This window comes from Colius striatus, chromosome 15 (genome assembly GCF_028858725.1).
Source record: "Colius striatus isolate bColStr4 chromosome 15, bColStr4.1.hap1, whole genome shotgun sequence".
In the NCBI taxonomy this organism is placed as follows: domain Eukaryota; kingdom Metazoa; phylum Chordata; class Aves; order Coliiformes; family Coliidae; genus Colius; species Colius striatus.
The window spans coordinates 16,304,825-16,449,003 of NC_084773.1; the positions used below are offsets into that span (position 1 = coordinate 16,304,825).

Sequence of the window (144,179 nt, forward strand, 5' to 3'; positions counted from 1 at the left end):
TAGGATTAAACCACTGTTACTCTAAACCTTTGTTCATGCCTATGCAAGTGCACAGGTACATCTGTGTGGCCACTGGACTGACAAAAACCCAGAGACAAGAGATTTGAGGACCCAAATCCAGATTATTATTTCTGTACAGATATCCAAACCTAGAGCCACTTTGGGGGTCCCTGCCTGCTGATGAGTTCTGAAACCAAATCCCCTGGGGATTTTTGCTTACATGCACCACCACTGCTATTTAGAAGAAGAACTGGAGGAGTAAGCAGCTCTAGTGAGTAGGGTGGCAAAACTGGACATCGCTGTGCCTGTGGAAAAAGGTGCCATAGGCAAATCATTGCTGCAGGGGCTGGGCTGGACAACATTGCATTGCTGCTAAGCAGACTGTGAGGCCTGGGAGTGGGCAGGAAAAGTGAGCTTCCAAGAGAAAAACCTTTAGGAAATAGCCTTAAACTGAACTTTATCACCCTCCCTCAGCAGAGATCCTGAAGCATCTCTCCTGCTGCAAATCTGTGCCCTGGATCTGTAATTGCTGGTGAATTGATTCAGCTGCCTTTAGTGCTATGCAGTCAGTGAGAAGCTTTGGCTTTACAACCTGTAGACAGCAAAAGAAAGGGATTGTGATGAGTGAGTCTTTCTATTGCCATCACTTAAAAATAGATACCTAGGCTTGTTGGCTTGATTCTCTATGGCATATAATTGTCTCCTGAGGGAACACGAGGCCATGGGCCTTGCTTCTCAGGATGTCACCTGGGTGTCTCAGCATCCAGAAACTGACTGCTCAACAAGCCCACATCAAGAGAGACTGTCCTTAGTGGTGATAAGAGAAGCAAACATCTCCCTTGTCACCAGTCTCTTTGAAATGAATCACTCTTTCATGTACCAGAAACACTTCTTATACATCAGAAACACATCACCACTGCTAGCCTGGCTCTTGATAGGGTTTAGCTCTTTACAGCACCCAAGGCTTAACAAACCCATCAGCCAGCTGGCCCCAGAGCCAGAGTGCTTCCTTCTCCCAGGCCCATGTTGGTGCACAATGGGTAACTCCCCTGAGGCAATGCAGATGTGGCTCCAGGATGCAGCCCTGCCAGCTCCCACACTGACAGCAAATGCACAGGAGCCTTTTCCCAGGTCACTGCTAATTATTTTGTTTTCCTGGGAGTGAAGTTGATGACAACAGGCACAGCGATGGATCACAGTCAGGAGAGGTTCCATGAGATATCTGGTGATGGTCACCTAGTTATGGTAGAAGCACCATCCTCTTGTCTTGTCTCTCCTCCCTTCCCCAGTGAGGATACGTAAAGCTACTGAAGACCAAGGCTTGGAAGACTTAATCATCACTGAGCCACTACCTCTTCCTCCCCAGAGACCCCAGCTTCCCCCTCTGCTCTGTAGCTTTGCAAATCTCCTCATTCCAGGAGCGTTTCCCCGTGGCACTGCTGGAGCAGCGTAACTGCAGCTGCTGCTCTGTAGCTCACACTGCGAGACTCAGCCTTCTCTCAGCAAAAAGCCTTTCCAGCAATCTCTCTTGTCCATTCTCATGTCTCTTTCCATGATCTGCAAGCACACAAGCTGGTGCCTTTTTAGATAGACATGGGGCAGCTTGAATGAACACAACTTCTCCAGCTTGCTATTCCCCAGCTTTCCTCCATCGAGTGACAGTGACACCAGATGGCAGCAGTGGCTTTCGAATCCCAGCAGCACAGCCAGCTCCGAGGTTTCTGCACTGGGATATTTCGAGGACAGGTTCAGCACCCTGCCCAGATGAGCTGCCAAGATAGAACTGTGCCAAGTAGCTCCATGCTGTAGTTGTTTAATGTGGCAAAATAACGTATAGATTCCAATTTGAAACGTCAAGAAAGAAAATTTCTGTCTTCAGTTGTGCTTTAATTAAGCATTTTGTCGTGGTTTTGATGGTTTTGGTGCTGTACTGACAGGTGAAAGCAAAGACTAGGATCTTTGAAGGTTGTGGGGATTTTGGGGTGAGTGGTTAAAGTGGTTGCTAAGTGATCATCCGTTTTCTGAGGAGGTTCTCGTTGACCGCTCAGGACTCTTGGTATCCTGCATCTTTGACTCTTGGTCTCAAGAGGCTTTGGAAAATGCTGCATCATACACAGAGCCTCCTGCTCTGTGGGCCACAGGTTTTTGGAGAGGCATTCACTCATCCTTTACAGCTGGGGAATGTCATAAATCACTTCAGCCACTGCAGGCTGGGGGGAGGTGGGATGCAAGGTGAGACAGAGAGAACTACAAAGCAGGAAAGTGGAGGAGAGATCCTCACAAGTCAGGTGAAGATGGCTTGATTCTGTTGGCTGCATCTCAGAAGACTTTCAGGACATGGTAAGATCCACACCAATATCCAGCAGGGCAAAATGCTGCTTACTCAATATAGTTTTCCTTGAAATAAATCAGTTGAAGAAAGTAACATTCATTCTCTGGGCAGAGGTTTATTCTCACACTTCAAATTACCACGCTGTAGTGCTTTAATCTCCTGAATGAGTTTTGTTTATGATGATACCCAAATATTTATTGACTTGTTTTTTATTGATGTGGGGACTATCCATTTACCTGTTAGCCACTGAGTGACTCCAGGAATTATTAGTCTACTAACTGCAACAGAAGAAGGAAAAAAACCCCAAAACTCAGCTTGGATGATTGGTTGGTCTGTGTGTTTGGGTAGAGAGTGCCAGTAAAGTGTCAGAGCAGAGCTAAATCCTGTTGGTGAGGGCAGGACTTGTTTCTGAGGGATGCAAATGGAGAATGCCAAGTGAGTGCTGCCTGGGCATAGTCCTGCCTGTCTGCTTTATGGAATTTCTGATTGCTACCAATGCCCAGTTAAAACAGTACTTAAGGAATTCATATTGACACACTTTAAAACAGTATTCTAGGCAGCCTGGCAGTGGGAGTAATTTTGTGCACATGGGTTTTTTAGATTAAATAAGAGAAATACAGAAACAGGACAGGATTGCTGCTAATTCCACTGTCTTTTATTTTTCCCTCTTAGATACTAGCAACTGCATTTTAACCTCTCTGCTACTCACACTGACCTGTTTTGCAAACAGAAATCAACCATTTCAGCTTAACACGTGCAGGGTAGTGACCCTGCAAGCAGCAGCACAGGAGATCTGGGTTCAGCTTTCTCTCTACCTGTGCCCAAGATCTTGTGAAAATTCAAATTTAAGCAAAACTTCTGGAGCCAGGAAAATCTCAGAACTGACAGTAAATGTGGATCTTGAACTTATTTTCTTCATCTGCCTCCTGTGTAAAGTGCTGGACTGGCCTCTAGGTGTGTCCATTGCAGCTGGGATGAGCCTGGAGGGGCCACGAGATGGATAACTCTGGAACTGTTACACCACAAACTGGAAGATGAAGCCCCTTCAGAAAGGACTGGCAGTGTCTGCTACACACTAATATCCTGAACACCTGCTTAAGCTCCCTAGATAGCTTTGCCATAGAAATAAGATCTTGTAATGATAGGCAGGCAGAGTGGGTGGGCTGGACCCTGCTCTGGAGTTACCAGCACTCATGACTGGCTGAACAACATGAAAACAGCTGGCAGCAGGCAAACAACACTGTGGGACGTTCATAACTGACAGAGGAGCTTGCACTAGCTTTGGCTAGCAATAGCATTGAGGCTTTGCAACTTGGGATGCTAAGAAGGTGCTGCAGCACGTTGCCTTGTAACAACATGAAGCAAAAGCTCAGCAGAAAGGCTGTGAACCAGATAAGATTGATTAAACAATTTCCAACCAACGGGGCTGCACATAAAAATTTTATTAAAACCTCAAGTGCTAAATTTATTTCCTGGGTCTGTCACTGCTATTTTTTTTTTTATTCAGTAGTGATAATTACTACATTAGAAATTAAATGAACCTCATATACTACATCTTTCAGACCTCCTAGGAGAGTTGTGAAAGTGATTTAGGGAAGTGAATTTGCTATTGTGCCTAATCAAGTTACAGTAATTGTCACCTATAATTTTTAACTTGACTGCTATGTGTTTAATTGGAAGCTTTACCTTTGGTTTTTGTAACTGAGCTTCTCTGTGACTGTTTTTTCTACTTTCCATCCCCTCTCAAAACTTACTGACAGAAAGCAAATCAATGGCTACAGCTGCAAAGTTAACAGCATTGCTGTTTGCTACCACATTGGCTGTTTTGTCAGCCTGATGTGCTGCAGCATCAGGTGATTTTGAGACAAGCATCAGGTTGTCTCCTTTGAGATAATAATCAAGGCTGTGTAGATATCACTGGCAATAAAGGGACTTTCTGGGCCTAGGGGATCCATAATAAGACTGCAAATATTACAGTACTCTAGGAATCCCAAAGTTAAGGTAAGTCCTGGGACTGTGTTATGCATGTTGGTGTAAAAGCCAGTCCCCTGCAGAGCTGTTGGTATAGACTAAAACCTCTGTGGTTGTTTCTGAAGGTGCTGACTTCCAGCAGCACAGAGCCAGGCTCATGTGGCTCTGTGTTGCCCCTGGTTCTGTAGGTGCTTGGTCAGAGGTGCTTGCAGGAACTTGCTGCTCTGCTCTCTACTTTCTGCTTCAGAGATGCTGGGTCATGTGCATCACCTCAGAAAAGTGTATTAATGAGCCTCTTATCCTTCTTTCCCCTATCAGGCCACAGCTTGTTTTCTCAAAGAGCTCTGCAAGGCAGCAAACTGCCCAGCAAGCCAAAGTGTTTAGAGAACAGAGCAGAAGACCTGCAAGTAGGCAGCAAAGTAAGAAACAGGGGAGTCAAATGCATCCTGATACTTCCTGACAAGACCCCAAGCCACTTAAGTTGGAAGCTGGGTCAAGGGAAGGCTGGTGGAGGCTGCTCATGCCTTCTCCCAAGCACATGCAGTGAGTTTACTGCACAGATTACCTTCTCTGGCTTGAGATCTGGGCAACTGCTCTGGTCACTTAGCTCTAAAACAGTCCTTGCTCACTCCTCCTTCCCTGTTTTTGTTAAAGATATGTATCTTTCCATCTCCCACATGTATGTACAACTTCCTGCAAGAAGACAAGCTTTCTTCTGGACTTATAGGGAAGCCAGTGATGATAATGAGCATGGGAACTCTAAATGGTTCATCTGATTATTGATCTTCAGCCCTGCTGGATGCTTGCCCAGTATCAGATTGAATGGGGTGGCTTCTGACCATGCCTATTCAACACAAAGGAACTCTTGTCCCACTGGAGTCACGGAGTACATAAAACCTGTTTCATTTAGATTGGGATCAGGCCCTCCAGTTTTAAAGAGTCTGTTATGGATCCTTAAAGGTTCAGAAAGGCTATGTTGCGTGATGTAATTAATGGAGGTTATTTGAAACTATTTTATCACTGTAAGGCTCATGGAAATGATTGTGCTTGTGTGGCTTTGTGCTCACATTCTGGAGCAATGCGTGTAGAATAGCAGTAACCTCGTCCCTGAATAATTCATGTTGTTTGTCAGCCACTTTTTAAGCCTTTCTGCTTAACCACAGAAGATTAGCATTTTTGTTGCTTTTTTAATCAAAGGTTTGGGGGGGGAGTAGAGGGGAGACAGCGTTGGTTTTCTTTTTAGCTTACTTAAAACACATCCTCGGGCTTTCAGCACGCAACTTAGCTATTCAAATTGGGATATTTTGGCCTTAGAAGTGTTTTAGCTAGCTCTCAGGCCTGCTGCATTATACAACTTTCTAGTAAATCATGAATAAGTTGAAAGGCTATAGAGCTTTTTTTTTCCCCCCTAATTTCTCAAGGGTCCTTTTACTGCCTAATTTGTTTTCATCCCATGTTATTTACTGACTAACTCTAATCAAGTCTTCTGGTATTGTTCCAGTCCACAAGTGTGGGAAGGTTTGGCAGGTAATGTGTTGCAACCCAGGGAGTTTGAAAGATCCTGGCCTCGAAATGACTATTGTTGGTTGGAAATTGGACTGCATTCATTACATGCTGGAGTTCTCCTGGGCTTTGTCCTCAAGTAAGGATGCTCCAGTGATGTAAAACAGCAAAGCTCTGTTCTGAAATGCCACTGAGTTGCATAGCTGCGGTTCAGAAATGCTTAGACTCAAAATCAACAGGATAGAGGTAAAAGCCAAAGGTCTGTCTCAGAGCAAAGTGAGAAGGGAATGTTAACTTTGGCAAATCCAAGGCTGGGGGGGTATTTTCTTTGCTTCCATCTTGGGGTCATGCAAAGTAGCATTTGAGGGTTTTGGTGGTTTGGGTTTTTTTGTTTAAATTACAAGTGAAAAGTTGAATTAGTGATCCCATCAAGCATCCACCCTCAGGGAAAGAGGACAACAGAGGTAAGATAAGTGTTTGCAATACCACCAGCTGATGGGATGACAATAGGAGGCAGCATGCTGAAACCAGCCTGGCACCTTGGCTGGGAGCTCCTTCTGACCATGAGGTCAGTCAATCAGTTACACAGCTCCTGTGACTCTGTGGATCCACATCAGCCCTTTGTGTCCAAGTAAAGTCAAATCACTAGCATGCAACAGCAGCCAAGTCCCATTTGCAAAAGCATATCTCTGAGGGGGAGTATGTTTGGGTGGTTGTGCTGGCAGATTGGACGTAGATGTGCGCAAGGAGCACTTTGGACATATTTGGTGAAGGAGAGGTTGGAATGAGATAACTGCTGTAGGAAACAAATTCCCTGTCTCTGCAAGACATCCCTGCTCTCCACTGTTCTGTGTGTTCCCTTTATTGTCCATGCTCTTTCAGAATCTTCCTCTGACATACCAGGTGAGGTCTGGCAGAGAATGGGGTGACAGAAGCCAGTACATGGGCACAGCTGCTTAAGTGTGGAGCACTGTGGCGTGACATTGGGTTTCCTCTGGCACTCACGGTTGGCTTATCTCCTGTTTGCCACTGCTACTTCTTTTCTCTTTTCTGTGCCATAACATTTAAGAAACAAAAACAGGAACTTTTGGAAAACCGAGTGGATTTGGAAAGAGGCTGCTGTGTTAAATCCCCAAATTTGCAATGCAATCAAGCTAATTTTCCAAAATGCTGGCACTGAGTTTCTCTGCCTTCCCTTATTGATACTGTTCAAGCCTCTTCTTCTGGAACTGCAGCTCATTCTGCCGTGCGTGGTTGCCAAGAGGCAATCCGCAGCTCCCGCACTGACATGTGGTTGAAATGACAGCTCCAGCTTTCACATGCTGCTGCACTGTAGTCGCTGGGGAGTTCCTCTGTTCCTGTTCCACTATTAGGTTTCAAACCTCCCCGCTGAGTAGCTGTCCTCAAGTCATATCAGGTAAGCTTAGCTATGCATTGAATTCAGAGAGTGGAACTAATCCCACATTTCAGCTTTAGCTAAAGGAGAACAATGAAACAGGGAGCTAAGCCTGGCCTCTGTCTGAAAGGTAAGGCTTGTAATATATTAGAAGGAACAGATGCCCTACGTTTAAGCATGCATGTTGCATCTAATTCCAGGTCTCCCTCTGTTTAGCTGAATACCAGGCCTGTACATGTGAGGCTAAGTATGTACAATACATAATGTGCTACATACACATCTAAATGATATGTATTTAACATGTCTGTGTTTCGGTTTCTTACTCTGGAGAGCAAAGCTGTAATGGCAGGCTCGGTGGTCTGTGTTTGAATTCAGGAAGCTATACAAAACTATTACCATCAGCAGACAGGAGCCATCCTCAACAAACACATGATTTTGCTTCCCCAACTGTTGATATTTCTGTCATTGAAATATAAGTTCTGCCCCCAAGTTTCATCTCCACTGCTCTGTGGAGAAGCGACTGGCTCACGGTGCCACAAAGAGACATTTCTATTGACTATGACGGAATTGGGTTTAATTTTTTTTTCCTGACAGAAAGATGAATCTTTATTAGATCTCTATTTATAAAATCCTTATTTATAAAGACTGGAATCTTTCAGGTGAAATGAGTGGATGTTCTAGCTGCTGAAAATGGTCCTTAATTGTCTTACCAGGTCCCCAAAGCACACTTGCTATTTTCTTTGGCAAATAGAAGAAAATTTTAATTTCCCCTCACTTGAAATGTAGACAGAACAGTGAATGAGAGTGACTACCCTGAGATCTGGTGTGCACGGCACATGCTTGGAATGAGAACGGTGTCTGCAAGAAGAAAGCAGCATTAGAATGACTTTCCCTTTTAGTATTTATGTATAAAGATTAGTAAAAGAACTGAGCTCTGAGTGTTCTTCATGCCTATGACAAGCAAGGAGGATGAATCTGAAAAAGGAATGAATGTCTGAACTCGTTTTCCCTGCCCTTCAGTCCCTATGCTCCTTGTGCTGCTTGACAAGATTTGCCTTCCAGGTTTGTCTGGGGCATCTTGGCCATTTCCACTGGGCCATTTCCCAGCAGGTAGAGGAGCACTTCCCAAGCCATGTGTTGAGAGGAACTGCTGAGGCTGCTGAGGAGTTGCCACAGCTGGCCTGAAGATTGCACAACCAGCTCATGGGTGTGCAGGGCCCTATCTGACCCAGCCACACCTGCAGTCACATTTGCAAGCCTGCTTTCTGTCTGATCAGCAAGTTTAGATTTGGAGGCACGTTCAAGAAAATGCAGATGTAGGAGTGTTGGATCTCCCAAGGTGAGTGCTTTCCTGATCTCCAGTGTGGCTGTCTCAGATTTTCTATGGGAACTGCGTGCCCTACACTTACTTGACATGTGACCCAGGGCAAAGACATTTGCTTTCTGGTAAGTCCACACAAAGGGCTGAAAAACAAATATGGGCATCAGGTCCTTAGGTGTTTTCACTCAGCGCATGCTGAATGCCCTGTTATGGGATGAGGCAGGGAAAGGAGCTTCTGTACACTGGTGGGCATCTGCTATGCAAAGAAGTACTTCATATAATGTCCTGTATCCATGAAACAAGCCAAGAGGCAACAGAGGTCCAATTAAAGGAGGTCAAGCTTCTTCAGCTAAGAACCTCATCTAGCACTGAAGTGCTACTTAAAAACCAAATCTGTATGTGTAGTCCTTTGAGATGTGGCCTCAAAAGCAGAATTTGCCATTCCCTGTAAGCCAGATCATTGTCTTGGCTCGCTGGTTGTGCACCTTCTTGGCAGATCTTGCAGTTCCCTTTTTCACTAATGGATGGATTTGCAAATGTCTTTTACCACGTGCTGCTCCTGTAGTTGAAACTGGTCACAACCTCTTCAAGATGTAGCTAACCCCAGATTGTTCAACTCTCATTTGTTTCTTTTATTTTTTCCTCCTAAGGAGGGCTGAATGCAAAAATTCATGTGGTTGAAACAAAGGGTTCTGAGAAGTTCAAGTGAGGGTTAAATGCAAACAAAAGGCTGGGGGCACAAGGGGTGGCAATTTCTGCATTTTGGCACAGTAACGTCCCATCCTGATCCTAAGAATTCTGATTTTCAACCCCAATGTGGCCTTTGGTAGTTGTTCTTTAATGTGTGTAACAGACCAAAAGATTAAGTTCAAATATGAATGGATATTCCAGCAAGATAACACAGGTATCCATACTTGAACCTCTACTTTTATTCACATGTCAGTTTATTGTGTAGTTATCAAACAAGCCTAGGAAAATTCATTAGTCAAGACAGTCATATTCAGGGTAATTCTTAAAGGGTCAGATTTGAAATCTTGGAAACCCTTCCCCTTTCCCACTCAACAGCAAGAACACGAATGCCCTGCCAGCTACAAGTATCACATGAACCATTTTATCTTTGTTTTTGCTTGGAAAGCTCTTCTTTATTCTACTAGGTTAAAGAGCAGGCATGTTGTCCCAGCAGTTAAATCCCACAGCTTATTACCATGAAATATGTGAGCTTAGAGGATATGAAAGAGTTCCATCCAAGAGGATATGAAAGTGGTCTGCCCAGAGAGAGTTCAAGGCCTCTTGTTATAAGGAATACAGTTCCAGCCTTTAAAGCTGTACCATGTGTTGGGATTTTCAGAAAGGCAGCTCTCAAAACAGCTTTTTAAACTGGTAATTATTTCTCACATATCATCAAGATAGACTTTCAGATGACAAATGAAGACACAAAGAAGAATTCAGTTTGGAGGGGTTCCTCTGCCTCAGAGGTGGGATGGCAGGTTACTCTGCCTCAGAGGTGGAATGGCAGGATGTGTGAGGACAGCCCAGGCAGCTACAATTTGACTAGCCCATGGACCTAAAAGCAGCTTCATCAGGGAAGCTTTTGGAGCCCTAATTGGATGGTTGATCTGTATTACAGCTGGCACCATTGCAGCTTTACTCTTGCTAGTATCTCCTTGGGCCAGATTAAAGCTGAGTGCCTGCAGTATGACATAGTCTTACTTGGCAAAATTAGTGAGCAAAACCTGTATGACATTATGTGGGAGTGGATAGGGTCAAATAGGGAAAATCTTGTTGTTCATTTACTGCTTTAGATTCCAGAACGAGTCATCTTCCTTTCTGTATATTCTAACACAGTATTTGCAAATAAGTTCTAGGAATCCACTCATTGTCTGACTTCCAGATAGCTGATTTATTCTGTTGCACAGAGACTTTAGAGGAAATAACCTTTCATTCTTTTAGATACATAACTGTTCAGGACACTTTTACAGGCAGTAACAGGCCTGGCATTCTCCCTGTGCTTTAGCTCAGTGTCCCTCCATTCAATAATAAAGCTATCGACCATAATGAGAAAAGGATCTAAAGCCACAAACAAAATAAAACTAACCAGTAGGCAGTAATATGTAAACTGAAGTAACCCACAGGAGGCATGTGCTTTGGGATTGCCATTGGGTTATGTCTGCTGAAAAACAACTGGGACCAAACTCACTGGATCCCTCTTTCTGTCCTCTGTGTGGAGCAGATCCAGTGGAGGACAGATCTCTACCCAGATACCCAAAACTTCTCTGTCAGGCTTTTAGTAATCACAGACTGACAGGGGATGAATGGGTATTTTTTTCCTGAAGCAACTGCTCCAGAATACATCACTGTCACATCACCTGAACCAGGCTGGGCACCCAGATTTTCAGTAGCTGCTGGGACTTGCTGAAAACAAGTAGAGCCTGTCATTCTGAGATTAAGGAGGGATCAGCTATACAATTTGAGTCAGCCTTAAGAGAAAGGTGAAACACTTGGGGAGAAGGAAATGTGTGTGTATGTGTGTGTGCGCACACGTGTCTTCCAAAACAACAGATGGTTTCAATAAAGTTGCTCCTGCTGCTAGGAAGTGGCACTTCTTGACATTAGCAGAGCCATATCTCATCAGGGTTCTTGTTTCTACCAGCCTGTCTCAGCGAGGCCAAATCCACTGTACAGTATGGGGTAATCAGAAAAGGCACTCCAGTATCTGCCCCATTAATTGCCCCCTGCCAGCCTTCCCTCTTTTCTGATGTCATGCCAGCTGTGCTCAGTGTGGCGGGATCGATCGGCTTTGAAGGGCAACTTTCCCTAATGATCCCCAATTCCCCTCTACTTAAACTGCAGCATGTGCTGACTTTTGAAAGATTCTGCAAGAAAAGTGTGATTTCTTGGAACCACCGAACAAAAACCTCTCTGCTTCAATCAATGTATCGATGTATTAAATTATTGTGCCACTAAATTAATGTGCCCCTCGGTGACAGAATTGCAGAAAATGAGCAGTGGTTTATGCATTAAAGACAAACTGCTAAAAGATTGTTTTTCAAGGTTAGATTGTTCCACGGTGAAGAGCAAGATTTTTCCAATTAAAATATGTGAGGTTTTTCAGAGTGCAGTTGTATCAGCTGCCTTACTTCTTGCAGGTTCACAGGACAAATTAGCACATACAAATAACAGAAGAATTGGAAATATTAGTAATTAAGACATGTCTGGGAGACAGCAAGTAGTATCAATATGGTTTTGCTAGTATAGTGTTTAAATTGTATAGTTAAACTTCCCTTTGTTTGGACTGTGTGGTGGGGGTAGGCTTCACAATCCCCTCCAGTCCTCAGCGAAGAAAAACCCCAAACATACAGGGAAGGGCCAACTAAAAAAAGAAAGAGGCTGCAGTGACCTCTTCATACAATTTTAAACTAAACACAGTACACAAGATGAAAATGGAAACGTGTATTTAAAACTTTTAAAGCTGCTTGAACAAACCCCATTCATAGTTTTCTTTAAATTTGGGTCCAGTTGCATTTGTTATCTTCACTTTACCAGGAGGAGAAAACATGAGAAGTCTTACTAAATACTGTCCAGCATGAGCTGAATCCTCCAGAACTGCTGCATGTATCATCTCTTGTGCAGCAGGAGCACTGAGGATGGTTTGAGCAGTTCTCTACCAGGTCACCCAAATCAACCATTTGCTGAAGACACGATGCTGTCTTGGTCCCTATATTGAAGGCTGATGTACAATAGGTTTCTCAATAACTTGTTCTGTAGGTCTAAGGAAGAATGGCAACATTTTCAATGACTTCACTTTTCGTTCATGCCTTTCTTCTCCCCCCCCCAAGTATTTTCTAAGTTCTAAAATATCTGGAAAATGGTATATTTTGTTTATTTTCTCTTGAAGCTTTTTCCTCCCCCTCTTCTTCTCTCTTGGGCTCATGACAAAGACATTCTTTATTCTGAAGGCAAGAATCCCAGAACAAGCAGTGCCAGTTCAGAGTTCATAAAGGGGCAATGTTTCTAATCACTTATAAAAGACAGACGTGGACTCTGTGTTCCCTCTCAGTCGATATGATTTGATTTGTATTTCTGAACCTTTGGAATATCAAATGGGCAAAAAGCCACTTTCCTCACTGTGTATTTTCAGCTGTGTGTTTTCCAGCTGTATCTGCAGGAATGACAAGTTAGGTGTGAAATTACAGCATAAGCAAAAGCACCCCAGTCCCTCAATAACCAGGACACTTTGGCTCCTCACAGAATCTTAGAACAGCATCATCAGTTTCAATGTATGGCTGACCAGGAGAGTTTAAACAAAATACAAAACCAAACCAAACTGCCCTGCCAAAAATTACTATAATATTGATGAAGGAATGGACACCAGTACATCTCTAAGGGCTTCACAGCCCTTCCACATTTTCTCCTGGAAAGCCAAAATCTGTGAAATAACATTCTGTGATCAACAGCATGCAGTAAATCAGTGTCAGCACTTAGCTGACATTCTAGTTCTATGCTCAAATACAGGGCCTACATCACTTCTCTGGCAAAACAATGGCAAAAGAGAGAAGGATGCAGCAGAAGGGAGATGGAACTCATTAAGCATCCTTTAGTTCCTGAAAGAACTGGTTCTATTATTTGTCTGTAATGTAAATTCCATTTACAATACCTAGCTTTAATGTGCTAGATGACTGCCATGGATTTCAGAGCAACTTGCACAGGCAGCATGCTTCTCATTTAGCATCTGAGTGATCCAGCAAAGCATATGCAGAGCTGGGTAAAAGTCAGGTCCTTGGGCTTCCATGGAAGTGCTACACAGTGCTAAATCTTCTGAGTGCTAGGGAGCGCTAATGGAGGTTTCCAGAGAGGGGAGTCCACTTGAAAAAGACTTCAAACTAAGAGAAAGTGCTGGTATCAATACTTGTTAAAGAATATTTAAACCCTTTTGTAAGGCAATTTATTTGCTTCACCAAAAAGCTTGCAAAGGTAAGCTATTTCAAGAAAAGCTTGCGTTACAAAGTACAGGTTCAATGCGGTATCCAGCCTAAAAAACATTCTCCACTTCGCTTCTGCGTTTTGAACTCTAATCCAGGCCAGCCTAAGTGTTCACACCAAAGGAAATGAACTCTATCAGGCAATGTCATTTGCTAAAAGGTAAGAATGGAGGTATTCACCTTCCCTTCGTTTTATGTTTCTAGGGACAATTTCACAGGCCGTGCCATTGCTGAATGGGGAAATTGGAAAACTGCAGAATCGATTTGCAGACGTGAAGTTCTATTTTCTTTTACACCTCCTTCATCAGAGTCTCTATCATTCCTGTGTTGTGTAGTATTATTATCGACAGCAGCCTGGACACCACTGATAATTGCTAAACTAGGGAAAGGTATGCCTTGCAAGTGAAAGCAAACCCACATAAGCAGCTGTCAGATGGCACTGAGCAGTACTATTCTTGCCTTTAAATTCAGCTGCTTTAGAGCATTGGTAATGTACCCATGCTGTTATTTCTGAGAGTTAAAGGGAAATGTATTTTGAAAATATTTTTTGAGTTGGTTCACATTTTTTTTCTTAACAAAATTTCCCCACTAAAAGCTACAAAGTAGTATTCAATCTATTTTGATTAAAACCGGAAAGATATCCTGGACTTTGTAATGCTTTCAATATTTGTTAATTCTTCATTAATTGTGTTTTACAAAGGAAAAAAAAAAGCCAATATCTTCCACAGCAAAGTGTTGATGACTCAGTTACCAAGTATGAAACCAGTGGCTAGCTGCTGCAGAAAACTGGAAAAGCAAATGACTATTAGCCACTTGATCTCCAGGATGGAAAGAGAAATGAGCTTTGTGATATTAAAAGTCATTGGCAACAAAATGGTTGTTTGTCTGTTGGAGTCATTCAGCTGCTCTCTGCATAGGACTAGTGTGGCTGATCTGTCTGGCCACAGTGTGCTAGCAGGTATAAACACTGGAAAAATAAAAAAGATGTCCATTGTGACAAGCTTTCAGACCAGATGATTATATGTTTTTCATTAAAGGCCAGTTCAACCTTGCATAGCTTTGGGTCTTGCATCCAGACACTGTCCTACCCCTGACCACATCCCTGCAGTGTTAGGATAGTTGCAAGCATTTTCTTTTCCCCCTTCTGCCTACGTCCCAACAGTGACCACGGTGGCTGCTCTGCCCAGCCTGCTGGAATAAGAGAGAGCGTTTCTGGGTGACATCTCTGCTCCCTTTTGAGAGGGTTTGCCCCAGGAAGTGCAGGTCTGTGGATGAGGAAGAGTTAGCGCAGGGAAGCTGGTGAAGGGTCTGGAGGATAAGTTTCAGGAAGAGTGGGTGAGGGAAATGGGGTCATTAGGCCTAGACGAGGCAGAGAGAAGTCATGGTCACTGTCTACAACTACTTGAAAGGAGGTTGTAAAGAGGTGGGGGTCAGTCCACAGTAACCACACTGGGTTATGTCCTAGTAATGAGTGACAGCATAACGGAAAATGGCCTCAAGCTGCACCAGGGGAGATTTAGACTGGAGATTAGGAAGAACTTTTTCACTGAGAGGCTGCCCAGGGAGGTGCTGGAGTCCCCATCCTTTGAGATACTGAAAACCTGCACAGATGAAGTGCTGAGGGACATGCTTTAGTGGCAGGCTTGGCAGTGAGGTGATTCGTTAGGCTTGATGATCATTAAGGCCTTTTCCAACCAAAACGATTCTATGATTCTAAGGCATGATACAGCATGAAGTGCGGGTGGCTGGGGGTTGGTATTTCTGTGGAGAGGCCATTTCTGCTCAGCGCCCGTGAAGAGAAGAGCACTCTGAGGCTGGGCGCTGCACGCTGCTCGCAGCCCGAGGCCCCAAAATGGCCGCCATCAGCGCCCTGAGGCGCCCGCCTCCTTGTTGCTACGTTACGGACAGAGCCCGCTCCGCCCCCCGGCGGCCGCCTGGAAACTACAACTCCCAGGTGGTTCCGGGGGAACTACAGCTCCCAGCATGCCCCGCGGGGCAGGGGCGGTGCGGCGGCGGCCGCCCGCACTACATTTCCCGTCGTGCAGCGGGCGCGGCCGCCAATGCGCTCGCCGCAGGCTGGGGGTGCGCGGAGCGGGGTTGGCTTCCGCGGGAGCAGGCGGCCGGCGCAGAGGAAGCGGCGCAGGGGAAGCGCAGCCGCTGACATTTCCTCTCGGGCCGCCCCCTCCCCTCTCCCGCTCCCGGAGCGGGGCCCCGAGAATGGCAGCGTTAGGAGGTCGGTGCGGCCGGTCCGGCGCGGCGGGGAGCACTCTGAAGGGGGGGCGCAGCGGCCTGTGAGGCGAGGCGCCCGGGCAGGGATCTGCTGCCCAGGCGTGTTGGGGCCGGTGCATTGGGGGGTGTCTGTCTTGGGGGGGTGCGCGTAGAGGAGGGGTGTTGGGGCCTCTAAGCTGAAGGGGGCCGGGGAGGGTGCTGCGTGAGGGGGTGTCCGAGGGGAGCAGCGTGTGAGGGAAGGGTGCTTGGGGCGCCTGGTCTGAGAGGGGACTGTGAGGAGTGGTTGGGCCTCGATGCTCGGGTGAGGGGCCTGCGGTGTAGAGTGTCGCCTCCGGATGGGGAAGGCGGTGATGGGGAAGGGTGTCTGGGAGGTGTCTGGTGGCGGATGGGGTCGGGGGGTGAGGTAAGAGGGCGCCTGAGGGCCTGTAATGCGGGGAGAGCAGTACCGCGTGAAGGGTGAGTGCAGCCCTACTGTGCTTTGTTAGGCTGCAGGGAGAGTTTCCTGTGAGGGACACCCCCACGTTGTGGTCTGTGTGAGGGGGGGCTGGCCCGAGATGTCCGCAACGAGAGGCTTCTATGAAGTTGGATATGTGAGAAGCAGATAAGGGAAGGGTGTCTGAGAAATTAATGTGTTTTGCGGTGATGTCTGGGAAGAACAGAGTTAAAATGTTGAGGTGCAAGTGGGAGGAACATTAATTAGGGGAAAAGATGCTTGGGGTGGAAGCTAGAAAATGAAAGTGATGAAAGTGACTAGGAAGATTTTACGGAACAAAAATGAAGGTGATGAAAGTGACTAGGAAGGTTTTACAGAACAAAAATGAAGGTGATGAAAGTGACTAGGAAGGTTTTACAGAAAAAAACCCTGTAACATGGGTAGTATCACTGATTAAATTGAAAAACTGGAATATGAGGATGAGTATCTGTTCCTGGATGAGTCCACCAGCACTGAAGGCTGTGCTGATTATATGTGCTCATAGCCTGAGTGACTGAAAGTGTCAGAGAAGAACTATTTTGCTTCTTTTTCACTGTTAGAAAGTCAATATAACTCTTCTGTAACAATAACTACAAGTTTCTTGTACATCAAAGCTTTGCTAAGTAGGAAGCTTTGGAACCAATCTAGCAAAGTATTACTTGGAATTTGCTGACTAGTGATTAATGTTATTTCTAAACAAGTGCAAATTCTCCTCTTTCCTAATGATTGGTTAGTTTTCAATGTTGGAGCTCAGTTACTGTGATAAAGTAAGCTCCCCGTTGTAGACCTTACCTTTAAATATTTGCTATTGTATTTAGGGGAAAAAAAATGTTTTGAAGACTTTTCCTAACGGGAGAGTATTTGACCTCAAGCCAGCTATGGGAAATGTGAGCCTAGCAGCACATCCCTACTGATTTAACTATGACCCTGCTCCAAGCTGTGTCTAAATTCTGAAGGAGAGAAATTGTAACTGCTGTATATCACCACAAGTTACAATTTAAATCTTATCTTCACCATAAGCATCATTGTTTAGGGTTGCCTGAAATTTGTTAGAAGCATTCTCTGTTGCAGTCAGCAGTTTTACCTGATTTGCAGCTCGTACTACCTAATGTTTTCTTTTTGAGGTCTCCTTTGTTGCTGTTGCGTAAAAAAATAAGTTGTTGCTATTATGAAACTGATTTTGGTGCTTGAGGTATTGCTCAATTTTCGCTTTGGGATTTACTTCATCAGGCATATCCCATGTTATGTAGAAGAATATGCTCCACTTGGTATGTTTCAACAGTACTGTGTGAGCTCCTTCACCCCTGAGTAATTTTAAATGTTTAATTGTATTTTATTTGTGAAGAAAAACATGCAAATGCATATGCAAATTTATGTGACTTGGAAGCTTAGGTGTAGGGCTGTTTCTTCATGAGTCCGTGCTATTAACCAGCACTTGTGTAAGTTAGTAGCCAGTTCCTGTTTCAGTGTCAAGTATGTACATCTAGACCTGTGTAATGATGGTGTAGGTTGAGGGCATTTTATAACTCTGTAAACATTGTGATTCTTGACTTGATTTCCCACCTTCCCAGAGATGTGTAATAAATATGAACTGTTTCTATGATTTTTATTTTTTTAATGTATTTCTTTTCTTAATGTAACTTTTTAAAGGTTAACAGTTTCCTACATCTACATTGGGAAAAGGGAAACAATAGTGTTGTCTTTATATCTTTACTCACCCTTGAAAATGTTAGTCTTGCTGTTTTATGGCTGGTGATGGTGAGGAAGTGTGGAATGTTAATCTATGCTAATTCTTACTTGTGCATGGGGGTGTTTTTGGTAGGTGGTTTTTTTCAGGTGGAGTTTTTTGGATTGATTTTTGTTAAACAGTTTCAATTTTGCTTTGTAGAACCAAGTAAGTTTTCACAAACACTGAACGGAATTCCTTCTTCGAGCACAGTCAGCAGTGGGATGGACCCCTTCCATGCTTGTAGTATTCTTCAGCAGCTTAAAACCATGTATGATGAAGGACAACTGACAGATATCGTAGTGGAAGTGGATCATGGGAAAACATTCTCCTGTCATAGGAATGTTCTTGCTGCAATCAGTCCTTATTTCAGGTACAATAGTCCATTGTTCTAATGCTGACCAAAAACTGAATTATAACTTGCTTCCAGTAAATGAATATTCCATGTAACTGTGGGTAATATAGTGTACCTAGTAAGTAAAGGTTATTGTTCTCTTAAACAGACACTGATAAATCGTTGACATTATCAGAGTGTCATTGGAGAAAATGTCATATGATTTTTAAAAAACTGAGTGAATTTTAATATGGTGTTAGTGAGATAATTGAGGAAGAACTTCCAGCTTGCCACTTTTGTTTCAGCGAGTCTAGAACCCAAAGAGGATGTTAACATCAGTGATAAATGTATTTGTGCTGATGTAAGGGCAGGTGTATTGGGAGTAGCTCTGTAATGCAGTTTCATTTCTTATACCTGTAGTTAGAGGTAATGCCAAATAATCTGCTAAATCTTTTTCTTCCATAGATCTATGTTCACTAGCGGCCTTACGGAGAGCACTCAGAAAGAAGTTCGTATAGTTGGTGTTGAAGCAGAGTCAATGCATTTAGTATTGAACTATGCATATACCTCCAGAGTAATACTGACAGAGGCCAACGTGCAAGCTTTGTTCACTGCAGCTAGTATCTTCCAGATCCCTTCCATACAAGACCAGTGTGCTAAATACATGATCAGTCATTTGGACCCGCAGAACTCCATTGGGGTGTTCATCTTTGCTGATCACTATGGTCATCAGGAACTCAAAGACAGATCACAAGACTACATCCGTAAAAAGTTTCTGAGTGTCACCAAAGAGCAAGAATTTCTTCAGTTGAGAAAAGACCAACTGATAAGTATACTCGACAGCGACGACTTAAACGTAGACAAAGAAGAACACGTTTATGACAGCATTATAAGGTGGTTTGAGCACGAACAGGATAAGAGAGAAGTGCACCTTCCAGAAATATTTGCCAAATGCATCCGTATGCCTCTGTTGGAAGAGACATTTTTAGAGAAAATCCCTCCCATGTTTGCACAGGCTATGGCCAAAAGCTGTGTACAAAAGGGACAACATAGTGCCAACGGCTATACACAACGGCTTGGAATGACCGCTTCTGAAATGATCATTTGCTTTGATGCTGCCCACAAACACTCAGGAAAGAAGCAAACAGTGCCTTGTTTAGATTCGGTCACAGGGAGAGTGTTTAAACTATGCAAGCCACCAAATGACTTGAGGGAGGTTGGAATTCTCGTATCTCCTGATAACGATATTTATATTGCGGGTGGTTACAGGCCGAGTAGCAGCGAGGTCTCCATTGACCACAGAGCAGAGAGTGACTTTTGGATGTATGATCACTCTGGCAATAGGTGGATTCCGAAAGCTCCTTTGTTACGAGCCAGAATAGGCTGCAAATTGGTTCATTGCTGTGGTAAACTGTATGCAATAGGCGGTCGTGTGTATGAAGGAGACGGGAGAAACTCACTCAAGTCTGTGGAGTCTTACGACAGCCGAGAGAACTGTTGGACAGCTGTCTGTCCAATGCCAGTAGCAATGGAGTTTCATAGTGCTGTGGAATATAAGGATAACATCTATGTTTTACAGGGTAAGGTGGTTTGACTGACTCTGTGGTGTTTTACTGTAAGTGGAGGTTGTTCAACCCGACTATCTGCACTCACCTAAGCTCCTTAGAAAACCTAAGTTTCCTAGTCATTTAAAGAGTGGCCTGAGACAATGGTGTGGGAGGAGGGCGAGGGAGAGCAATGGGCGAGGTTGCTGCTCGAGTTCTCGTGCTCTGGGGATGTGTCACTAAATTGTAGCATGGAGTTATTGCACAAACGGCTGTTTCAGTGGTGGTCTGAGCCAACAGTATAATGTTCAATTTTACTGTGAAAATTCTTTATTCAGTCTTCTTTATCTGAGTGAAATGCAATGATGTTGAAGAAATGGTACTGCCCTTTGAAATGCATTTTGCATTTTATTTGGCTAAACCTGTGAAAATCCCTTGTATCTGTATTCTCAGTGACTTGTGAAAGTCTCAAATTGACCACTGCAGACCTCTCTTTCCTGCCCTACCCAACTTTTAGAAGTCATCCCACTAACTAAGAAAGATGAATTGTCCCTTTCTAGTTAACTTTATGCCTTTGACCAGTAATTGCAGTACTGCCTTTATGCCCCTCTTCCTGTAAATGATCAGACTTATTGGTGTATTAGATACTGATTCTTGAATGAGTAAAAAGGATCATTTTGGAAATGGATCAAACAATTTATTCTTCCTTGGATTTAGGGGAACCTATATTTAACATATACTTGCGTGTGTGCATGAGCCATATAGCAGTCTACGTTTAACAGTGCCAAGACTCTTCTAAGAGACTGTAGTAAGAGTCTTAAGAAGTGGAGAGAAAGGAGGAGATGGTGTCTTGTTTATGTTTTGCTAAGGGCCACCTCTGTGTAAACACCTGCAGAAGTTAGGATCTTGGATCCATGCCAGCTGTCCTTACAAAGCTGGTCCACAGGAAGGAAGCAGGATAGAGAATATTGTTAAGGTTGTTGTCATTTAGCAGAAGGAGTAAATCTGATTTCTTGACTTTGTATTCCTGCCACTTGGTAAGGCTGGGGGGCTTCTGCATGATTTGCAGAGTTTTCTTTTTTTCTTCTTTGTATCAGGTTTTACTCTTGTTAGTTGTAGCTTTAAATAATTCTGATGCACTAGCAAGTTCTCTCAATTTGTCTCTTCTGTTGGGTCAGTTATCTGCTTTAGATGGTTAAAAAGGAACGCTACAGAATGTTTAACTTGGTAGAGTATTTGTTCATCTTTTACATGTTTCTTAGAAGTGCTGAAAAGTACTGTAATAATATAACCTATAGAATAATGCACCTTGTTTACAAATTGTAGCTGCAATAATTCTGTGCTTCAGTGGCTTAAACAACATCTCAACGCTTGCAGGTGCTTCACTGTGCTAACCAGCAAATTGTAAATATTCCTGTTGGGAAACAGGCAACTTCTCTGTTTGAGTGTGGTAGATAAAACCTTGGTTGAGTTGCACTGAAGTAGTATAAAAAAGTTGCCTTTCAATAGCTTTTTCTTTCTAGAGAAAGCTCCTAAGTTTGAAGTAGTCAATAAGGATTGATGAGAGTGCTTAAAACACCACCAAAAGCAAGCATCAGTCATAGGAGATTACACTGTGGAACAAAAATGAGTAATCAAAATGATGTTACCTGTTAGACAATCTCTTAAGTCCCATTCCACTCATCTTACTGTATTATTTCTGCATTCTTTGTTTTACTTGAGGTTCTTGGTTGCACAGCATCTTGGTTAAAACTCTTAGAACACCCATGTGGAATGATACATGATTTGAGTTCTGCTCATATTTGGAAAATGTTAGGCCTTTCTTCCTCTGGGTTTTGCAAAAGACAAGGTGGTCTTTACCCATGTTCTTTTCATCAAGTCCACAGTGCATGAGCTTTCAGTCGTGAACTTCTGTTATCTACAATCTGTAGAGGTTCATCTGTGCGGTCAACAGAGAAGATGTTGTGTAATCTAACTGCCAAACTAATGGTGGATTGGTAGCTTCATGCAAGTGTTCACCTGGCATTCTTTTAAGCAAATCTACCTAAATGAGTAATCCAGCTACCTGATACAAGTAGCTTCAAAATCCTTGTGGTATAAACACAATTACTTGCTCGGATATTTAACTGAAGCCCTGAATTTGGAGAGTCCACAGCCTGCAGATGACACATTGTAGAGATATTAAGGAACAAAACAAATACTTCAGGCATTTCAGGACTGGAATCTTGAATGGTTTTGTCCCAAATTATTAAGCATGGTTTAGAAGTAGTAAAGGGTAGCTAGGAAATACGTAAAATGTAGTATTTCTGATATGTTTCAAATTCCCTCCTCTTCAGCTGGAATAGAAACTCAAAGTAGTTTTTAGTCATGCTATTAATATTTTTCTAATGCACTCGGAGGAAAGCAGGGAATGGTACAAGGGTTTTTGTTATGGGATCAAGGCTCTTAAACATTGGTATACTGTTTCTGTCTGTGGAAGACCATACCTGAAAGCTCAGGAGCTGCAGAATTGCTGTTCTGGAAATGAAGCATGAGTTATGTTTTATTTTTCCTCTCTCTTTTCAGGGGAATTTTTTCTCTGCTATGATCCTCAGAAGGATTACTGGGGATTTTTGACCCCAATGACTGTGCCTAGAATCCAAGGCTTGGCAACTGTATACAATGACTCCATCTACTACATAGCTGGAACCTGTGGAAACCATCAACGTATGTTTACCGTAGAGGCCTATGACATTGAACAAAATAAGTGGACTCGAAAAAAAGACTTTCCCTGTGATCAGTCCATTAACCCCTATATAAAACTCGTACTCCTCAAAAATAAACTCCATCTGTTTGTCAGAGCTACTCAAGTCACTGTCGAAGAACACGTTTTCAGAACCAGCAGGAAGAATTCACTCTACCAGTACGATGAGGTTACTGACCAGTGGCAAAAAGTATACGAGACTCCAGATAGGCTCTGGGATTTAGGCCGGCATTTTGAATGTGTTGTTGCTAAGTTGTATCCGCAGTGTCTTCAGAAAGTTCTTTAATTTCTTTGTTTCAGTAACAGGCCTTAGTGATTTCAGTGGTAATCCGATGCTAGAGAAAACATGTCTTAAAAGAAAACAAAGAAATTCTGTCAGTATTTATTGTAAGCTGAAACAGACAGTTTTTTGTACCTGGGGATGGGTGCTCTTTAAAGGTTGCAGTTTGGGGAGGGAATTACTGGTTCAGTTTCATATTTACTGATATTTTCCTGGGAATTGAGAAGAAGGTTACAAAGTGCAATTACCAGTGTGGTTTGGTTTGGGTTTTTTTTTTTCTGGTAAACATTTATTCATGTCATACTAGAGGGGTGTCTCATGGTAAGAGCAAATTAAGTGGAAGAGCCAGGATAACTATGCACTACAGTGAAAGAAAATCTAGCATCAATAGCTAAGGATGTCCAGGATGTTTTGAAGTGACTTTTCTTTTTTCTTCTCTTTCTTTTAAATACGGGTAAAATTTGAGGCAATATCACTAAGTTGGTTTGTTTTTGTTTTAGGTTGAAAGTACAGAAAGGAATGGTAGATCCTGATTCATAATGATTTTTTTTTTTGTACTGTTTTTGGAGTCTGCTAAGATGTTTGTGATGATGTTTGTGCACTACAGTTTAGGAGAAAAACTCAAGTCCGAATTGGAACGTGGAGTACCTTTGCCCCAGCTGGATTACTGTATCACTTCCTGCCTGTGGATTTTGGTTAAAGTTGAATTGAACGATGGGGAAGTGGGAAATACCAACACCTGTTTTCTGCCACATCGATGTAGTGCTGTAAAAAACTTTTTAAACACTGCATAAAACCTTTTTTTTCATCCCATAAAGGGCTTTAACCCAGAAGTTGATGGTGCTAGTACATTTGTAATACTTGTTTGTGTGAAATGGGCTAGCCTTATACTACTGTTTAAGACAGCCTGTAATTTTTCATGGAGTGTCTGTCTGTCTTCAGGCCCTATCCTGTCATCATATTGTCTTTTTTAACATAACATTTTTACTGCAGTGGGATTCTTGCACAGAATGGTGACAGGATGTGGCCTTAATGCTGATATTTTATTTTCAGCTTCTTTTTTGCTTGTTTTGTGGAGTGTTCATTCTGTCTCCACTAAGTACAGTGCTGTGTGCAGAACTGGCATGTGCTCTAGTAATTTGGGAAAGCGTGGCTTAACTTTACAAGTTGATTTTCTTTTCTCCCTGCAATCAAGTCCTCGAGTACCTTCTATTTCATTCTGATCTATAATGTGAAAATTTGCACTACTGAGCTGTCTTCATTATCTGGTAAATTAAAGCAAAATTGACAGGTGTCCATGGCTTAAATAATCTTAGATGCAAATAGAGAATAGAGATCCAGTATGTTGCAACACTTTGTCTATTTAACATTTAGCTTATTTTCAAGAAGTAACTAAGTTCAAAGTTCATTCTCTTTTTCAGTAGTGAAAACTTGGATATAAAAGGGAAAAGAAGAATCCTGAAACTCGCATCAGCTGTAACTTGCCACATTTGATTTGTTACAGCTCTAATTTTTGCAGAGCTCTGAGTATGTTATCTTACTCTTCCCTCTTTTCTCCAATTGAGGAAGTAAAGCAGTTAACTTGAAATAGCTGTGGCCATCACTGACTCTAAGTGCTCACCATAATCTCACTTAACAGCTGATATTTCATTAAGCCAAATATTTAGCTCATTGTTTATCCCCCCATGGCATGGCTGAGAATTTGGATAATGTTTGTTTACTATGTGGTCTTACTGTTCCCAGATGAAATATTTCTAATACACAACAATACTCGCCTGATTCTGTTTCTCAATTCTTGCACAAAAGGTTTCAAAGGCAAAAACAAAGAAAAAAAAAACTGTGAAATGACAACTTAAAAAAAAAAGAAAAGCCTCTTTGCATTACATACCTCATCTTCCAGAGACTCACCAAACTGCTGCTTTCAAACGCCAGCACCTGATTTCTGTTCTTTTTATTTTCCCGGAGTTGACAGTTCTCGCTAAGACTGCGTTTTCCAACAGTGTTGAGGTGTGTTGTTTCTCTTTAGTTTTCTTCTGGATACTGTTATATATATATATATATCTAGAGCCAAGAATAAGAGGGTTGTTTTAAAAGTACTACTAATTTAAGTTTTAAAAGGATCCTTGGCCCTTGGCTAGCTCTCTTTGCGCTGTTGTAGGCCTCTAGCTGCAAGCTTTCTGAAGCACCCTCCCTAACAGTGTTGCATTTGTGTGTAAAAACCATTTTTTTTTTTGCAAAGTGTTATGTAACTTTTTTCCCTTGTTTTTTGTTCTTTTTTTTTTTTTTAAAGCTTGGTTGAATATTTACAAGACTTCTTGCTGCTTTTTGACAATCTATATTTATTTAGTAGAACAAATTTCAATATATTACTTGAAACTATGAAATAGAATTGAGTTAGCGATTGACTGGTCATGTGATGTATAGAAGTACAATATGCTGTGGTTAATTCTGCAGTAGGTTTGTTAATTTTGTTTATCTGCACTAAAGTATGAAGATCTCCATTCTGTTTAACCATTCAAACTGAGGGTGTGATCCAAGTCTGTAATGTGTTTAAAAGCTAAATCCTGGAACTTGCCGTGGGAGTAGAATATACAAAATCTTGTGCATGAGGAGTTTGTTGAGACAGTAACGTAGCTGTGACGTTTTGCCAATTCTTAAATGCTTCTCCATGTTGCTGAAAGTCAGATTCCTGGTCAAGTTTTGCTTTAGAGTCCGGCTTAAGTAAACTTGCACAGCACAAAATAAAAAAGCACCAAAGGTACTGATAATGTTTAAACAGCGATCTGTACATTTTCCCCACTTGGTATATTTTCTGCAGTCATTTCTTTCCCTTATTAAATGAATTTCTAGCATTGTAAGGACTAACGTGAGTGTAAATCTCTTTTCCAAAATTATTAGTTACTTTAGAAGGAAACATTTTGTAATTTCCACTTGATTCCATCAATAAAGTTTAGAATAACTAAAAGCAGTTTTGGTGCACGGGACATGCGACGTGAGTATGTTCTACAAGAAGTTCCCTGTTCGTGAGGCTGTTTAGAAATGGCATCCAACATTCAGTGCTCAGGTATGTTAGTAAGAAGTACTGTAGTCCTATGAGGGCAAATGTGTGGATTTTTAAACATTTTGCCATAATTGCACAATTTTGCATTTTTACTTAATGTCATGTTATGTTTCTTAAAATAAACCTATTGTTGAAATACAGTGGAGTTGAAGTGGTTTTGTGATAAACCTCTTGCATGCGCTTGGCTAAGTTCTGAAAATTAACCCCATGTAACTTTTTGCTGCTTGTTCAGTGCTATTTCTGCACTAGTGTGTCTCAGCTCTGTGTGATGTCACACGTAGAGTTTAAGGGCATCGCTGTGCTGTTGCTTGAGGTGGAAGGTGCTTGGTTCTGCTCTTTTGTCTTATTCCTTGTGGCTATTCAGGTCTAGCTTCTCATTTGCTTACACACAGGCGACATTGTTTTTCCCCTTCCCTTACTCCCTGCCTTTAGCTGGAGCTGACATCCCAGCAGGAATGTCAAGTAGAGTTGGATATTGGAAAACCCTGAAAGGCTTTGTACTGAATATCCCAGTATCCTTACTTAGTAGGGAAGTTACTTCTCAGGTGGTAAAGGGGACGGAGAGAGCACAGCAGTGTTGGTTACAAAGCAGTCTGCTGCAGAGCGGAGGAGGAATGGCCCCCTCTCCCTTAGCTATTTAAGCATTACACGTGGCTTTTGATGTAGTGATAGCACTTAGCACATCTGCTTGGAAATTGGACTTGTTATTTGAAAACCTTTGTTCTCTTTCAGAGACTTTAGTGGTGATGCCAAGTCAGTGCAGCCTGGGAAAGCAACATGAAGTTCTGTTTGGGAAGGTGCTTCTATTGTCTGGTTGGCGCAGGCATATTTCCCCCTCTCACCCCCTTGCCCCCAGCCTGAAAACTTGTCTAGCTGTGACTTAAGACAGTTAACCTGATAGTTTGGCCATAACAGAAGCAGTTCATGAGGCAGTTCATGAGCCTGGGCCAGTGGTGGTTGTGTATCTGCTGCCATGTGCGGTCAGTAAACATGTGTCAGCTGCCTGGGCTGTCCACGTGGCAGGCAGTGCAGTACCCACCGTTCTGGAGACTGCTGCCTAATGGTGCCAGTCTTGAGTGAATTTGTGCTCACGCTCCTGGTCACTGATTCATCATAGAATGCCCTCCACTCAGACTGGGTAGCACTCAGGGTCCCAGCCTTTTTGTGTCATCACCATTTTGTGTCATCACAGCATTGTCATAGTTGAGCTCATTTCCTCCAACTTAAGGCAACATGTACTGGACAATCTTGATATCTTTTCTTTGCAGCCTTCCATTGCTGGGAAGACTTCTCTGGAGAAATAAGCCAGCACTGCTTGTCCTCCTGTGTTCCAGCTGAGACCTGCAACTGCTCTGTTAAAAACCAGGGACATGTCCTCTTAAATGGAAAAACTGAAGACTCCAGCACAGAGGAGGTAGGCTTGCTGTGTAACTTATCTTAATGGGCTGAAGATGCATTCTCTACTTAAATCCTCAGATGTGGAAGCATCTGGGGCCATGAAATACTAATGTCTGTTAGACAGACAGGTCTAACTATATTTGTCTGTATTTTCATGCCGTCTCTGAAGTTTGCTGGTAAAATAGGGACTGAAAGTCCAAATTGTCCATAGCCTGGCCCCACAGCCACAGCAGGTTAATGGAGCAGGAAGCTGTGTGCCCTGACAGACACGGTTACTGTCTTTAAAGTGTGGAGTCTGACCTGTTAAAAGACAGTATGTGCTTATTTAGGTCTTTAAATGTCACCGAGTACTAGCAATGATAACATACCTGTGAAACTTCAACCAAAGTAGTACCAAATAAAACTATCTAAAGGAATGCTCGCTGTGTTCCCGTGTCTCCTTAGATATGCATGTGACCTACAGCTCTTACTGTCACAGAAAGCTGGCAACCTCCAGTCCAAATGTAAGTAGTATGAGCTGTATGCTTGGTTTGTGCCAGGTTTTGAGTCTCTCTTTTTTTTTTTTTTTAATGATGCCTGTATAGGGTTTTTTATGATCTGTAAATTCAATTCTAAATTTCCTTAGACTTGAAGTCTGGGTAGTATGTGATATGTCAGCTGCAGAAAGACAATTGCAGGTAAATTTTGAAATGATATTCAATGGTAGGACAAAGGGGAATGGGGACAAGCTGGAACATAAAAGGTTCCAAAGAAACACAAGGAAGAATTTCTTCACTGTGAGGGTGACAGAAGGGGCTGCCCAGGTGGGTTGTGGGATCTCCTTCTCTGGAGACATTCAAAACCCACCTGGATGAGTTCCTGTGTGACCTACTCTAGGTGGTCCTGCTCTGGCATGGGGGTTGCACTGGATGATCTCTTGAGGTCCCTTCCAGCCCTTAAGAATCTGTGATTCTGTGGTTCTGTTCATATTCTGTCAGTAACAGATTTCTTCAAACATTCAGAAAAGTCCAGAGGCAGGAATCTTTGGTGAGCATCAAATGACCCTTCTACCACAGCTAATAAATGAAGTGCTTAAATTGTATTTACAAATTTGCATTTAGTTTTTCTTCAACAAAAGAAATGTACCACATTTTACACCAAAACTAGAGACAGCAGGCATTAAGAAGAAAACCATGTGATTAGTTATTCAAATTTTGGTTTTCCATAGGCCAATGAAACAGTAAAGGAAAGTTTCTGCCGCTCTTGGCCATCTCAGCCACCGATGGACGTGACCAAGGATTTCCAAAGGGATTTTTGAGAAGCAGCCTCAGTACTTTGAATTGCTGTTGCATCTGAAGCACATACAAGCCCAATAACTATCAGCAGGAAACACAGTTTAGGCAAGTGCTATTAACAGAGGTTCAAGGAGGGACAATATCATTTAGAGCCAAATTCATGTTTTGATTTGCTAAAGCACAAGTCTAAAATGTCTCAGAGCCAAAGGAGCAATCAAGGGTCTGCAAGGAAAGGAGAAAGCACACTTTTGGAAGAAAAAGACCAGCAACATAGAAGCTACTTAAAAGTCTAAGGGAATTTCACCTTTTGCAGTGCTGTTAAGTTTCTACAATGACGTTATTCCTAAAGGTGTAGTGTTGAAAGAAATGACTGCTGTGAACTCTAGGTCTGGTGTGATTGCAGCCCCTTCTGCTGCCCATGGGACAGAGCACAGAGGACGACATGCCTCTTGAACAATCTGTAATGAGGTCTCATAGCACTTATACCTGCATTTAAGGCCTTCTTCCTTTTAGAAGGCAGAAAAACACCAGACATGCTTGTTATATTTCTGGCTGCAAAACCTTTTTAGGAAGAAGCCATGACTAGTGAAGTGAAGAGCTGGACTGTACAATCGATCGGACCAGGGTATGTCCGATTGGTATTCTCTCCCAGTCAGTGAATTAATGGTGGGCACCAGGGGAGACAAGAATGGAGCAAGCTGTCAATACTCCCCAGCCTTCAGCAATTTGCAATCTGCCATGCCAGGGATGGCATCTTTGTATTTAATAGCTCTTGATGGATTTCTCCTAAGAATTTTTCTTGCTGTCTTTTGACCATTGGAGACTTTTTTAGTATGCTGTTACTGTTGGCTGGAGGAAACTCTTTCAAATGGGAGATGTGTGCATTGCATGTCCTGTGTTTGAGAAGAGCATCTGAACTGGCTGTGATATCACTGGTAGCAGCTGTCCTTATTAGTGTGAACTGGGAGCTTGTGTGTGGTTTAAGCATTCACTGTGACCTTGCAAGGAAGAGATTTCTGCTGGGGCAATAGTATGGGTGTCTGCATGTAGCTATGAGACAGGAATATAATCTACAGTAGATGTTGACTTGCAAAGCTAGCTTGCATGAATCATTTTTCTCTTTGTCTCTGTTTACCTTTCTGCTGAATTTTCTACTCGGATAGGATGAGACCATCACCCAGGCCCACCTACAAGTCAACTTCTTTCCTGTTTTTTTTTTCTTGTGTTTAAATAATGTGTTGCAGTGTCTGGATTATAAACACAACAGCAGAATGTTTTAAATCCCCCAAATGGGGATTTACAGTCTAAGTCTTGTGGAAACTTTCTGACTGAAACTGGGTTATATAAACCTCCACAAAGTGGCATGGACATTGCTCAGTTACTGGGAAGAGATTTAGAAACCTTCTGTACTCCCTCCCCTCACTCCCATGTGCAATTTACCCTTGAGAATTGTTGCCATGGGCTGTGAATCCCTTCATTTGGGGATTGAGTGATCAAAACAACTCTGATACAGGACTTTAGGTAACCCAGAGGTCATAGCAAGAGAAATTAATCCAGAAGTTCAAAATTGCTATAGCAGGATGGGCAAAGATATGGGGGCTGTCTGTATGCAAATGCCCCTGGAGGAGAGGGCAAGAAGAGCCTGCAGAAACCTGTTATGAAAATAGAATAAGTTAATATGTACTGGGAAGGCAGGAAAGAGGAAAAAGGGATATCTGACAAATAATTTATTAACATCCACAGAGATGGCCAGTACTCTGAGCACTGCAAGTGGGGAGTTTGCCCTGAATAGGCCATCCCTGTTCATGAAAGGTTGGTTAATGTGGGATGAGGTTGCCTTTGGATGTAACCTGAGGGGTCAGGTGCCAAATTACAGAAAGGTCTTGCATCTGAAGATACAGCCTCTGATCTCAACCTTTGCTCTCAGCTGCATCTAGAGTGGGGGAAGAGTTCAGCATGTGGCTTTAAAAGCTGAGCAGATCACTAACAGAGGAGTCAGCAACTGGAGTGCCACAGATGGGGAGTCAGAGGGGGACCCACCTCTGCTGAACAGAGAGCAGGCCCAGTGGCCCAGTGAATGGAGGTGAGTGAGTCTGTGTCTGCTGCTTGGGTTGAGGGAAACTTGGCACCGGGGTTTCTCTGGATCAACAGGTGGAGCTGCACTAGACTTGGTTTTCATTTGTCATGGTGCTCTTATTTAACAACCACAAAAAACCCAACCACATAAAACCAAATGTTGTAGAAAATAATTTTGTAGTCTAAGAATAGTCTCTAGTTGATTTGACTTACACAGTCACAGACCTCCATCCTGTATGTTGGTTCCAAAAGACAAAAAGTGACTCAGTTAAGAAGAGAAGATGGTGATATCAACTAAACTGAGACATAAAGGCCTTGATTGTGCAAGAGACCTGGGTTTTCTTTGCTTTGAAGCTGTTGATAATAGCCTCAGCCAGTTTCCTAAAGAGGATGTAAGAATAGTGGATAGAGAAGATTCAGATGTGACCAATGACCCCTGTAAAAAGTAACAGGAATTAAGCAGGAAGCCTATACGGGATGGTGGGTGGAGAAATGGGAAGTCCAGACATGTATAACCTCACAAAGAGTAAACAGTGGTAAAATGAGAGCCAGCAAGTGAATTTGAGTCAGACCATGGGTGCACAAAAGCAACTGTCAATGATTTTCCTCTGCTACAAATAAAAGGTGAATAAAGAGGTGGGAGTTTCAATGCTATCTAGGTAAAGCAAAGATAAAATCTGTCAAGGAAGAAAGAGATGAGATGACCTCAAAGTGTTGACAAAATGAGATGCCAGGCACAATGCAAGTGGAGAATGAGTGAAATATAATGTCTCAATTTAAATGTGACCTGGAAAATTATAGGTCTGTAAATTGACTTCAGTGATGTGGCAGGGCCTGAACAGTATTTAGGGGAAAAAGCAAGGGTGGTCCTGGAGGTAAATGGGCATTGACACAAGAAAACAAAGTCTTCCCAGAAGTCATCAAACCATTTAGAGAACAATTCTTAAGAAGGAAAATGAAAGCACAAAATATTTCCTTGAAGTGGATGTTAGAGCTGCCATGGTGCCACGTGGAAACTAAGAACAAACTTAAGAAGATGGGGGACTGCTGCAGAGAAACTTTAAGGTAAAAAAGACATTACTAAGTGGATGGTAATGGAAGGGATAATGCTTCACGGGAGAATGGTCCTGAGCTCTCCTAAGTGCTGATGATCCCCACACACCGTGGGGATGCCACGGAAGAGAGGAGGGGGAGAATGTGTATGTGTCACAGTGTTGTCTGTCTGTCACTCAGGCTACTAAACTCTTAAAATAATCCCTAAATTCAATTCCTCCAAGTCAGCCTCTGGAAGCTTTGTTTTAGGGTCAGGGAAGTAAGAGTCAACTGATGTGATTTTTACTTTTTAGTGTACACTACATTCTCAAATATTTAACTTCAGTTCCTCTCTTTGCTTTTCTCTATTATGTAAGAAATTGCCTTGATATAGAATAGTGGGACAATGAAGCTGATCCCATAATCTGATTTTATGCTAATGCCTTCTCAATAAATCTCCCATTAAACAGAAAATAAAACTGAATGAACAAATATATTCAGAATGGGAGGCTTGTAAAGGCGATGTACAATTAGTCACAGTTTTAGAAGCAGAATGAATTGAGGGTAATAAAAAAGAACCTTTTGTGTTAATCCCTGAAAATACATTTAAAATTCAAGCTTAACCTTTTTAAAGGACTACCACAAAATATTTGAATTTGAGAGGCCTGAGGTGGGTTTTTTTTTTTTTGCATATCCTAAACTTTGGCAGGTTGTGAATGCCAAATGTAATGTCAAATAAGGAAATGTGTCCTCACTATGCTCACCTTTTAGTTATATTTTGCCTAATTTTAGAGCCATTGGGATATGCAAGTATTTTGGGGAGCTTGGTATTCTCCATAATATTTGAAGAGCCTAATTTGGGCAGAATAACCATGATGGAAAGAAATGGAAGAATGAAATGCATGTTTGATAAGTAGTAAAAATTAACCATCTTGCCAATGGACAGTCATACCAACGTGACCACTGTTACTCTTTAACTTGGGTTTCCTTTTAAAATCCCACCCTACAGTAATGAAGTTAATATTATGCCAAATGACTTTTTTTTTTCTATTGAAAAACTTAGATGAAGGGGGATAATAGATTCAGCATCAGAGTATCTTGTTATATATATTCTCTATGCCTGTGAGGGGAAAATCATGTTCCACAAATTTCTATTAGATCATTTTATTACTTCATGTCAGAAGAGAAGAAAGTTTGCAAGTACAATCCTCCTTGCTGCTGAAATGATCATATAGCATCCCTCCCAGTGTCACAGAGCACTTTCATGATTATTTATTACTTTGATGTTGCAAAAGACTTCTTAGTTGGTCTTGTGAAATCTCAGAAAACCCAACAATTTGCCACCCTGAATGTTAACCAGGTAGAAATTGGAGTTCTTCAGGACTGAATCTATTAAATATTAGCATTTTCCACTGATGCCTCCTCCAGTTGCAGATGGGTTTTGGTCATCTGCTTTGGGCAGAGGGCTAGGGCTGTAGGGGTTTTCTTTATGTTGAGTAGTTCTTGCATGTGCATTTTTCAGGTGGCCCTTGGAGCAACTAAGAATACAGCAGCTCTTGGCCCATGTAAAGAGTGGGTTTCTCTACCTGCCTACTTCCTGCATACCAGGCAGACATGCTACCCCAGAGCACAGCCCGGCTCTTTTGGCTGCACCTTTCAGCAGCTTATTTACCACCAAAATGAGAGGCAGTGTGGGCATGGGTAACCAGAGGAAGGTAGGTTCTCTGTTCCAGTGGTGTTTGTTAATGAGAGATAAAATACAGCTGCTTTGCCTAGGTGAAGTAAAGGCTGAAAAGGATATGACTACTCTCAGTAAAGCCATCGTGGAATAACACCAGTGAAGAGCAGAAAGCCTTTGAGCTGTGTAACACATCAGCACAAAACCATTGTAAAATCAAGTGGATAAACTCAAGTTAGACAGTGATTAATGAGAAGTGGGAAGCTCCAAAGCGACACCTTGGGAGGAGCAAGGAATAAATGCTTATGGCAGTGTGAGAGTTTGCAAACCAAATGTCATTATATTTATATAGTGTTCCTGAGCTGTCATTCCAATTCCCAATGTGGGGGTGCCCCAGCATGCTGCTGAGATTGGAGAGGAGAAAATACGTCTATTGTGTGTGCAACAGTTGTCCAGACATAGGGGGAGCTTGAAGGCTGCAGCTTAAAGGCCACATATTAGTGCTATTATTAGCAGCTGTAAAAGTGAAAGCAAACATGAATTCAAGGAATGTATCTGTAGGCATCTCACTAGCTTAAAACAATATATCTTTTTTTCTCTAGTGTTCCAGTAGTTCCTACTTAGTTTGAATCCAAACTGCATTTCTGAAGAGACAGTGGGCTCTCAAGTCAATGCAAACTACACTATACTTTTTCTAAGGTGCTTTTTTTCTTGGTTTTGTTTGTTTGGTTTTTTGCAACATAAGCAAAGGTCCTTCTGTCCCCAGTTAGCTGACTGTTACCTCTGATGTTCAGCAAAACCCGTCCAGTGGATACCTAGGCCTGTTCCTTCCCATTAGCTCTGATGATGCCCTTTCCTATCAGCTTCACTTGCTTATGAGTTTGGAATATATAAAGGCAATAAACCACCTTTTATTCAGAAAGATAGAGGTGCACCTACCTGGCACTCTTTGCTGTGGGAACTGCTTCTCTCCTCTCTGGTTTAATGTCTTGACTTTGGGAACAGACATGTGGACTAACTCCTGAGAAATGTGTAGGTTTCAGTCTTTTTTCCTTTCTATCTTTATTTTAATTCAATGGCCAGGGAAAAGGGGAAGAATGTAAATGAGTGAATGCCTTCTTTGATCTGTCTTGTTCCTGAGCATAATCTGCTAACCTGGCAGGCACCAGGCACAAGAGGAATTGCTGCCCCTAAGTAGAGAGAAACTTCAGCCACTTTGCAAGCGGTTGCTCGCTGTTTACTTGTTGGCTTGGGGGAAGTGAGAGAAGACAGCCTCATTCCCCCACAGAACAGGGCAGCTGGGCACACTGCAGGGCTGGCTGCCTGCTGCTTGTGTCAAGGGAATTATTCTTTCAAACAGGGATAACCTGAAATCATAAAGTTTTCCACCTACATCTGAAAAAAATACACGATGAAGTGTTTACTCTGAAACTGTGTCCAGAGGGACTGTGAGAGGAGCAACCTCCAGAAGCCTTCTCCTGAGGTGAGACACTGAGCAACCAGCTGGATGTAGGAGAGAAGAGAAAATGGAGGCATTAACTTCAGTTGGGAGGGAGGACTGTCCCTGAACACGGAAGCTGTGGGAGTATTTTGAGGGTGTGTATTTAAAATACAGGTGGAAGAGCTAGGCAGAATTACTGGGGAGGAAAGGGTGATTTTGGTTGTGCTGGAGTTGAACAATAAAACAGTTAGTAGTTAGCAAAAGCTCATGAGTGAGTGATCCTCTGGACCTCTGAATTATTTTACTAGGCTTTAAAATGATGCCTGACTGTATGATATTCATGTTCAATAAACCACACATATCTTTTACTCTGCAGAGTGCCAGGACGTGGTCTTTGCTCTGAAATCTGGATTGACCATGTCTCCTCCAATCAGTTCAGACCTGGGTTACATACCCCCTGATGGTGGATGGGGATGGGCAGTGGTGTTTGGAGCCTCCATCTCAATTGGGTTTCCATATTCCTTTCCTAAAGCTTTCACAATCTACTTTAAAGAGCTCCAGGCTGTTTACAGCATCTCCTACAGCCAGGTTGCCTGGATAACGTCCATCCTGTGTGCTACCACCTATGGAGGAGGTAAGTGAAGCAACACCATCTATTTCTTTTTTTTGGGAAAGAGGAGGTCTGATCTCTACACCAAAAGGAGAAGGGAGAATATATTTCTTGAAGAAAGTTCTTGGAAAGCTCTAACTGCAAGTTCGGCTTTGTTTTCTGATGATGCATGTTGGTAAAAAGGAGCAAACCAGTACTGCTGAATGTGTTATTGACAAAATATACAATGTCACTAATTCTTTTTGTTTCACTAGAAATCTTGCTAAGTGGAGTTGGAAGCTTGGCCATGGTGGAATTATTTGTGTCTTGGACAATTGTTTCGACATCTTTAATTGGACAATTGTTTCAACATCTTTAATATTGCATCTTTTGTTCTGTTCATGTTCTTGACTTTCTCTTTGAAAAAACATGTTTCTTACACTCATGATTGTAGAGAAGATGCTTGGAAACTCAGACCTTGGTTTTGCTGTTGAACAGGCACAACATACACACATGTAAACCTTGGCATAGTATGTACCTATTTCTAAATATTCTCTGGTTCTGTTGCAGAAAAGTCTTGCTGCAAGTCATTCATTAAGGGTTGATGGTTTAGATTTCTCCCTGCAGAATCTTTCTGAAAGGACAAAAGTGTCCACTGATTACTTCAAGTCAAAATGCTCACTCAGTACATGCACCTTGGCTGCAAAGGTTGTGGGAAGGTATGGTTTGCAATGAAATCACCAAGTGGATGTTCTCAGAGGGATGTTTGTTTCAGGTACTGATGCCAGCTATCAAACTGCCACTTTGATCTGAGTTCCTGGTGTGCGTCTTGCTGTTAATGGTTAGTAGAGAACCAGCTTGCTTTTAGGTTGCTAATGTCTGTGAGGTGTGGATGCTGGAGGTTATTGCTGGGCTTTTAGCAGACTCTTGGCTCTTATTAGCTTGTTTTGCAAGGGTGAAAGGTAAAAGGATTAACACAAGAATAGTGACACCAACTCAAATGTACCCAAAACTGCATTCTTCCTCAAACAAGGCCACTGACACACACTTTGGGAAAGGCTATTACAAAATCCTTCTAGTACCCCCTCACCTTCAGGACAGTGAAGTTTAGAGGCTTCCTGGGTGATATGCTACAAATGTCAGGGTATACCCTGTGCATAGAAGTCACACCTGCTCGTCTCATGTACTTTAGGAGTTGATTTTACATGGCAATAAAAAAGGAACTATTTTGTCATCTGCTATGGAATGGATTAAGGTGAAAGAAAATTTCTGCAAGGCTCACCTGGCCCTCAAGACAGTGATGTGGATCTCTGTCAGTGCCCTTAGCAATGCTCATGACTCTCTGGACAATGTGTGTTTCACTCTTTTGACAGCTCATGCCTCGTGTTATTGAGCATGTGGTTCCCAAGATGACTGTGTGCCTTGGAAAGCTGTCCTGGGAACAAGAGACTTCTTAACTTGCTGATTCATATCCAGCCCTTGTCAAGAGAGACTGAAGGCTCCTCCTGTGGCCAAACCAGCAGCTGGTCTCAGACTATTCCCAATGAGCAGCTCTCTGTGTCACTAACCCATCCACACTCAGGGTTTGAGATGTACGTGACCAGAGAAGTGTGAGGGATGAGTTGTTCTCCTGGTTACAGAAAGAGCCTTTTCAGTTCTGACTGGAGCTGATAGCTGAGCAGTGAGAAGACTTCATTGGGCTCTTTGGGCTATGGTCTCTGCTGCAGGTGGACAGAAAGTTTCACTTCCAAGATTATTAAATCAGCAGCTCTACTGAATACCTATTTCCCCTTGAAACCATGAATGTGTATCTTCTGGCCACTGCTTGGCTCTGGTGATTTCATGTCAGGAGCTTGAGAAGGGCTAATGGAGTCTGAGTGAGAGACTAAAGAGAGGTTCAGGCTGCAGGGGCTGTTAGAGGGCTTGTTTCTTCTGGGTCACTGTGAAGGAAGGTAACTCCTTTTCACCATTGCATTTACCTTTGCACAGACTTTGGACTAAGAACTCTGTGCTGGCAGGGAGGGTCCTGTCCCACCTTTCCTGGCATTTTTACCAACACTCATGTTCACTGCTGAAAGAGCACTTTTCCTCTCTGGGGGTCTGTCTCACGGTGGTGTAGCTGTTGCTCTTTACCTCATGCAGTTTTTCAAATTACTGTAGTATCTGGGTTAAAAACCAAACAAACCAAAACCCCTCAAACCAGAAAACTGACCAAAGAAACAGATCTTGAAAAAAAATAAAGTCTTAGGAAGAATCCCTGTGTAATGATTGTAGACTCTTCTAGAATTAAGGAAGATCAATTATCTCCTCTGTTCTTGCAAATGATTAATAATTCTAAGCATTTCCCTGTCATGTTCTCATCTTTCAGTAGTTTCCAGTAAATGATGTTGACATCTCCATAGATTTGAAAGCAGCAGCATACGAATAATAATAGAAGAGGGAATGGCAATAATAACAGATTTAGGGGTTTCATCTTGGGGAATAAATATCTTTGAGTGCATAAGTAATGGAATACTCAGTTTGATCTTCCTTTCAGCTACAACAGCATAAATCTAGAGCAATTCTGTAGCATCCACTTAAGCTGTGTGCCATGTTTGAGGAAGAGGAAAGCACCAGCAGAGCCTGTCCAGGGTGGCTGAGGGTATGCAGGGGATCAGTCCCTTCAGGGACAATGATACCTTTAAACCCCAACTTTCATTTTACAATATTCAGAGATGCTGTGGCTAACTGTATCCAAAGTAGTCATTTAGGACAGTATGTGTTCCTTTGCACTAGAGTATTAATTGATTAAAAGCTTCAAGGAACATAGAGTATTGTTTCTGGGTATAACTGTCTGCACTGAAGTCGGCAGGCACCTTGCCTTCACCTTTACAAGAGTCACTGTTTCATCTTGTATCTGCAAAGTTTGATCTGCTGATCTATAGGATGAGAAGCCTGGCAAGTTTTATCCCCAAGCATGGTGTTTGGGAAAGGAGGCTGAGAACTGAATGAAATGTTAGAAGTAAATTCTGTGTCTGCACATGCTGTGTCACAAAAGATCTCTGGGAATGTTAAGTGATGGAGTGCCCTGTAAACACAACCTAGAAAACAAGTGCATCTGTGAAGCCTGTCTTGCAAGGAGGCATTGCTGTGGCTCTTGGGAAGGTCGGTTTGTAAAGCTGGGATTACAACAAGCTTGAGCAAATACTACACTTGGACTGAAAGTCTCCTCTTTTTGATCTGGTGGGGTAACACAGATGTACAGTGTCAAAAGTTCAACAAGCTCCAAAAGAACAATCTGTATAAGACCTTGAAAGTTAATGCTGAGGCATTGTGCTTGATCTGCTGGACATTGGTCAGCCAGAAGGGCAAAACAACATGGAAACACCTTGGAGAAGGTGCTTATGGAGGGGCTGGGTGTGTTTGCAGTCACAATTTATTGGATTGATTTTGACAGTCTAAGCTGCAGATCTTTGCTAAGCTGGTTCCTTTTCCCTGAAATGATTCAGGAAACTCTCACAGGAATATATCTCTCAAGCCACAGGAGGCCCATGGGTTCAGTGGAGGTGAGCCCAAGCCCACATGCTTGGGCTGCAGTACCTGAGGGTTACATCTGCCACCCAGAAACTCTCTCTGTGTTTGCAAGCTCTGATCTTGTGGAGTTCAACTAAATTCATTCACGGTTAAAAATGTAGCAAAGCAGCATCATAAGCAAACAAGTCTATGTTACTTAGCAGGCATCGTGGGGAATATGCATTGGGTAACTCAAGGCAGGGGCAAACACTGCCCTTGGAAACAGCTCCAAGGGTTTAGGTGTTTGCTGCCTTTCTAGTACATTACCACAGCTTCACATCTTCCTAAATGAGGGGATGCACAGGATCAGATGACAACAATTATTTGAGGTGAAACTGGGATTAAGCCATGATGAAATAAGTTGGTTGAAAGTGGCAGAAGATGCTCTGGGGTGGAAGAAGCCACTGTCTGTGGTGTAAGCAGGTGTCCCTTGTGGAATCAGTAACTGACAGCATTGGGGATCTGCAGAGTGGTACCTGTATGGGTACAGTTCATGGTTACCAGCACTTCCCATCCTTGACAGGGCAGAAATGTAGGTCCTTTAGGTTTTTGGATGTTTTTGCTTCAAAATAAGAGCAAGGAGGCAAAGTGCATAAGACAAACTGGAACTAGGTGGGATATAGTACCAATTTTACTTTGACAACACTAAAAGACCTTTACTCACTATGTGTTTACCTTGAGCAAGAAGGTATGAAGTTGTTATCCTGTGGTAAAACATCACAGCAAGGAAAACAGGGCTTGAGTCGGGGAGTGGAGAACCATAGGGTGGTAAGATAGAGGTTTCCCTCTGCACACAGTGTCCTCCAGGAATGAGTCCCCTTTACTTTTGGTACAAGTGAAAGAGTGACCTGCTGGGCTCTGGCTAATGTGTAATTACACCTTCAACACAACCTTATGCCCCAGCTGCTTGTTTGCCCATGTTTGTGTGCACAATTTGAAATGCCACCAGCCTTTGCATTCAGCAGTGTTTGGAAAAAAACCACAGTGTTTGTCCTAACTTTCAGTCATTCAAGGCTGGGCATAACCAGCCTTCTGCCATAAAAGTTAATAGTTAAATTCTCAATGCAACTCTGAACACTTCACCATGTTGCTTTTCCCTTTCTATGCAATCATTTTCTCAATATAACAGAGGAAGGCCCTACTGGGATTAAAATGTAAATGAGACAAAGATGCAACAGCAAAGGAATAATTTGTTTTAATTCCCAAGTGCAAACATCCCAGTTATTAGATTTAGATTAATTGTAGCCATCTTTTTTACCAACACAAATGTTTTGGTTGGAGCTGATGATTAAACTTCTGCAACAGGGGAAAAACAGAAGTGTTGTCACTGCTTGGTTTATTTTCTCATCTCCAGGAAAGCAGCACATCCAGCAGCAATGCTTCATGCACCTAGCTGGTTTTGTGGCATGGAGGCAGGGCTGGAGCCATCCACGAGGGTTGCTGGCTCTGGAGAGAATAGTTTCAAGCTGCATGATTCCCTGGGGTTTTGCAAAAAGCAAGTTTGTTTTATAAGTTTGTGATTTGACCTCTCCTTGACTCTCTTGTAAAACATTACTCAGTGGAAGGCAGAGCCATGAGGCTCTGCCAGCATCCTGTGTGGTTCTGAGCAGCACCAGCACCCAAGTCCCTTGCCTCATCCTGCTGCCAGGCACAGTGCTGGTGGCTCTACCCACAGCAGAGCATCTCATACGGCGCTGAAGGCACCATGTGGGAGTTCAAGGTCCCCCCAAAATAGCCATGGTGATGGCAAGGGATGTGGATTGACTGTGCTCGACCCCCGTGTCCCAGCTGGGCTGTGTGTGGGTGCTGAGTCGGTGAGGTGCTGCCCACATCCCTCCTGCTGTTCAGTCACCCACGAGCTGCCAGGCAGAGTGAGGTTCCCTTTAATTAAAACCTTGAGCATGAAAATATTAGTGGTAAATCCCTGAATGCTGGAGGTCTTGTGGCTAAACACAGAGGAATGTGTTGTGTCAGCCCAGCCACGCTCAGCAGTGAGCAGAGTGGGGGGGGTAAGGGTAATTCGGTGCTTGCTGGGCAGAGAACTATCGATCTGTCCCCAGCTTTGTGTTTTGTAATTGCATCTGGTTGCATCAGAGCCAACAATTTTGCTGAATTCAAACCTTTTTTCCATGTAATAATCTATATTAGTATGGATTGATCACTTGTAAAAAGTAAAGAATATTATTAGGAGCATGAATGTGTGTGCTTACCTTTGGAGAACTGGGGTATCTCACTCCTGATTGCACCGAGCAACCTCACGGTATCACCTCCAGGACTACAGGGTCCAGCTCTGTGGTTCTGGGGACAAATGACAGAACAAGGGGTGATGGGTACAGGCTGGGACAGAAGAGGTTCCAAAGCAACACAAGGGAAAAACTTCTTCACTGTGAGGGTGAGGGAGCACTGGAAGGGGCTGCCCTGATGGGTTGTGGAGTCTTCTCTGGAAACATTGCCTGACCTACTATAGATGGTCCTGCTCTGGCAGGGACGTTGGACTAGATGATCTTTCTAGGTCTCTCCCAACCCTTAAGATTTGGTTAACGTGGAAGCAATTCCTAAAACCTTTAATTGATGTTCAAAGACTCAATGAAGGGTAAAACACACTTGGGGTCAGAGAGTTGTAGCTCCTACCTTTGACTGCAATAAAACACCTTGCGTAAAAGCTTCCAAACAGGGTTTTTTCCCCTAATACCAAAGCAATCCACTCAGAATAAAGAGCAATGCTTTTCATTCTCAGGGGACCCCAGGGCTTTTCCCTTCATTTTGTTTTTCTTTCAGGAAAAGAAAAAAAGCCACTTAAGTTGTCAACACCAGTCACTTTGGGGTTTTTTCGTGACCTTAGCTATTGTTTGTCAGAGCTTGGGCTCAAGACGTGAAGGATGTTGGTTCATTCGTTGTAAAAATCATGACTTCAGCTATCTGTGGGAACTGTCACTGAAAGCTTTGCAAAGCCTGGAAAATGGCCCTTCTGGGGAGAGAGGAAGAGGTTCAGGTTCTGCCTTGCCTCCTGGCCCTTTTTCCTGCTTGGCATCTCTTCTTTCAACAGCTCTGGAGTGGATGCTGGGAATACAACAGCAGTCACCTATTTACCTGGAGGGCTGTGGTAGGGAAATGAGTCAGTTGAAAAGGGATTTTGCAATTTTAATCAATTTTGTTGGCAGCAAATTAAAAAACCTGCCCTGCAGGAAGGGTCTGCTGTCTGGGGATGAGTAAGCAAAGCCTGGCCCAGGGTTGGTGGGGGGAGCCTGTGTTCTCCAAACAGAGGGGGAGCACTGAGGTAGGCAGCTGCTATGAAATGAGCCTCAGTCCCCCCACATTGCTAGGATGTCCTTTTGACCTCGTTGGCCTGGGATTTGTACCCTCAGGCTGTTGTGCTTTGCTTATGTACATCTCTTCAGAGCAGAGACACCAGGGAAAAGACCAATTGTTTTCAGACATATCTAGAAATAACTTGTTTGCCCCCAATATTTCCTGCTGCAATTGCTTTTCTGCTTCAGTTCAGCTGCCAGTGGCATCCTGGCCTTGCATCAGAAATAGTGTGACCAACAGGACCAAGGAAGTGATTGTCCCCTTGTACTCAGAACTGGTGAGGCCACACCTTGAATACTGTGTCCAGTTCTGTCCCTTGGGCCATCCCCTTGTTGGACTGCAGATGGGGTTTTCATTCAGGGGAGACAATGGCAGAGTGCCCACCCCTGCACCCGTGTGCATGCAGGACTGTCCAGTAAGAACAAGTATCTTTATGGCATTTAAACTGGGCCTGTGCTCTACCAAACCTAAATTCTCCATGTCATCACACTGGGCCCCTGAGAGTAAAGATCTGGTCATTTGAAGCTGACTTGAAGAGATAGCAGTAATAAACCATCTTGCAGACACCCGTCTGTAGGTGGTGTGGGGAGATCTTTGAAGCCCTAGAGTAACAGTCCTGTGGGGGTGTCAATGTCCCTGCTGCTCTGCCCCAGCTGGGTGCTGCTGCGGGGGGGAGTCCTGTGTGTGTCTGGGGATTACCTGCAAAAGCTTCTGTGGGTATCAGTGAAAAAGCCCTGAGAAGAGGCTGGTGTCTGGGATTCAGCTGGAGGCAAGGGGGGAATAGAGCAAGTAGCTGTTTGTTTATTGTGGCTCTTTATAATTAGAGCGATGAAATTGCTAGAGTTAATAATTCTTATCAGGTGCAAAGCAAGGCATGTAACTCTTTTTTATGATTTTGGTATCACTTTCATAACTCAATGAAAATCTTGGGCTGCCTTTGATTACATCTGTAATGGGAGGTAGATAGGAACAATGGTCTATATTTGCAGGAACCCTCATCAATGTTTATCCTGTCTTTTAAAGCCATTCTGAACATATCCTTTGTTTTTAAAAGGGGATTTTTTTTCCCCTTAATAATACACTGTAGTGCTCTTTGGAGAGCACAGTTGGTGATGACTCTGGAGCAGGTGAAAGGCAGCTTGACTTGCCTCTGCCTTCTCCCATCTGCAGACTTTCCAGCCCACTTTCTTCCTTTCATCTCCAAGTGTTCAAGCTGGTGCCAGATGCTCTGTATCTGGGATGTTGTAGTGGACTTTTACCCTGACTAACTAGGTGTCTCCTGCCTTTTTGCAAGGACTTTCAGCTTTACCCTCCCTTGTGGTATTATATGGTAGTTGGGGGATGATACAACTGTTGGACTTAATTGCAGGTGATTGTACCTTTGTACCTTCTGCTTGCCTTGCAGTCGCTCAGAGTTATGTCCATTTAACGGTCTTCCCCTCCTCTGCTGTGCTCTTGAATAAGACTGATGCTTGTTTGATCATCCCTCTCTCTGTAGCAATCCAGGCTGAGACGCCGAGTGTAGACAGGGCCACAGTGGGAGTCTGCAGAACATGGATCAAATGAAACACATGTGCCCAAGAGCAGATTGAACACATCTACTCTGATTGACTAGGCATTTAATGCCAGAGTAGGTTTGAATGACTTATGAATGACTTCAGTGATTTGGAAATTCTCCTTAAAGGAGCGGGGTGCCCAAGCCTTGCTTTGCCCTGGTGCTTGTTAGAGCTGGTAGGATGGATGCCCATGCAGCAAAGCTTGCTTTGCTTTGCTGAAGAACTGGGAGATAGTTTAACAACTGGATTTTTGCCAATCTTGTCTGAAAAAAGAAGAATCTAAAAATGCCAAAGGAAGCTTTCAACATCATGCTGAGCAACTAGTAAACCAGATTATCAGTGCCACAGCCTGTGCATTCCATTCCTTCCTTTCCTAAATCAGTGGTGAGGCAGAACAGCCACAACAGTGATGAGGGAGCAGTGGGCTACAACTATGCAGGAATCACACTGGGTGCACTGAGTGTCCTGTGTGAGGCACCAGGCCCTGTGTCCTGGGGGGCTGGAGGAGCCAAGGCGTGTATTTGCTGGTGTGAGGTGCATTTGCTGGACACCTTGGCAGGGTGTGGAGTATCCCATGCTCTCACTGACAACAGCTTTCATTTGCAAACATCCTCAGGACACAGTCCTTCCTTTCCTTGGCATGCTTGTTGGTGTGAGGACTTGTTTTAAGGCTGTGCTGCTTACTGTATGGTAGAATTCATGTGTGCATTTTGTAAACAACGCTTGCATAAATGAACCCAGATCTCCACTGGAGTAACTCTGTTGACTTTGATAGCATGGATGCAGGTTTACAGTGACCACCTGAGACTTTGGCTTCAGAGCAGTGCCGGTTTTTCAGCCTAAGACTAAAAAAATCAGCAGCCAACAGTGTTTCTGCGCTTCTCTTTTTTACTGAATTCCCCATGGATGCTGTTTTACACCAGCCAGGGCTCTGGCAATATATATTGAAGAAGTTTTAATGGGTCTTATCCCCTAGTTTCTTCATCTGAACTGAGTTGGAGAAAACAATTCTGTCACTATAATATCAGTAGTAAAACAGATTATTGTGCAGTAAAGTGGATAGTCTGGCTTTTATGACAGGGTACTTGTAGATCTCGCCAGCATTCATGTGCAGCAATTGCACATCTCCAGCTGCAAGCCAGGAGGTTGGTGAGTGAAGAGCATAAGGGAACATTGCTTTGCCCTCCTCAGATCCTTCAGGGTGAAACCCCATCAATCTGATAAAGAAGGATTTCTGGTTTGCAGTATTTCTAATTTTGGGGTTTTTTTTGAGCAAAGAGCTCATTCCTTCCCCCAAAAGGAGAAAAGTATTAGGGAGCAGAGTACTTGCAAGAAAAGGAACCAGGATAAGGGACCAGGGCAAGGGCTACCATCCTCCCCTAAAAATGCTTTCAGCTGCATCTCAGCTCCCAGGAACCTGCTTCTGCAGGGGGGTTGGACTAGATGATTTCTAAAGGTCTCTTCCAACCCCTACCATTCTACGGTTCTATGATTCTAAGCTCTGGGGGTGACAAGGACACACCAACATTGTGGAAATGTGGAGTATCTTAGGGCAGCTGTTGTGCTGCTGCATGTCCTTGGCAGGGTTTCCTTTTGCAAACTGCCTCCTTGGGCTTTGCTATGCCAGCAGAAGACCCGAGCTCCCAAGATCTTGCCTCATGGGCAGGGATGGGTTTTGTTCAGGGTGACAATCTTAAATAATATGACGTCAAAAATGAAAGCCTTTGACCTTCATGCCTCCTGATGTGTGTTGTGTACCTGTATCATTTTCCCACCACCAAACTGAGCTGCCCTTCTCCCGCTTTTAAGGGTGACACATTTCAATCTTGGCCACAGCTGAGTCCCCAGAGATAACTGTTACCCAGGGAAAGCAGGAGGCAGTTGAGCTCCCAGGGAAGAAAAGATAAGCAATATTAATTTGCTAGTAATTTATTTGCCTTAATCAGCATTGGAGGAAGCAGCCAAACATTCTAAAATGAGAAATACTGATGCCACTAATTTAATAGCAGCAATGTTCCTGTAGCTGTTATGGTCTCCTCTAAGGCTATAAGAGAGGTGAGGATTGTGGGAAGAAGTAATGTCTTTTATTATGGCCAACGGTTAGAGCTTGAACAATGAGACAGCTTTGTGGCACGTGTGCCAGAATACAGAGAATAATTTAATACCTAGGACAGGATCTGCATTTTCTTCTTCTTTTTATTTTTATTCTCTTTATGGTAACTGTGTAGCCAAAATGCTGCCTTCATCATTGTAATGGAACAACAAAAGTCAGCTGAGGGGAAGCTCAAAGACCAGATCCTCACACAATCATTTCAGCTGATAAGCTTGAATAGCTAGACCTGGGGCAGGAGACATCTGACCTTTCTTTCTTTTCCCTCATTTTGAAGAATCTCACTCTTTCTTTTGCAATTGCTGTGCAGCTGAGCCTTGTGCATTTTGGTATGAGGTTTGTAGATGTAAATATGTGCTGTTTCTGTTCCCCCTTCATACATAAAAAGTCTCAATTGCATCAGGACCACACATTTGTTTGATTTAGCATGAAGCACAGTGTAGTTTTGGTCTATACACTGCTGTAATACTCCCCCTCAAAATCTCCAGGGTATTGTTCTTACACATCCAATTTTCTATTAAAATTAGGGAATCACCTTCTGTCTATTTTGTAAAGACAGGAGCACAGAGCCACTTTTTGCAAACAAAAGAAAAATGGGAGCATTTCTGAAGTAAAAGCCTTCCCCTGAAGCCAGCCAGTGTTTATTACTCTTGTTATTTATTATTTATTGTTCTGTAATTGGATGAAATGTCTGAAGATTTAATTCTGGAGATGTTCCATAACCGAGTCTTTTCTCTAAAGAAACTTTCTCCCAGAGCTTGTAACTGCTTAATAGAGCATCTGCTAAAGCAGCAAGGAAGAGATTGGGAAGTTGAAAGTCGACCATTGACCTTGAACATTTAATCCGAAATTTTATAGCTGTATTTTATTACACTGCTACCATGATAAATTGCAGTGACAGGTTTAGAAAGCACCTTACAACATGCAGTGGCATAAAGCTATATTAATAATGAGTTTGATTCTGCAGTTTTTAACTTAATCAAAACTGCCAATGTTCTCTTCTGGCCTGGGCCAAACTTCATCAAACCTTCTCTGCCTCCAGAAGCCTCGCCTGGGGTTCTCCACCCATCCCAAGTGCTGGCTAAGAGTTGTGAAGTACCACAGAACTAAAAGGGGAAACTGAGGCACTGGAAGGGAAGTATGGGGTTATGTTTTTTTCAAGGGCAAGCAGCAAGTGGGCAACAGAGTCAGTTTTGGCTCAGGCATTGCCGTGACCAGGGGAGACTTTACCTTTTAAAAGGTCAGTGACAGAGATGCCTGGCAGAATTGCCTGTTGTGCATTGCCCTGCATTTTGCAGTGGATTTTGTGTGTATGGAATCCCAAATGGCCGGGTATCTCCCTCACTGTGGGGAAGGGAGCTGCTTGCATGAGAGCAGGTTGCCTGTATGGAGCATCCTATGGGGCTGCAGTCCCATTCAAGAACCAGTCTCTGCGAGGCACAAGTCCTTTCTTTTGCAGATCCTGTGCTCACATGCTGCTGCTGTTTTTATCCCCTGCTGATGAGAAACAAGCTGCTGCAGAATGTGCTGCAGGTTTTTCTTGTTCTTTCACAGCCCTAAGCCTGTGAATTCCTACATAAGTGGCTGCTTTCCTAAAAATCAAAGGGGTTATCCGTGTGCGTTGTGCTTGGGTGATTGCACCATGGGCTTCCCATCATCTTCTATGTCTTAGGCTTAGCAGAGAAATGAAAGGGTCAGTACCTGGGCACAGTGTGCATTCAGAGATGATCAGCCCATTTCCCTTCCAGGAAATCCAGCACCTTTGTCATTGGGGTCCTGTGTTGTGTCTGGCCACTGTGTGGGCTGTCTCAGTTACCCAAGTGTGTCTGAAATGAGCTGAGCACCTCCTCTTTGGCCCTTAGTACCTGAGAGAGAGGAAGGGGAGGACAGATGATGTTTACAGTAATGTATCATCTGTCAGCCATGCTTACTTCCTACTTCCATGCTTACAGCATTGGTTCAACAAAAATTCTCAAGCAGGGCTTGCTTTCACTAGGATTTCCCCAGGCCTGTGCTTCTACATCTGGGTATTTTGTGTAGGCTGAACCAAAAGGAATACCTCTGATTATTCACCGTGGATATCTGGCATCCTGCCACCATGGCCCGAGCCCAGGCTCCTTGCATACTCACAGCTCAGCTGCCTGATGCTGGACTTCATCCTTTTCCTTATCATCACCACATCATTGACCTGCCAAGAGTCAATCAGCCTCCCTGTGTCATTGCAGCAAGACGTCTTCCCGCGCTGGGGCAATCCCTGGGGTAGCAGCACTATTACCATTGTGGATTTTGTAAAGAAGCCAGATGAGGAATGGTTTGATTTCTTTAATGGATGAAGCTGCAGATTCATATACCTCTCCTGACTCTCAGGGAGCACTCAGACCCTGCAAGGTCACCATGTATGTGCTTATATTTTTTATTTTCTTGAATAGCCCTGTTCTGTTTAAGAGTGATAACAGCACTGTGGCTTCAGGTGAAATATTTCTGTGTTCCTGGACTTGGGCACAAAGCTTTATCATTTTGCCCTTCATTGGAGCTAGCAAGGTCACCAGGCAGCAATAATAGAGATATGATAGTCCTAATAAAACCTGAGATTAATAAGAACTAGGGAGAAGAAAGTGAAGAGTTTTGGTTGGGGAGCTGTTAAGAGCAGGACTGAGCTTAACTTACTCCCTCGTGTGATGTTCAAAGATATGAAAGCTTCTTCCCCTGGTCAGTACAACATGTGTGTTGTGAGTGTGTGAGCGTGAGAGCTTTGATACCAACCTTCCAGTTGTGGGTTTTCTGCTTCTGCATGGCTCTCCAACATAACTGGGCTCTTGGTCAAATTATGTAGGGCTGCCTGGAGGTGGCCAGAAGCCTTTGGAGAGCATGGCCAGGCAGAGGCCAATTTGCTTGTAGAGCAGTGTGTTGAGGTTGGTACCAAAGGCTTGCTGATCTCAGGGAACAGGTACGTCAGCTGTGTCTGAAGCTCACATTCTGCAGCTGGGCTTCAAATGAGGGAAGGGATTGAAAGTCTGAGGTCCTGCTAAAGCAAAAAGTCAGCTAAGGAAATCATGGGGGAGAAGTTAATAACCAGGGAAGTGGTGACCTGCTGAAGGTCAGTGGCTGCGACCCGCTGTGAGGGCGAGATCCACACCAGCAGCCTGGGGAAAGCACTGAGTGCAGGCAGCTGTGTGCTCAGCACCTGCTATACCAGCCCCTTGCAGGAGAGGTTATTTAATTGCCTAAATACAAAGTGACATGAAGGACCTTGGCTCCAGCCCCAGTTTTGGAGCTGTGGCCTGTGGCTCCTGTGTGTGCTGTGTAATCTGGAAATTGAAATGCTGGAGCACTGACCAGATAAGATTGCTGGATAAGGAAGAGGACGCCGTGTCTTTCTGAAGCTCGGGCCTTGTTTACTTTGTTCTTCTTCTTTTTCTTCTCACCAGGATGCTGCGGTGGCAAATGCTTGTGTTTCTGATAGGAGATCAGGGTCCCTGGCTTCCCAAGGACATGCCCGGTGGGTGCAGGGGAGGGAGGGCTGCTGCAGCTTGGTTTCTTCAGCAGATCATTACACCCGCCGTCTTCTCAGCTGGATACAGGTCCAATCCTGCCCAGGAGACCCAGCACCACAGGGCTTGGACTGACCAATTTGGTGACCAAGTAACACATATCCAGGCAGTCTCTCTCATGCTTGGCTTGTGCATTTCACAGGGGCTGTGCTGAAACTGCAGCCATTGCCCCCTTTAACGTACAGACCATTTTCCTCATCATCCAAGCCTCCTTAAGTAAAAGTTATTTGCAGTACAAAGTAAAACTAACAGAAGGCATAGAGGCAGTTTAGGAGTGGACAGGTCTTTGGGAGCTGCCCTGTGGGGTCTGGCAGAGGTGTCTTGGATACCATGACTGTCACCTGAGCTGTTTGCTCGCTGCTGCTTGTCTTCAAGTACTGGTGTGCAAAAAAACTCATCTACACCAGCAGCTGAGACTAACAATGCACTGTATTATTACCAGGGATCACCAGTTCTTCTTCAGTGATCTGGAGCAGCGTGTGCAGGGTTCAGTTACCATGGGTCAGCTGGTGGACAGCAATTCTCCAGGCCCTGGTGACAAACACTTAAAAGCATAAGCCATCCAGGTCTTGGATCATGGATTTGCCTTCTAGCAAGGCAAAAGATGGAAAGGCAGCAGGTCTTAACCTCCTCATCCCTTTCCTTTTGCCCTCATCTTTTGCCCTGTGTTCTCTCAGCTCCCTTTCAGGCTGTGCATTGTCACTGGGTGCTGATTGCTGATGTTGATCCCCTGTCCCTTGGGAGGTGGTTGGATTCTGGCAGTGTGTTAATAACACAGGGGCACTTGCTTTCATTTGTGGGGTAATGAGGAGGCTGCTGTGTTACAATGGGCTGGTACCCTGGTGGATAAATTATGAGGCCAAAGGCAGTGTTGTTATTCCACTGAGGGAATGAGATTATTACTGAGGAAATTGCAGGCCTGCTCCTGTCATTGTTTTACTACTAGTGTAATAATAGACTTTGTTTTATTAGTATAAATGCTTTCCCCCCCTTTCCTCCCAGCTGAGCATGCTCTGCTCCTTCTTACATCCCCAGTGACTCCACATGGTCAGTGCCAGTTGTGTCATGCTGAGTTCCTTACTATTATCTGTGTTTTCACAGCAGTTTGGAACATATGAACTATCTGGGCAGCTCTTTTGGTGCTGACCAATATCCTTGTGCAATAACAGCTCTTTAGAGCCACTTGTCACTGTGGGAAAGTTGGGAAAGCTGAGCTGCATGATGCAGCCCCAGCAATGGAGCACTGGTGATCTGAGACCTGCCAGCACTGGGATCACTGGGGTCCATGCAGTGTTGCTATTTTATCATCTGCATGGCCATCAAATGTTCTTGCCAGCAGATATGGGATGTTTGCAGTGGCTTTGTGCTGCTTTACACTGTCAGAAGGTCAGTCTTGTGAAAGCAGGAAAATCCCCATGTTGCACAGAGGCCACTGGGTTATGGGATCAGTCTTTCAGGGTCTCTTAGCTGCTTCTCTCAGAGCCCTGCACAGAAATATTTCAGCAGAAATTCATGCAAGCCATGTTCCATCAAAAAGAGGAAAATCTGTTCCTGTTAGTATGGAGGAGAAGAAAATTTTAGTCCTTGTTAAAAATACGTTGGTGTTTTGCACCAGCACTGGAAGCTTTGCAGCTCATAAAAAATTCATAAGCTCATTGAGGAAAACAGAAAGGCAATTCAGGTGTCTATTTTCTGAGCACTGTCATACTTGCAAGAGTTTAGGCTAGTCTGGATTGATATTTCTTGTTAAATGCCAACTCTGCATCATGATCCTCTCTGGATTGTAGTTCAGTGTCTCGGGAAGAATAAATGACAAGATGGTTTGTCTTTGTGAAGGAGAAGAGAGGAGAGTCCAGGGTATTTTGCACCTTCTTTATGGTTTTACAGTTTCGCTTTTCAGGGTCCTTTTCACTTCTGCAAACACAAAACTCAAGGTGAAAAGTAATTGGACAAGCTAACAAATGAGTTGGGGCTTGCTGCTTCCCAACAGCGAGCTGCTGTGTTCCACGTGCCACCAAGATCAGCTTCTTTGACACGGCCTTTCATGTACCAGCTAACAATGAATGGAAATCTGCCACAGGTGTGAGAAAAGACAAGCTTTATACAGGACAGGCACTAAACCAGTGTGATTTATATGGGCTGAGGGTAGTGCTTTACACTCCATCAGTCTTCCAGGGCTGCCGTGATCCCAGCTGCATCTTTCAGGGATATTTGGTGCAAAGTGTTGCTCGCAGGACTGTAGTTTTACTGCAGGCAGAACCCGCTTTGTGTGCACCCTGCTCTGGAAGGATTTGGGGTGTAAGCAAGGTGTTGCTGAGCTGGCTTTCCTTGCTTTTTCCCAGGTGAGGAAGGTAGCTTTACGGGAGAGCAGTTCCCCAGCAGTGCCCTGTGAGCCAGGCGTGATGCAGAGCCACAAGCACGGCTCTGAGCGAAGCCAGCAACAGGATGAGGCCCAGCCTCCTCCCTGCATCCTCTGCTGTCTTGTGTCATCCTCTTGTGATGGATGAGAAATGATGGCCACAGCTGGAAGTTTGTCAGGAGTGAGGAAGCCACTTGCTGGGTTATGGAAGGAGCTGCCTTCTTCATAAAGCTGGTTGGGTGGAGATTCCGTCCCTTCCCATAGCAGAGCACCAGCTGCTACAACCCTGTATCAGTGGCCTTGTCCTTGTAATGTATTGGGGTGCAAGGGAGAGTTCAATTTTGCCTTTAATTTCCTTATTAAGAGTTGGGTTGCCCCATGGTGGTGGGGTTGTGAGGACAGCCCTGGCTGCTCTGCTCCCTGACAAGCTGTGCATCAGCGACACGCTCAGCAGCAGGAATGGCTTTTGCTCCTTGCTGTGACTTTTCAGGTCATTGAAAGGTCAAGACAGGTAAATGGCAGCCTTCTGAGAGCTTTGCCAGCTGCTTCTCTTGCCCTGTCCTCACCTGACTCCATAAATACAGAGGCAAAAATCACCTTGACTCCTGTGAGCTTCTCCCGCTGTTGACTCGCGGGAAGGAAGGATGATTTATTTTGGATGCCAGGACAGGGAAACTGTGGTTCCTGCACATTTGACCAGGCAGGTATTAGCAAGTAAAGGTGCCTTGGGATCTGAGCTGCACACATTGTTACCGTAATTGGTTTCTGTGTGGTAATATACAGCATCTTTATTCTTTTCATGCGGACTGAATAGCTGGTAAGTGACAGGTCCTTCTTTTCAATTCCACCGTGTTTCCAAGGGCTGTCACGCTTTTAATTTTTGCAATAGCTGCAAGCAAAGCAGTAATTGTGTTTCCTATTTCCCACAACTGCAGTGCTGCCTGCTTAATTCCTCTGCCTTGGCTTGAACTATTGAATGTTTTCCCCAAAACACTGCTGTAATGGTTATCTAATCCTTGATGGCTCATCAGCCCCCTTCAAGAAATACGTTGTGGGTGGCACGTGGTGGAGCTGGGCACAAGAGGTGTGTTTAGATCCCCAGGGTGTGATGCTGATCACTGCAGACATCTGGGCAGGCTGAGGGTGTACATGCCTGTGCTTTGTGCACCTGCCCAAACTGGCAGGGCTGGTGTGCTGAAGGCTGCACAGCTCTGTGACACGTTGTGCGTGCTGGTGTCTGCTGAGAGATGGGACAGTTTCTGAAGCGCTGATCCGTTGAAGCCTGTGGATGTTTCTGTGTGTCTGAATGATTTAAGTGGAAGTAATTTGGGGGATGTGATTTTGCATTTGCTGCAGTGCATTTGAGAGATCTGCTCAGGACTGTTACAAAACCTTTGGCCTGTGAGCAGCAGCTCAGGGAAGTTTGGTTTCTTGACTGTTTCAGTCCTTGGGCTGGAATCTCTGATGTCTTGTAAAGTGTAGGTCTAGCTGGTGCTTTCCTTGCAGGTTGAGCGCTCATCATGGCTTTCCCTGTGGACTCTCTACTGGCTGGAAAGGTTTAGTCTAGATGCTATGCTCTTTTTTTCTCCTAAACTGACTGCATTTAATACCTTAGAGGTGTCCAGTCCTCAGTCCTGTGTGGGTGAGGGTGCTCAGAGATATTAAACGCTGTCACAAATGTGTGCTGTGATTCTGTGTGCCCTGCATCCTTAAAGCAGGCTCACAAGACCTGAACTTAAGGTTTCAGATTGAGTAAGGAGAAAGATTTATGTTGATTCTGCAGTTTGTCACAGTTCCCTATGAGCTCAGCCCAGCCCAGGCAGATGACATCTTTGAGAGCAGAGTTCTGGCACCTAGACTGGCAAACAAGTGGGACTGATTATCCCTCTGTAAAACAGGTGACTTTGGTTACAGCAGATGAAGGCTGTTTGTGAAGGTCATGCAAACCTGCTGTAAAGCATTGTTGAGAGATCATCCAAGACAAGAGGAGGGAGCAACTTGTGGTTTAATAAGTGATCACTGGGAAGCTGGGATGTGGTTGAGGGCACTGCATGTTCATGGAGGCTGCCTCAGGAGAATAGGGATGGTGCTGTCATTTGTAAAACCAGTGGTTAGGGTACAAACTGTTGTTTTCCTTGACTCCAGTCTCTACCTTGGGTTTCTCCCATAGCTGGGAAGCAAAGCAGAATGTGTCCCACCCTCAGCCCCTTCCAGTTCATCACCTGCTGTCATGGTGCAAACCCATCTTTTATTAAGGCAATACAGTAGCTTATAGACTGGAGTGAGGAAGACATGGATCCATATTTCCCTTCTCCCAGGGTGGATACCACAAAAGTTAGACATATGTGAGCATTTTGTTTTACTTCTCATAGCAGGGGCTTCTCCCTCCAGGAACTGCCCCGAGTAAGACCAGGAGAGGGGCCTTAGCAGCAATCTTGGGAGCTTTAAATGGTGTGACATTTTGTAGTTTTGGGGCTAATGTGAAAGCCCTCTTCCAGTGCAAGAAGGTAATTGAAACCACATTTTCTTAGCTGAGTAATTAGATTGATTCTGGAGAAACGCGGAGATGTGGAAAATTGAAAAATGGAAGAGTTGTGTGCCCTCAGGCTGCAGATGAATATGTTGGTGCAGTTCCAAGCAACACTGGCTCGATCTATTAGATTACAGGACATGCTGAGACCAGCTCAAGCATGATAGAAGTCCGAGCCTCAACCAGGGCAAACTCTGAGAGAAAGGGGTCCCTTTCCTGCTGTGCTGATCTGTGTATCTCTCCCCAGAACTTCTCCTTGAATTGTGTAATGCTCTGTGCAGCAAAAGGATGCACACATGTGAATCCAGTTAAAGGATTAGGAGAAAAATCTCTCCACATAATTATACACTCACAGAAACTGTAATTGAATGGTACATTTGATGGGACCAGCTCACAGACCACGCAATTACAGCGATGCTGTTAAGACTGTGCCTGTGTGTATTTAATTTATGAGTGTTTTGACCTTAGACATCCAGTGGAAAGTATTTTACATGTTACAGATGTAACAATGGGCTTGATTCCCTAGATTAAAGCAGTCATGCCTACTGGGTTTTTTTCATTCTTACATGTCACAACAGCTGAGGAGTTTTTCAGGTGCTGCCAGCCATGCTGAAGGCATATTGGGGTTCCTGGCTCTCACTCAAGGCTGCTGTGGTTTGCAGGGTCTGGACAGAGCTCTGGTACTATTTTTGGCTGAGATTATTTAGGCAAAGGTAAATATCCTACCAAATGGCTCTGTGATGAGGTAGATCCCACAGTCAATCTCTTCAGAGATGCCCACAAGCTTAAAAACACCTATTTCCAGTAATCTGTGTGTGGACAATGTGGGCTGTTCATAACGGCAGGAATGAAGGCAAACAGACACACTGGGCTCTGAAACACCATTGCTGCCTGCTGAGTAGCACTAGAAAGTCAAGTAAGACACTAAATGCTGCCTGTTTCTCCTTGCCTCATTTCCAACATCATTTTTGCAGTTCTGGGTTTTTGAGCAGTATAGAATCCTTACATTTCATAGCCTGGCTTCTGGACTGCTCTTTTCTGCTCAGTTTGCTTTCTGTAGTTGTGACTTCTCAGCCTGATCTAACCTCAAAGCCGTCTCTGCTTTGAGTGGGAGGTTGGTTCTGAGACCTACAAAGTCCCTCCAGCATATGTATTATTCCATGACTGTGATTTTTACTGGTCCTCCAGCTGGTTGTGACTACTATAGAAAAGACCTCCTTTCTTGCCTCCACCATCCAACGCTGCTGGTGTGTTCCACTTCCTCAGCTTTCAATGCTTCCTTTTCAGTGTGCACAGTCTTTGTGAAGCCATTTCCCTCTTTCATGCTTTTGCACTCTCCTGAACCTCTTCTTTACAGAAATGCAAGACCAAACTGATTCTTTTGAACTCTGGCTAATCCATCATCCCAAACCATTTCTACCTACGCAGACTGATATTAAGATTTAATTAACAACTGTTCTGCTGAAGGCTCAATTGTGGTCAGCAGTATTGGAATTGCATTAAACAGAGGCATTAAAAATGCAACAGTGTGCGTGAGATCAGCCTTGTAATATGAACCAGTGCTTTGTGTGTATGGTTTAGCATCATCATAAATCAACAAGGTCCTACGTTGGGATAATGTGTTCACCTGATGTGTTATTGCCATTTGCCTTCTCTGATGACACTTCAAAGGCCTGGAGGCAGGAGCTGTCATTGACCACACAGCTGCCATGAGGCACGGGATGTGCTGCCATCTCCACACAGCACGGATCATCTTTCTTTTTTCCCCTTTTCTTCCTCAAGTCATCCTAGAAGCTGTCAGCAGCACCTCAGGGCCACTCATCTTGGAGATTTTCACCTGCTTTGTGTCAAACATGCCCTTCTGTCAGAAGACACGTACCTGCAGGGCTGTTTTGCACTCTTTCCCCAGGTCCCCTCAGCAGCATTTTGGTAAACCGCTACGGCAGCCGGCCGGTGGTTATGCTCGGAGGCCTTCTATGTGGTGTTGGGATGATCTTAGCCTCCTTCTGCACCAGCATCCTCCAGATCTACATCTGCGTGGGCTTCATTACAGGTAAGAGGAAAGCATCTCTTTTCCACCCACACTTGAGGTTCACTTCTGATGGCTTGGGGTGTCCACACTTGGGCACCTCAGCCAAACACAACGGGAAGCTGCTGAGATAAAAAGCTGGTGGGGCAAGGGCCCTTGGTTTTTAACTGCTCCAGATGAACTTTAGTGAAGAGTGTATCCTTTGCTAAGCACTGTGATCCTGGCTGAATGTGGTGTGCAGGACCTTGGCAGGGAATGTGCTCTTTGCAGATGAGTCCCCTCAGCCTGGGGCCATGGTGAGGATGGCCACCAGTGCCCTCAGCTCCTGCTGATGTGAATGTGGGTTGACTGCACTCTGCCCTGGGCAAGGCAAGGCCTTCCACATACAAATGTGACTGTGAAGAAAGCACCTGTGTTCCTGTATTATTGTGGTTTATCTTCCCTCTGTGAGATAGGTGAAATGAGATTTCAGGGGTTTGCTTTAGTTTACTTGCCCTTTGCTTCTTTGTGAGGTTGGGAGGTCCTTCATCTGAAAATAAATGCTGTTGGAGTGGATTGAAAATATGCAATATTCTCACTGTTGGGGAAAGAAAAGCCAAACCCCCAACCTGTATTTCCTTATTGAAGTTACAAGTTGCATTGTCTATATGGAAATAAGAATTTCCATCTCAGCAACCTAAACAATAGGAAGCATAGGCTCAGTCCAGCATCTTTAAAGCCTGTAGTTGCTGGGTTATTGCTTTTAAAGGTATATAGATTGGAATTCTCTGACTGTGCAGTACAGTAAGCATTTTTGTTTGATTATTTTGTCTAAGGTACAGCCAATGTTTTTTCCACTCCAGCTAAGACATCTGCCTTGAAAACATGACACAATGAGTTCAAAATTGGCTTTTGAGGTTGCAGGGTGTGTGTTTTAATGAATGTTCCCTATCTCTGCAGCCACATTAAGTATTGCTGCTTTCTGAATGTGACAAGTGTGAGCTCAACGTTTAAAATCAATAAAACCAGCCACTAGCAAAGTAAATTGGGACAGAAAGTTTGTCACCCTGTTCTCCTACGCCAATATTGCTTTATTAAATCTGTACAGTAGTGAATAAATCCCCGTGCAGGATTCCCTCTCTTAACCCTTACTCTGTCTAAGGAGAGTCACTGTAGATAGATGAAACTGTCATATTACTGAAAAAATAATCCTTGAACGAGATTACAGAAACAAAGTGATGGGCAAAAAAAAACCCCAAGGTCTGCCATGGCTGAGTTCAATATGAACTTGCACCATTCCATGCTAAAGAAGTGTCACAGGATCACAGAATCTCAAGGGTTTGGAAGGGACCTTGAAAAATGATCTAGTCCAGAGCAGGACTTCCTAGAGTAGATCACACAGGAACTTGTCCAGGTGGGTTTTGAATGTCCTCTAGCAAGTTGAGTGATGTTAGATTAGGACATGGAAACCATGAATCCTTTACTAAAAATTGTGTTTTGGAGAGCAGAAGGGGTTAGGCAAGGATCAAAACAGTGCTGTAGGAAGGCACCAACCCTGATTTTCAAAGATACTTGTCTAAAAACATGCCAGGAGGGAACTTTGTGCCTAACCCCAGTAGGCCTAGGGTTTATGAAGACTCTGTTTGGTTTTGGTCCCTGAATATCCTTGCAAGTCTGGTCCATTGTCCATCCCAGAGAGCTGATAGTATGAGCTGTGCTCAATGCACACATGTAACCCAGCTGGCAGCAACGGGGTACAGGGACAGACTGCCCCCATATCTCCTTGTCTTCAGTGCTGTGATGTTTCCTTGAACAAAGCACATGTTGTTTTGTACGTCTTTTCCTCCTGCTTGCTGAATGAAGGCAGTGGTATGAACGAGGCCTTAGCTAATAACCTGTCATTTCCAGGCATGGGGTGTGTGTGTGCTGGGGAAGGAATATTAATTTGAGAGAGAAGGGAAGATGCTTGTAATCCTGCTAACTTGCTTGATGCCTGTAATTACGCTTGAAGTGCTTTCTCTGGTCAGGCCTAACATGGAAACATTCAAGGGCAATTATGAAGCTGCCTGCTCATCCTGCAGCTGAGACAGCATTATTGTGTGAGCAGAGAGACTTCTGTAAAGGCAATTTGCAATGACTGTACAGCAACCTGTAAACATCACACTGTCTAGCCTCCTTCCTACTAGCCTAAAAGGGAAACAGACTGATGTAAAAGACTGTGTTCATGTAATTCATAGGGATGGAGATAATAAGAAGATAGTTGGTACTAGGAGGTCTCTGCTACAATCCTGTGCCTTTGGCATATTAATAGAAATCTCTTCAGAGTAGCAGAGCAGGAAGTATCTGTTTATGGTGGAGGGATTAGCCAGGGCAATCTCAATTGCTTCTTTCATTATGTCTTTTTCCATTTGCATGCAGAGCAGGGACTGGGCTCTGCTGGTGGAGGCAGCACTGAAACAACTCTGTCTTTGATGGCACCGAGCTGTGGGCTGCACAAGACACTTTGCATATGCTGTAAAACCCCTCTTCTCTTCCTCACTTGTTTCCCTATAGTGCTTAGATAAAGAAATGGGGTTTGTTAATTGCTGACCTGGATAGATGCCAGCCTGGATGCATGGAATCGGTGTTTTAGGCATGCAGCCTCTGCTGAGGTAGAAGCAGCAAATCTCAAAGCTAAATACAAGGCAATAACCACTGGTCAGAGCATAGTTCAATCTGTACCAATTAGGCCTCCACAAACTAAAATGGGATCTAGGGTGAAGCATGTTGACTAATTAGACTAGAGTCTTTGCCTCAGCTGTAAGTGTTGAGCACTGAAATACCTGGGTAGGATCTTCTCTTGCTAATAAAGTAAGAACAAGATCAATAACTACACAGTTCAGTCCTATAGGACCACTTATTTCCTTCTAATATGAGGAAGATGTATTTAATCTAAGGGAGGATGCTCCTTCTGGCACAGACTTGCTTCTTTTCATGCAACACCACCAACAGGCTTTCCTGTCCTGTCCCTTGGGAGAAAATACGGTTATTTGAGTAACAAATTCAGCCATGGAAAAGCTGGTGTACTTTCTGAAAACTGGAATGAAATGGATATAAATATTTCCAACTAAAGTCAGCCAAAGGCTTAAAGTAAATTGAAATTCCAGTCAGTCAATTTGAAACTCTCCAGATTTAATTAATGAGTAGAGCATGAGGTAATATTAAATGAGATTTGTCTGACTGGCAAATTAATGTTCACGTAATAAAAGATTGGAGTTGATTATGGTTTAAGTGGATAGCTGGCATCCAGTCTGGTTTCCCTTCTCCACACAACGTGTGGGAGGTCTCTACCAAAAAGGAGTCTGTGGAAGCGATGGTTCCATTTCTGCCTGGGGCAATACAGAGTTAAACCAAACTCTAATCCACTGTGTTGCATCTTCTCAGGTGAAAGACGATTCATTCCTGTATCTGAGCACCATCAAGGGTGTTCTCTAACCAAGGCTTCTTTTGGCTCTGTAGTACTTAAGTCAGCCCTCTCATGGGCAGGAGATGTGGTGCCTTATGCATTATGAGCAGGGTGTACTTCCCAAAGACACGTCCTACCAAACACATGGACTCTCTAGAGAAGTCCACGCTGAGAATGTTTTCCATGACGAGATTAACTTGAATATGTTGCCGTTTCAGTTTATGTTTTAATGAAAATAAACTGAAACCTCCAAGTAATTAAAGCAGAGTAATCTTAGACTTGGCAAAAACCATAATTTTGTCAAACTGTTCAAACTGGAGCTCTCCAACATCAGTTGTGTTCTGCCGCATCATTTGGATTCTGCTCCATCAGCGGCTAATGATGGTGTTCCTTAATTAATTTTGAGGACCTTGACCTTTCTAAATTCTCTTCTGTAAAGCAATATGCCTAATTATGTACTGCACAGTTAAACAAACTAATTATATAGACTAATGAACAAGAAAAAAATCTACATGACCCTATTTTCAGGATTCGTGTTCGCCGATGTAATCACTTCAAGGATTACATTTCTGCTTTGGTGTAATGTGGCTCATTCTTTCCTGGATGATAGGCTGGGAAAAGTGTGGCATGATTTTTAAATGTCATTTTGATGGAGTTCTGAAAATTTACCTTTTTAAGGAAACACTGCACATGGTAGAAATGTTTGAAGAGATTATTATATGCTAGTGCTCTCTGAGCCACAGAAAGCTGAGGCCAAACCAACGTTTGGTTTCTCTGCCTTCAGCTTTCACCTGTCCAAGAGAAGCTGCCTAACTGAGCAATGCAGATCTGTAGCACCATGAATATATCTAAATGCAATAAAATACATTTTAATTAAAAGAAACACTCTAGGGTCCTGTTTAATTAGCAGCACCAGTAGCTGTTTTACTGTGTACTCACAGACCTGTTCATCTTTTGCATCAGGCATGAGTTGCTCACACCACCAAATTAGGAGCAGCTGAGAGGGACGATGTTATTTTCTCTGCAGGTCTGCCTGCCTGCTAGCAGTGTTGGATGCCTACCCCTCATGGAAGAGGGTGCTAGCCCCAGCTGCACGTGAAAAGGATGCACTTTGTTGGTTAGCACTGGCCAAGCCAGAGCAACCTTCCTCAAACTGGGAGTTTTCACTTCTTTCTTTTCAGTAGATCCATCCTGTCCTCCAATAAAGCTGCTGTGACTGGACAAAACCAGGCTCCATTCCTTAAGGGTATAGTTTCAGTTGATTCTCTAGCAAACTTTCTGTGCTAGGTTTATCACCAAAGAGATTTACAGTGCAAAAGGAAGAGGTGTTTTCTGACTGCAGCTGTCTTTCTGGGATCTGGTTACCCAACTGTGGCAGCCAGAAGCTTAGGGATATGTTGGGCAAAGTTTGCATCCAGAGCGTCAGGTTGAAGAACCACCAGTGCACCAATTGTCCATGAATTTGTCTTAAACAATAAGCTAAGGATTAATGGGTCTCAAATCTTCCTTTGTGTATCTCAACTGTTTTGCTCTGTTCCAGGATTAGGCTTTGCCCTCAACCTTCAGCCATCAGTGATAATCATAGGCAAATACTTTTTGAAGAGGAGACCCATTGCAAACAGCCTTGCTATGGCAGGGAGCCCCGTGATGCTTTGCTCCCTGGCTCCTCTCAACCAGTTCCTTCTTGACAATTTTGGCTGGAGGGGCAGCTTTTTAATTCTTGGGGCAATTTTATTACACTGCTGCGTGGCAGGAGCTCTCTTCAGACCCATTGGGGCAGCCACAGCTTCAGTCAAAACCCGAGTGACTGAGGAGGGGAAAGCTGCTCTGGAAAAAAAGGTCACTGAGGATGCCATGGAAATGAATAGTCCCATGAATGTCCCAATGGAGAACAAAACAGAAGAGGAAGGAGGAAAGAACTGTTGTGAAAAAATCAATCAGTACCTTGATTTTTCCCTCTTTAAGCACAGAGGATTCTTAATTTACATGGTTGGAAACGTGCTCATGTTCCTGGGGTTTTTTGCCCCCCTTGTTTTTCTGGCACCCTATGCAAAGCATACTGGCATTGACGAATATTCAGCTGCTTTCCTCCTTTCAATCCTTGCTATTGTGGATATGTTTTCTCGACCTACCACTGGCATCATTGCAAACAGCAAGTGGATGAGGCCGCGGATTCAGTACTTTTTCAGCTTCTCCATTGCTTTCAATGGCACGTGCCACCTTCTGTGCCCTCTGGCTTCAGGCTACACAGGACTTGTCATCTACACTGTGTTTTTTGGCTTGGCCTTCGGCATGGTTAGTGCCATGCTCTTCGAAACGCTCATGGACCTGGTAGGAGCAGCCCGGTTCACGAGCGCCATCGGCCTGGTCACCATCGCAGAGTGCTGCACAATATTGCTAGGACCACCCCTTGGAGGTGAGTGTGGTTTCTTCCTCGTGCTTATATTTAGACTCTTGCAAGCACAGTTTGTAAGAAGTGATTGTAAATGTGTCTTCTCTGCTTCCCACCCACTGTTTTTCCACCAGTAATTGGAAAGAGAAGGCAGGTCCTAGGTGTCCCCTCCAACGTTCCTGTTTACTCCTTTCTGTGTAGTGCTCCAGTTGAAGCCAATAGTTTGGGGAGTGATCTTTTAGTCCCTGATCCCTTCAAACACCTGAACCGAACTTGCAGAGTAGGATTCCTGCAGCACCAAGAGCTTTTCACTCCTCTTGGAGATTCCTCCTGTTGCAAAAGACTGGAGCACGCCACAGTTCAATCACAATGCAGCACAATGGTTTGACCAAATCCTACTTTTGGCTCAAACCTAAGCCTTGCAATTTTTCTCTAAGGCTCTGAGTACTTACACTCAGGGAATTCTTTTATCTTAGTGCATCTGATAGATTTTGGATGGTGAGGTTTGAAATGTCAAAAGGCAGAGACCCTGAGATCCACACTGGTGAACCTCCAGCTGGGCTCATGGTCATCTGAAGATAAGTGTGAGCAGCGATGTCCTATGATTTTAACAGCCCTTCTTTCCCTCTCTAGCATGTGCTCACTTCTTTTTCTGTAACAAACATACCATGTCTGGAAGAAACCATATCTGAATCTGGCATTTGGCTCAAGTATAGTCCATATCAAATCTGAGTTGACTGTTAAATGACTTCATAGGTGACATCTTCTCAGTGTGTAAATACCATCCTATCTATGTGCCCTGTCCTGCAATTTGCATCTCACCTGTATGCAAGCTTGAATAAGTCATTTGGAAAGTGATCACCTTTAAGTATGCTAAAATGTTTAGTTAGGCTGTGGGTGCTGTCTGTATTTGGGAGTATAAAAGTTAAACTCTGCTAATTCTTTTGCTATGATGCTACCATAATAAATGTAAAGAATGCACAGGAGGAAGGCAGTTTAAACTCATTTTCTGCATTTTAAAACTGAGACCTGGCTACTGCTCTGTGTGACAGATCTTCAGAGCCATTTAATTCTTCATATCACCATGCAGTTCATACACTGTGATGGAAGCAGCTGCATCCCCTTGCTGTCTCAGAGATTTGGTGTTTAATTAATGACAAACAAAAGAAAACACAATTTTTAAATGACCATTTTCTGAATTATGTAATTTTCTGTGTGGAAGATTAAGTTAATGACCAGAGACTGCTAATGAAGCTAAAACAGTTCTATGTAATAATCAGTAATATTAGTTTTGTAGGGCTTTCCCCACCATTTTAATAAGCAGCAAATTTATTGGTTCTTTGGCATTTTAATAACCTACTGCAGGGTTCTGCTTTAATGAACTAAGTAAATTGTTCCCAGTGTGTTTTATGACTTTATCTTATTCTCAAAGGAAAAGAGGCAAGACTATCCTACTGTTGAATTTTCCAATACTCTACTCATTAAAACTCTCATTGAAACCCATTTAGGAGACCTCTAGGTCATCCTGATTAGCAGAGAAGGAAGAAAATGGTTGTAATTAGCATTTGGATAATGTTTCACCAGTAACATGAAAAACCTAGTGCATTGAAAATGGTGCACCGAGACATCTAGGAATGATTCAGGTTGGCCAAAGCCAGTTGAAAATGATTACTTTTGTGATCAAGAATTCTACTTGGCAGCCTTAAACATCCCTTGTTACTGTAATGCAGTGGGACAGATCATCATCATTGGCTTTGCAACATCAGAGATCTGTCAGGAAGTAATTAAAGGTCCCTCTTTTTAAGGAGAACGCACTCTGAAAAGTCAGAGAGCTAATGGACGATGAGCCAGTTTCAAGGAGGACTATCTGTACTGTGAAGGCCAGGTTAGGAGTGGATCTTACTTTAATTACATTTTGGGATGTTAAGAATGGTCTGTGTTGCACCAGTGTGTGGGAATTAATGCTCAGGATCACAATCCCAATCAGATTTGCATTACATTTTGACATAATGGAGAACACTGACATTTCAATTAAGCCATCTCCCTTCAATGACTCTGTAACTCCGTAGCAGAGGCATTAACCTTTCAGAGGAACCTGTCACATTTGTCTTGGCATTGGAATTATCTGACGTTGACAGCATCATCTTTGCTTTCCCTGGAACTAATGTTTGCCAGTTTCACGCAGTGCCCTTTTGTCTTCAGCTCATGAGTATAATTGCACAAAGGGCAGCTGTGACCAAAAGCTGAGTCCCTTCTAATGCTGCTGAATGACCCGTGGTGGAATAAATTGGAGGGTCTTTGTCAAGAGTCTGAGATGAGACCCAGTGGCCAAGTGCCATCTCAGGTCTATCTGAAAACTACTGCTGTTGTTGGCAGCTTTAGGGCTACCCAGCAGTCACCTACAAATCTCCTTGTAGGTGATCATTGGAGTCAGTGGAAATTGCCTGTCTGCAGACTCGGTGATCAGAGGACATAGCTTATGCATGTAAAAAAGCAGATGTGTCTGAAAAGTCCAGACTTTGCAGTGTAAGTTCTCTGTCCCTTTCTGCTTAACTGTACAAAGTATTGGCAGTATCACCTGTATCACCATTAACGACCCACAGGCTCTAATAGTGGACCCGCCTGGACATGTTCCTATGCGACCTGATCTAGGTGAACCTGCTTCTGCAGGGGGGTTGGACTAGATGATCTCTAAAGGTCCCTTCCAACCCCCACCATTCTATGATTCTATGAACACATGTGAACTATCTGCAGGATCAGAGAATTTGTGGAAGAGATCAGAAGTCCAGAAAATGTCTTATTTTATCCTAAAGCCACAAAGCTGTTGTTTTGTATTTAGGATCTGAAAATATAATATTGCCTTAATCTCTAAGTTTTGTGTTGTTTCTTTTTAAATGCATGTTTTACAGGAACTCTGATTGATACCTTTGGGGACTACAAATATATGTTCATTAAATGTGGAGCTGTGATGGTCCTGGTAGGAGCTTTCCTGTTCATCATGAATTACTACAATTATCGAATGCTTGCCAAGGAGGAAAAGGAAAGAAAGGCAAAAGAGGACGATCCTGAATCTGTAAGGACAGAAAATGAAGGCAGAAATAACTGGGACAAAGAAACCACACAGGGTGGACCTGAACTGGAACCTTTGAGAGAGGAACAAGAAGGACTAAAGAAGCAAGTGAATGGCACAAATGAATTTTAAACCTGATCTCATGGGCTGAACTTGCTTCTGGGCTGCTGAAGTGGACACCAGCTGTGAAATCACACTAGGTTTTTAAATTTTGCTCTATGCTCTTGCCACATTCTCTGCTCCTCTTTGTTGTAGGAGAAGACCAGAACAGAAACAAGCTAGGACACAGTGCAGTAGTCATTTGTATACCAAAGGCCCTGCAGACACTTCTCTTCAGATATTTCCCAGAGGGGATGAGTAAAGGTGTAACTGCCACCCCACCTTTCTTCCCTGTACTACAGTTCTACTGAGTGAAAAGACCAGTGGCCATCAGAGTCGATGCAAAGCCCTTCCAACAGCCTGACTGGGCTTTGCATTGAGTACTGTGGTGTGGAGATCTCATCATGCACTCACAACTGTTTCACTCTCTTGGACTGCAGTGTCAGAATTCTCCCAGGGATTTGGTGCTGCCTTCCATTGGCAGCTGCACTGCGACTTGCACCTCTGTCTCATGGAAATAGAAAACAGACCTTACACTCCTCTTATTTACAACAGGAGAGAGCTGCTTGAACAGAACATGGGCAGGACATGCCAGTGTATGAGGTGGCAGCATGGCAGCTTGTGCTTGTGGCTGGAGCATAGGAGCATGGAGTGGCTGGACTTCCTCAGGGATCTCTACATTGAGCAAAATGCCTTGAGAAAAGTGACATAATGCAGGGCCCAGCATGAGGCTGACATGCTACAGGAGTCCTTCCAGTCCTTGGGACGGGGCAGAAATCTTGTCTTAAAGGACTTAAAACTTTGATCTACATGCAAACAGCACAAATTCCTTGAAATTCCCCCTAGGTGGTTACAAATCCTTATTATCCAGTAGCAGAGTGCCTTCTGTTTCTAGCATGCTTTTTCTTTACAACACCCTGGTGAGGCAGTAAGCACTGTTACTATTCATTAATTGTACAAATGAAGAGCTGAAGCTCAGAGAAGCTGTGGGCATCAATGCATTGATGAACAAAGCTGAGGAATGCCAGAACTGAGATGGGATCCACTACCCTGAGTTAGGTACCTAAAACCTCTGCTGAGCACAGGTATCCCTCTGCTAGAAAGAGGGAATACCATGGATAGTCATGCTTTAAACCACAGCCCTCTCTGCAGTGCAGCCTGCTTACTCTGGGCTTCATACTACTCAAGAGTAATGATTTTAAACAGTGTCTTAGAGCTGCAGCCCTGTGCCATGTTTTGGTTTTTTTAACCTAAGTTGCACTTGTGCTGGAGGGAAACTGGCCACAGCTGCCTCCCCCTTGTTGGAGCTGGGTTGGGCACCTCCCTGGTGGTGATAGCACTGCAATACCTGCTGGGCTCCTGCCATCCTGCTGTATGAAATCAAGTTCCCTGAGGTCAGTGATGCAGAGCTGGAGCTGAGGCCATGCAGAAGGCTGTCAGCCAGTGGTGATAAATTTGAGATGGGAAGATCTGCACTCTGACAGTAAGCACTGGTGTGTTTTATAGTGAGCAGCTGTTGCTGAAGAGCCATAGATGCTGAATATGGCATCATGTTGTTAAATTATAAGCCTTTTGTGGACTTAGCTCCAAGTGACTGGATAAGAACAAGGACTTTTCAGGCAGGTCACCCCAATCCAAAGGTAATACCTGTCCAAAGGCTACTTTTCTTCCTTTTTTTTGCTTCACTGGTACCCTTATGTGATCAGATAGTGTTTATTTTCCTTTATCACTGAAGATCTGCATTTAATTATCACTTGTGTACACACTGTGAGGAATGGCATGTAAAAATACTTCCATAAATAAAGTATACTCTTAAATTTAGATCACTCACATCTCCTTGTATAAACCTTTTCCATGAAGGTTTTTAGTCCACTGAAGAATAATGGTCTTTGGCCATTGATTTCAGTAGGACTTAAATTTTATCCTCATGTAGTATCTTACCTCAGAAAACCAAAATCTATACAAAATCTTTGGCTGTCATTGATGTATTTTTAATGTTCTTTATTTCTGTCAATGATATTTCAGTCAAAAAGCCATTGACAGAAATGTCCCAAACACTTTCCTTTATGGAAATTTTCATACTCTTAATAAAAACCTTCTTAAAAAATGAAGCTATTGTGATCTGTAGGGTAATGCTGCCTTTCTGCTCAGGAAGGATGTATCCTCTTAGTGTTTCTAGTCCTGGCTCAGTGTACATGGCAATACAACTCTTGGTCATAGTTTCTTATTCCTGGCCAGCTCATTGCCACACAGTTTCATTGACATTTTCAGTCTCTGGACAGCCTGACTCACAGCTCCAATTACGTGAGCCCATGAATCTGAAAACAGCTGAGAATAATCTGTTAAGGATCTGACAAGATGTTTTTCATACCTTCTCACCAGGTTGTAGCAATTAATTCTAGGAACAATGACCAGATCACCAGCTGTCCTTACTGCAGGACCTGATGCTAAGGATCTTTCTCTAGCACAAACCTAAAGCAAACTTTTAGATCATAAAACTTTGTTAACAGAGTTAACAAAAAGGCTTTCTGTGCTGCTGTCTATGAAAATCCTCTGGAAAACCGACACCTTTGTTCACCTGTCCCCGAGGGCAAAAAATGCTACATTGGATAAGTAGTTCTTTCTTTACAGCTTAGAAGCCTTCTAACATTAAGCAGCTACTTCATTTAACCTACTCAACCTCCTGTCATAGAAACATATGCTGTCTTTAAGATTATGGCACTAGTTCTATCATGTAAGAAGCCAGACTGTTTTAATAGAATCATGGGGATTATGGCTGGTTTTCAGTGGGGGGTGGCCTGTTACCCTGCCTCCTGGTTCAAACCTCTGGATCATGACATCTTGCTAATCAGTGCAGCAAAGCAATGTCAACCTTGTACTTTTAAGCATGTGAGTAACCCTAGAAATGCTTCACTGAATCAAATCCTGTGAATATGACACCTTGCAGGCTCAAACTGTAACTTAGGCTTGGAAAACCCTCAAACTTCCCTAAGAACATTTTCAGTTATTAAAAATGATCAGTACAGAATTAAATATCCAGTAGAAAAAACTCCTGTAAAGGAGTAGAAGCTGCCTGTGCATTTAATTTAGTGATTTGTGTGGCTAATTGAACACAATATTCATATTTACATGCATGCTTAAGTCTGGAAAGCACCTGTGTAGGAAAATCAAGAGGTGTGAGTGTTGTACCATAAGCGTGTACCAGGCACAGGGGGTGTATTTGGGCTACCAGACATGCAAGGATGATTGGTAATGCTTTCCATGGAGTGCAATTAATAGACATCTTTTATATTTCATTAGCTTGTGACCTTATTAGAAGCAGTTGCCCATTGTTTCCAGGGTTACTTGAACAAGAGCCTGATTTTGATGCTGAAGCATTACTCCCAGCAACACAGCACTCCCTGCAGCTGCCTCCTCCTGATGAGGCACAAAGGGTGTGTGATGAGGAGGTGTGACAAGTACCAAGGATTGCATTTAGCATTAGCCCACATACTCATTTAGAGGTCCCCTCGCTTTCCCCCCTCAGTATATTTAGATTTCCAACTTTAAAGGCATGGAGGGGGAATTCAAATCAACACTTAGACTGAAGTGGCAAAGTTTGTCCACCTTCCTGCCTCTAACAGAATGATACAGCAGTGACTATGCCATGTGCTGGACTGCCATGCTACTATAAGGGGACATTATCTGCCACCATACATTGTGCCACATACTGGTTTGCCACACAGACTTCCTTGTCTTGGCCTGGGAAAGGGTGACACAGACTGCCCAAGAGCAGGGCTGAGGGGATGCAGATCTGCAAGGTCAGAAAATGCAAACTACAAGGAGACCAGAGGAGTCTGGAACCACAAACGAGTCGAGGGAACTCACAAATGAGTAGCAATAACTGTGTTAAAACCAAACAAACCAAAGAATGAAGTGCCAAAGTATACACCTGAAACATGCAATCGTTTTAGACAACACAAGACATTATTCAGGAGGACAGTTCCTGTGGCAGCTGATGCCAAATTTATTGGGCTCTGTTCAGAAAATGCCTGGTAGATAATACAAATGCATTCAGATTACATTGAGGAATGAATTTAAAAGACAAGTTTCATGCCCTCTGTGGTGACAGTGACATTGACTGTAAAATAGTACTATTTAGCTGTATCAGAACCCTCTGAGGGTGTTTTGATGAGTGACATTCATTACTGTCAGCAGAGCTTCCCATAATGGCAGTGCAGCTCTGAAACAAAGACCTGATTTGCCGCCTGCTTTGGCACTCACAAAAGTATTGTCGGGTTTTGTTTGTGTTTGGAGAGAGGCTCATTTACATTCTGACACACACACACACACACAAATAACATAGGTAAATGGGATCTTCTGTGTCACCATGGTGAAGTCCCTGCTAGCACAGCTAACGGCATCATGTAATTCCCCTTTAAACATACAACCCATTGTCCTGCAGAGCCAGGAGCCTGTCAAGGTGTGACCCTGCTGAGAAATTTATGCCTGCAATGTCAGTGTGTCTGCAGAGGTGTCTGGAGGTTTAGACAAACACAACTCTACACACCTGGAGATACTCAAACCCTGAGCTCACCAGTCAGACTGTTAGAGAGGGTATTTGTACGAGGCAAAGAACATACCTCCTCCCTCCAAAAGACAGAAATTGGATCAGTATTTTAAAATGCTATTTTTTTTAGTGTTTATTTATTTGTTTATCTGTTACTACTTCCAAAACATACTCTACATCTCTCCAACTCCAGTGTCCCTGATGAATTTGGACTGAAAATGTTTCCTCTCATGACTGCCCTTTCTTTTCTCATTTCAGACACGTTAACTTTTCTCTGAACCTGCCTGTCAGGCATGTTGTTTCTGTACTTTTTAAAAGCATTTCTTCCCCCTATTCCAACAGGTTTTTTTAAACACTACAAAAGTCACTTAAGAGTTATAGATGATATTTGAGTCAGAAACTCCAAATGAGATTTTGCTGGACAGCCTAAGAAACCCGTTAGAGTGCAAGCCAGGCGGGGAAAGCTTCGAAGGAGCAGCACCATGCCTCTAGCAGCAAGGACAGGGCAATTCATGGAGGGCAATTCACAGACACTAAGATTCATCCTCTCCAAATATAACAGGTCTTCCCAGTGTTCTAAAGATTCATCTACATGTTGATTTCTCTGATTTGGCTGTGCCCGTCAGCTGTCTTTGGAATGTGAACACTGTAAAGGACCTTCTCTTCAGAGACTGCATGTCCAGCACTTTAGAAACTGCTTCTTTGCAAAGGCTTATTAAAATCACACCAGAAGCTTGTGTTTAGCTGAATTAGTTTTCCCAGCCAATGCTGTGGGAAAGGCCAGCCATGGTCTCAGCAGGCCAGCATATGGCTTAAAGCCTCTTGGTGAATGCAGCTCTGTTTTATGTCTTACCTATTAAGACATACGTGCCCAGCTGATTGTAGGAGGGATAAGAAGGAAATAGCTGTATTGCTACAAAAGCAGCTAAGAACTATCTTATGCTGGAAAGGATGGGGATGTTTCTGAGTGCACACACTGGACACTCGTGCGCTTTGCCCATAGGAGCCAAAGTCTGCATCTACTTCAAACTATCTGATAGTCCTCAGCTGCTCCTGCCTATCATCGTACCATGATAATCTCTGAATGGTCTGTTTTTCACTACTAACAACTCCCCAGCCCATGACTTTGTCAATTTTCACACCAGTCTAAATCCATGGGAAGAAAAACACCAAGAAACACAGGCTTCCCATAGGGTCTCCGCAGTCCTTTGGACTTCTGTCTGCTCAATGCAAAAGTGTCCCACTAAAATGTATTGCACAAAGAAACTCCCACCTTTTGTGAGACCACTCCTGTTTCAGATATGCCACTGAACACAAACATCTTTCCTTGGTCAAATCCATTGGCTCCTGAGGAGGGGAAAATATACACTCACCAAAGACATCATCTTCAGGGTCTAATTCTGACTCAAGTCAGACACCTTGGATTTGTTACATGCCCTGGATTCCCTTTGATGTGAAAGCAGAGTCATTTGGTGCCTGCTGCTGGGGATGGATGAACTGGTGCAACTAGAATGAAGCAAGGACAAGCACTTCCCTGCTGCTGCAGGGCTTGGCATTCCCTTTCTGGGCAGATGAGATTCTTAAGCAGTTTTTAAATGGTACATAATCAGCCCTGGCCATTAGTTATGTCATCTGATCACAAAACAGAACTGTAGAGAAAGATCCTTGGGATATCCAGGAGGATCCATGCATTATTGAGTGAAAGTACACAGACTCTAGCTATCACTCATTCATACCATGTATAATAAATACTTGTTGAGCACACTTGCTAAGTCTAAGTATTCACCTGGGGGCTGAGTCAGCAGAATTCACTGTCCACAGCCTGGGTCTCCTTTCCATTCTTCCAGACAGGACAACCCTCATAATGAAGTTATCTCACACCTGGAACATGATGTATGATTCATATTTCTTACTTCTTTGAATTAGTGTGGGGTTTTTTTGAGATCTCTCAGCCCTAAGTCTGTGAATATTTATGTGGTGGAGAGATTTTCTGAGCATATGTTCCTTCATGAGATGTTGTGTTGTCCAGAAAGCCTGTCAAAAGTCAGTCAGGTAACAGTACTAGTGGGGTTGGTATGGGTAAGATGAATAAATCCAAGAACTCAATGTGCTGCTTAATTAAGACCAAAAGCAAAAGCACTCAAAGGGTGAGCTACAGTCATGTAGGGCTTCTCCTGCACACAGTGCAAACATGTCTTCTGCATTATGGTATTTAAACTGAGGAACAAGAAGGAACCATCACCTCCATGGATTGACTTAGAAAATCCTACATATCCAGAGGGCTGGTGTCCTTCTCACCAAGCTCAGTGCTTTGGAAAATAGCCTCACTCTGTTCATCTTTTTTTTCTTTTCCTCATTGTTAGCAAACCATTGCATTGGCTGGAAAGACTCTGAATTAATTTACCCACTAGGTATTTGTCCTCTGACTTCCTTGCTACAGATATCCTTCAAAATACAGTATCGTGTAGCACATTCCAGTATGAAACATGAGGCATAATGATATCATGATTTCAGCTTTCAGCCAGAGAAGACAGTAATTATACACCCTATAAACAGAAGTGCAGGGAAGCAGCTTTGTGATTACAAAGTAACGAAGCTGCAGCTAATTTACTTGTATTCTGAAGTGCATTCAAAGTTAGCAATTAGGGCGAGTACATGATGAGACATTTACCTTCACCAATACCACTACAGTTACCTTCAAACTGTGTATTATTTTTCACTCATGTCTATCATGAACCTAGATATTTTCCAGGGATTAATGATAGGCTGTGAAAAGTTGATAGCCTGAAGTTCAGCAGAGAGCCATTAAACTGGCCTGGTCATTAATCCCTAGAAAATATCCAGCACCAAGGTTGTTATAAGGTGAATATGGAAAATAACTTTGCACTCATGTTGACTTTTGTCTTGGCTGTTATGTCTTTGACAGTGTGTAGAAACAGCACCCCAATTGCAAGTGATTCCCTCTCCCCTGCATTTGCAGGTGCTTCGTATTAAGTGGATGAATCCTTCCTAAGTTCTCCTTTGTACATCACTGAGGGCTGCCAGTAGAAGACCCTGAATAGGCAGTTTGTATTCCAGCCTGTCTTAGGCACAGTTGTCTGGAAACATTTGGAGGTTTAATTTTAGGCTGAACCTCCATTTTTCTGAAATGTGTAATTCCAGTTTCTCTGAGCTGAGAAACAACACTGGCAGCTAAGTAAAAATATCCATTACCAGGGGAATATGTAAAAACACAGTTTCATCAGTCATCCTGCTCACACAACTCCCTCCCAGAACTGAGATGGTAATGAAAGTAATTTAACACACATCTATAATTAATTTACTACATTCTTCCTACTGATGGCAATCATCTTACCTAGGAAAGTTCATGAAATGGATCTTAATGCATAAAAATAGAGATGGAAAAGCATCAAAGGCAGCTAAATGTGGTTTGCTTCTAAGGATGTCAGCAGTTAAGCACCGTTTGGAGAAATGTTTGGGGGCTGATTTAGCAGGAGCCATTACCTGTGAGAAATGATGGTGAGCACACAAGCTGAGCAGGGCTTTCCCCTGGACATGTGCAGTTTGTGAGCACTGATGAGAGCTGCAGCCCTTTGCTCTGGTGCTGCTGTTTTGCAGAATGTGAACACAAGTGTGAGTGTAGGCTCGAATAAGTTTTGCAGAAGGGGACAAAGCCAAAAGTAGCACCAGGGGCATGAACTGCAGAAGCTCATGGCTTTTACTCCAGTGCCATTGTAAGCCATAAACCCAGGCCTCCAACCTCCCATTGGAAGGACAGCTCTGGATAACATACAGAATGTCCAAATCTGCAGATGTATCTGGGCACTCATGCAAAGAAGAGATGTGTGTGACAGAGTCCTATGTATATGTGTGCAGGCTGCTTCTAGGGCTTCCTATTGGCTTAAAAGCATCTTGGGGTTGCTCTGATATCACTGGGTCCTTGTCTACTAGCCATTCTCATTTCACCAAAGGTGGCTTTTCTACACATCCATGAGCCCCACACTCAGCTGGGCTCTACCCTCACAGTGTGTCTCCACTCCTAGAGCAGCAGAGAACTACTTGAGACCATCAGGCTGACAGGAACTCTTACACATCTACAGACCACAACCTTCACATCCCAGAGGCCCTACTTTTAAATGCAGATCATTACATTATGGCTTTAATATGAGCTGGAAAACCTAGAAAAGCAGAAACCCATAACATGTAAGGAGCTTTTTAAAGTATGTCTTCCATCACTGTGACCTCTAAATGAGGGAGTACAGAAGCCTTACATGGATGATGAGTCAGAGGAGGAAGAGCCACCACTCCCTTTAATACTCACTTCAAGATGGAACACAGCCTGTCCTGCCTGACTGCAGAGGGGGAAGGAAACCCTGCTTGGGAAAACACTTCTTCTGTGAAAGAACCCCAAATAGAATGGAAATAGGGCAATTCTTTCATTCCCCTATGCTTGACTGTGCAGGAGAGCCCACTGAATGGACAAGTGGCCTCTGTAGCCAGGATTAGTAGTTGCAAGAGTGGCTGGAAGGGGAGGATTTCTCAGCAACAGGCATTTTACACAGTCTTCTTCCTCCAAGTGCAAAGCTGTTGACTGGTTTCTCCTTAATGCCAGAAAGAGCAGGATTTGTCAGGCCTGTGCTGCTGGAGAGAAGCATGAATCAGCCTGAGGACCTGTACAGACAGCAGCAGGTTGCTGCAGCACTTTTTATTGCCTGTTGGCTGTCACACAGGCTCCTCATCCCAGGGCAACAAATGCTTTCAGTGCTGGCTGCAGGAGCTGGGAGAGGGATGGCAGAGGGTAAGATGTATAAAATGTCTCTGAAGTGGGCAGAAGGCACTCAGGATTGTTCTGAAATGCTGGGGCATGAGCCCTGAATACCTGCTTTTTACAGTGCCCTCATGACAGGAGCCTGGGAAAGCATCTTCCCCATCCAAGCTGCCCAGCTCAGCCCTGACCAACTCATGGCATGAACTACTATGTCGTGCAAGACCTGCACACCTTTCTTCCTTTTGCCACCAAAGTGACATTAAAACCAAAAATGCCCTGTAGTAAATCCTTTCACTGTAGACATTAGGAACATTTCAGGACACAGGCATCAGATGGAATGACTGAGACCTGCTCTGGCTCAGGGATGGATGCGACTTGCTATTCCCTTTCTTGAGGAGCAAGGTCCCTCTCTTCCTAGAGACACTTGTCACTAGTAAGGCATTGATGCAAAAAAGGGAAAGATTTCATCTAGAGGCAGAAAAACCCCTCAGATTCCCTGGGCTGAAAGCACAATCTGAGGAGCTTAACTCTACCTCCAGGCAAAACATGGACATTGACTATGGCAGCAGAGATCAGTGAGGAGCAGGGGTCAAACCAATATCCCTGGGTGAGCTCCACCACTGAGTGAGAGAAGCCCTAAGACTTGGTAATTACTGAGATTTTCAAATGAGGAACATCAGAGGGATTGTGCTCACCTAAGAAGAGGATCTAAGTGCTGGGAGGAGGATTAGACCAACGTTGGACACTCATAGATAAAACCAAACCCACCTTTTCTATAAATTCCCATATCCCTCAGCTTGGCTCCTTCCCACTACACTGTGGGTATGTGCCGATTGGGTGTTTCTGTCTCTCCCTCAAGTGGTTGTGGTTTTGGTGATAATGTTATTAGCTGTTGTCATGAGACAACATGGCTACAGATCACAGGGTGTGAGCTGTCGTATGGGCAGAGCAAAAACTGCTCGGGATGAGGAGGATGTGATGCACAAAGCATCCTTGAATGAGCTGTGCTAGATCAGTTTGAGGTATTCTTAATTCTATCTTCTTTAATTAAGGAAATATTTTATGTGGGGAAAAAAGAGAGAGAAATGGGCTGTTTCAAAAGATAGCAATGGATGGAATAATTCTCTGAAGCTTGTGGGCTTTTCTCTCTAGACTTATGCAGTGTTCATCAGCAAATGTTATTAAGCAACCATTGCTAATGGAACATACAGAAATATACAGCAGTGCTGTGTGTTTTATCAGGTAATAAATGAAAGCTCTTAGATCAAGGAGGTGTGAACATACACAGTCACACAAGTGATGCTCTGAAAGTGTGGTTTCTGTTTCAGTGGCTTGTCAGCATTATGTAGAACACAAATACAGTGACTGAAAGAAGTCACTATCTCAGGTCTTGCAGCTTAAGAACAAATTAGGTGGCACAGCATAACCCAGAGGGAACTGACCTCTGACAAATCCAATATCATGTAGCCTTTCAAAGCACGTAGTACTCATCATTGTTGTCTATTTTGAGGTGTGTTTGGGATGCTCTCTTTCCTCCTGGTTCCCATGAGTGGTGGCTAGAAGGTGGCTGCTTTTCCCAATTGCCCTTTCAGAGGCTCTGATTGAGAAACCAGAAACTAGGTGCTAATCCACTGGTGCCCATTTGAACAGGAATTGCTTTGCTGTCTGCACTTTGTCTAGTGAAGAGTTGCATTTTGCTATTGGGGAACAACCATCCCTTTCCTTCCAAAGAATTAATGCATTCTTTTTTTCTCCTTGATGATAGCACTGCAAGTATTACACATGAAAGGCCATCACTATTTTTTGTTGTTAGGACTAGGAAGAAAACTATTTTGCACTGAAAAATACTTCACATTTGGCTTCTACTTCTCTCTGCCACCTTTTCTCCTTCCATCAGTCACAGCAAGAACAAGACACCACAGATGAAGTAAAAAGAAAACAAAAGTATGCAGCAGGGAGTAAAAAAAGAAACTATTGATTAAACTAGAACCTTAAACATTCTGGAAAGATCTAAAAATCAATGCTTTCCCTTTTCTTAATCCAAACAATTCTTGTTAAGGGTCTCAACCCAGGAGAAGGAGCTTTGCTCCAATAGCAGTGCTGCTGCAGAAACGGCTTCTTAGCGAGAGAAAGTATATTCTGGTGTGACAGTTAAAGGTGAAAAGACCAGAAGTGTAGGCAACCTTTGGGCTGGCTGTGTGCGGCGGTGCTGCAGGTGCCACCCCGCAGGATGCCCCTGTCCCCTCCCGCCGGCACAGCTGCGGGAGCGCTTCGGCAGGAGCTGCTTTGCCCGCAGCCGCTAGAGATCAGCCTTGTCCTGCTCTTGGGCTACGCACCGAAACCCTTCGGCTGCCTGTCTCGCTCAGCAGCCGCCCGACCTTTGGCTTCTCACATCCGACGGGCTTTTTCCCTTGGGATGTGTGCGCTCAGTGCATTTGTAGGTCCCTCTGTGCTTTCTCCCATCCCTTTCAGCTTGGGTGTCAGTGAGCTGACAGCACGATAGATAGGTTTTCTTGCAGAGAAACTGTGTGCATGTCTCTGCAGCAGAAATGTACAACTCCCTCTCTTTCCCCAGCTTGTTTGCTTTGTTTCAATTCGTTTTGGGTTTTTTTTTGATACTGCATTCCATCACAAACTGTTAGAGCCTTGTTCCTTCCCCAGCTCTTATCAGCTTTCAAATGACTGCTCGTGCTACACCTGACATTTTCCTCTCTTAGAAACACACAGATCTGGGAGAGAAGAGAAAAATAGACAAAGGAAAAGAGTATTTTGCTTTTCTACAAGATGCTACCACCCCAACCCATGATCTGCTCTCTGATATTGGAGGCAATGGGCACCATGACAAGCCCAGCACTACCCTATATGTGTGGGACAGGGCTGGTGGGCATCCATCCTCCATTCTGCCCCGTGCTATGATTGTATGATTCTGTGCTCACACCACTTCACTTAGGCACTGGGAACACTGGGGGCAGTGATACCATACTGCTCAGTAGCCAATGTGGCAAAACAGTGTGCAGTGGCACTCCATAAGGAGCACCTTGGCAGCTGCTTCCCCTGGAGCAGAGCTCTTCCAGCTCTCTCTTTGTGCCACACTCAGGCTTAATGCTCCAGTTAAGCTCAGTTTCCCTGTTTCAAATATGTCAGAACTTCTCTGATCACCTCTCATTTTGCACCTCAGAAATCTATTGCACATGATGTGCCGACGTAACCAGCCGTGACAAATGGTTGTGTAGGTGTGGCAAGCACGTGGAATAAAAAAGGATGTGAAATACCAGGAACTGTGTTACAGGACCTTGGTTTTAAGTTTGTCTCAGGCAGAACTGTGTTCATCATCAGGATTGGTCCCAGTGCTTTGCCAAAAGGCTGGGATTGTCTTCCTAAATGAAGAGCACCAGAGTTAACGTACATGCCTGTGTGTGTGCATATATTTAAGGTAATCTGTGCATCTTACATGATACGTGTGTGTTTTGGGTGCATCTCTCACTAATAGAGTAATACCTAATCTGCAATAAATGTTTTTACTTAACCACAGTCTATCCAGAAAAAAGTCTACAGTGGTTTTCATTATGTCATGCTTCAAAAACCTAACTATAGGTTAGCTCAAACTGATGAGGCTGCTTTCCTGATTCTCCAGCTGAAACAAACGGAAGATGAAAGCTATAATGAGCAACATGACCATGTATATGCCAAGGACAGATTTGCCTCAGTCTCCTCTGTCTCTGAGCTGGCCAGATTTGGCAACCTCTAAGGAATGTGCCCACTGAGCTCACTGCTTCTCTGCAAACAATGCCTTGCAACTACCTGAATGGGTGAATTTGAAAGCCACTCTCTTCACCTGCTGGGAGCTTTCCTCTTCCTGCTCATCTCTGGGAAACAAATTCAGAAAGAACAAGAAGATGGCCAAAAACCAACTTGTGAATTCTGCAGAGGTTTTAGTGCTCACACTAAAGTGTTTGGTTCTTTATGGCTGGCAGTTAGTGTATCTGGCATCTTTTTGTACTAAAGTGTTCAGTTGTGGTCCTCTCACTTCAAGAAAGACATTGAGGGGCTGGACTGTGTCCAGAGATGGGCAACAAAGCTGGTAATGGGTCTGGAGCCAAGTCTGATGGGAAGCAGCTGAGGGATCTGGGGTGTATTTAGGCTAAAGAAAGGAGGCTGAGGGGAGACATGAGCACTCTCTGCAACTACCTGACAGGAGGTAGCGGTGATGTGGGGCTTGGTCTCTTCTCTCCAGTAATGATGATAGGACAAGAGGAAATGGCCTGTTATGCATTCATTTAGTGTCACTGAACATTTTATGTCTACAGGAGAGAAGAATGGGCCTGGCATAACAATATCCATTCTTGTGTGTGCACAGTGCAGAGGATTTTACAAGAAACATGGCAATATCTGAGAAGCTAATCTCTTTCAAAGAGAGAAAATAACCAGGAAACACCGGAGTGAGTCCCAAAAGAGATGTCACTGCATTTAATGGGTATTTATGCATCTATTTAGAGGCAAACAGAAGCAGTGATTATGTATAGAATCAAATGGCACAACAAATGGAGATTGTTTTAGCTTCCGCTCTATCTGATTAGCCAGGAAGAACAACAGACTGATCTGCTCTGAGCAAACAAAAACACGCTAAGCCTAAATGCTCTGGCCCTTGGGGGATTCACTTGTATTTTCTGCATGAAACAAAGAAGGAGAACAAGAGAAATTTGTTTCAAGTCAGCTGGGAGACTCAGCAGCCCAGGCTGAGCCGGTCCTTCCGTGCTGCTGAAGTTAACCTGGCTTCTTGCTGTCACTTCCCTGCTCCTTGGGTAAGAAATCCTCAGTTAACTGTAGCACCAACAATGGCAACTTTGCCAGTCAGACCCAGCAATTAGTGGGAGTCATGGCATGGGAAAGGGCTGCAGCAAAAGGTATTCCTCTCCTAAACACGTTTAACAGCAGAATATCAGGTTGAATGGCTGAACCCAGTGCCTCAGAGTCCCCTGCCTCAGATGTCTGCTCGGTGCTGTGAGGTGTGAGTCAGATGCTGAGAGAATGAAACTCCATTAGAGCTACAGTCGGACAGAATGGGCAGTGCTGATTTATGTGGACAGCCAGTGATCTTTCCAAACCCTGCACATGGCTATCAGGAGCAGAGAATCCCCAAGACAGCTGACATGGTCATGGCACAAGGTGTAACTGAGGAGCCTTCCAGGAGCCAGGTTTTAAAGAAGGAAGAAAACTGTAATTGGGCCTGAGCTCCTTGCTGGATCATGACATCTCAGAAAGACTGAAGTCACTAACCTGCAGCTTTGCTCTTATAGACTCCTGACAGGGGCACAAAAGGAATGTGCTTGGGTTGAACAGGAGCCTCTTGATGAGTTCTTTGAGTTGTGTGATGTCATTCATCTACCTTTAGTGAAGCCCGTGGGATCACAACTGCTAACGAGCATCATTGCTCAGTGCACCAAGTGATATTACCAAGTGTTAGACAATACCAGGGCTTAGGTACTACATTGCAAGTGTAGCATGTCTCAGATAAGCAGCAGAGTGGCTGGAATAGTGGTAAAGGTGAATGTTTAGTAGCTTTCTCATGCAGCAAATAAAATGCTACACCAACAAAGTCCTCATGACCTAAGCAATAACTAACACTACCAGAGCAGGCAATAAGACTACACAGAACAACTATTTCATGTACATGCAGCCATCAAACAAACCTTTCATATAGCTGGAGAGGTCAAGCTGAATTTTGGCTATCCCCTGTTCTCTTGTAAGGGCTGGGCTGGTATAGGCACCCATCAGGGTGCAGTGCAAGACAGCAGAAAGACATTCAATTAATCCATCACTGTCAGTCACCAGAGCCCTTCTCCTTCCCTGCTCTATGGGGAGAGAGTACTGTGCATGAGATAGGAAGCCTGAATATAACCCACAAGCTGAAAAACACCTGAAATATGACTTAACAAATGGTAGATTTTGTTCTCATCAAAACAAAGGACACCAAGTGCTTCACTCTATTAACCCACCCCTATCTCCTTGAATGTTCTAATAACATCCTTTCAGTTTCTCAATTATGTTTTATGTGGAATGACAAAGTGAGATTGCCCCACAAAACATGTTGTGCTATAAACATCATTACAGACATACTTAAGAAACAGTCTAATAAACACACTGATACAGAACAGGAAGAACTATTCCTACTCAGAAGCAGTGGCATGATTTTCAACTTGCAAAAGGATCCCGTTAAATATAAGGAAAGGTCAGCAGCATAATTCTTTATTCCTTTCCCCAAAAAGGGACAATTCATCAGAAAAAGCAGCTATGGTTTCTGCAAACACACTTTAGCAAATTTCTAAATGAAGAATGGCAATAGTTTTACAAAGCTTGGCATGGAAAAGGTCATTCATGGAAAGGAGAGCCAGTAATGCAAAACCTGAGTGAAACAGAAGCAACTTAATAGAATATGTCAGAAAGGACTGTTCAGCTGGGATGGTAACAAGGCTTCTGCATTATATACTTTTTTTTAGCCTATTTTCCCCAGCAAATGAGCTTCACACATTTGCTCCATGTGCCTCTATGTGTCCCTGTCTGTTCTCCCCAAGTAATTTTTGAATCCTTGGGGCTGTCTGCATCAGATTCGAAAGGTGTCTGAGATGCTCTGTCTGCCATAAACACAGGCACTGCTATCCCCACTGCAACCAGATCTCATCCTCATCAGCCATGGGGAAAGATCACATGGGGAAAGATGTTATCAGCCCCGTCAAATCCAAGAAAATGTTCACCTGCAGCCTGACCCTTCCTGGCAACCAGAAAATTAAACTACAGTGTACAAAACTGTAAAGAATCAGATTTATTTGGTCCCTCACTGCTGAAGGAACTACTCCTTTAAAACTCAACATTTCTGAGGATGTACATCTCCTTCCCAGCAGGGTGGGACTTTGTGAGAGTTTGCAGAGAAGCCCTGGCCTCTTTCCCCTTCACTCTATTTCTTCATCTCACACTTCACAAGTGCACTAGGTACCCTTCTCAGCTGATAGCTGTAGGTCACTCTGGGACCCTGCATTTCCTCACACTACCAGGCTTTGGAGTGCATGAGTTCTACCAGCCAAGTAAAGTGAAGCCTCTCCTTAAAGAGCCCCTCTCCCCTTTCTGTAGGTTTCAATCTGATATATGAAGGCAAACATGTGAAAGACTGAGGTATTCAAAGATGACACCATAAGCAGAGACAAAACTGGGAGACCAAAGACCTTGAGCAATTCCAGCTATACAACAATACAAATCCCAGTGCTATGTACAGGAAAGAAAGCTTGTCCTGAGAGACCCTGCTTCCAAACTGGAGCTACCAATCTACAGGGTGTTGGGTTCCCCATATAAAAGCTCCCATTCAAGTCAGTGTTTGGTTTGGTTTCATGGATGGGTCAGGATTTGTTTTATGCTGTGAGGTACAGATATCCTCAACATGGTTCCTCATTGCCCTCTCAGATTGTGGAAGGATGAGGGCCACCATCCATTTAAAGCATCATGGTACTTGTGCTATCCTCTGCAGGCTGGGAGAGGACTGGGAATGTTATTTGCACAGGGTAAGGAGGAAGCAACATTTGTAATGCTGATTTGAGGAAATGCCTGTGTTTATCAGGGCATTGTATCCTCCATTTATTTGTCATCCCTTCCTTTCTTCAGCTGGCCAGTGAGGTTTTACACTGGCCAAATTTGGCAGGCTTTGTGTGTTTACTTTTTCCTTGTCCTCCTTGCAAGCAAACACACATACACCACACACTGCCTACTTTATCTATATAGTGCATACAGACTATCATCTCTTATGAATGCACCCAAAAGGTCAGAGTACTCAGCTTGCATTGCAAATCAGCACCAGTTATGTACTCTGACAGCACCAGATGTCAGCTCCAAAATGAGCTGCATCTGTTCAGCTGTACATGAGGAGCAATGCATGCAAGGATGAGACCAGACTCTTGAATGGCCCCTCCAAGCCAGGGCTCTGAACTCACATTGCAAATGCAGCAACGAGTCCATCTGCAAAGACAGCTTTGGACTTCTGCCTTCTTGCTCTGCTTAAGCTGAGTTGAGCATGAGAATGGCAGGTAAAATACAGCAGTCAGACAAAATACCTGACCTTGGAGCTGGCCTGGGTGTGCCAATTCCCTTTCCCAGCTCTGAATTCTCCATCAGTTGTTTCAAATGCAGCTCCCTACCAGCTAGGCCTTGTTACAAGACTCCACATTACAGCTACAGCAGCCCTTGGAGCAGATGATTTCATTGTTGAGCTTTTGGGACAAGATGGGCTTACTCAGCCAAGATTTCCAACATATTTCCTAGGTGCCTCATGCCACATTAGTGGGTGGTCAAATCCAGCTGAAGTTCGGAGACACAATGATGAGAAATAAAAGGCTTATTTTGCCTGTTTGATCTTTTTAAGGTAAGGGCAAGGGAAGTTTTATTTTCCTCCCTTTCACATTGCACCTGACATCATAAATCTTACAACAGTAATGACAATGAGTCAGTATGGGACTATATTTTCTCTCCTCATAATGAGCTTTGTCATGGGAATGGATTGATTTTATGTCACTTTCTTTTCTCTTTATAATTTTTATGAGTGGAACGAAGTAACAACATTTTATCTCTCATAAATCCCATATAAATTTGCCTTAGCCCACGCAACTGCATGTTTGTTTTGGCCACCTATTTCACTGCTCCCCTGTTTACAGCCTGGGAAAGAGGAGAAATGTCCAATCAATCAAAAGCTGGAATACTGAAAAGGTCACAGCCATCTGCACGATACCACCATCCCCCGCAGCATTCGGCACTTCCCAGCTGCCGCATCGCTCCAGATGTGCCTCGCTCTGTTTCCTCTGGAGGTTCCTCAGGCCCTGAGGGAACTGGAGGGAAGATAGATCTTACCTAAAGCAAACCCAAGTGCAAAGGATGGGAGTGAGAGGTTTCTGCCTCCCCTCCAACCAGAGCAGATGTCCTGTCTGGCACATGGCGAGCAGCACGCGATGAGCCACCGCGCTCACGTATGGCACAACTCCCGTCACGCTGCTGTTCGCCTGTCACTGATATTGTCAGCCCCTCAGAGGGAGAATGTATTAACTATTTACCACGTTCTTCCAACTGCTCTTCCCTGCAGCCCCAAAGCCTGAGACTGTAGATCGATTCTGAATCATTTCCCCTTGAAGGCTGCATGGCTTTGGCCATCCTCTCCAAATTTCTCACGTCCCACTTTTTATTAATCCTCTTGGCCTCCAATTCACCAGCTGCCACTGTGACAGAGAAGCAATTTTCCCCCAGGTACATGGAAATAAATGAGGGGCTGAAAGTTAGGTATCCTTCCTTGTAGGCACCTGGATATTCATCAGTGCTCATCTCTCATTGCACAGACTAATTGAAACTTAAAACTCCTCATTCAGAAGTGGAAGCGTGGAAATTAAAAGGGATTTTTCAATTCATGCAGCTGACTGTGCAAAATCAGTCGTAGCGATTACAACTAGGACAGTTATCTGCTGCTGCCCACAACAGCAAGGCAGAATGTATGAAGGGCAGGTGTGCTCAGGAGTTGGACTAGTCCCTGTTTGTTAAGGATCTGGCCTCTAGAAGTCAAAGTGGAATAATAAATGGGAGTCATAATAAACTGGCACAGGGGCTAACTCAGCTCTCTGAAAACTGTAACCCTTTGCAGTCAAACTGCACGTTCCTGTAATAAGAGACAGAAACACTGCTTACTGAGGTTTTGGATGGTAACTCTTACAAATGGGAAGACAGTATAAGAGAAAAATTCAGCAGGGGAATTGCAATTTTGCAGTTTATGTGATAAAAACAATGGTGGAATGAAAGGAACATGTGGCCGCTATTTTACAAATTGAGTTGTGGAAGCCAGGCTCTAGCTTTGCTTGTTTAAGGATTAACATCTGGAGACAAGAGTTTAAAATCCAATATTGCCTTGAAAATGATGCACAGACACAGTTTCAAGTCACTGTCTTGGCTGCATATGCACAGCTCGCCAGTTTTATACCCCTTGTTTCCCTCTAAATTATTCATCCTGAACATCCTTTATGTTTTCTTTACATTGTGTCACAGCTGGAAAGGGAGGAAGATATCCTGCATGTACCATAGCTCCTTCTGTCCCTGCTTTCACCCTCCAGATGCAGCACATTTCCTACCTCCTTTGCCTCCCTGCGACATCACTGCTGTCAGCTTTTTGTTACCTCCTCAAACAGGTGAGTTTCTCACCTGGAACTTTAAGGTGGAAATAAAAGTGGTCAAGCTTGTATACAAATAGTTGCAGAAGGCAATGGATGTGTTGTGGATCATGATCAACCCAGGAAATCAAACATGCTCACTTCAGCTCCTCTGCAACCTGCATCTCTCTTGAAATAAAAATTACCCTCCTCTCCAGCAGAAAACAACATCCCACTTGAACTCTATCAGTCTCCTCCACTTGTGTGCAGCACCCTTATTAACTGCTCCCTGCTAAAGTGCCAGGCAGCTCTCTCTGCTATCATGCACTTGTATCCAAGAAGTGCTTCCAAACATCCATCAAAAAGAGAAATTCAGGATATTCCCCTGAGGTCCCATGTGCCCTGTCAGGATACACAGTCACTGTAGGCACTACACAACTGCTTCACTAAACAACACTGCAGGAAGGGAGGGAAAGCTGAGGCACAGACTTAAGGACATCACAGGGGTTGTAGAATGAGCCTCTGTCTCTCCCTCATCCTTGAAGATAGCTGTCTTCTATCAGCACCTCAAAACCATCACACCAATAAATGAGGAGACCCATTCACTGTTGAGAGAGATCAATTTTTGTCTTTACCTCTGAAGAAAAGGTTGAGGAAATGTGAAAAACAATAAAAACAATCTCTGCAGCAAATACTGTTTTAAATCAGTGGAAAATTTTAAACCCCATTATACAAGGGGAGCAAGTCCTAGAGAAGGAGAAAAGCTGCTTCAGCCATTGAACAATGTCAGCATACAGACAAGTGGGTATCACATGGCTTTCTGAAGGCATGGAGCTTGGAAATTAGAAGTCAGCTCTCATTGAGAGAAGAGCAAGAAAGGAGTATATTTAGGTCCCATGATGCTAATATTAGCAGGTTTGTGCCCCTTTTCCTTCCACAGTGGAGCTGAATAAACAACCATTGACACTGGGAAGAAGAAAAAGAGGGAGATCTGTGTGCTACATACAGAAGGAGAAGGTAGATAAAGAATTCAAGGTACTCTATTTAATAAAACCCCTAAAATCCCTATTTTTTACAACAAACTGCATCAGTTTGATTCAAAGGTGGGATAAATGTAATAACAGCAAATAGAGATGATTAGAGGTAATGTAAATAGAACAAAAAGCCCCAACCCAGTGAGCAGAGATGGTTTTATGCTGGAATCAGTCACTCCTGCTGCCATGGCTTCTGAAGTTTGGCAAAGTAAAACGTAAAGAGAAGCAGAAACCTTCCAAATCCATTCTAACACAGGGATGAGGGGTCAGTGCAAGTGAAAAGCCCAGGAAACCCTTTACCAAAACTAGTTTCTACTCCTGGAAGAATCTTCAGAGCCACTTAAAAGCATCAGTGCAGGAAGGTGTGTGTAAAAATGGAACTACAGATTCCAGGAGTGTGACAGTTTGTACTGCTGCACAGTGTTTAGCAGTGAGAACATCAATCAGGTAATTGACAGCTATTTGGCTTGTTAGCTCAAAATATTCCTTTCTGCCATGAGTAGTAGAGGTGGGGAAAAAAAAGCCACCTGGGAGTCAGTGTAAGTTTTTCTGTATGCAAAGTTTTGGATAAATCTTCTTTTCTTGGCAGGTAATAGAGAATTGTCCACGGGAGTGTTCAGCACAGCTCCATTGTTTAATATAGGGGCTGTAACATATTGTTCACATATGAATGGAGTTATGAAAGCATGCTGTGATTCAAAGGCACCTTTCAGTTTATATCTCTGACTTAGCTAGGCTAGGATTTGATTCTTTAGAGAGTTTTTCACTGGCATTTGCAAAGCAGCAGGCTACAGTAAGCTGTGAAGGACTTCGAAGCTCAAGAACAATTGTTACTAGACATCTCCTAACAGAGCCAGAGCTCTCTGGACAAGGACAGTAAGAGATGTTTGTAGTAAGAAATGTTTGCTCTGCAAATGCTCTTTCAAATCCTCCTTTGGAAAGTCTGGTTCCTCTGCAGTATTGCTTTGTCATAGCTTTAGAGCATGCCTGTAAGAAAGCACTCAGGAGACAAAACTTAGAGCAAATGTGTCTTTCATCTCCTAAATCAGAAAAAAAGATCTATTATCCTAGTTAGACACATCTGGAAGATGTAAATGTTGTCCTCTTTGGATCACAACCTCCTGCACTTTGCCATCTGTTGCCCAGTCTTTGCTGCAGGACAGGGCATCCATTGGTGTTCCAGAGACTCAAAAGAACAGTTTTGGTTTGCAGGTGCTGAGTAACTTCAGTATATCACTTATCCTCCCACTCTCTGTTTGCCCATTTGGAACTGGAGGACACTACCAGTCTCCTTGGAAAAGCTCTTTGGGATTGATGTCTGATATCCATTTCAAAGCAGCAAAACAGAAGATGGCTTACAAATCAGGAGGGATGAAGGTAAGCCATCCTCAGGGCTTAGCAGTGAGCAATGGAGAATGACAGGGTTTATTACACCTCCTTGCAGAGTCCTGTGGGACATCAGCTCTGTCTTCTGAGCTGGCTTGGCTCAAGCTCTTCAGTTGTCACTAGTGCTTAGGGTCAACAAACTACAGAGGTGGGAGGCATGCTGTCACGTCCGTGTACCTGTACAGTCATGTTAGCTGCTTCATTCTCGTCTCTCACTGATTTGTGCTGTTCCACTAGATCTCTCCTGCCTGCCCGGCAGTAAAGACCCCATGCTGAGACCACCCAGGGGAATAGGTGCACACACAGAGAGCTGATACCATAATAAATGCAATATTAACACAAAAAGGAAAGGACTTTGACAGGCACCATGGAGTGTCATTTGACAGTAACAGCTGATAAAGTGGTTGTATCACTTGAGTTCTCTGTTGACTACATGGCATGAAGATTCCTCCTAGCTTCATGTCATCAGAGCTGAAAATTCAAATACAGCTTAGATCATTTAACACTTCCTTGACTGTGGGTGACATTTTCTTGCCTTCCCTTTTTGATTTCATTAATAGCAGTTTTGCTGTTAGATTTGTTTGTTAATCCTACAAGTGAAATTAAACCAAGGCTGTTAAACATGAAGGGTTTGCATGGATCAGATCTAGTAATGTCGTATTGTGTTATTTCATACTAAATGATTGGCTACTAGTTGGTTTAATGGAGGAAAAAACAAACAAAACCTCCATGAAATGGGTATTTCACATGCCAGGCATGGCTGAAGTTATGCTCACTGTGCAGAGTATCAACTGCTTCATAACGGACACAGTCTTGTACACACTCAAACCAGCAGAGATCTCTCAGTGTTGGGAGCAAGCTCAGATGCAGTATGTCAGGGACCAGATGATAAGCAGTTGATGTAATTCACCATGGTTTTGCTGATGCTGGTGTTACTGAGCTGACAGAAGCATATTCCAGTAATGAGCACATCTCCCTTCATAAGGTGTTCAGTGTAGGAATATCCCACCTTTTGTTTCTCTATATGTGTGTATGTGTGTACCAACAGTCTCTCCACACTTCCTTTCCTTTGCCACAAGGGCAGCTGTGAGAAACAGCTGTAAATCTTTTGAGACCTACAATTTTGGTTCCCCACCCTCTAAGAGCCCTGACCATCTCCCCACACCTCTATGGCCTGCAATGGCTCAGGTCCTGTACTGTCCATTTATCTACATCACTCTGCAGCTTCTACTCTATCTCAGATCCACCGAGCACAAGTTTAGATGCTGCACAATGCCAGACTGACAGCACAGGGATGGAGAAGGCTTTTTCTAAGATCTTTTACATACTGCATAAAAATTTTGAGCATCATTTTTATTTGCTGTCTGTTTAGAAATTCTACTCCACGCTGTTAATATCAAGGGGATATGTTAATTTGCCCCAGAAGAGGATTTGTCTCTTGCTTTGATCAGTGGCATGACCAGGATATTTGTGTATTTTCTGTTCTAATGTCAGAGTAATGATGACATGCACAGACTATTACTCAATAATGATGCCTAAATGGAGCTATCAGAAGGGGTATTATCAAGGTTATTAAAAAGCAATTCTTCCTGCCTTCAGTTTAACCATGAATTGCAGAGCTAACCATCATCTAGGTGAGGATGTGTGTATTAATCAAGAGGCTTCCTATGGTCTACCTAGATATCCTGAGCCCGGATAATGATTGATTTACTCTGCACATTAGCACACAATCAACCAGGGGTGTTGAACATCTGACCAGCTGAGTTCATTTGGAATGCTTGGCAATCATTTTGCATTTTCCTCACATCTGTTCTTTCTGGCTGAGACACCAGATTTCTTTTAAGAAGCCAGAAAATGGCACACAGAGAAATGTTTGTGGTGCAGTATTCTTCGCTATCAAATGGTAACGACCCTACTAAAAACCCTTTCACTTCAATACTTTTGTGGGAGAAATAAGCCTTTTATATGGTAGCACACCAGATGCTAAAGTGTGGGAAATGCCAATAACTTTTAGCAATCACTTGAAGGTAGCTGCACATAATTGCATTCCTATGCAAACCACATTTGATCAGGTAAGTTACTAATGAGCCTGGGAGCACCGTTGGGGTTGAGTCACACACTTTAGGGAAAGGCATTTAATTTCAGTTCTTGCCTCACTTAGGTGAAGGGCAGCTTCATATTGGTCTCGTGCTTCTAGCAAACCCTGAAGTGCAACACGACTTGCATCTGTTGCTGCAATTTCTTTGGACTCAAACTTGGGGATCCAGCTGGCTCAGGTCTTTTCTGCTGACTCTGCTCTATCAAGGCATACGTTTTGGGCTTGGCAAAACTCTCATAGTGCTGTCAAGCTAACCAACACATCTACTATTAAATGGTTTCCCATTTGCTGTTATCATCATTTTCACAGGCTATACTTCAGCTTTGCTGTGCACTTTAATGCTTTCAATATTGCTTTTTGCAAGCAAAGAAGCCAGAGATGCCAAGCCGCAGACGTGTCCTGTCCAGCCCTTCTCCCCAGCAGCCTGAGGATGACATAATGAAAATGAAAAACAGTCACTAAAGGCAGACAGACTCCTCTCTGGTCTATCCCTCAGTTATGTTATCAAACTGTTCATCCTGTCTTGGGAAGCTGTCAAAGATGAAGTGTGCAGAACAAATGTGAGAGTGGATTTAATAAAGAGTCTTCTGAGAAGTATTGCTTGCACAATCAATAAAAAGCTTTGGAGGGGCCCTCGGGGCTTTTGGATGGTGATTCGAGGACAAGGAGCTGAGCTTCAACAGAATGGGAGATCCAGGCACTTCATAGCACCTGAGATTCACTTAGACTTCAGCTTTGCAATGGTGTGCTGATGAACGATCCTGTGACGCTTTTTAACACGTAATGGTGAAGAGTTACAACGATTACACTGATTTGGAATAGCTGCCGACAGTGAGAGGAGGAGAAGGGGTATCATTTATGTGCAGAAAGACATATCTATCAAAAGTAAAGAGTATTTTGAATTTCATACCATTCATGGCCTCAAGTAGCTGGAGTCACAGTAAATCAAGTAGGATCAGCCAAAACTACACCACTGGAAAGGGATGAAAATCCTAGTGAGGAATTAGCTCAAAACCCCACAGCCTTTTATTGAATAATTCAGTGTCTGGAAACTCATGTTGAGTTGCTGCTTCTGCTTTAAAAGTAAAAACTATAAGGACTCTCTGCCTCTGATGTTCTGGAACAAATTGAGAAGGAGAGCATCTTTCTCTGAGGAACTTTAGATATTTTCTAGTAAATATTCCTCTGTACAAGTGCTCTCCCCCTTAGAAGGAAAGGCCTTAACTACACACAGTACTGTTAAGAGTCCCACTTGCTGTGACGCTTCCCCGTCTGCCAAGCCCAACACAGAGCTAATCACTCCTGGAAAAGCATCTTTATTACAAGTCAGAAAGTACTTTAAGCTTCTGCCTTGGAATAGCCAATTCATCCCCTGGGGAGAAATAAAGCAATTTCCCCTTCAGAGCTGGATACCAAACACAGATATCCCATCCTGCTTGAAGGATGAAGCAGTTGGATAAAAAGGGAACTCTTCCTGGAGCCCTGCTTTATGATAAAGCCTGTTTTCAGAGAGAATTTAGCAGTGCCAAGAGATGAAGAACACTCAACCCTCTAATCTCTCCAGGGTACAGCCTCCTGGGAGCTACAAAGTGCTGCTATGACAAACAATTTTAGATATGCCCAGAAGATGAGTTTCAGGGAAGGGAATTGCTGAGGATTTGGCCATGTGGGGAGATGAAGTGTCCCCTGGAGTGGACAGCACTGGAGTTAGGGCATGTGGGATAGGTGGCTTGGCTCTTCTCACTGTCAGGTTGCTCAAGCCCAGCTTAGCTCAGTGAGGTGGACTCCTGTGGCCTGATAATTTATGCTTTGTTATGTCTTAGTGTTGTAATTTACCAAAATAAAGAATAACATTCCTGTAACAGAGATTAATGGCTGTGGGGCTACAAAGTAATTTTTCAACATGAAATGAAGCAAAACTTACATTTTTAGCACAATTTCCCAGTTCAGTGGTGCACCTGGTAATAATTATGATTTACATTAACCATAACATCATCCTTCTTATATCAGCTTGCCTTAGTGAAGAGCAAAACAGGCCCTTGTTAAATGTTTCATGAAATAATTCAACTTATGTATGCTAAAGTTTCCCTGCTCCCACCAGCCAGGCTAAAAATCAACAAGAACCAAAGTCATTTGCTGTTGCAAAGGCTCTGTTTCTGTGCTAGGAATTAGGTGAGTGGAGCCCGAAGAGCTCTTGTGGTTAAGTTAATTAGAACAACAGCTGACAAAAACTTTAAGCCCAAAAATGATGCAACTGCAAAACCCATTCTGTGCAGATTTTCCATGTGCTGAGAGCATGTTCAAGATAGCCTTCTCCTGAAAGAATTCGCCTGCAACACAATAGGAGAGAAACAAAAATCCCACTGTCCCCAGAGTCAGCAAAGTTCAACCTTTCAAGACCACCTAATTAATTAACTTTCAGGCAGGAGCACTGCAGCGAGGCAAAGAAGTTTGTAATTTGTTGCTTTGGTAATTTAGGGTCTGAGTGTCTCTCTTGTCCTCTAAGGCTCAATGAAACATTTTCCTCATGGAGTTTCCTGCCAATATATAATAAACAAAGCACCTACAAAGAAACCTAAAGACAATGCCCTCTCCTTGGCATTTGTGAGGGAAGGAAAGCATTTGCATGCAAAAAAAGGCACTGGAATAGTGTGAATTATTTGCCTTAGGAAGACAGACAAATGAAATACAGAACTAATATAGCCCTAAAGAGCAGGTAAATTAATTTGAACAATAGGATTATGATTTATTATTTTTCTATTACAAGAAGGAGTTTCTGTTCTACAGGCTTTAATTATGCACTGGCTTGCACAAAAGCTGCTCTGTTCCTGTGCATGAAGTACCAAGACCTCAGACAGGATTCAGAGGAGACCTCAGGCACCGTGCAGAGACATGGCTTCAAAATACCCAGCTAGCAAAAGGAGCACCTTAGCCAGCAGCTTCCCAGGAATCCAGAGGGCTAGGAACTCTCATCTCTCAAATATGCTCCATCTTCCCTGAATGACTGGCTGAAACCCTTGCTGCAGACAGATACCCCCTTCCTCCCTTACAGCTGCCTCAGCTTAGACTGCAGGATCATTTTAAACCACTCACTCCACTCTACCCCATACCAAGGAGCCTGCTGCTGTTTGAAGAGGAGTGACTGGATGCACATCACCCCAGAGAGGTATAATATTCCCCTGTAGCATCTGACCTCATAATCCATCCCTCAGGGCTGCAGTTTGAACCCTATCCCACAAATGTTGCAAATGTGGCTTTTAGGTGTCAGAGGTAGCTGCAGCTGCCATCAGGCACCAATGACCTGGGCCAGCATTGCCCATGCAGTGGGTGCAGGTGGATGCAAAGCTGCCAGAGTAGCAGCAGCCCAGCTTCACCAACACAAAAGGTTTTTCATTTCCTCAAACTCACTTGGTACCTATCAGCCAAGATGGGTAATAGCTTGGTTCTGCTGCCACAGCCAGAGCAAAGTTCAGCACTGAATCATTAATTAGGATGACTGGATACTCTGGGATTTAAACTAGTGATTAATGAGCCTTTCCAGCTCCAGCTCCATGTGAACAGCTATCTAGTTCATGTTATATTTAATTTCTTTTTAAAAAAAACCTCACCAAGACACTAAATCTTACCCAGAAGAATTAGTGGAGGAAGAAATAACAGTTACACCACGTTTATAATGTTGATTGCAAATTTATATTCCCACTGTCCTGCACTAATTCGAATGCCTTCCTCAGGAAGCCAATGCAATTCATCTTTTGGGGGATTCTCTGAAAATCTGTTTAGAAATGGCAAATGGTGGAGGGGACATCATAAGGTAAGCAAAAGTGGTACAAAACACAAAATAACACAGTGCCTTGTTCTTAATTTTGGCATAGAGCTCTTATTCCTTTGTAGGAGGACACTATATTCTGCCAAACCAATCAACCCCCCCACCATTAATTACCTTAAAGTTTAAATTGCTGAGACATCCCAGGTTTTGCTGGTGGTTTGGGGCTGGGTTTTTTTTTTTTTCCTTAAGCAAAGGTTACAGTGCAGAGGTGTATGGCAAGTGCACTGGCAATACAATTTTGAATTAATCTGTTCAGAGCATTAATCCACTGCTAAGCTCCCTTCACTCCTCTATGATACATAATCGAAAGCTGGGATCATGGCTGCTTGAGCAATTCTTTCCCTTACATCTGCATTCAGACACCATGAACTCAAAGGCCACCAGTCTTAACTAATTCCTTCAACTATGTGCTCAGTGATCTCCCCACCAGGAGTCAGTCCAGGGTCTCTGCACATTTCCATCTGTTTGAAGTTTCCCTTTCCTCTTTCATCTTTGTCTGAAAGCTGTCAAAAGGCAGCTACAATTTCATAGGGTAATGAGGAAGAGATTAAGGAACGCACACATCTGTCACCTAAATACATGCAATAAGGAGAACATAACATAAATAAAATTAGGATCCCATAAAAGCAAACAGCAGCTGCTAAATTGCAGGTTGCCTCCTGCACCAAGCTGTGGATCAGGTTAACCCCTGCACCTCTGAGCTGCAGCAGCACTGCCTCGGCAAGCCACTGGCCCCTCTACCAGCAGCTCCTGGGACATTCATCCTATGACCAGGCTTGTGTCCAAGGATGTAGATAGGCTGGAGGAAGGTGGGGTGAATAAATGTGCTCTCCATTCAGCCCACCCCTTTTGCAAGTGGGATGTTTCCCAAAGCACTTGTGATGCTCTGGTGGGTCTTCCCCCACTGTGCCTCATCTTTCAGGTAGCTTTATGGGAACCCCTGAATTTCAAATCAGCTGCAAAACCCAAAGCAGTGTCTTAAAAATCCACCACTCCTAAGCTTAACATATTGACATCTTATCCTTTGGGACTGGTCTAGTATCATCTCTGGAAACATCATCCCCTGAGTTTCCCATGTCTCTGCAAGAGTGAGGAGACCATTCCATTCATGAGCTCCAAGTACATGGGGCACGTTGTGACCCCATGAGCTGGGATGTCTGCACAGCTTTCTCCACAGGAGGCAATGGAGATTGTGGAAATGGGCTCCTTCTCTTTTCTCCTTTAAGCAATAAAGTCCTGGGAAGATTCTCATTTTCAACCTTTATCCAGAAATGGTTAAGCTTCTAAATTGGATCCATTATCACCCAAATGAAGACACATATCAGCAAACTAATTATGTTTCTTACCAAACTCGTGAATAATTAAATATTTTATTGTGATGTTACAATTTGTATTTATCATCCTTTGCCAAGGAGCAAAATTAAACATAATGAGGCCTGTTAGTGTCTCTCTGCAGAAACAAGCCCATGTTACAGGCACCTATATAATTTGCACCAATGGTGATTAATGGGTTTAATTTACTTGACTTGCATATGTTGGAATCTGTGAGAAGGAGAGAGAAGGGAAACTGTGATTGTTAAAATCCTTTTAATTAGACTAATAATGCCAAGTTTGCATGTGTTAACTAGGGTGCACTATTAATTAGTTTTAGTAGGCTGTTCTCTGAAAGGTGGCACTGTAGCATTTAGACATGTCTTATGATCCCAGGAGAGCTGTTAAGATGACAAACAGAGCATGACATTACACATAACTGCAAACAAACAGCCTTTAATCTTTCTGGATGAAGAATTGGGGGTAATTGATGGACAAAACACTTTCTGCACTGTAGCTGCCTCTCCCTCTCATTGTCTATACTGGATGTTTCATTCAGCTATGGCACAGGCATCCTCAGGGGTTGGTAGAGCTGGAGGTTAGTTCTGGATTTACAGTCCCCAAAAACTAACAGCTGAGGGCTTGGCCAAAAGCAAGATGCTCATTTCCAGGCTTTCACAGCTAAAATAGCTCTTCCATCCTCAAGAGGCAGCAGGCTGGATAGATTAGTCCCACTGGCAAACCTTCCCCAGAGGTACCTGGATGCTTAGTCCCCAGCAGCATGACAGCAGCTCTTACACTTATGCCAGCAAGGCCAGGACAGCCCAGCAGCTCTCAGGGCACCCACAAAGCAAGACTCACTGTCACATCTGCTCTCATAGGTGAGGCAAACAGAGAAAAAGGGGCAGATTCTGCCTCTGATCTCATGACAGGTCAAGCAAAAAGTGCACCGGCAGGCCAGGGTTAGGGAGGGAGGCAGAGATGTCACAGTTGAGGAAGGCAGATGTAAAGCTCTAGCATAATTTGGCTCCCAATAACATGGAGGGAAGAAATGTATCTTTTCATACAACTTAATTGCCAGTTACCACATTTATTATCTTCCATCAGCAGAGCTCAGCAGAATCAGTGGGCATACCTCCACTCATGCCAACAGAGCAATGGGCTCCATGATCCATACATACCCCCAGCCCAGGGCTGGCAGGCAGGACCTGAGCCAGAGCTGCCAACAGCAGCTGGGTGAAACACAGGCTCCCAGTTTCTTTCAAATCCATATTAGCCAAGCTATGCCATCACAAGCACCCTTCAGTGTGTTCTCAGACCACAGAAGCAAACTCCTGTCTGTTTACTACTGTGAACATGGAGTTCAGCTGCACTGTCAACATGCATTTATAGCAGCTAGCAGTTTCTCTGCTCATATGGATGTCTGAAGGACTGAAAGTTTTCAATCTTCACTTAGCTTTTCCATTCATATTAAATACCTGTCAGTGTACCAACATGTGGAATTTGCATCTGCATCCATGGGGACTTTTTGAATGCAATAAAGATCCATAGTGCAGACAGGAACTGTAATAATAGAGGAAAAAATGTCTTCAGTCTGTTCTTTCAGCAGCCCTGTCACACTGTCCCCAAGAAATATGGGCAAGTATGTGGTTCATGTCTCTGTAGGCTTCCTCAGTTGTAATGACAAAAAAGTTAGCTCTTGCTTGAAGAAAGCAAGAGGGGAGAAGAGGTGTTTTAGCATATGCACCAGGTCAGGAGTTTGGAAGCCAGTATAACCCTATGAGAATGGAAAGGTGGAATAGAATGGATCCAGAGCAGAGGAACCACTTAACAACAAGGAATTTAGGGTTAGTTTTATGCCCTGAATGCTGCAAAATGGCTAGTGTTGCAAATGGACTCAATATCACCCATGGTAGAAGGGGAGGATTGACCATAACTCCTCATTGATCCGTACTGAATGGGACACAGACACTTGGCTGGGTTTTCTGTTCCTAGTGCTGCTGGGAAAAGTTATTGCTTTGGACATTTTTTGCTCTGTGTTGGCCCCAGAATGAGCCCACTTGGAAGCTGGAGTGAGTGGTAAGCAGCTGTTTGTTGGGATGCCCTGGGCAGGAGTGGGGTTGAAGGGGTGCTGCTCTCTGCCCTGGCACAGCACCCCAAGCACTTGGGCCTTGCTCAGCAACACCCACACATGGAAGAGCTCACAGTTGGAGACACAAGGCAAGTTAGTGCATCTTCTGAGGGTAAACAGTGGGATGCAAGTAATCATTTACAAGTTTCTCATTTATTTCTCCTACCGTTTCAGAACACGTAACTAAGATCAGAGGAAGATCCTTTCCAGCCTAGTATCCTCTCTCCAGTGTCCAGCAATGGATGTCCTATTTCTTACAGTGACTGCTTGGTCTTGAATTATCCAATACCCACATTAGCTAGAAATCTGAAAACTAGAGACTCATTTAATGGCCTCCAATGGATTTTTCTCCAATTATTTTCCCATTGCCTTTTATTCCCTTGGTCCTGCAGCATCCCATGGACATGAGCTGCACAACTTCATTGTGCATTTCCTTCTTTATATTCCTGCTCAATAGTGTCATGTGACATCTCCATCACATTTGTGAGAAACTTGAGAATAACCATTTTCCTGTGATAGTAAAAAGAGTATTTGCTTCTCAAAGGGGGAAAACAGATTACAGTGATAATAAGATCAATGGCTTAGGGATACTAAATACACACAAATTGTCTGAGTAAATAATTGCTTAATGTATATTGTTTGAGTCTTAAAGAAATAGATATTGAATCTTTGAGTATGATATCCACCCAGGGATTCTCATGAAATGAATAGTAGGTTTAAAGCATTTAGTGGAGCTCAAAAGCCAGAGATGTCAAAATCTCCTTTTGTTTTATTGCTGAAATGTATTGACAGGCTAAATAAAGTTGTTCCTCACATAAAAGGAAACTTACAAATTCTTTTGCTTTTTATTTGGGTAGCAAGAAGATCTAGTAGATATTTACATTCTTGATAGAGGTATTTCAAATTCTCCCATATTTGAGGGTGCTTTTCAGGGACATTGATCACTTCAGCTGGGTGGCTCCCTGTGGTCTCTCTGAGTTAACTATTCTTTATTTAATAACTGTTAATATACACATAATTTAACTGCCACTAAATATTTTCTGCCCACAGCCTCCTAGCTCTGCTTGTTGGCAATCTCCAAGGTAAATCCTGGCCTCCATTCATTTTGGGGAGAAAATCTCAGTAAACCCAGGTTCATAAATTGTAATAGTTCTACTAGTATAACAGAAACAAGATATATTTGAGGGGATCAGTCCAGCTATGAACAATATCATATTGTGCTCTACTTCAGCTTACCTATATAGCAACAGTAACAAGTGCATATAGCTTAAACTGAGCTCTTGCTAATGCACATCCCTTCCCTCCCTACTTTAGCTGCTTAACTCGAGTATTCAAATTGTGCTCCCAACCTTCTAGTCTATTTGCTTAACTCCCACTGAAGACCTGATGAGTTCTTTCCATCCCAAGTAAAGATAGATCAGGAAAGCAAAGCCTCAGAACTCAAGTCTGAAAAAAACCCATTCTTTTCCCACTCTCTACAGTGGGACCCAGATACATCTTGCAGACTTCAAAGACTGACGACGAAGTGAAATGTTTGAGGCAGAAGAAGACATGGCTGGTGATGCTGTTTGATCTATTTGCTAATCCAGACAGTTGTCTCCACCTCAAACATAGGTTTTCCTGCATCTTTCTATCCTCATCATTTCATTATCACTTAGAAGAAACTTATATCTGGGATCCTTCTGATACCCACTGCCATGCATTGCCAAGGCAGACATGTCCACATTTTTTACTTCCATTCACCCTTGGCTCACTTGTTCCCTCCACTGTGTCAAGTTACCCACTGAAACTGATGGAAAGGCTCCCCATTACTTACTCTGGACCAAGCCAGTGGGTTTGGTTTCAAGTGGTGACAGTGCTTTGAAAATAAGACACCTTAGCCTCAAGCTCATATACTTTGTCAGCATCTGCCATGCCTTGGAGATGTTGAAACCATCAGCAGTCTATCCATAAATTAGCAGAGGTTAAATTAAAGCAATAGCCACAGAAGGACAGAACCATAAAAAAAATACTAGAAAAGAGTGGCAGGTGTAAAAAAACATCAGAAGAGAGGAGAGAAAGTACCAGGATGCTTGCAAGTCCCTCTTTCTGTGTTTCAGCGCACCTCAGAGCAGTTTGGGGCTGTGGCATCACTCAGATGAACAGTCACTGCTTAGCAAAGGTATGGGTCACAGCTGAGGCAGAGATGAAAATCTAATTGCCACTGAAACAAACCCTCAAGCAGCTTATTTCATCTATTTTGAATGAGCACCAAGTGAACATCAAGACATTACCTGACAAGTGACGTGTCTAGGCAATGCACAAGGCAGTGTACTGGCTTCCTTTGGTGATGAGTGGAGGAGTTAGTAGCAAATAAACCTATCTTTTTACCATTTACCAACTGCTAAGCTACGAGCTGGCTTCTCAATCGGACCTTGTCAGTCTAAATAGTAAGACATCACTCTGAAGTGGGGTTCTGGGATTTGAGAGGAGGCACATTGCAGATTCTTCAAGGAAAATGGGATACAGGCATTCATTTGTTCCTGGTACACACACATCACTGCATTTTACACCTCCTGCTTTGCACACAGCCACAGTTTAAAATCTGAGGAATGAGCTGTGACATTTCTCCCACAGAATATATATGGATAAAAGCATGTTTTGTTCAGCTTGGGTTCCTTACCTGGCTGCAATGAGACTATGACCATAAAAGTACCCACTGCAAGAATAGATTGCAAAATCATGACAAGCATTTCTGGCACACACCTCCTGCAAGCAGGGAACCTACAAGGTTTGCCCAGTGAAGGTTTTGAGCACTCAGACATTTTACCCTGAACTGGGAAAAGGTGAACTCTCCATTATGCTTAGATACCAAGGAAAGTTTCATTCTGAGTCAGCTAATCACTGAACTTTCTGTTTTGGACTTAAAGACAAGCGGATTGAGGATTAGCCAACGCTTCAAACCACAATGTTATTTCACAGCTTTAAATTCTAGTAACAGAGACCCACAGGGCTCACAATTCACCAAATCAAAACCACCTCACACAAATTATAGGCTAGCCTCTGTTTTCTAGGACCTAGTTCTCCAACAGGTTAAATGAGAGAGGTATCAGGTCCTTCAACAGAGATGAGGAAATATGCTTATTTTTAATTCCTCCTAGCAGGTAAAAAAAAAGTACCTATCACAGCAGGAACAAAGACACCCTGAAGAAAATACCAGAAGGTGGTTATGATAATAAGCTGATATTCATTACAGTAGGATTATGTTTTAAACCTTTGATTAGACTCTTAAAATTTCAGAGCATGCTGCTTCAATCCTGGATTTTGACAAGACAAGAGAAAAACAAGAAGAAAAAGTAAAGTCTTAGTCCTGTGGATGAACCCAGTTCTGGTGGATAGAAATCTCATTGTAAAGTTACTTAATTACGTTCAGAGGACATCTTTAATTCTGATTATGACTGGAATCACACATGTCTTCATTTTGAAAGTCCTATTGGAGTCTGCATGTCCTAAACATTGGCTCCTTGAAGGATTGCTAAGAGGAGTAATTGTATTGTACCAGTTTCCTTGTAAAAATTATTGTCTTTCTGGATGTCTAATTAAAATAAAGATGTAATAAAGAATTTATGGTTTTAATTAGAGCATAGATCTTAAAGCAATTATAGTGTGATTAATAATTCCTTAACAGGCTTTCTTATATGAGATGAAGAAGAAAGATTTGAGCCCCATGAAAAATCAATATGCATTACTCAATTACATTAACGAAGCTACACAAAGCAGTCTCGGTCCCAATTAAATTGCTCCTCATGTTAAACTGGCAATGGAGTCTGTGGTTATTAATGAGGCTTGATCTATTTGTTTAGTCACTGTGGGTTTTTCTTTTAAAATATAGGATTTAGGGTTTTTTTTTATTGAAAAGATGCTGTAAGAGATGTACCTACCTCACCTGAGCAGCTTCAGAGGACTGAGTGAACAAGCTTTGCTCCAGAATCAACAGGACTGAGCACAAACCCTTTCTGCTTTGCCTTTACATATGGTGTGAGCCAGGGCACAGCAGAGGACCTACTCATCAAGGGTGCAGCTTCAGGCCCTAAGCACAGGAAGCCAGCAGCATCCTCAGGAGCTGTATGGAGCAGCTCAGCACAGGCAACCCCTCACTGGGCAGCATCTCATTTTTGTGGGGAAAAGGAAGTTCAAAGAGTCCTGTGCTGCACTTGCACATCTACATACCTCTCTGCCTAATGGTGAACAGAAAGCTACCTGGCACATGGCCTTGGCCATGACTCAGGCAAGCACTTTACAGCATGCAGATTTTAAGCATACAGAGGCCAATAGTATTATTTATATGTCTAAATTAAAAAAATAGCTGAGGGAGGACAGAATACAGATCTACAAGGAATGATGAATCAAAGCTGGGCAGGAAACAGTTATTCCCTGTTTCTCATAAAAGCAGGAACCCTGAAGAGCCCAAAATATGTACCAGGGAGCAGGTATGAAAGAAATCAAAGGCAAGAGTTTCAAGCAATAGCTTTGCAAAAGATCCTCCCAAAAATATATTGTAAAGGTCAAAAATAGAAATTGATTCAAAAGAAGAATGGGGAGAAGTCACTCACTGTTAGGAAGGTTTTCTCCTAATGGGTTGGATGCTAGTTTGGTGAAGCCCCTAACACAAGCATGACCCCAGACATGAGAGAACAATCGCCTAGACCTTCTCATCCTTCTGTCCTTAACTACCTGCAACTGGTTTCTGTCAGGGACAGGACACTTACCACATCCAGTATGGCTGCTCTCATCTTTCTTGGTTCTTTTTTAGGTGATGGTTTTGTAAGTATTGATGAAAGGGTGTAGGGGGTGATGAGGATATAATATGCAACCTATGTGCAATTTCTACCAAAAAAATCCCTTTGCCTTTTATTAGTAACCTGACTGAACTGGTAGAGCAGGGAACTAAGTAAGTTCAGATTTGACAGATGAAATGAACTTTGAAAACAACAATGTATCCATACATTCACTGGTGCACAGACAGCTCCTCTGATCAAGCTGCCCAGCAAATGAAGCCATACTCATTTAAACATGCTACAGGAGGAAAATGATCTCACAAGAAACCTCTAATTTGTCATTCTGTACTATGGATTGTGGCTTGGAAACTCACTAATTGATCATTAAGAACACACTGTTTTAAAGTGGACTTCTCGGTGTGAGAAGAGCAAACTCCCTGAAACTCTGAAAGAAACCACCATTCACTCCAAATAAATCTAGAGGATGTTGATGTTTCATTATGTTCAGAGCCAGCTATAGCAGAACATAGATTTATTTTGGCTCTGTCAGCTTGGGTGCATTGCTGCCTGCAGAACTGAGCCTTCATTGATAGCTTTGAGTGATGCTGCCCTACTGCAACAATGCACAAGGGTAAAGATGCTATAAGAGCTACCTGCAGATTTCAGCATCCCCTGTAACTTATGCATTGAACTGAAGTTCATCCTCTGTAGTTCCCTTTAAGAGTGTGCAGTCATTTGGCTGAAGGAAACTGCAAAGTCATGTTGATTTAAAAGAGCTGGTCAGGTTAAAAAAAAGCAAATATTCAGTAATTGCAATGGGGAAGAATGAGAAATGCTTAATTCCAAGTTAATGCTGTGATTTAAGTGAATGCCTTAGAGATGGTTTCAGTTACCTGAAAATCTGATTCTAAAAATCCTTTAAGACACTTCAAAAGGAGTGCAAGGTTTTCCTAACATTTTCTTTTTATAGCACTGTCTCTCCTGTTCAATACCTTTGGGTTTTCCCAGTTATTCTGTAGCTGCATCATCCACCAAAGACATTGGACAGGGAGGTAGGGTGCACATTTTGGTTGTAAGATGTACATTAAACTCAACAGAGCTGGTGGAGTGCTCCCCCTTCTCCCCTTGCCATCATATCTGGGCTAAGAGAAGCCTAAATATGGTGCTGCAGGTGCAGGAGAGAAGCTTAGTGGGACAATCTGGTTCTCTAGGTAAGTGTGTAAAAGAGAAAGTGGAAAACACCCACCTAACAGACTAGTGAGCTGGTTAAAGCCCTAAAGGCATGCAGCAGACATTTGCATTTAGTTTTGAGGCAGGATGGGCTGTGCTGTGTGCCTGGCCTGGGTGGACTCTGCATAAACACATGCCAGACTTACAGAAAGGCCCCATTTTTGCAGGACCTGAGACAAGAAGGGACCACCTGATCTCAGAGTTTGTCCAAGTAACAGAAGCTCTGAGCCCTTCATGCTTTTCAAGCCCACATCCCAGTCAGTGAAGAAGTTTTTCAGGGGACTACATTTTGCATCAAACACCAAGGATGACTTTTGGCAAGGTGCTGCATTCAGTCTCCTGTCTCTAAGTACTATCTTTGCTTAACACACACCTCTTCCCATTAGTTCTTTTAATATCTCTTTTTTCCCCTCCCATCAGGAAACCATTTGCCTTGACATGTTTTTTTATCCCCTCATTTACATGTCTCCTGCAAGACTGAAACTCCAGCATTGATTTTACTACAAGATAATGTTAATAGGATCAATAAACCACGATGGCTATATCAAAGTGTCTGTTCTTCACCCTCCAGGACTGCAGAAGGTGCTTCAGTCTTTAAGTACATCTCATACACTATCTCAAACTCTTCTTGTCTACTCTTATGCATGAGAGACTGTCTGTCTGCCAGGTAGAAAATAAACTATTAGCTTGCTGAAATAATTTAAATTTTAATAGCACTTCAGCACATATAAAATATTACTGATGCAATTAAAAAATAGACAATCAGCTCAATACATCTAAAAATGAGTGCTCTGTGCCCTGACAGGAATAAATGAAGTCTGTTGGGAAGACTATTGTAAGTACAAATTTCTCTTTAGCCTAAAGATTTCTCTGCTAGCAAAAAAATCAGATGTCCTATTTCAGTCAGGTCAGCCAACACCTAACAATGTTTCTAGGGGAAGACTGGGAAAGACTTGGTTCAAAACAAGCTCCTCTGAGCATGCACACGAGGGTAATTTTCAGTAAAGTGAAAGTTATGTACTCTTTGGTTTCTTGGTAAGTTGTTCCATGTACTGTTTCAGATGGATCATCTCTCCATGGTCATGAAATAGAAGTTGTCCTGGTTACAGGATGGAACAAAAGGTTTCAACAGAAAGTTTGTTCTGGTTACTTCAAGTCCTGTGCTGTGCACTGTCCACAAGCACTCTCGTGGTCCCAAACTGGTTATTGCAGCCAGCTGCAAAGTCACGGGAGCAAAGATGAATAATATCATCTGTGACTTCAAACCAAAAGATTTCCTTGCTCTTCGTGCTTTATTTTGCCTTATTCTTTTATATTCTAGTCCATATCTGTCACTCCAACTCACTTTGTGACGACATTAATCTCACATTTAACAAGCAAGTCCTGAGGCACTGGGGATCTTGGAGGCTCTGTACAGATGACAGTTGGCCTGGGCTGACACCAAAGGACATCTCTGAGTTGGTGTCAATGGGAACCAGGTTTCTACCTCAAGTAATCAGACTCATTTCACCAACTGATAAAGGTAAGCAGGTGTTACTCTGAAGTAAAGCTTCTAGGTAGAGATTATGGAGGCTGAGAAGCAGCAACTACAAGTCTTCACCTTTTGGAGACCATGTGAAAGGCAGGGAAAGGCTCAGCCCCTTTCCTAGTAAATTCCTATCTGAAAAAGTCACATAAAACCCTGCCAGTCTGAGTAAATCAAACCTAGCAGACTGCATTTGTGAGACTTTACTGGAGATAAAGGGTGAGATTTATAAAGCACCTGTGTAATTCAGCAACACAAGTGCTACCAAAAATTCTTCCCTAAGGGTTCTTGTAAATCCAAAACCTCTAAAAACCAGATTTTGTGACTTTTTTTCCTATTGATTTAAATGGACTTTGTTATCCCAAGAGCATTTTAAACTTCCTATAAATATATTTTTCCAGTGTTGTTTGTACATGCCAAAGCAAAGGCCTTAACATCATCCCTGTACATAATGAAGTAGATTTGTTCTGCCAGTTTCAGGTTTTTTACATTTAAAACATTGTTCAGGGCTTTAAAAACCTAGCTGAGATGTTATTGCCATGTGACAGAATGCCACTTTGCTCACATAATTATCTGCTTGCCATCTCTATGTTTAGAAATCATCTGGAAGCTTGCAAAACACACCAGAATTTCTATGTAAATATTTAAGGAGTCTCATTGTGAAATTCACTCTAAAAATAAGTTGACAGCGAGGACAACAGGAAGAGTGTGACTGGAAATTTGGAGAGGGAGAGATTTTTAAAGGTTATCTAGAACAACCTCCTGCTCCTGCTCCACACAAGAGCCAACACTTGCTCAGGTGAGCTGGGCATTTGTGCTGCTCAGTCTCAAAATCCTGGGATATCTTCCAATTTATTCCAAATTTACTTTGGAGTAGAACTTGTCTACATAGGAGATGTATCCAAATTAAAACTAGACTCCGATGTAAAACGAATCTGTTGAATCTTATTTAGGGTTTTGAAGACGTGGGTATTGATGGTCAAAAGAGCAATAACTTGTTTTTTGTTTCCAAAGTAAGTGAAGGTAAACTCAGCTAAATCTGGTCTAATTCTGTGTAAGATTTAATGTAGTTCAGTGAGTTTGTTTTAAAACATCTTTTGGAATGGTTTTACTGAGTGTGTCCAAGTTAGATCAAGGACATGACACGTGCTTAAACCTTTACTTGAACCCTTTTGTTGCACTCAACAACTGTTTTTTGGTCTAATGGATACACTTTTGGTTTTACTTACTATACAAAACTGGAATAGCTGGTTTTAAATTCATATTGCTTCTGAAAGAAAATAACCAATTAAACACCCAGAAGAATATTGCTTCTTGTTACTGCAGTCCAAGGGACAGGAGGAACAGATCCAGGCTGTTCCAAGGGATTAGCCAGGTAACTGGGGATTGGGGTTAAATTTCATTGTGACCTGCTTCTGCAATGGGGTTGGACCAGATGATCTCTAAAGGTCCCTTCCATCCCCTACCATTCTATGATTATAAATACAATTTCCTTTTATTTCCTGTGATGAGTTAGCTGTAGATTGGCATTGTAACTTTGCCTTAACTAGCTCTGGAAAAAGAGATCAGGATGAAAAAATGAATGGGATGTGCTCAGCTAAAAGGTCAAATTTGGGTCTTAGCAAAGCCATTGGCTCCCGAGGTTCCCACCTACGTGCAAACCTCCCACCAGGACTCTTGGCACAGTCTGGCTCACGGAGTGTCCAAACAGAGCTTGGTCAAAGTACGGCTGGGAAAATCACTTTAACCTTTTAATAAGTATTGAGTGCTAAGCAGATAAGAATTACTTCCAAGGCAAAATGTTATAGCAGAACTGTGAACAATGGGGAAGTCAGTGAAGAAAATCAGGCAAATTTACACCCAGAGACAAACCCTGCCCTTTCTTCCTCTCTCCCTTCCCCAAGCAGGAATGCTATGCAATAACATGGTTAGCAGATTGTTCTCAAGGAAAGCAAGGACTTTCCAACTTATTGACACTCAAATAATTGCAGTAATGGCTTCTCAAATGTCTGGTTTTGCTACACCTACAGCTGAGAAACCCAGATTTTTAAAACCCACGATCAGAACTCCTTTGCAGTTTACTTGACCCAATTGTTTTGGTTTATAGAGATTTTACAGATTTGATGCTCTCATCTGAGGATGAGGACATGCAGAAATGGTAATTGGGGTGAGCAAAGGGCAGAGCTGGTGCAGGAGGAACCCTGAGAGTACACTGATTGGGGGCCAGTGGATCACTCTGCTCCAGTCCAAAAGGAGCCCACTGCCTGCCAGGAAGGATGTTTCCCAGCACTGAGGGAGCTCCGTGGGGAAAAGGCTGATCAAAGGAGTGATTAAAGGAGAAGTTTGAAGGGTCAAACTGAGCTCCTTTGTTCTGCTAGGTTTTGTTTCAAAAAAAGCATTTGCACTCAATAAAATAGCTCTTCTCTGGAGGGCACATTGGCAATAAAGCTCTTGCTTTGCCAGCTAGACTCTCTCAGATATCTTTTAGAAATATGAAGGAAAGTGGCACATCTAATTTCTTGTAACCTGAATTCTCTCTGTGTCACTCACTTTCATCTAACCTGTTGAAGTTCCACATTAAGCTGTATTTCCAGAAATATAGTTGTAAAAAGGCTGGATATACAGCTGAGCTAGTGAAAGGATGCATTTCCTCAGACACTTAACACAATCATTACAAACATTATGTCCTTCAGTCAAAAGTGCAGTAATAAAACAGCTAATTACAGCATAAATGCAGCAATGCCCGTCACCTTTGAGAGTGACACCCATAAGAAATTTTTCCCTGAAGGGAAAATACTTTTTATGGCTATATGAAGACAAAAATAGGTCTGGTCATCTGCACACAGGGAGGGAATGAATTGTGATTTTCATAGGAGATGCAAGCTTTTAAGTGCAGCTTTCATCATTTGACTACACAGCATCTGAAGGTGAAGGAGAAAGGGCACAGATCTAATCCAACAACTTTGCACCACAAGAAGTGAATTTTGTGTTCCAAACCCTTTGTTTCTCTAACTAGATGCTTAAAATTGCTCAGCTGCAGCAACAGCGATTTGAACTGATCACCTAAACGTAGACCAGCTCAGAGGACAGTCAGATCTTGCTTTACTTGCCTCCCTTCACCTAACTGACCCCCAGTGTTGGCTCAAGCACTCAGATGTAGAGATACAGGAGGCAGAAACTCACAGGCAAAGCCACATTCCCTACCAAGTTTTCCAAAGGCAAACCTTTCTTATAAGAGCTGACACACCTTGCTTATTCACTCTGAGTCCTGCTACAGCACACATTACCACCCTAAGTCCCTTCAAACAGACACACAAAAGTTCTGTTACTTTCTAAGTTTTGGCAATGTGTTTAGCAAATTTTAGCCAAGCCATTCTTTCTTCTTGCACTGAGGCATCTCAGATTTGCTTTTCATCCTTCTTGCTTTTCTTCACCAGACTTTGGATCTTTGACATTGCATGAAATGTGGAAAGGCCCCATTACCCCACCCTGTTACAAACCATTAAAGAAAATGGATTCTTTTCACCTCTGTGGTTTTACAAAGAAAGTATTAGCACTAGCAAGAAGGAGAACTTTTTTCTTCAAGCTACACATTGGACTCAAAATACCCCATGAAGGTTTTGTTCACAAAATGCTTGACAAGATGAAAATGATGCTGCTTCAAAAGTCTGCAAAAGAGTTTGACCCTGTAATAGCAGTTCCTCAAATGCACTGATTTAAGGATAGAATTATTCTGAACAATACAAGTGTTCCAATGCATATGCAATGTTTTTCCACAGTCTCACATCTCCAACTTGTAATCTTTACTCACTCATGCCTCCCACAAGGTTACTACCACAAGTAAGCCATCTCTCAAGGATTATTGATTGCCCACAGCTGAAAGCTACATGGAGCCCAAGCAACTTCAATCATAGCAATATTAAACAGATGAAAATCTGACCTTTTGCATCAGAACTTGCATCTCCCAACTGCATCTCTCGCTCCATCATGCAGGAAGAAGCAGAGCTTGAAGGCACAAGCAAGAGACATAGACATGAGGTCAGAGAAGGCACCTGACAGCAGCAGAAAGGTAACTACAGCCCTTTTCAGCCTTTACATAGCAAAGAGTGGTCAGGAGCAGGGTGAGCTGACCACACAGGATTGGTCAGGAGCAGGGTGAGCTGACCACACCGGATTGGTCAGGAGCAAGGTGAGTTGGCCACTTGGGATTGGAGAGGTTACAAATTGCTCTTCAGATCTCCACCATCTAACAGTTACATGTGAAGGGGATGTGTAGATCATCTCAAGCTTCTTCTAGAAGCCATTGTGGGTTTAATGACTATGGGCTTGTGTCTACCTCAAAGAAATCCATAGCAAAGTTCCCATTGTCAGTGAAACCAGAACTGAGTGTCTAGAGAAAACAGCCTTCTTCCAGCATGGCTGCACAGAGTGATGAAGTTTAATTCAATTAAATAAACAAACAAATAGTTAATTTTTCTCTCTGCTTGAGGAACTTCAAGTGATGAAGAATCATGGTCTGTGGAGTGCAAGTAAGCAGTCTACCCATCTTTCCCCCAGATTAACAACATCAGAGGATCAGAACGAAGTGCCATACCTTGGACCTATGCAATGCATTCCAAAGAGGAAACTACTTATTAGTACCAGGTAATGTTGTCACAGGCTGATTAATTGACACAGTGAGTAATACATTTCTTCAACCAACTTGTAGCTGCAATGAAGACACAACAGGATTCTCTTTCACTGAAAGCAAATATTAAAACAACATTCATTATCTTTTCATGAAAAGGAATAAAACAGTGACCTTGGCAGAACTTCTGATTCTCCTTCTCCCTCTTTCAAAACCAAACCAAAGCGAGGCAGCACCTCCCCACCAAGCCCATCAAAAGACAAAACCCTAGCAGAAAGAAGCATAGCCTTTTTAACCATTGAAGATGTTTTAAGATGGGCTTTTCCTACAGGGATTTCAGGAGCTCCATTGCAGCTGCAGCAAGCAAATGAAGCGAAGCATGGGCCACCGAGTCGAAGAGGGAAGGAGAGCAGACATGCCACAGCGAGCTCTTTTAAACCATTATCGAAGAGCTGTAGCTAAGCTCTCCAGCGGCCTGCTTCTAGCTAAAAGGCTTCCACTTGAGTGCTTCAGATCATGTAAGTTTGTTTAAGATGCATAATTCATGAAGGGTACATAACACCATCCTTGAATAACTTTTCGCTCACCACCTGCTTGACAGGGAGAGAGCTGACAGAGCAGTGTGACTTCAGGAATCTGACATTAGCACGCTATGTGTCCCAGGAAGGGACAGGGATCACTCCATTGTCTTAACCCCTTCCTTGGTATGGATGCCTGAGGAAACCAGTTGCACCACCTCATTCCGTGATTAGGACTGTTTCCATCTGTGGTCATTACCATGAAAATAACAGAAAGATGAATGATGTGAAGAGTTCTGCCTACTGACATTGTAGTCCTTGAAAAGAATTTGTAAACAAAATGTTTTTATAGGCTTTCAAATAAAACACAACTATTGCACACCAAAGACCAAGTACAAGCATCCCTGCTCAAGCTGAGCAGTACCTTGCAACTCAAACAGTCCCACAGAAATCAATTTGGGATTATATAATGCAAGTAAGGAAAGCACCACCTGGTCTTTCAGTAGCAAAATAAGATGTGTAAGGAACAAATCTTCAGCTGAGAATGGATGTGATTTGCCTCGTTGTGGTTAATGGGGCTGTGCCCATTTCTATCAGCCTGGAGTTCACTGCAACAGTGTCTATTGTAGAGCACTTGGATTTTAATTACCAATGGTAAATAGTACATCCTTAAAGTTTATAGACCTTATACATTTGCCCTACTTTATTTTGTAGATAAAAGCCCAACTGTGTCCTGATAGGCAATTTAGGAATGATTTATGGACTCTGTCTGCTGTTAATAAAAGTTTGGAAGTTGCTGTGTGATGGAAGGGAGGGATTTTTGTTCTAATTTATATTGGGAGATAACAGTTGGAGTGGAATTGTCATACATTGCTTTCCCTTATAAAATTGCAAACATTTTCTTTTTAGCAGGGCTTTAGAAAAGGGGAAAAAATATGGGGCAAGGCAAGATATAAAGAAAACTACAATGAACACGAGAGAGGGGATGAAGGACCTAGTGCACAGCAGAGAAAGAGCACTGCTCTCACAATGTATGCTGTGGGCCAGCCATCCCAGCAGTGATGTCCCACTCCCACCTGAATCCCAGGCTGTTCTCCTTAGGACTCCATTTATTTTGGCTCTCTTATCACTGAAAATTGCCTCCTGCTGTCAGGCTTGCTGTGACATTTGGATTAAGCACAGACACCTCTCCATTCCATTTAAAAGGTAGAAGCAGCAAACACATGCACACACAAACCAGAACAAGCTACCTTTCAAAACCAGAGTACATGGGGCTCATCATCCCCTTGTACACACAGGCTCCAAAATAAACATTTCCTACAAAGCAATATTTTGCCTCCCACATACTGCAGAGCAGTGAAGTGAAGCAGAACTTTCACCCAGGGCATTCTGAGCATGCACATTTTTGAAAGAAGGAGGTTTTTGCTCCCAGGAGTTCAGACAGTTTTTGTAATTGGTGGCTTACATGACCCTGCTGTGATTTCTGCCCTATACCAGAGTGCTGAGACTACCTGAAAAGTGACTTGTAAGTCAGAGAGAAACAGTGGAATACATGTACTTGGTGGATTGATGAGCACTTTATCCATCCTCCTGTTACTCTGAAAGCTAGCATGGTTTCCTCCTTTTACAGGGGTCATTTGAGTCTTTTATCTGAGTCAAATCCTGCTCTTGTTTCCTGCAGGGCATACGAGAGAAGTGACACCGAACATCATTCTCTTACCAAGGGAGAGGGATTATCCTTGTGACATGGGTACTTCCTGGGAATGGCCAAAAAAACCCTGACAGCAGGACAAAGCTGTCTGTTCCTCATGCCTAGGGTTCTCTTCTGACTGAGATATGGTTCAGAGAGGAAGAAGTTTAGCAAGCTTATTAATGTAATTATATTGCATCTCTCCCCATGTAAACCTGGGCAGAAAGGCCAATGAGGCAACAGGTACACGCAGGATGCTTTTGCTCATGATTCCTTCCTCAGTGTCCTCAAGACTGACACTTGAGATTCAGCCACAGTCTTCCACAGGAATGGGAATTTAGTTGGGTAGCTGGGAAAAGCAGCATAAGTAAATTCAGTTTAAGGATTAGGAGCTGCTCTTGTGATTTGTTGGAGCCATCAAGCAGAAGGATCAGCGCACAGCTAAAGCCAGTCTGCCTCTGAGCCATAGCCTAGAGAACAAGCTGGAGAAGAGGGCTGGTTTGGTTTTTGGGTTATCCCTGCTGTTGCTGGGCCACTACAGGATGAGGCAGAGTAACTTGTATTTAAGCAGCTCATAGACTTCACCATTTCAGAAAGCATTTGTTCTGTACTATTTCTGCATGTCTCCTCTGACTTGGACCAGAGACAGGTACTAAAGGGTTTTTTAAACACTTATAGTTCTGCCAGATTTCTGGTGTCTGTAGGGGGAAGATCCTCTTCTCATCTAGCAACTGACCTGCAAAGGGCCTACATTGACTTCAGCTGACTTGACCCATTATTACCCACTTCAGTCCTTGTCCTCGTCCTGTCTGCCGCTGGTGACCTGAATTAACTGCCTGCTGGTGTGACTCTGCTCAAATCAAAAGGCTGTCTCTGTGCAGGACTAAACCTTCTCCCAAATGGGTCTGTTGAAATACATACTGAAACAGTCTTTAAAAGTTTACAGAATATTATGTGATCAGTACAGATCTGACCATCAATAATTAATTGTTCAATACAAGGGATAACTGTATGACAGAAAACAGGGTGGAAAGCTGGGCAAGAGTGACTTTAATGAGATCTCAGTGATTGATATTGGGAAATATATTATTAAGTTTCTGCAATGCAGCACTGAGATTTCCCAATGTCTTCATGAAAAGAAAGAGCACCCTATGCTCTTGTGTCTCTTGCTGGATAGGTGTCAGAGGCCAGCTCAAATGCACCCAGCCTTCTACAAAAGACAAACAGGGCTTCAGAAATGGCTTGGCAGGGTTAAGCTCTGCATTGCTAAAGGGTAGGAAATTCTGAGCCTTTGCATCTTGAAGCTACTTTTTCCTCCATCAATCTTTTTCATCCTGCCTTCTCTTCTCACTTTTTTACCTAACTCTTAGTCCATGCAACTCCACATTGATGTATAAACAGGCTCTTTTGGAATCATCCCCATCTTGAAACTAAAAGAATGTAGCTGTGCATTGAGCTCCCAGAAAGAAACAGCTGAGACAAGAGGCAGGAGGACTGCGTCTCACCCAGTTCTTTCCTTTAGAGATGCAACATGCTCATAACCCATGTAAACAAGGGTGTGCAGTATGATCCCAAAACTGTGTATTCAGACAGCAGGATGTGTGGGGAAGTGTGTAGGGAACAAATCATTTCAGGTACTAAATCTTATACTAGCACACATAAATCTTATACTAGCTCACATGCAGAAAGCTATTTGTAGTCAAGATATGCAAAGCATTTTATATTCAACCATCCAGCCAAAATCTGCAGACAAGACAATACAAAACAATGGAAGTGTTGATGTGCAAGTGTCCCTGGCATGGGGATGTGAAAGGAATTACATCTGTCCTCTCCAACAGGCAATCATTCATGATTTGTAATGGATAAAATCAGAAAGCACAACAAAGCCCTGGAAAGAACTGATGGGAGGAGGGCTTTGAGCACGTCCTTCCTAATAACCATTCAACTCTTTAGCAAAAGGATGGGTTAAAGGCCACTGTGTTGGACTTGGCAGGAAATACACAGCTTATCCCTAGTACAGATTTCCTTTGTGACCATGAGTAAGGCTTGGACAGAGCTCATAGAAAATTGGCATACTGGAGTTATATAAGAAACCAGAGAGATTAGATGATGTCTATTTCCTGGGGTATATTATCTGGTGAGTAGGCAAAAGCCCATGAGCAGCCTCTATATATCCAGAGGTGTTGTACAGAAGAGAGTACTCATCTTTACACAAGAGGTGCATGAGGCTCCTGACCCATGTGGTAACATTATTCAATGGACACTTCAGCAGCTAGATAACCATCCTGCTGAAGCAGATCTCTGTGTGAGTACAGTCAAACTTCCACTGCTGAATGCAGCACAAGTAAATGGGAAAAATTCCCTGCATGCTTAGATGCACAGAGCCTGCTTTTTGGCTTCTGCTTCTTACAGCAGTTGGGCTGGCAAATGTGCCCAGCCCGTGACCTCCTCTGTGGCTGGGGCTGTGATGAAGGGCTGTGTCGCTCAGCGGTGTGGGCAGGGAATGAAGCCTGTGTCTGGCAGCTCTGCACCAGGAGAGGTGAGGAGAGCCTCTTCATCCTCAGCAGGACTCTGCAAAAAGAGGCCAACAACGTGGCAGGGCACATATTCTGCACAGAGCACCAGAGGTGCAGTAAACCTTGACGTACAGCATATATCCACATAGCAGTAAAGAGGTTAAGACTCTCTTGGTAGGAACCAGTAGGCAAGAGCCTCAGGAATTACTATTTTTCTTTCCTGACTGCCCCATAAGAGAACATAGGGAACAGTTCCTCCTGCCTCAGTTAATGGTTTCTCCCCCAAGGGTTTCGCTGACTGATTGAGGACAATATTGTTTGTACAGGGATGCTGTAGGAACGACCACAGTTTTATGAGAGAGGAAGAGGTGACACCCAGCCTCACTACATCAGCATTGCAAATGACCATGAAGCAACTAAATCCCTAACTAGATCCAAATTGTATATAATCTTCATATATATTATGCTTTATTTTGGGCTTTCACTCTTTGTTTTGGCTCTTTGCAGAGGTTGCTAAAGATTTATGATTTATAAAAGCAACAGGCTGCACTGTGTTTCCTCGAGCCCAGTTAAGGAAATCCAATAACATGGGAGTTTTGTGTTGTGAACATACATATATTTCTTCCCCTGTAATGTTAGGTCTGTCAAAATGAAACTGAGGCGCTGAAATGAGCCTGCTGAGAAGCCCAAAAAAGAGAATAATTGCATTAGAATAGGTGAAAACCACTGGATAAGTATGAGAGTGCAGAAATTGGCACAAGATGTGGTGCTATTTGAGGAAGAGGAGGAGCAGTGGGGTCTAACTGGCCAAAGAAGTCAAGATACCTGGGTTTTAGGTCTGCTTCTACCAACAATCTGCTGTATGACCTTGGGTAAGCAAGCTTTTCCTCTCCACACTTGTTTCTCTCAGAGTTTATTTTGCCTTATCCATTTAAATTGGAAGCTCTTAGGATGGGGTTTGGCTCCTTCTGTGTTCAAACAGAAGCTGAAATGGAGAGAACTTCATTTTTGTTGTGGGGCTCAAGGTGCAACAGTAATACAAACAACAATAAAAAAGAATGAGTGATGCAGTATAATTGCATGAATAATAGGCTACCTTTTAAGACTGTTCTTCCTGCCAGATCATCTTTGTACTAATAAGTTCTGTTTACTCAGGGAATATTCAATAAATAATAAATAAAACCTCAGGCTGAGACTTGCCCAAGCACAGCAGGTAATTTAGATGTATTGTCCATTAAAATTAATGCAAAGGGTAGGGCTGAATCCCACAGTGCTCTCAGAAAATTCTTAGCTTGAATATTTAATTTCCAAGCTAGGCAACTGCCAGGGTGGTCTCTGTATGCAGCAGACAGTGGGGTAGAAATCAAGAGGAGTAATAGGTATACCTGGGTGCAGAGCTCTTACTCACCTGAGCAGCTTTAGTGGTCATCTGACTGCTTTTGCTCCCCCGTAGCCCTGTGTGAAGTCTCTGAGAGTCGATCACTATGTGCCTACAGGGAACAGGGCTGGGCAACTTTTGCTTCCTTTGGATTCTGAAGATGAGCAGATGTGGAAAAGAAAGAAAGTTTAGAAAGGAGAAACAGCACTTTTATAAGCACCTTCCTTATGTGCTTCTACCATGTACTTCTTCTACCCCGCTGCTCTATCCTGAAATCGTGCTCCCGAGAGCACACGGTGCTGCTTTTGCTTTTGGCAAGGGTTGGTGGGGACCCACAGTGGATCTAGGAGATGTAAAATTGAGAGCAACTCAGAGTCACCTACTCTCCATTTCTCATCTCCAATTTTCTTAAACTGAGAGCAAGAGGGGAGGAACAGCATCAGACTTATTGTAAATGCCACATCACTATGTAGGACAGGACTGATGTGCTTCGAAAGGTACTCACTGCAGCTTTGCTAGGTCACTCTGTCTCTGTCAGCATGACAGATAACAGCCTCCAGACAGCTATGAACACGTTAAAAATACACTTCCATCTCTGAGCAATCCCACATGGGTGCAGCGCTGTCTCAGTGTGGAGCAGCAAAGAAGGCCGTACCTCTGGGAGAGCTCGACAAACATCTGTGTCTGCTTCAGCTCTGTTTTTCACCATTGTTCCTTCCTGATATTTTTGCCACCCTTGATAAAAACCTGAGTGAGAGGTACAATGAAATGGGTTGAGTGCATACATAGTTAAGCATTTCTGTCACTGTATGGTAGAGCTGCAGGTGCTTTAACGATGCCGCTCAGTTCCTCGCTTCTTGGATGGCATCAAGTAGTAATATTAGGCTATAAGGTTTCAGAAGCTGAACAAATCTCCCTTTCCTTCCCATTTCATATTGGCCATTAAACTGATATTATCACCAGGATCACAACGAAACACAGCAGTTTCTGTAATTCTGTGAGGAAATGAGGCTGACAGCATCAGAAGGAAATACACAGCGCTAGCAGAGCAGGTACATAACAGCCTTAAACACACAGCTCTCTGAATATTCATACTCTGGTTTTGAGGGACACTAAGCTTAAATTTGGAAATCTCAGTTGCATCATTGGGCCCTCAGGGATCAGAGGACCAAAGAAAAATAGCAGTTCTCAGTGTTCTTCAGGGTATTTTTCTCTAAGTAAACAAGGCAGAGGCAAGTTTATCTACAAAAGAGACGTTAGACTTGCATTTGAATGACTTATGTTTTAAAGGAGTGGATTGTGAATATTATGATTCTGGATTCATCATTAGAGAACAGACCAGATGGTGAAGGCTCAGAGTATAGTCTCACCCCTATGCAGTGGGATTTCTACTATTGCATATTAACTGCTATTGGAAGTTTCCATACACGTGTAAATCCCTCTGTACGGGAATGAGAACATCCTTTAATGCAAAACATTATGTCTGTTACGATAAGTAGCATGAATAACCAATATTCATTGCAATTAAACTGGAAACTCATTTGGCCTGCTGGCATCTTAAATGTAAAGCAGGGATTTTATAAATGGTATCTTTTACTTAAACAGCACCTCTCACACAAACAACAGCTTCACAGGTACAAATAGCAGGAAAATCCAGATACATGGATGTCAGTGAGCTCCTGATAAAATGTTAATGTTGAGGATGTACTGAGAAGACATTGGTCTGCTTAAATGTAGTTCACATGTATACCAACATCTCAAGTATGTGTATGTTTATATTTACTATAGTAGATTATACAATAATGAAAAGGTGAAAAAGACCCATGTGCTGGCTTTTGGTAAAACCCAATTAAAACAGATTCCCAGCCTAATGCTAACAATGTGTCACCAAAAGTGCTCTGTGCTAGTAGCCTTCCTGAGAGGTAAGGCCAGTTACTTAAAGTAGCCAAATAGTCTCTGAGACCTAATAGCCTCTTGGACCTCTGAAGACAATGGTTCCCTGAAGGCAACAATGTACCTCTCCTGGAGATACCTGGGTATCTCAAGCATGACCCTGCACAAAGGTCTCACTTACTGCATCATTTTCATTAAGAAGAGATTCTCCTATTTCCATACTGCTCTGAGTTCTTGGGAGCAGTGTTCAGAGCAGTGTTTTGTAGTCTTTTAGTAACTAGAAGGTGTTTTTATTGGAGTGGATCTAGAACTACTTCAATAAAATTACATATTTCATTCATTTCCTCATTCTAAACACTTTCTGTTCCCAACAGCATTTAGTTACCATTCACTGCACCACAGAATTGTGCTACATTGGGATAAATTAAACTATCCTGGAGAATTCATTCCAAATTTGGTATTAAAACCATGCCCAAAGTGAACTCAGAAAATAACAACCATAGCAATTATCTAGAATACTTTATCCATGACTTGTCTTGGAAGTAGAACCAATAAATATATTTTGCACATAAACTTAGTGTTAGTTCATTGGTGTTACTTATCCCCAGCCTCCCCAAAGCAGTATCCCTAGTTGGAGCTCAGTAAATGCCCCTGCCAAGTCTATCAAGCCCATTGAGTCTGTTTATCATAATTGTTTTGCTTTGCTCCTTTTCCATCCTGCCTGACTACAGAATCTCATGAATCTGAAACAAGTAGAAATTATAACAGTGATTTGTTCTCTATTATTCAGTCCCCAGAAGACAAAGACTTGGCTGCTTCTTTCAAGAAAAGATTCACCTCAAAGTGAATTTATAACACCAGAAAGGAACACATCGTTTTCAGGGAAAAAGCCTGCAAGCAATTCAGTTTGTCCCAGCAGCACTAATCCTAATTACATCCTTTAGGTGAGAAAAAGTGCTGCCTCCCACCCCATAGAAAAAGCTTAAGCCTTTCAAAAACCTGTTAAGTATAAAAGAAGTAAATCTATTGAAATTACATTGTTTTTGCCCTGAAAGAAAATGGCAGGCAGAAGCTAAATGCTAAGTCTACTAGTCACCTACAGACAACAAGGATCCTATCAATGAATGAAACTTCCTGCTCATTTCCATGTAGTTACATAAAATTCATCACATTTCCAAGTCTTCTGATGAATCAAGGTTCTTACTCCCTTTCCCTTTTCTCCTCTGCTGTTGGAGAGAAGACAGATAGTCCCAGGGCTGAATGGCCACAACTTCAAAGAAGACAAACATTTCAGTATGTCATGCACAATGCAAGAAAGTTATTCCTGTCCTTTGACTGAGCTCCAGTCTGGCTTTTTGCCTTTTCTTTTTATTTTCCTTCTAAATGAGTCTACATATTCCATCTCACTTGCTGTTGTCTTGAGAGTGTGTGAGTATATGTGTATAAAATGAAGTGCAAACCTCTGTTTCAGTCTAAAAGAGGAAAGGGGTGCAACTGGATGGTCATTGTAAAGCAGTACAGAAGATGGGGAAGTCAGCCAAAGTGCCCTTTCAGAAATGGCATTCTTCCCAGCCTCACAGCCTTGTGTGAAAAATACAATATTCTATTACATTATTTTCCAATTTCAGCTATCTCCCTTGTTGGGCTCCAGGGCAGCATATTTTCAAAAGTTCAGTAAGATTTTGCTGCTCACCATCTGCCTCAATAGCTGGACATATTGGACATCAACACCAGGACCAGACATCTGTGGTCCAAGGACACCCAGCATCCACCAGCATCATACCAGTGGGAATATTCACCCTCCAAATCTCTGCAACCTCACTGACAAAAACGGTATGGACACACAAAAGGAAACTGCCTTTCCTTTCTTGGTTAACATCAGCATGGAATTGTTTTGCCAAATTGGGATGAGCTTGGTGTTTTAAGTGACAGTGTTTTACGATGCCCTGAATTTGTGGAAAGGTTCTGTGCTGATTTCCCCTTCTCTCCCTGCAGAGAGTGCTGGGTGTTTTCATTTGTGGTGTGTATACAAACCTGTGCATGGGCTCTTTTGTGGCTTACATCACCATCCAGTTTGTCTCCAGCATGCACAGCAACAAGTCACAACCCTGGGATAGTTGCATACAATGTGACTGGACACGTCACCCTGGAAAGGATCATCTCTCCCCTTGTAAGACTGAAATCTGTTACAGAAGGAGCTCAAGGGATGCCAGTAAACGTATCTCTCCATTTCAATGGTGTTACATTGGTTTATGTTGCTGGAAGAGCTGGCCCTGTTAGCTTGTCTGCACAAGGCTCAGAACAGAAGAAACATGATGGATTCAGGCCTGTGTATAATAACAATACAGAAAATCTGTATAAAATTACAGCTACTGCTAGAGGATACTAACCATGATTTGAGTAACTGATGCAGGGAGAGTGTGGGGGAAGAGCTGGTATTTTCAGGTCAACAAGAAGCTATTGTGTTTGGAAGTGAGAGGAAAAAATTGTTCACATTGCTTTTATGAAACATGTAATTTTCCATCTCCCTTGCCATGTCTTAAGAGCTTAATTGGGCACAGTTGATGTAGACACAAGCTCAGCTCCTGTCTCAAGCTTATATTTCCAAAGGTCACAGATTTCATGCTGATCCTCTACATTATGCTCTCATTTCCATGAGAACCTGAGGAGGGGAACATTAATTGCCTGTGACTGTAATTGGCTTCATGATGGTTGTCAGGCCAGTGACTGGGAACACACACCCCAGAACAGCTGTCAAACATGTAACCTGGCAGAAAGTCACCAAGTGTCAGGAGCATGCTCTGAACAGGACTGACATTTCCTATGCCCGCAGAGGCTCTGCGATCAAGACAGATCTCTTGACATAATGATTCTAAAAAGTGACTAATTTGAAGTAGTTTCAGTGGATGCAAAGTGAAGATGCAAAAGCCTGCACAGTCTGTTGGCAGCAATGTTCATCCTAAACCCCCAAATGATTTCAGGCTCTCCTAGACCTGTGTGTATTCAGGCCATGACAAGATCAATGTGATATCACTGACACAGCATTGACATTCCTGGTCAAGGGTGAGTTCAAAAAAAGCCAAAATCAAAGCAGGAAAGCACAAGACAGTCACCAGATAAACATGGTCTAACTGGCAATATGATCACACTTGGTTTTCCTTCTGCTACGTCAAAACTGATCCCTCCTTTGAAGCCAAGTACAGCAACTCAGATCAATCAAAACATCATCAGACAGAAGTTGTGTTCTTTGTGTTATAACCAGAAATATCAGCTCTGCTCTCTAAGACCATTGGAAAACAGCTATCTTTGATGTAATATGCACCAGAGCAGAGAGCTTTGAGCATGCTTTGTAGGTCTGTGTCTGCCAGTTAGGCAACAGCAGCTCTGTGCTCTGCAAGCAATTGCCTTTTCTTCCTGCTGGACCAGTCCCCAGCTCACTTCACCCAGATGGGATTCCTGCCTTGGAGTACCACAGTGTGTTCTCCTTTCAAAAGTGTCATAATAACCATTGGCTATCTGTGTTCTTTCTATTTTAATAGGAAATTCTGCGCTCCACTGAGCTATGTGCAGAGAAAAACCAGAGTAGTAGTTCATGTCTCAGGGAGATGACAGTCTAAATAGACAAGATGAACTGGGGAGAAAAGGGAAAGGAAGACTTTTTTCATGACATGGGTCATGAAAGGAATTGACCAAGGTCAGAAGAGGTCTTTGCTGGAGCCAGAGCAATGATCCCAAGGCTCCACCATCCAAACCCAATGCTTCACATGGAACTGGCTTTTCCACTTTGGGAATTTCAGCCAAGAGAAGGATAATTGTGGTCCCAGTGAAGTTGCTTTTCCTATTTTCAGCCAAAGAATGAGATGGAGCAGGGACCAATGGGAAAGATATCGCTATGGCTGGAGTCTTCTAAGTGTTTGTTCAAGTAGAAGAAATTAGCTGATGTTTCAGATCCTCTCTAATGGACTTTTTGGGCATTGTTTTCTTTTGTTGTTACAGGATTTTCCCCTATTTTCAAGCTGCTGTTCATCACACTAATGAAGAAAGTGAATTGAAAATAGAATCGTTAGTAAAAAGCCTTATTTCCTGAAGCCTAGCATACAGGAAAATGGTAAAAAGTCTATTAACAAAATGACTATCTATAATGACCAAAAGGACTTGGAAGGTGACACATTTCTTTGCAGTCATGGATCTAAACAGTTTGCTGCATACTTCTGCTGCAAAACTAACACAGTCTCAAAAGCACATCTCAAGTGTCAAGCATGCAGTTACACCTACAGCTTCTGATTGGAATGATGGCTTCTTCAAATTAAAGGATACAGCAAAATACATCCAATAGTTGTACTTAGCTAAAGGTAAAAATGAACTTACTCCTTCACAAGCCTGAATATTTACACCATTGCAGGAGAGAAAGGGCATTCATTAAACTCTGCCCATGCATATGTGAACACATATGTACCCTTGAAGACAGCTGCTTCTATCAATGCAATACTAGAACATGAGAAGCACAGTAGTATTGGTACAGGCTTTTCTTCTGAGTCTCACAAACTAAGTCATACAGGAAAAAGCCTTTCTTTATGTGTGCAGAGCACTGTTTGGAACAGATCACGCTAATCAGTGCCACAGGTGTTCGGGAAAGTACCAAATAGGGTTGAGATTGCTTTTTACCTCTGTAAAATTAATCTTAATTATAGCAGCCCATTTGCAACATGAATGTGAAAAACACTATGAGACTGTGTAAATCACAAATTCAACTCAACATATACCTGCAGCAGCTCTTTTCCACGTGCTTAGGGAAAATGCTGTAAAAGCACTACCTCTGGAGCCCTTTTTCTCTGCCCTAAGAACAGGAAGATCTCGTGCTAACAAGCAAATATACTCAGGCAGAGATAAGGAACTTGGTAATGCAGTGAGTGAAGCCAATAGGAAGACTCCCCAGATTGCAGATGAGGCCATGCATATATTGCATTGGCATTTGGACCTGGCTTCAAACTGTATGAGCTGGAAAACAGAGAAAAAGAGCAGCAGAGCCATCACAGTGACCTCTCTGTGAACCTGAATTGGGTAAGGCTTTGCTCTCTCCCACACTTTAATTCATGTTTCTGTACTGACTGTAATGCTGTGTACTGGCCCCAGCAAGAATTAAATTAAATATTTATACTTTTGTGATGAGATACTTTGTTACCCCATAAAACTTGCACATATGGAACTCTATTAATTTATGCTAATTCCTTATTTCTCTAGAAGAGCCTTTCTCCTCATTAGCATTTGATCGTTTAATACAACTTTACAGCACACACTAAATTGAAGCCCATAATCTTTTGTAATTGAAGCTTCGTGTGCATTCATTGTCATTTTTCAAAAAAAACAAGAAGAAAAAGAAGGGAAAGGGAGATATGTGTGGTGGCACTGCCTTTGCTTGGCACGTACAGCTCAGAGAGGGGATTAGCTCTGCAGGGAGCTGCTCGCCATGGCAGCTGCAGGGAGTAGGCTCCAGGAGGAAGGCTGGACCTGCCTTTCTTTGTGTTGTGGAAGCATTTTCTTGAGGAGAGAAGAACCAGTCCTCTGGCTTACATTGATATTTGAGGATGGTGGTAGGAAAAGAAAGCTGAGGTGGAAATTGCAGCTCACAGAATAGACCTGTAGCAGGGAGGAATTGTACAGCTCACCCTACCCAAGAGAGCTTCTCTCCTACCTTTGTATCCAGCCAGTCTCCTGTGGTCCTTGCTGAACCTTATCACTGTGTTCCTGACATTATGTTGAGATCTGGTATTTCTGGGGAGGAAACTAGTATTTCTTCTCTTGCCATAACATCTCCTTTCCTTGTCCAGTAGACCAAATTCATTTTAACTTACCCACAAGCCTAATGAAATGAAGCAAATATCTCCCAGCAGTGAGCCCTCCTTACTGGGATCAATCTCTGTTCTGGTACCAGCTTCCCAGGTTCATCTGTGGGACCCCTTTAATTAGAAGCCCTGCTCCAGCACTCATCTCTGGCCATAAGCTGTAAATCAGAAGCTAACCAAAAGATTTCCCATTTCAGGAAAGGAAGACAATGGCTTTTTTTCTTTCAGTACATGGCCTCCAACAGCAATCAGCAGTGAGCAGCAGCTGAGTTTCATGTTACTCTATCTTCTCGTTCTCCCACTTTGCCATTTGCAGCTGGAGCTCTTTAGCACATTGAAGAGAGAAAAGTGGCCAGCTTCTAGATTTTTCTAGCAGCACTAGAAAATGAAGTCTTTTAAGTTTCAAACAATGCTATAAAAATGTGTGATTCATTGAAGTGCCAAATGCACAGAACTGGTCACAGCACAACAGCTGAGTGCTTCTTGAAACACTGTGGGTTTTTTCTTCAGCAGTATTCACACTGTTCTGAACTTAAGGAAACTGGAAGAGACTCATCATTGCAACAGTTCACTATTTTGTGGTTTTCAGTGCTTCTGCGTATTTTACACATGGTAAAATGTAGCTCAGCTTTGTCTCACCGAATTCTCCAAATGGTGGTGTGTGAGAAGAGGAACTCGCACACGCTCGTGTCCAGCTACCGCTGAGCTTGAGCTGATAGAAGTGGAAGAGCCACGTTCAAATGGAGTCCAGTAACTTGTTTCAAAATGCAGCCTGCCTGATTTTATGAATTCAAGTAGTCTCATTCAGGTTAAGACCTTCTGATACACCTGTGTCAAAATTACTTTAAGTTTTAGAGTTGTCAAGTGACTGCAGACTGCATTCTAGTTTTATACATTCCTGACATTTACAGCAGCAAGGTTTACAGAAAGGCACACAGCCTCCACCAGCAGAGCTGAGTGATAGTTCAAAGCTAGGGCAGGGCAGAAAGAGCAGAAATCATCCAACTGTGGAAGATTAATCATTGTAATGTACAAGAGGCCCCATTGCACCTTTGGGGAGGAGTTTGTGAACACTACCTGAAATGTATCCTTAGAATTGAGGAGAGGGAAGTGCTATACTGAATGCTATCATCTGTTCTCAGAGTCACATTGACAAAGCCATAAACAATGGAAAAGCTACAAATATCCATTGCCCCAGTGCCAGCAAACACCTGCAGCCAGCAGAGCACTTAAAACTCATTTAAGTCTCATTGACTTTGGTGAGAGCTAAAAACATGTCCACTGGCTGCTCTTGAGTTAAAGTGTAAAAGACAACATTGCCATGTTTGTGCTCACATGTTGTGGACATAAAGCCTTCAACACCAAGTACTGTAGCCTGAGCAAACACATCATATCAGTAGTTTACAACCACAACAAGCAAAAAAAGACTTTACATTTTTAAGTTTAAAAAACCACTTCCTATCTAAACACCATCTGCCTGCACTGATGTTCATTTAAATAGTCAGTTAATCAATGAAATATATCTGAGTTAGCAGTACATCACAGCAAATCAGTGTAAACACCTTCATCTTCATTTAAATGTAACTGGACTCATCTCGTAATTCTGCCCCTGATCGGATACAAATCAGAAGTGAAAAACAAGGAGTGTATTTTACCAAATGGAGTTATGTAGCTATGCTGCTGCAGCTTCTCCTTTTGGGGGAGCACATCTTCATGTTGCAAACGTCTCATTTCTAGTACCTCTTTTTCCCTAAGGCATGGAAAGGAGGAGATTGGATTACTCACCTAGAAATTACCAGCACGTCCTAAAGCTTGTCTAAATCCTTTATAAAATACCTCTATGCCTTTCCTTTACACCTGACTCAAGCCAGGAACCAAGTGTACCAATGTGTCAACAGAATGTGCTCAGGTCTCTATCGAGGGGACGGTCAGCTAATGAAGGCAGTGTGTTTCAAATCAGTGCTCTCAGCCAGGTACACTATCTTTTCAAACACTGACCATAAAATTACACAGTAAGTGTCTTTTAAAGACAGTTACCACACGGTTATTGCAGCTTTCCAAATTAGAATGTCATCACAAGTGTTAAGAAGTGAAAGATACAGGTAGGGAACCTGTTAATTCCTTAGCTCTGGCAGTCTGAAGCTCCCAACGCTTATTCATTTTGCATTAGCAAGAAACATCAGAATATCTCATCTCCCCACACCACAAGGTAAATTATTCCTGGAGCACCGTACTTGGTTGCTTCAAGTTTAATTACCTTGTAATCTGCCAGTCGTGTTATTACTTTGTGGTTACATGATTTTATTTTTCTCATACCTATTTATAGAGCTTATAAAAGAAAGGGACGTTGGAATGGATTTTTCTAAATTGGTCCCATGCATACAGTTCTTTCAGTGTGTGAAAAAATGAGATTCTGCTCTCAGTGAGCATCTGCTGCCTAAATCTGTATGCTGCTTTAAGAATGAAATGCCTACTAATGTCTTAGCAAGGCACAATGATTTAGAGATAAAGCCAAAAAACAAATACTACAGTTGATTACTTTATATTAAACTCAAGGGACCAGGGCATGTGTTGGAGCAAGAATTTATATGGTTGCCAATGTGAATTTCAGTTTTAAGCACAGATAGCTACTCAGTTTGGGTCATATTCCCTGATTGAGATAATCCAGCACAGGTTTCTCTCAAAAGGTGCATTCAGATGGTGAGTTTGATTTTGGTTTTATGAGTATATTTTGAGATATTTCCTCACATTCACCATATTCAGCCCTAAGTAACAAAAAGCACAGGCTCTTTCATGGCTGAGAGCTAAAGTCCAAGCACAGACAAACAGTCAACTTCTGCACTCTTCTTGTTCAAGAATAGTCCTCTCATCAAAACCTTTCCCAATGGAAGAGTCCTACACTTGGAAATTGTTCTGAACACAGTGTGTGAGTGTATTCACAGGGTAGAAGTCTATCCCTCACCACTGTACAGAGGCACATCTCCATCCCTGTGGAGAGATACTGAGTTACAGTCAAATATCTGTCCCTCTGATTGAGGTGGAGCATTTGATGTCTTCATGAACAAAAGTATAGGAGGTTACTGCAAGACTTGCTGGTGGTCAGTTCTGTATCACATTTAGCTGCATAAATATTTTACAGGTTTTCTTAATGTACAACCCACAAAGATATTAACCTTTGCAACAAAGAATGCATTGAATTTTCCTTTGGTACATGGTACTTGATTAGCAAGCTCATTGCTTTTTAATTGTGGAGGACCTCAGTGTGTTATTAAACAGTGTACAATTTATTACTACACAAGGGAAGCAGTATCTTTAAACTTCATTTTCTCTTGGAAGCATTAGGAGGTTTTCTAATGAAATGATACATATTTGTGCAAGAGTTTTTTTCTCTAGTATTTTGACCATGTATTGAGTTAAGAAAGGAAGGCATATTTTCTCTCTCTTGGAATTGTAACAATGATATTTTCATTGGGAGAAAGGATTCATTTGAAGCAGTGATTAGTGAAGTTAAGTATCTAGCTCATATAATACTTGGCTTACTCAAGGAAACATCTAGTTACTGTGCTGGAGGAAACACTATAGGAGGCATGTGAGCTCTTAATTGTGAGCCAGGCAATGTTTATTGGTACAAATACTGCTTTGTCTGACACATTGAAGTTCCTAACAGATTGTCAGTTACCTTTGTCTACTTTTGGATGGCAAGTATCTCCAATATGATGTGATCAGTAATAGTTTGAGCAGCCACTAACTCACAGGGTCTGTTTAGGATGAAGCATGGACTGATATGTGATACATTTTAAAACTCAGGAACATGTTTTTCTCCCATCTCCCCTCCCTCTACTTCCCCACTTCTTTGTGAATCAGGAATAAACCCCAGATGCCCTTTGCACTATGAAAAAGAGATGTACTTCTGTAAGCAGAGCTTCTGAGGCACCAGGCCTTGGGATTTCACCAGGTAAATCAAATACCTGCAAGCAGTTCTGCTTATTTAGGGAAATGGGTGCCTCTACCTTTTTTTTGTGAGAAGCTACAATCAAGAGTGGTACTTTCCACCCTTAAGTGATTAAATATGTAGTAACTAAAGGTAAAATGTGCAATGGTGGAATTGATGAGCAGGACATTCTGGGTAGAAGGAAGACAAACATTTTTCCTCTCTTCTGCTGAAGGGTTCTCAGTGTTTTTTACACCACCAAGGGAAGCCTTCCCACCGCATGCAAAACACTCCAAGATTTTATCTCTATAGGAGGTAGTAATAGAGTAAAAAGAAAATCTTGAGACAGCCTGATGCAGACTTGTTTCAGGTGCCTGCTAATTGACAAAGCAAGCTTCAAGAGCCATCTAGAGGTTGTTTGGCAAGAGTCGGCTGGTTTTTTGTTTCGAGAATGTGGTTTATGCATACCAGAAACAATGCCCTAGATCCTGCAGCTTTTGTTCTTAAGTGTAGCATGGTAAATCGGGAAGACTGCTAGAGGTGGTGTCAGAAAAATCATTCCCTTCACAAACACTATGAAAAAGCTGCATTCATATGATACAAGAAAAAAAAAAAGTACAGAAAGTGCTATGTGAGGCAGAAAGGATTGGGCATGGACTGTGCTCTTGGGAGCCCCAGATATGCTCCAGTTGATAATAATGACTCAGTTAGGGGATAAGCAAATTTAGCCAAAACTGGCCCACAGTTGGGATTTACTTAATTATGAAGCTATTATAGTCCTGATGGTATTGTCTGATCTGTTCTGGCTTCCCCTTGAGCCTGTGTCAAATCAAATCAATATCAACAGTGCTTTGAACAAGAGCCATAGTGTGCAGGAGCATGGTAGGAGAGAGGAGTCCAAATGGGGGGCTGTGAGTTCATTCCCATTGCTTTTGGGTAGCCAGCCTTCAAATCGAGATATCTTCTCTTTGGATGGATTTGTGGGAGACTTCCTTTTGAGATACCTATAGGGTTGCTTAGAAATAAAGGAGAGAAGAGAGAGCAGAGGGTTTTGCAGACACAGTGCTGGGAACAGTTTTTTCACTTCTAGCAGATGTTTCCATTTGTAGTTCCAGTCTTTGTTGCACTGTGTTTTTATTCAGATTTCAAGATATTTTTTAATGCTATCAGTGCAGCTAATTTTCTGTCTTTTGTGTTCACATATGTATTTTTCAGAAAAGAGCAAGTATGACCTTTCACTGAATCAGACCAAAACCTCTTCCTGTTGCACTCTGTCCTCCAGACAGAAGCCCAATGAAGTCCTTCTTGTGTCAGCTGTTTCAATGTTAATACATCCTCTGTCTATCTCAACAACATGGACTTTAAGGTCTAAATATGCTTTGCCCAGTCAAAACTTTGCACTGCCTTGATAAATACCAGTTATACCTATTAAAATCCTTCTGAGTAGGAAGCATCCATGCACACAGAAAGTAAGAGAGCAGGCATATTATGTATTTATTCACTTTAGGTTAAAGCAAATACTTTGGATTTAGAGGAGACTCTTTGATATTTTCTGTGTAATTAATCTGCTGGAGGAAGTACTTGAATACCAGACTGGAACAGCTGAAGCATAGAGGGGATGGTCTGCTGAGGTCTGCTGATAGAGTATCAGTAAAACTGAGCCCATGAGTCTCTGCTCTAGGGAAAGGAGATTGCTGCAACTTGGGCTTATTTGGATTTTCCACTGAGGTCGAGTTTCTTGGGGAAGAAGAACACAGTGAACAGCAATGTAGGTTAAATTCCAGGTTATTAAAACTCCCCAACATGTTTAAAGCAATAACCCAAACAGCTGCCTAACAGATTCCCAGGGTTGCTCTCTTCAGACCAACACGTGCACCTGTGAGATCTCTGTACAAATGCCTTGAAAGCCACATCCCAAGTGCAGTCTGACTTTTGCATTATGCATGATTCCTCAGCACTCTCACCAGATGTGGGTGGATAGGAGAACTAACACAGATGCTGCCAGGGTAAAGGCAAGGGCTTTTTGAATCCTGAGAGAGGGAGAGAGAGAGGTTTTATCAATACATGCTCTGAATGAGCTGAATTGAAATGTTTCCATAAGGGATTTCAGGCTTCAAGATGCATAAACTGGCTAGATCAAAATGCTGAGGGTAGAAGGAGACAACAAAGATAAAGACTTCAGGGGCACTATGGTTTAGTATACGCCATTTATTCTAGCTGTGTCTCTGAGTGTCAGTGAAAACATACAAACGATAGAAAGGTAGAAACTGAAAATCGTGGCTAAAGGGTTTCTCCAACAGAGATGGATTTTTCTGTACATCTGAGTTCAGAGCACAGGACACAAAAAATAAGACCTAGGAGTTCTAACCTTTGGACAAAACAACTGCACAGTAAGGAAATGTGCTCTTGTAAAAGATGCTGAACCACAAGTTCAGTGTGATGAAACAGCTGTGTAATTAACAAACAAGATACTAGAAAACCAGAAAGTAGAAATAGAAGAGAGAAAAAACACATAAATACATGTACACACAAGCACATGCAATAGGAGGACAGTATCTGCTCTAAACTGCACAGGTAGTGCCTCAGATGGATTGAATAGAGATATACCTCACAAAGTGAAGAAAATATTCTGTGAAACTCCATCTCTGTGAAATTCTTGTCCTTAGTGGATAAACTATAGAGGGCTTTTTACTCCACAATAACCATGCCTTCAGATAACATTCAACTGTCTCCACTGAGAATAAGTAAGACTGAAAAAGAAACATTAGTAGGTAATCAATTATTGAGAACAATCTAAACCAGCAAGTAAACAGTGTGCTTTTTAAAAAGCAAGCTTTTGATGCCTTTTGAGGCTTGAGTAATGAGCTCCTCTAGCCTGAGCTAAGTTGCCTACAGTCTATTACATGTCTGACTGCTTTTGACAGAGAGTGACACTTCAACATGGACATAAAGAGCCTAAAACATCCATAAACATCAGTGAAATGCAAGAAATGCAGATAAGTGATTAAAAGCAACATCTTGGGCTGGACGTTTGCTTCTGTTTTTTTCTAGTACACTGGTATCTGTCTACAGCAAAGTCTCGGGGTGATGCAGTCCAGAATTTGTATTTAACAGCAAAAAGCAGACTCTTCCTCACCCAGAGATCAACTAATCTCTTAGTGAGATCACTGCAGAGTAAGGGAGCTCTCACTGTGTGCAGGTTGCAGGCTCCTGTATGTCCAATGTCAGAGGCAACATCTCCTCAAAACAATCACCAAATATGCTGGGGCTTTCCTTTGCGTGACACAATTTCTGAGACATTACTTTTTAATGCTCTTGTAACACATTTGCAGTCCCTAGAGAATAATGTGGAGTACACAACAACAGCAGAACTTATGATATGTAATCAAAATCTGCAGCATTCTATTAAAAGTATCCTTTAAAATTTGCCATGCTACCAGCTGCATTTAGCTACATACTTCACATGATGGAGACCAGCACGTAGCTTTGAGAATAGCTATTAGTAAAAGTGGAACCACATCCCACCTGTAGACATTTGCAATATCATTTTACCTCATTTGCAAATCCCAGTGTTCATGAATTATAGGCTAAGATGTGGTCCAAAGCCAGGAGAGCACTACTGAGCTTTGTTACTTTACTTTCCATCTCTTGAAGAACATCAGTCTAGCTGTGAGCTCTAAAAGATGTTTAAATTTGAATTCTGTGTAGTTGACAGACTGAGAAAGAGGCAAAAAAGAAAGTGGGAATGAAAATTTCACTATGTGCCAATATATAAATGAAAAGGTGTCACGACCCTTTCTCTAGACCATGATCTTTGGTAACCCTCAGGTTTTGCCACTGTGAACTGAGATTCAAACACTCCATCTCTCACAGCAGCGTGTTTGCAACACACCTAGTTATCCTGCTGAAGGCTTTTCATCCAATTCAGATTTTTTTCATCTGGTGTTTCTCATCTGGGGCACCAGGCTGCACTGCATCAGGTTGGCTTTTATCAGTTCCCAGTCCTGTTTGTCACGCGAGGAAATGCGGCTCCGATGTACTGGGGAGACAATCTGTCCGATGAAATTTGTCAGGAAATGTCTGCTCTTGGAACAAAAATATCTGAACCAAATTGGAGGGCTTGTGTGTTTTTCATGAGCATGAATTTTGTGGGATGCCACACCAGATAAGTTACACTTTCCTGATCTGGATGGCCCACATTAGTAGTTGGTTTTTTAGTTCCCGTCCCTGGTGCATCCACACATATTTTACTGCTTGTTTCAAGGAACAATTTGCAGAGTTTAGTCCATATTTCCATACCTGCATCTGGCAATAGGTTTGTATATTACAGGTCATCTATAGATTGTGAGATTGTAATCCCCATATATGAGATGAGATCCTGCAAACGAAGATATTTCTGATGCCAAATGGCTTGTTTGATCAGCTGCTGTGTGCACAAATTCTCCCAACTCATGGGTTTTGCTTACCAGACCAGTAACAGCCTTCCCAAAAAAAACCCTTCCATCTCCATAAGCAACTCCAATCAAGTCAAGTAATTACAGCAGTTAATACACATTAACTGAATCCAGGGTCAGTTAATGATGAATTAATGATATAAAATTCCTTCAGAAAGATAAGAGTTTGAATGGAGGGGCACGGAGTTACTCACCAGATTGGTTTGATACAAAGATAGATACATTTTAAATAGCACCAAAAAAGGGAATGTTTCTGAAAAGTTTGAAATCTTTAGTTGCAGTGTTTTTCTTCTTTAAAAGAGAAAAAGTTTCCCTTTGCTCTTCTCATGTTTCATCATTTCTAACTGGTGCTCCTTCATTTTCTACTTCGACAGGATATGTTTTTCCTGTAAAGTTGAATTTAAGTGCTTTAACAAACAACCTGAACAAAAAAATACAGTGTTTGGGCATATGGAATGTTTCAGATGAACCCAAAAAGCCATTGCTTTTAGATTTCCTTTTAAAAAAAACAAATGAAAGTAACAATAAATAACAATAATAAAAATTATACAACAAATAAATAAAATAACAATAAATAACAAAAGCCCAGCCTCTTATAGCTCAGAAACCCCCAATTTACACTCCCCACCCTGGTATCCAGCTCAGCTGCCACTTTGCAAGGATTCAGGTGAGCTGAAAACAAGTGAGGACAAGAGATCTGGAACCTCTGAAGTGAGATCTTGCAGAAGGACATTTAAGAAATACACTAGACCAGTTCTATCTAGAAACTCTTTCTGTTCTGATCATGGCTATTAAAACTGGAAACATTCACATCTCTTACTGGAGCAGTTCAGACCAATGTTCTTACATATTGCACCCTCAGCTACTTTGTCACTTTAAAGCTTTCAGTAAGAAAGGCTGACCTACAAGTGAGACACCTCACCTCAGAAGTCTCTCCCTGACATCTCCTGCTATCTTTCCCTGCTATTCCCTGAATATTCCCACTACTCCTTAGGCAGAGGAAGCTTTTTGCTGCCAAGAGCAGAACATGTATGATGGACATAACATAATATTAAACACATTTTATCTATGAATTGTCCTGGACCATGTCTTCTATGTCTGGGCTGCTTGCCAAACCTTTTGGCACATCCTTACCTTCTGCAGCATCCAGAATGAATTGATGACTGGGACAACTTATATGATTGAGTAAAAGTACACTTACTGGAAGTGACAACTGTGTTCAGGTCTCAAAACTGGTGAGTTAGTTAAAAATCAATTTTCCCTATTAGGCAATCAATAAACTAAAGGCAGCTGAGAGGTCACTGGAGCACAAATGTCTCCCCTGAGCCGTGAGCTGAGATCACAAGCAGCCCGGTAACCAAAGCTCTTCATCCTCCCAGTGCTGCAGCACTCACAGAGCAAATATCCCTTTCATCTATAAAAATGCACCAAACATTGCAACAGTGCCCTGAGATGCCAAGTGAGCAATCCTTGAAAGCATTTGCACAGAAAAGATTCTTATCCTTTTCTTGCCCCCTTGCATTTCTTTCCACTTTGCTCACAACACTCGTCCCCTAATAGTCTCTTTTCATCGTAACTCCAGTTTTACCCATGTCAGAAATAGCTAACAACGTGCTAGAAGGACAGATAAAAAGCAAGAGAGAGATAGGTAAACTCAGAGGCATGAGCACTGTCTTTTCAGTGAGTGGACTGCATGTAAAACCATTGCAGTGTCATGTGAGAGGAGCTGGACATGCTGCAGAACAAGCCACGAAGGCACAGTTTCCACTGGCCTGCTGTATTGTTGTAGGTAGAGAAATACTCAGTTAGGACTATAGTGTAATTCATTGACTTATTTCATGGAGTTTTACAAATGGAAACTACATACTAAACTGTTTCATGAATAGAGAACTGGCCTAAGCTTCTCATCCCCATGGAGATTTCTAAAGAGCTGCAGTTTGATTTACTCTTTTTTCCTGAGCATCTCAGAATCTCCAAACCCTTCAGAATTAACAATTTCAGAGTAGCTGTAACATCAGGAAACATTCAGTTAAACTCCTTCATATTAAAGCATAGGTAGGTAAATTGCTTCCACAAGCAAACTTTATGTTTCCATTTCATCTTCACAGCCTATTACTGGAGCTCTGGGAGGTGTAATGTACACCTGTCCCACGTAAAAGTAAAGGAATAAATCTCTTCAGGGAATTCAGCTGCACTGCTAAAAAATTACACCAACTTCATGGCAAACACTGGAGTTACATGAAGATGAATGGAGGGGAAAAAATGTCCAGCATTCCCTGAAAGTTTTCTGAGCTTTTATGGAGGACTTTAAGGAGTGTATCATTTAAAATATCTAGCACTGAGCTTAGTTTACCTCTTGTAGAACTTCAAATGCTCTTTTTATTTTGGGCAGAAGTATTCACACACATCAGTTTTACACACACAGACACAATCAATTGCTGCTTTTCTGACAAAACTCCATCACTGTAAAAATGCTCCATGAAAGGTCTGGTAATAACATTCTATAGATGTTCTATTGAGAAAACAAGTTTCTCTAAGCCAAACTACACACAGTGTACCTGTAAAAATGTGAAATAAAATGCTCATGCAAGGAAAATGTGTCTGAACCAGTACATACTACTGCAGGAAACATAGAGCAGAGCTCAGTAAATGTGTTTGATCCAGGCTATAAAAAAACTAGTGATAATCAAGAAATGCCTGGTTCAGATGATGGACTGCAGTGATTTCAGAGACTGGCGCCAGGAAAAGGACCCTTGGTGCACTTGCTCCTTGAAAGCTGTGCTCCCTTCTCACTATTTGCTCTGCCAGTAGTCTCAGCACCCAGAAGATCTGTGTTAATGCTTCTGGGACAAGAGTTTCATATGACTTTTTCATATGACTTTTCTTAATAATAACAACTAGTCCCTAACTCACCAAAATCCTACCACTGAGCGTAACCTGGAAATATTTTTATTGTCTCTTTGAACTGTAAAAATATTTCAGTTTTAGAGAGAAAGCACCATGCTTTCCACAGGGAAAAACAAACCCAATTTCTAGGCAGTTGTCCCTATCAGCTCTGTCCTCATCAGACCACCCACCTTCCTGAGAATCGAGCTAAAGGGAAGTCATCGAAGCAGACAGTGCTTTCTAACATTCATAGTTACAGGAACTAGCTTTGGTACCTTATCTCATGCTTTTGACAATTTTCTAACTGCTATTTGAGTTTCTTCACCAGTCTTTAGTTCCTTTTAGTATAAATGGTCCCTGGTCTTTTAGCTTACATTCTGTTTGCTTTTTCCCATGGTGGCTGTTATCTTGTTTTTGCCTGTGTTGGTCACTGAACCTTGGTTCTCCCATTATTTCTTATCTATGCCTACTGTAGTAAATTCCCATATAACCTTTGAATCCTTGAGACAGAAAAACACAGCATCTCTGAGAAGATTGTCTAGGCTGTGACCTTTTGGGTTTAGGCTTGTGTGCAACCAAGTGATTAAATTCCCTGCTCTTTTCTAAGGTCTTCAAGCTTATCACCCTTCCCCTATGGCTCAGTTTTAAAGGAATCCTTCAGTTACAAAACTCTGACCAATCTTACTGGGTAGGGTTTTTCATTATCTCCCTCCAAATCATGTAAATAATTTCTCTTGTTTTGAAAGACTTTCTTTTTCAGCTTAGCCCAGGAAAGCAAGATTCTCTTTTCTTGAGAGAGTCAGAATGGATGTGCTATGTAGAGCTAGAAAGCTAAAGATTAAGTTCAAGGGAACCAAGGGAGGCACAGGGGACTGAACTGGTGGCTTTAGAAACCCTGGACTTATGGTAACAACTTAGTCTAGTTCCAAGGAGAGATTATTCTTCTGGACACTGCATGATGCAATGGGCCTAGCTCTGGACCACTCCAAAATGTTCTTCTGTTTATTCAGCATATAAAACTTACCTCTTGAAGCCCAACTTGAAGCACAGAGAAATCAGTTTTCCCCCAGAATTTTTACAACTGCTCCAAGGGTCTTCCACTGAAAGCCTCCACCCTCGTGGAAAGGAGAAGAAAATGTGCCTCACTGCCTTACTCCTCATTTCTGAAGTGTAATTATATCCATTTGCTTTTCATTTCATGCCTAATGCTCTTTAGAACAGGGACCATACTGCCAGTGAGATCCCTCATGATGTGCACAAGGAGCAAGTAGTGACTGCTACGAAAAGCTGCTTTAGAGTTACATGTAGAATGAAAGTCTGACTCACCTTCAATGTAACAGTCACTACACAGCTCTGGAAATACCTTTGAATTTGCTCTGTCTCGCGAGCCTGCTGCAGACAACTGGCTCATTTGTGCATATTGCTCTGGATGGCCCAAGGACATGACTGTGGAGATGCATCAGGGTGCTTGGACTTCCTGAGGCAGAATGATGGTGCTTTTTCCCTGTGAAGACCACATTGTCCTGCCCACTCCCCTGCTGTACTCTGCATTCAGCATGCACGGTATCAATTCTAAGCCCACATTCAGGTCAGGGATGTTTGTAGGGCCGTTATGAAAGCAGCTGTTTTAGAAAATAAATGCAGGTCTGTAAAATACCAGTGTATAATATATTAGAAATGGAATAAAATTCTCAGAGGAATCTTTGCTGAGACCAATGGGATGATTCAGCTGAAGATGATGAATGGCTACTGCCCGTTCCTCCTGACAAATAAACCTTTCATTCCTCACCATTGGAGCAGGGCAGCAGATGCAAAAACCCAGCACAGAAAAAGGGCATAATTTGGCCATAAAAATGTTGCAATAAGTGTTGTTATATAACTGAAATGCCACCTCCTTTAGTGCATCCACCCACTCATTTTACAACCAGTTAATATTTTTGTGAACTTTCATGTTGTATTCCATCTTGCCGCCTCTGCAACCTTCTTGCCTATTTTTCTGCCAAAGGCACAAGAATAAAGCTGTCAAAATTGCAACTAAACCATCTTTCTTGTCTGGCAAATTGTCTAGTGAAGACTATAACCTCCTGGCTGCACCACTGTGGAGTGTAAGTATCCTGTCTTACGAACAAAACAGGACTGAAGTATTCTGTAGCTACAAGATCTCTGCAGCATCTGTGCAGGATCAAGTTAAATGGATTTCCTTGACACTTTTTACTTTTCTCCAGTGGGAATGGCACAGATATTCATACTAAGCTGAACACGTATTGACATGCTTAGAGAGATGTTATATGGCTTTTCAACTGAAATATCTCCAGGTATTTGAACTACAATAATAAATATGGCTGCTCCTGAGGGAAAGGAGAAGCAGCAAGAAAAGTCCCCAGAAGGCTGTGATTAAGAACTGAAGTAAGCCAGTGGCATACAGTAGTTATGCTTTGAATGTGATTGGGATTTATGGTTTCAATTAATACTGGAGAACAATTTTAGAAAGGCATTGGCAAGCTACAGACTCTACAGAACAGGGCTCATTTGTGCATTCCTCTAGATTAGGCTGTAGCATTGTGTTGTTTACAAACACAAGGCTGGATCCTCTGTGGTGTAAACTGGTGCGACACAGGTGATGGCTGTAGAGGAGCTGTACAGGTACACATGGCTCAAACCTATGGCCTCATCTGCATGGTAGGTTTTAGTGTATTGGAGGAGCTGCAATTCTACATTTGAGAGAGCAAATAAGAGAAACTCATAAGGGAGGAAAGACCAATCTCCTTTCCTCTGCCTTTCCTTTTTGTGTCCCAGGAGAGACCCAGGGCTGTGTGTCCAGCTGATGTAAATTTGCTGGATTTACATCACTAAGGACCTGAGTCCTCCTGAAGTTCACTCACAATTTTGAAACCAAAGGAGGCCTGACACAGCTGTACATGTGGGCATGTGCTGCATACATACACACATCTCAGCTTGCCTATATTTTCTATAGACACAGCCCTCCCCAGCTGCCTCCTCATTTCAGAATTTAAATGTCATCTGTATTTGTTAAGATCCTGTTGCCTCAGAGTCACTGGGAATCTGCACACTGTGCACCCAGAGAGAGCCCGAAAGCTGAGCTCTGGCTCCTAAACATGTCTTGGCTCACTGAGCTGAATGAAGCTATTCATAAGGGCAAAGAAGATCAGGTGTAAGCAACTGAAGGCTAGAGGATTAATGAAGCATTCAGGAGGGAAAGCAGCAGAGTGTTTTCAGGGCAGTCCTGCCCTGGAGAACTGGGGGAGGCACAAATACTCCCAAGTTGCTATTGCCACTGGCAACAGTGGCAAGTACAGGAACCTGGCTGCAACCTTGTCCTACTTTACCTGGTTCACTCACTGCCCCTTGTTTTCATTTAGACCTCTCTACACACACATAGAACAGGAAAAGTAGTAAAGACCCCTTATCTCCCTTGTATCAGGTACTAAGAAATATTTATTGAAGACTCCTTATGTAGCTATGTCAGTGTAAATACTTTGGTTTAGAATTACAGTAATAATCATTCTTCCCCAAAAGCAATCCTAACATCTCCATTTAGATGAAGTCTTAAGCCTATTGTCTCTCTCAGGTTTTGTATGGTTGCAGAGCCAGTGCAGACAACAGAATTACATCTCCTTGTTTTCTTATTGCCAAGGCTGCAATATTTCATGCAGAGCAGTTTTCCATGAGAAGCATTTTCCCTTTCATTTTGAAGAGCAGTATATCCAAGCCTTGTACCAGCTTTGAACCAATACTGTGGCTGCCAGCATGACTAACAACTACTTTGGCATAACAAGATTTGCCAGAGAATAGAAGAGAAAATCTCAATGATGCTTCAGGCACAACTCTGTGACAACAAGTGAGTAATTAAATGTTGAAGCTGGCCATTTCAATTCATGCATGACAAGAGTAAGAGAAAACTTCCACCTGCAGGTCTGATATATCCCTGAACCAATACTTCCAGGCCAAATTGTCTTAAACTTTGTGAACTAACTTTAAGCTACAGAATCCGCCACAGAGTAAAAGGAGAAGGCTCTGCCTGCCAGTGGGATCTGTTACTTGTAATTCCTATTTAAGCCTTTGGGAGGGAAAAGCTCTGAAAAATAATCACTTGCTTAGAAATGTTGGGGCTGTGAGAAGCACCATAGCACAGATCCTACCTTTTGAAGACTTGCTTTTGGTGGGCTTCACATGTGCCTAGGCTGCCCTTCACCAAGGCTCTTGGACACAAGCTCCACTATGTCGGAAGCTCCATTGAGGCTGTGAGTGTGGAGCTAGCAGGGAAGAGGCCAAAGGCAATCCCGTTTTGTTCAGATCACAGAAGTCTCCTGTGCAAGCTGCCTTCTGTCCAGAGCAATGTGAGATCTGAGATTAAGATTTTGGAGTAAGCTGAGAAATTTGCTGAAGCATTTCAGGAGTGTTTTTCCTCTGATTGTACCCAACTAAGCCACTGGAAACAGAGAGGGAAAAGAAAACCCCAGCTTGTGAGTGCTTTTAAAGCCAACATTAGTTCTCCATAACTTCCAGCACATTCTTGTTACTCCTCTACACTATCTCTTTTACAGTTTCAGAAAATTGTGGGTAAAATGTTTTTGGCTTGTTTGTTTTTCCATATGGCAAAGGCAAAACTTTCCCCTTTGCTTCCATCAGATGTAAAATTGACAAGGCTGCGCTGCTTTAACAAGTCATACAGCACCTTATTCTGCCAAGACATCTTTGTTTGTGTACCAGACACATCAAATGCAGTAAGTACAAGGCTGGGAATACTGTTTATTAGTTAAGCACAGCTGCAGAACTAGCAGATGGAGCAGAGCACATTCTTGTTGAAGATCACAAAAGTAATGACTATTGTTGCTTTTCTTGTTATTTTTCATCTGTCATTTCTTCATGATGGAGTTGCAGATTTCGTTAGAGGCTGCATACACTTGTACAGCAACCACAGGGACCATTACATTTAATTACTCCCCCATTTGTTTAAACAGTAAGTGATTTTATGAAATGGAATTATTTCCCTTTGCAGCTTACATGAGAAAGGGCATTATAATTACCATCACTTTGGCATTTTAGAGTTAGAACATTTGTAAGATACAGTAAAAGTTTCCCAAGCCCTGTACAAATTACATGCATATTTAAAGACCAAGAAATTTTGCTCACACACCACCTTTAAAAATTTCTTTCTGACTTCTGTGAGCTGCAATGGAGATCCCAGCTGAGGTGTAACACATCAAAATGACTGAGTGGCCAGCCAAATCTGTTTCCTTTGAGAGCCCCTTGAGCAAAGACAATGATGCAGAAGGAGACAGCAGCAGGACTAGGACTGCTGGCTAATACTTAGAACAATTCCCACTGGCTTAACTAAGTTCCCTGCTGCAAAACAAAGAAACAGAAAAAACCAAAAAGGAAGAATGTTTAGTCTTTTCATTTCTAACATCCCATCCAATGAAGCAACTATGCTGTCACTGTTCTGAATCCCCATGGTTTCAAGTCATACCAGTTCCCTCTTTCTTATGCACTTCCCCTTTTCTTTACAGCCTTTGCCCTGGAGCCTCCATCCCTCCAGCTGCAATACCCAGACCTATAAGCTTTAGCAGAGATCAACATGTCTGTCCAAAGAATCTGATATCAGAACTGCAGTAACAGTTGCAAACTCTGAACTGGATTTCATTGCCCTTTTCATTTTAACTGTGTATCCATTACTTTCCTTTCTTTGGAAGAAAAAGAGATATAATTGGACACTAATGTTCCTAAATGCTAAGAATCAGACCTATTCCTGCATCCTACAGTGCACACAGAGCATTATGCTTATGCTTATAGTCTATGTTGAAGAGATTAGTTTTGTCAGGGCTTTTGCTCCAAAACACATCAGCAGATATATTAATTCCATTAAGGATGGAAAATTAGCTCTTCTACAAATGAAAAGTGGATATGAACAAAAGGGATAATGGTATGATGTGATTTTTCACTGAGGCTAGCAGAGACACAAGGTGAATAAAAGGAATGTTTCTTTTGGTTGATTTCTACATGCTGTTGGGTTAAAAACAGGGAAGTAAAGGTTGGATTTGTCAGGACTGTCATGTGATGATCTGTCATTCAATGAGTAATACAGTGAACTAGAAGAGAGGAGCTTTCTTGCAGCTCTGCTATTGCCCTGGTGCTTGTATTTGATTAAGACCCATGGGGCACCTTGCACCTGTGCTCTGCCCTCCTGTTTGTATGGCCTTTTAGATAGGAGACTGCAAGCAATAAGTGTTTGTATGTGGCTCTACTAGAACGAAGCCCAGCCTTGGCACAGTGTTATAAAACTGTAAAAACTATCCCTACCCACCAAAAAAAAGCCTACCCAACAAGCCACAAATATGAGCTAGTTCTGATGATGGTATTAACACATTCCCAAGATGCATCTTTACAGAACAGAACAGACTGCACTGAACCATGGCATGCAGAGAGAATTTATGGGCTGTGCCATTGTTTCATGACTGAGTCTATCAGCGCTTCATACACCCAAAGAGCAAGTCATTTTACTGTTTTGAGTCCTCTACCAGACTAAGATGTTGAGAAATAAATGCCAAATGACAGCAACCATGCAAGCTACAGCCAGGGTTGAGTGTCTGTCTACTGCAAAGCCTTTATAAAACTTGAAGGAAATGAACCATGACAAGTAGCACTAGTGAAATGATGATATCATTCTTGGTTTTGTAACTCAGACACTGTACAACAACCACTGAGATCACAGACTAATGTCTGTGGGCAACTTTTATAACACTGAGATCTATCAGGAGTCAGGGAAAGAGAAGATAACTGTATCTCTCCTCAAGAATTTCCCCAAAGTATCCCTTACAGTACACAGCAAGCCTGCAAATGTAGTTCTACACCAACTAAATGTCCCTCCATGACAAGAAAAACCTTTGCTATCCATTTAAAACACCTTTAGCCAGTATGAAGATATAAGCCTTTCTCCTCAGAAAGAAAATAATATAGAGTGCAGGTTTCTTCCATGAGGAGCATTTTTCAATCCTAAGTGCATTGCTCTGCTTCAAGTTAGTGGTGTTTTGAAGAAAAATGGGAGATGTTTCCCAGATTCAGAATTGAACTGCTGGGCTTGAGACTCTCTGAAGTCGAGGCTCTGAATAGACAGAATCAGCCTGGCTGCAAGAAGCACTGCTCTCTACTGTTCTCAGGATGCTCAAAGCCACCTCAGGCAGTCAGTTAGCCAGAGTTAAAGTTGCTCTGCTGTGCAAAATAACATGACTGTACCTCTGGTCCATAGTGCATGGCTTATCTCCAAAATGAATGTATTATTGATGTAGAGTTTGACACTAATGATAGTCTTAAAAAATGTGGATCTTTTACCCTCTTGATTGTAGGAAGAATGAATCCCTCAATATCTCTCTCAGGTGTTATCCTGCACCTTCCTTTCTGACATGCATGTTACATCTAAGTCAAGTGCAGCATGAAGCACACAGCTGGCAAAAGATGGTTAATTCCACAAATGGAGTAAGGCAGCTCCAACTTAATCACAGGGGAAATGCTGCAGATGAAACTCGGTCACAGTGTATTAAATACAGGTTTAGCCACCTAGTTTTTACATCTGGGAAATATCTGAGCTGCAGTTGGGCACTACCTTTGCTCTGTAGAACCTCACGATGACAAACTCAGTAGAAGGCTGGACCCATCCATCTCTCCAGGATTATTTCTTCTTGCAGAAACATGTAGGTCTTTCAAGCAAAAAGAGAAGAAGGCAGCATTAGAGTCAGAAAAGTGGTTAAAGACTGAGGGAATTCAGGCACAGTGAAATTCTTGTGTTTCTCCTCCCATGACAACATCTGTCACAGACAAGCTCAGCCTACATCTATTTACCTCCTAATCTCTGCAGTGGGAATTTGGTTTGCATTCTAGCAACGTGTTCTCAGAAGTTATGCCCAGCCCTGACCAAACCAAAGGAATCCAACAAATCAATGGATCTACACCCAGCTGAGAATGAAGTTTTTCTTCACTCCAACTGCTTGCAATTGCCATTTGCTTTCTAACCTTTTCTTTTTCAAGCCAAGAAGAGAACACAGAAGCCAGCCAATCAAACTGCAAAGTAGTGAAATAAGTGAGAAAACTGCAAGGCATCATGAAGAAGAGGACATTGTATGTGACACATGACATCCTGGATGTCTCATTTTCATGACAAAAAGATGTGTAATCCCAACAACATCCAATATTATTTCAATCCATTGATAAACTATATATCTAGGACGAGGAGTGCTGGTCACTCACCTGTTCTCACACTGGATTTCCTACTGGTAACATAACCACAAGTGCTAACAGCAACCTTCTCAAAAGCAAATCATTTTCTCTGAAACATGCACATATGTAGCAGGGAATGGCAATTCACTGTCATGTAGAACCCTGTAAACAATAAACCCAAAACAGCCAGTTTAAAATGATTTCTCTTTTACTTCTGTATCTAACAGCAGCTCCAAGTGTTTGTGCAAACTTGAGTTATCAGTTTAAAGAATCTTTAACTCAGGAATTCTAGAAACCAGTGAAAAATCAACTCAGTATCTAGGGCAGATAAATCTTAGAGGGCATTTAGAGAACTCTCTGCTCTTACAATACAATCAGCTTGTATACCCACATTTTAAAATGGGCCACCATATATCTAGCTTTATTGAGGCCTTAGCACACAAGCTGGTGTAAGAACATTTCACAATCAAACCATTCATGTGTGTCTATATTTGCTATAGATATATAGGTATCAGATATCCATAGCAGATACAGAGGTAAACACACACCCTTAAATCTATTAAATGATCACACTGACAGTTTTGCAGTTGCACATTCTGTACATGCCATGCACAGCCTGAACTTAAGACATCATCAAAACATTAAGTGTCCCTTTTAATTTGAGAATAATTACTGGTGCTCCACTTTCTATGATTTTAAATAATTGAAGACATCATTTAAACTTCAGTGCTCTCTTAAAAGTTATAGCTCCAGTAATTTCTAATTCATAAAAAAAAGATATATAGTTGAAAGCTTTATTGTTCTTTAGGCTCACAAATATATGTAGAATTTCTCCTAGCAGAAGGACTTAAAGGGTCTGGGATGAATAACAGATATATTTGATCTATTGACTTACAAGGGCATTTGTAAAATGCAGTTGACATTTGGAAACCATTGTATGAATCTTAAGATATGATTGGACATCTTGGGAGATAGAGTAAGAAAAAGAGAGTAATACTGTTTAAATCCAATCCCAGATGGAGGAATAAATCCTTCTTCTCCTTCATCATTGATCTTTCCTATGTGAAGAAAGGTTTCTCAGTAGAGAAACTGGGGGGAGGTGGCAGGGAGGGGCCAATTGCTGTTGAGGGACTGGTTGGGTATCAGTCTGTGGGTGGGAAGTAATTGCATTGTGCATCATTTTCCTTCTTGGAGTTTCTTCATCTTTCTTTTATCTCACTTTTTATTGCTATTAGTATGACTAGATTTTAATTTATATCTATTATTAAACTGTTCTTATCTCAACCCATCAGTTTTCCTTTTTCTCCCTGAATCTCCCCTCATCCCACTGTGGGGAGGGGGCTGGGGAGAGGAGTGAGTGGCTGTGTAACACTTTGTTGCCAGCTGGGGTTAAACCACAATACATTCTCAGAGGCATCTGCAGACCTTCAGGTGGAAAAGGGCTTGAGCCAATTTCTAAATGTGTTTCTTACCACTTAAACATGCTTTTGGCTGCTTGGAATTGCTGTCAAAGCAGGGAATCCTTGATGGAGCCTTTAACAATGGGGTCTTTCATCCAGCCCAAATCAATGGTTCTGGGAAGGGAACCTATCATCCTGTCACAGACTCAGTAGCAGATGCTTGGCTAATTTGCTGTTGAAAACCTCCAACAACAGAGGGTCCCATCTTCCCTAAGCAATCAAGTCTGATGTTCACCCTGTCTTTGTGAGAAGGCGACTTTTCCTAGGATCAACTAGCCTGGCACTTGTAAGTCAAGGCTTCTTATTGCAACAGCATGAAGAACCTGATTTGTTTTGTTTCAACTGAGTTCTGCTTTGGTTTCTTTCACCTCTATTACCTATTTGCAGCCTAGCCCGAGATGTCACAGCATACATGCAGATGGATGTGTGTCACTGAGTGAGAGAACTCTCACCAAAGTAATAGTTCATCTGCTTAAAAGTTGCTGCCTCTTTATTTTTATTTTATCTGTCAAGGTTGTGCTGATTTCAGATAACCTGGGAGATGGGAATCAACAGTAGCATCCAAAAACTTCTCAGCCTGTGCCATGAGCTTAGCATAGAACTGAAAAAGAAT

At 42.8% G+C, this 144,179-nt stretch overlaps 2 protein-coding genes across 2 annotated transcripts; both read left to right on the top strand.

Moving 5' to 3' along the window:
- The first annotated feature begins 15,578 nt into the window (after nt 1-15,578).
- KBTBD8 (kelch repeat and BTB domain containing 8) lies at nt 15,579-25,606 on the top strand. Its single transcript, XM_062008573.1, has 4 exons — nt 15,579-15,735; nt 18,092-18,302; nt 18,729-19,843; nt 22,373-25,606. The coding sequence occupies exons 1-4, from the start codon at nt 15,720-15,722 to the stop codon at nt 22,834-22,836; spliced, it is 1,806 nt and encodes a 601-aa protein (XP_061864557.1). The 5' UTR covers nt 15,579-15,719; the 3' UTR covers nt 22,837-25,606.
- Nucleotides 25,607-33,370: 7,764 nt separating this feature from the next.
- On the top strand, nt 33,371-65,393 carry LOC104555510 (monocarboxylate transporter 2). Its single transcript, XM_010198968.2, has 6 exons — nt 33,371-33,386; nt 34,710-34,832; nt 35,167-35,424; nt 56,256-56,399; nt 61,340-62,215; nt 65,101-65,393. The coding sequence occupies exons 3-6, from the start codon at nt 35,208-35,210 to the stop codon at nt 65,391-65,393; spliced, it is 1,530 nt and encodes a 509-aa protein (XP_010197270.2). The 5' UTR covers nt 33,371-33,386; nt 34,710-34,832; nt 35,167-35,207.
- The last annotated feature ends 78,786 nt before the right edge of the window (nt 65,394-144,179 follow it).

Bases quoted from the DNA above. Each gene is read 5' to 3' on its own strand.
- KBTBD8 (XM_062008573.1), top strand. The intron at 18,303-18,728 runs GTACAATAGTCC...TTTCTTCCATAG, and splicing joins GCAATCAGTCCTTATTTCAG to ATCTATGTTCACTAGCGGCC. The intron at 19,844-22,372 runs GTAAGGTGGTTT...CTCTCTTTTCAG, and splicing joins TAACATCTATGTTTTACAGG to GGGAATTTTTTCTCTGCTAT.
- LOC104555510 (XM_010198968.2), top strand. From the start codon at position 35,208: ATGTCTCCTCCAATCAGTTCAGACCTGGGTTACATACCCCCTGATGGT. The intron at 35,425-56,255 runs GTAAGTGAAGCA...CTCTTTCCCCAG, and splicing joins TGCTACCACCTATGGAGGAG to GTCCCCTCAGCAGCATTTTG. The intron at 62,216-65,100 runs GTGAGTGTGGTT...CATGTTTTACAG, and splicing joins GCTAGGACCACCCCTTGGAG to GAACTCTGATTGATACCTTT.